The following is a 144,179-nucleotide window of genomic DNA, read 5'->3' on the forward strand; positions in this document are numbered from 1 at the left end:
CAGTAAAACAGTAAACAAGCAGCGATAGCAGTATTTAGGAACAAGGCCTAGGGATTACACTTTCACTAGTGGACACTCTCAACATTGATCACATAACAGAATAGATAAATGCATACTCTACACTTTTGTTGGATGATGAACACATTGCGTAGGATTACACGAACCCTCAATGCCGGAGTTAACAAGCTCCACAATAATGCTCATGTTTAAGTAACCTTATAGTGTAAGATAGATCAATAGACTAAACCAAGTACTAACATAGCATGCACACTGTCACCTTCATGCATATGTAGGAGGAATAGATCACATCAATATTATCATAGCAATAGTTAACTTCGCAATCTACAAGAGATCATGATCATAGCATAAACCAAGTACTAACACGGTGCACACACTGTCACCTTTACACACGTGCAGGAGGAATAAAACTACTTTAATAACATTGCTAGAGTAGCACATAGATAAATTGTGATACAAACTCATATGAATCTCAATCATGTAAAGCAGCTCATGAGATCATTGTATTGAAGTACATAGGAGAGAGATGAACCACATAGCTACCGGTACAGTCCCGAGCCTCGATGGAGAACTACTCCCTCCTCATGGGAGCAGCAGCGGTGATGAAGATGGCGGTGGAGATGGCAGCGGTGTCGATGGAGAAGCCTTCCGGGGGCACTTCCCCGTCCCGGCGGCGTGCCGGAACAGAGACTCCTGTCCCCAGATCTTGGCTTCGCGATGGCGGCGGCTCTGGAAGGTTTCTCGTACCGTGGCTTTTCCGTCTCGAGATTTTAGGTCTGGGACCTTTATATAGGCGAAGAGGCGGCGTCAGAAGGTCGAAGGGGCGACGACACCATAGGGCCGCGCGGCCAGGGGGTGGGCCGCGCCACCCTATCATCTGGGGGCCCTGTGGCCCCCCTCTGGCCTCTCTCGTGTGTTCTGGATGCTTCCGGGGATTCTAAGATCTTCGGCGTTGATTTCGTCCGATTCCGAGAATATTTCTTTACTAGGATTTCTGAAACCAAAAACAGCAGAAAACAGGAACTGGCACTTCGGCATCTTGTTAATAGGTTAGTTCCAGAAAATGCACGAATATGACATAAAGTGTGCATAAAACATGTAGATAACATCAATAATGTGGCATGGAACACAAGAAATTATCGATACGTCGGAGACGTATCAGTGACATAATCATTCTTAACACTTCTGGACATTGCACAAAGCTACTGAAAGTCAATGGAATCGAAATATCCATCGAACATAACAAAACTGGCAATGCGAAATAAAAGGCAGAATCTGTCAAAAACAGAACAGTTCGTATTGACGAATTTTATTGGAGCACCAGACTTGCTCAAATGAAAATGCTCAAATTCAATGAAAGTTGCGTTCATATCTGAGGATCACTCACGTAAATTGGCATAATTTTCTGAGTTACCTACAGAGAATTTAGCCCAGATTCGTGACAGCAAAGAAATCTGTTTCTGCGCAGTAATCCAAATCTAGTATGAACTTTTCTATCAACGACTTTACTTGGCACAACAAAACACAAAACTAAGATAAGGAGAGGTTGCTACAGTAGTAAACAACTTCCAAGACACAAATATAAAACAAAGTACTGTAGCAAAATAATACATGGGTTATCTCCCAAGAAGTTCTTTCTTTATAGCCATTAAGATGGGCTCAGCAGTTTTGGTGATGCACTCGCAAGAAATAGTATTTGAAGCAAAAGAGAGCTTCAAGAGGCAAATTCAAAACACATTTAAGCCTAACATGCTTCCTATGCAGAGGAATCTTGTACACAAATGAATTCATGAAGAACAAAGTGACAAGCATAAGAGGATAAAACACGAGTAACTTCAAGATTCTCAACATAAAGAGGGGAAACTTAATATTATTAAGATGCATATAACCATATTTCCCTCTCTCATAATAACTTTCAGTAGCATCATTGATGAAATCCACAATATACCCATCACTTAAAACATTCTTATCATGGTTCATATGCATAGAAGTATCATTAATTTTGGCATAAGGAGAGTTCTTTTCATTAATAGTAATTGGAGCAGGATTATTATCAAGAATTTGAACATGGTAAACAAGTTGCATATTAAGGGAATTGTTTTTGGTAACCCAATCATGACTATGACAAGTTTCATAAGGGTAGTTAGAACCTATATCATAGCATTCTTTATAATAATCTTTAGAGATCGGAGGCACAGTGTCATCATAAGAAATAGAATAGTTATCTTTCACAATCGGTTTATCTGTGTCCACACCATTATTGTTATTAGAAGGAGATGTATCAAGAACATAATGACCAGTAGCTAAAGGATTTGCAAACACCTCTTCCCCAAGCTTAGAGCTTTCTATATCATTATGGGAGGAAGCATGGATAGTACTGACACTATGGCAATTATTATCATCATCATTTTCAGAATTAGTTTCCCAGAGATTTGTAATATCAAAAGTAGTGTGCTCATTCAAATCATGATCGCTAATGTATGTAAAGGGCATAGGAAGATCATCGTATTCAGATTCATTATCACAATAATCATTAGAGTTATCGCATACGGGAGATAAAGTATTATCAGAGCAAATTTTCTCCCCTAAAGATGGGAAGCTAAAAATATCACAAAAACTAGCTTCCCCAAGCTTAGACTTCTTCATAGCATTAGCAGTAATTGCATTCATACTAATAACATTGCTACTATCATGTAAATAAGGTTCCATAGGGTTTTTAATTTTCGCATCAAACAATTCTAAATTAGGAAAAAGATTAAAAAGCTCACCAAATTTTTTGTTGTTTTCCATTATGCCTAACTAGTGAAAATAAAAACAAGAAACAAAAAGATGCAATTGCAGAATCTAAAGGAGATAGCTTCGAGCACTCACACACCGGCAACAGTGCTAGGAAATAGCTTAGTAGTCGGAGGATGTGAATACCTTTTACCTTACCTCCCCGGCAACGGCGCCAGAAAATAGCTTGATGTCTACGCCCCCCTCCTTTTCCTCAGAGACAGTGTTGGGCCTCCAAGAGCAGAGGTTTGTAGAACAGCAGCAAGTTTTCCCTTAAGTGGATCACCCAAGGTTTATCGAACTCAGGGAGGAAGAGGTCAAAGATATCCCTCTCATGCAACCCTGCAACCACAAAGCAAGAAGTCTCTTGTGTCCCCAACACACCTAATAGGTGCACTAGTTCGGCGAAGAGATAGTGAAATACAGGTGGTATAAATAAGTAGTAGCAACGGCACCAGAAAAGTGCTTTGCCCAGGACAGTAAACAAGCAGTAGTAACGCAGCAGTAGTAACGTAGTAAAACAGTAAACAAGCAGCGATAGCAGTATTTAGGAACAAGGCCTAGGGATCATACTTTCACTAGTGGACACTCTCAACATTGATCACATAACAGAATAGATAAATGCATACTCTACACTCTTGTTGGATGATGAACACCATTGCGTAGGATTACACGAACCCTCAATGCCGGAGTTAACAAGCTCCACAATTCAATGTTCATATTTAAATAACCTTAGAGTGTAAGATAGATCAACACAACTAAACCAAGTACTAACATAGCATGCACACCGTAAACTTCACACTATGAAAGGAGGAATAGATCGCATCAATACCATCATAGTAATAGTTAACTTCATAATCTACAAGAGATCACAATCATAGCATAAACCAAGTACTTCATGATGCACACACTGCCAACATTACATCATGGAGGAGGAATAGACTACTTTAATAACATCACTAGAGTAGCACATAGATGAATTGTGATACAAAACTCATATGAATCTCAATCATGTAAAGCAGCTCATGAGATTATTGTATTGAGGTACATGGGAGAGAGATTAACCACATAGCTACAGCGGAGCCCTCACCCCTCGGGGTGAATTACTCCCTCCTCATCATGGAGACAGCGATGGCGGTGAAGATGGCGGTGGAGACGGCGGTGGAGATGACTCCGGGCAATTCCCCGTCCCGGCAGGGTGCCGAACAATGACTTCGTCCCCGAATTGGACTTTCGCGATGGCGGCGGCTCTGGATGGCTTTCTCTGTTTTCGTCGAACTGCCCGATGTTTTTAGGTTAGGGACGAATATATAGGCGGAGAGGCGGCGCAAGGAGGCGGCTGGGGCCCCCACACCATAGGCTGGCGCGGCCAGGGGGCCACCCACGCCGCCTTATGGTGTGGGCCCCCTGCTGCCCGCCTCCGACTCTCCTTCGGTGTTCCGGAAGCTTCCGGGAATTCTAAGACTTTCGGTGTTGATTTCGTCCGATTCCGAAAATATTTCCTTACTAGGATTTCTGAAACCAAAAACAGCAGAACAAAGAATCGGCCTTTCGGCATCTCGTCAATAGGTTAGTTCCGGAAAACGCATAAATATGACATAAAATGTGAACAAAACATGTCGGTATTGTCATAAAACAAGCATGGAACATCAGAAATTATAGATACGTTGGAGACGTATCAGCGAGCTGTGCTCGCAGCACTCGACCGGGCACGAGCTCCTCCCTCGCAACACTCGACCGGGGACGAGCTCCTCCCCTCCCTTTTTTTGTGCTTTGCCTCTTCCACCACCAGTAACTCGACGGCCACGGTGGAGAGAAGATGCGGCGGCGCCCCTGGCCCTTTTGCCGTCGCGTGAGCCCGGTGGGTGCACCGGCGTCAAACGGCTCAGCGGCGGCGCCCTTTGCCGGCGACGCGAGCAGCAGCAGCACCCGCAACCAGTGACGTTCTTTTCCCTTCTCAAAAAGGGTTAGGGTTTCGGATCTGGTGGGGATTAACTAGGAGTTGTATGTTCTTTCTTTTCTACCCGAAAACAGCACAAGATCTACACACTAGTGGCTCTGATACCAATGTTAAGATCGCTAGATCAACTAGGTGTAGGATCTGTGCCGGGAGAGAAACAGTCTGTGAACATTTACCTTCTTCCTGGAGGACGACGAACCCGTCGACGTTGACATGGTGACGGCGGCGGATGGGTGAGGTAGTGGTGGCGGCGGAGCTTCCCGTCGGCACTGCACTAACCCTAATCATTGGGTCGTCTGGTGGGGCGAGTGGCAGCTCAGGGCAACCTCGTACCAAGTGCCACCGGCCCCCACCACTCTATATAGTGCAGGCGACAGGGGCCTACCAACCAGCGAACAGTTGGGCGCCCCCGATCAGGGCGCGGTCAAAGGGCACGTCGAGCCGTTGGGCTCGAACGTGGTGGAGATCAACCTAACACTGCTTAGCTTTGTTCATAGGTTACAGTGCTCTGACTCCCTTCCATGGAAGGAATGGTTTTTTTCTCACTCAGGTCCGGACCTTGGCGACTGCTCCTCCACTCGCTCGTTCCTTGAGAGGATCGTTGCCGAGTGCCTCCCCCTCTACCGTTCCATCACCAGGGCGACGGTGGTGGACGGGAGATCGACGTCCTTTTGGTTGGACAAGTGGCTTCCTGGGTGGCGCTTGCGACGCGCTTCCCAGCCCTGCTCTCCCACTGCACGTGACCGCACGCGTCGGTGGCCTCGGTGGTGGAGGCAGGACTGCACCTCCAGCCTCGCCTCTCAGCGGCTGCGACGGATGAGCTCCTCACGGTCCGCTGCATCATTGACGACATCTCCCTCTCCCAGGGGGAAGATCACCGCGTCATCGACTCCCCCTCCGGCCCTCCCTTTAGCACTCGGGAGGCGTACAGGGCGCTCTCCTCGGGGCGGCCCGTGGACGTCTCGGCCTCTACGACTTGGGCACTCCGGCTGCCCTCCAAGCTGAAGATTTTCGCCTATCTAGCTGACATCGACAGGCTGAGTACTCGGGCGAATCTTTTCTACAAGAACTGCGCGCCGTCCGCTGTGTGTGCTGCCTGCCCTGCTGTCGAGACGGGGCGGCACATCTTCTTCGACTGCCCGCCGGCGGCGGCTTTCTGGCGACGTCTGCGTGTTGATGTCCCGGCTGGCGAGTTCTCCATCTGGGATCTATTACCCCCCGTTTCAGATTGCGATCGACGCCTGGCGCTCGGCGGTTGCTGTACTCCTATGGTCCCTCTGGAAGTCATGGAACGACCGCGTGTTCAACGCCAGGGACACTCCGTGTTGTGCCGTGGTCCGTAGGGCGTGTGACGACCTCACTTTGTGGTGTTGGTGCTTCAAAGAGGAGGATAGGCCTCCTCTCGATTTTCTCCGCTCTTACTTTCTAACATGTATTGTATGACCTGGTGGCTGTAGCTCTACTCTCCCCCCGCCCCTTTCTCCTCTACCATGTAAGATGGATTGACTGCTGAGTCGTTTCGAGAAATAAAAGCAATAAGCGGTGGGGAGTTGTCCTCCCCGTCGTTCCTCGAAAAAAAAAAGATTTCTCAGTTACAGTCATTTCCTTTTTTCCCATGCAGGTATTGTACCACACATAGAGTACTGCCAATCTGTTCTGCGGCCTGCCTTTGGACATTATGGAAGGCAAGAAATAATAGGGCGTTCAATGAAATCAACACAATAAAATCCGGACTCTTTAAATAAATAGCAGATGAGCTAATGAGTCAAGTTATGGGCAACAAGGTCTGAGACTTCAGCAAGAGATAGCATTAAGCTGTGGCTGATCAGTTTCATCCCGACGATCCACCCTGTTGTTTGACTTTCCTTTATTTTTAATTATTCTTATTTTTATTTGTCTCCATGATGCAAATGTAACAATTGCTGCGATGCTGAATGAAGCTAAAAGGTAGAGGATCCTCCACATTTTTCCTCCAAAAAAAAGCACCTAAACTTAGTCTCCAAAATCTAGGTGAGTATTATTAGCGTGTTCTCATTCCATATATGTCCGATTCATTCTTCCTTATAAATGATCAATGTAATAGTTGCAATTTGCATTGAACAATATTATGCCAGATTGAGTAAACCTTCACGGTATTTTAGTTGAGATAAAATCATGGCTGGGTATTTCTATTTTACTGCATGTCGACTCCTGAACAATTAAAGACATGATATGAGGTTCATTAGATGTTCTTTTCTTCAGTTAGTTCTGAAAGAAGGAACTAAGACGGATTTTTTTGCAGTTTACACATTTTTTTACTTGGTAAATAGTTCATGTATAACGTGAGCCATCCTTGGTTTCAACTTGGATCAAAGATGGTATTTATCTACTTTCTATGCCATACTCTTACTCATTAATGGTACCATATCCTTTTTTTCTACTTTCAATCAGCAGCACTATTTTTTAGATCTTTTCATTCAGGTTAGAAAATAATAAGGTAGTAAGAGATTCAAACTATTGAGCAAGTAGTACCAAGTTGAGAAGATAAAGTGATGGATGGCATGGATTCTTGGCTGGATACTGACTGTGGCTTTGAGAGTGGAAGTTCAGGTGTGCCATTCCTCACAACTGAGAAGTTAACGAGTAGAAATTGCTAAATTACATTAAGATTCGTGTCTTACATATGCCTTACCTTTTCTAAGAGTTTTCTTTCATAGTTGAAGTTTACTGTCTTTATCACTGCTTTATTCATGCATAGTAAGGAAACTTCTTGAATTTACTTGAATAAAACTAGCTCTTCTTCATATTGATAGGAGAAGTACAGAATCCAGTGAGTAGAGTGGATTTTCAAGGTTGCTCCTGATTTGCCAAGAGATTTCAGAAGTAAATGATTCCAAGATGAACACTAAGAATGTAATGGAATAGAAGAATCCGCACAAATTTTTTGTAACCCTACAATTTTGATTGTTTTAGCATGTGCATTGCTTGCTCTATTAGTAAAAGGACCACTGTCCAGTTAAATTATCCATTGGTTACTTCATTGGCTTTTGTACATGCTTGCATAGATCATAATTAGATAACCAACACAAACATAGTGTTCCTAGCTGAATGTTTCATTTCGCCAAGAATGGTTGATGTTAAAGCTATCCAAAAGTACTCTTCAGCTGTAATTTTGCATCCTAAGTCTGCTACTTACTTATGGCACATGAGTGAGTTTGTCGAAGAAAACGTAAAAGATGGTGCATTCCTGTTATACTTTGACCAGATTACCCCTTTATGTCTTTGCACAAAATGATATAAGTTCTATTCCATGAATGGATCACCAATGGAGAGATTGAACTAATAATACAATGGCCTTCAGTTTGTTGCGTGGAAACCCAAATTGTTCAGCTCAAAATAACTGGCCTACCTTGCAACTTAAATTCAGTGCCAATAATTGAATATGTGTTAGCTCCATTTTGTCTGGTGAGAACGTACACGACGGTAACAAATGACAGTCCTTCGGATCTTGGCAACACATTTATAACATACAAATGTACTGGATGGTCTGCTACTACTGAAGCTATACACCCATGGTTCGGGTATCTAGCTGCTTTGGCCCAAGTATCTCCAGATGGCAAGTGAGTGACCACTGCTCGATGTGTCATATATGTGGATGCTATCTTAGATGGAGCGCTTCCTGTCTAAGTATAGGTACAGTGAGATTTTACATGTTGCTTATTTTGGAAAATTCCATTTACTATGCATAGAGTACTAATTAATCACTCGATATTAATTGCAGAACTAGGTTCATGTTCAAGGACTCAGATTCGACAATCCAGTACTTGATGGTTATGGATTTTCAGTGCTCACACTATCTACAGAGATGGATCCCTCACAGAGATAATGAACTTAGTTTAGATAGGAAAACCATGTAGCTGCTACTCTGTTTTCTTTTGTACCTTCCTATTGAACGTGTTACTATCTTCTTCAGTTCTGTTCTTTGTACTGTTTTTGTTGCATATGTTTGCAGTCAACAAATATATCAGGAGCTTCTCTTTCTGTTTCCCGTTTTATGTCTCCTTTTATTGTTCCAGAAAAAAAAACCAGTTTATATTGATCTACTGTGTCTACATGATTTTGTCTACCTACAACCGAGTTTTTGATTATGAATCAAGCTACCAAAGGAGAGCTTCATTAATCACCAGAATGACAAACTGAAGTTACATTCATAGTTAAAGTATGCTTCAGAGTGTTATAGTTGTTTTGTTCCTCTAGCTTTTGCTCCGTGGTTTCCTTAGTGCCAAAATTATGGTTCAGATCTACGCAGGATGGTTCGGCACGATTACAGATTCTAGGATATGTTGCTTCACAGTAACCACAGAAGGAAGTATAACATACCAGTCGGTGTGAGCTCGATCTGCACCTGCTTGAGTTGTTCTGTCGACTGCTCCTTTCTCCTGCTTCTGTGGCGACAGCTTGCTGACGGCATTGGAGATGCAAACTACTTAAATCCTCTTTAGTTCCCCTATCTCTGCCGCTGCCGTTGCTTCTACCGCTTCAGTCGACCACGGCTCCGGGCTCTCGCATCTCATCCCCTCTCTTCGTCCGCCGCAGGTACGGCGAGGAAACCCTCCTCCACATCCCACGCTATTGAAGCAGAAGCAACAGCAGATCCACGGAATGAGCAAGAAACTTTTGAGGGGCAAAACAAACTCAAGTAGTAATCAGGTAGTGAAAACAACTTGGAAACCGTGGGATGATAATCGTTTGCTACATGCTTTGTTATTTTTTTGGTGGTTTAGAACAACCAGCCTCCTGACAGGACAAGAAATTTTTCAGCTACTCTTCTTTACAAAATACGATTCTTCCAAAAAAAAAAGTATGTGCTAGAAAAAATACTTGCAATATACTACGCACTAATAGAAATTGATAGATTTCCAGCGAGAAGTAGCTTACCAGACCATCGGTCCACCCCTTCTAGCTCCGCTTAAACCCACCGCTGCAAGAACAGAGCTCCCATCCTTCCAGGCGGCGAGCATCTCCAGCAATGTCTCCCAAAGGGATTTGGGTCGCGCCGGACAAAAAAAAATTTCAACTGCGTGCCTCAAAACCTCTTTTTATCCGGCGCGACTCGATACGGTGTCCGGCGTCCCGAGCCCGTCCCCGCTACACAACGAAAAGCGAGGGGAGGAGTGGCGGGACCAACGCATCAACGGGTCGGACGCTCAACCGCCACCTACGTAACGACGGTGCAGTTGCCGGGAAGGGAAACCGTCGCATTGGCAACCGCGTCGATCGACGCGCGAACCGCCGGAATGGAGCGTGAACTCCGCGGAAGAGCAACCACCAGTCTGTTGGCATAAACCCTGTCATGGTAGTGCTAGGTGTTAGTTTTATTCAGTTTCGTCAGTTTCGTCAGTTAACACTTAGCAGTTTTCCCGTTTTGTTTCGGTTAGGATTTTAGCGTCCTGGACGTTGCTTGTAACGATCCAGGAACGAGTCAGATGGGAGCCATGATCTTATCGTGGAATGGCGCGAGAGTAGCGGATCATGGATCTCCCACGTTTGCTTTGTAACCGAGAATAAAAGGAAGAGAAATAGAAAAGCCGGGTACGTTTACACGGCGCAAAACCTCTTGTCTTCGTCTTCCTCATGAACTGAGCGAGAGAGAGAGAGAGCCAAGACTACATTTGGTATCAGAGCCCTATCCCCATGGTTGGGACTCCACCACCAGTGCCTCCACAGGCGGCAGGTGCAGCAGCGGCGACGGTCGTTGCGGGCACCTCCAAGAGTCCTCTCCGCGCGCGTTCACCGAGCCGCGGTCGGAGCAGAGGTAGGAGGAACGGTGGCGAGGTGGTTGTGCGGGAGACGATCGTGCGGGAGGGCGGCGGCAGCACCGCGTCCTGGCCCACGCTCACCAAGACCAAATACGCGGAGTGGGCGATCCTGATGCGGATCAAGCTCCAGGGCGCCGGCCTCTGGGAGGCTGTCGACGCCGACGAAGCGCCGGAGCGGTTGGAGCGACAGGCGCTTGGCGCCATCCTGTCCTCCGTCCCGCCGGAGATGGTGCAACTGCTCGCGGCCAGGGACAACGCCAAGATCGCGTGGGACACGATCAAAACCATGCGTGTCGGCGTGGATCGCGTCCGCGAGGCGCGTCGGCAGAAACTGCGCAAGGAGTTTGACAATCTTGCGTTCAAGAGCGGGGAGAACGCCGAGGACTTCTCCCTCCGCGTCTCGAGCGCGGTAACGGAGCTGCAGTCACTGGGCGACACCACCAGCGAGCTCGATGGGGTCCAGAAGATCCTCCGCGTCGTGCCCAAAAGGTATGCTCAGATGGCCTGTTCCATTGAAACACTTCTTGACCTGAAGGAGCTGTCCATCGACGAGCTGAGCGGTCGCTTGTCGGCATCCGAGGGACGCGGCGAGGCCGAGCAGGATCCAGGTGGCCGCTTGCTCCTCACGGAGGAGGAGTGGCGCGCACGATCTGCAAGCCGCCAGCCCGGGTCAGGAGGATCCGGCTCCGGCGGGAAGCTGAACAAGGACCGCCCGAGCGGCAGTGGCAAGGACGCTGTGCGCGGCGGCGGCCCGACCAGGGATGACAAGTGCCGCTACTGTGGCAAAAAGGGCCATTGGGCCCGTGACTGCCGAAAGAAGAAGAGGGACGAGGAGGCTCAGGCCCACCTCGTGCAGGGCGAGGACGACGCCGATCCTGCGCTCCTGATGGCGTTGCGCGTCCCTGACAAGGAAGACCTCGACGCCACTGCCACCGCTGCGGCATCTGACCATGGCCTGCGTGTCTTCCTCAACGAGGAGCGTGCACGGGTCCAGCTCCGCCGCCACAAGAACGACACCGACCTCGTCTGGTTCTTGGACACCGGCGCGTCGAACCATATGACGGGAGACGCCGCGGTGTTTGCAGAACTGGACGAGAGGGTCTCTGGCACCGTCAAGTTTGGTGATGGCTCCCTGGTCGACATACATGGACGGGGAACGATGCTCTTCGCCACGACGGGAGGGCAGCACCGTGCACTCTCCAACGTCTACTGGATCCCTCGGCTGCGCAGCAGTGTCATCAGCATTGGACAGCTCGACGAGCTCGGCTGTCCGACGCATGTCGAGAACGGCAACATGACGATCAGGGACAGGACAAGGAAGGTGATCGTGAGCGTGCGACGCGCACCCAACCGCCTCTACCCTACGCACCTCCAGATCGTGCAGCCGGCGTGTCTTCTGGCGCACGCCGGGGACGTGGCGTGGCTGTGGCACGCACGGTTCGGCCACCAGCACTTCCAGGGGCTGGAGCGCCTCGCGAGCCAGGCGATGGTGCACGGGCTGCCGCGGATCGATCATCCTGATCAGGTCTGCGACGCGTGCCTCGCCGGCAAGCAGAGGGGGGCGCTCTTTCCCCAAGTGGCCAGGTTCCGTGCGGCTACCCCGCTGGAGCTTGTGCATGGCGACATCTGCGGACCGATCACGCCGCCGACGCACGGAGGGAAGCGTTACTTCTTGCTCCTCGGGGACGATCACATCAGGTATATGTGGATCGTCCTCCTGCGCACCAAGGACGAGGCCGCGGCCTCACTTCGTCGGTTCGCTGCAACCACGGAGCTCGAGTCCGGGCAGAAGCTGCGCACGCTGCGGACTGATCGCGGCGGCGAGTTCACCAGCAAGGAATTCATGGAGTTCTGCGCTGATCGCGGCACCACCCGACACCTCACTGCCCCCTATTCTCCCCAGCAGAACGGGGTGGTGGAGAGACGGAATCAGACGGTGGTGGGCATGGCAAGGAGCATGCTGAAGGGAATGGGCATGCCTGCGGCGTTCTGGGGCGAAGCGGTCACCACGGCCATGTTCGTCCTTAATCGCTCGTTCACCCGCAGCGTGGAGGGACGCACTCCTCATGAAGCCTGGTATGGACGGAAACCCGACGTGCAATTCCTGCGAGTGTTTGGATGCAGGGCTCATGTGAAGATCACACGCCCAAACCTGACGAAGCTCGAGGATCGGAGCACGCCGGCGGTGTTCCTTGGCTACGAGCCAGGGAGCAAGGTGATACGTCTCCGACGTATCGATAATTTCTTGTGTTCCATGCCACATTATTGATGATATCTACATGTTTTATGCACACTTTATGTCATATTCGTGCATTTTCTGGAACTAACCTATTAACAAGATGCCGAAGAGCCGATTCTTTGTTTTCTCATTGTTTTTGGTTTCAGAAATCCTAGTAACGAAATATTCTCGGAATTGGACGAAATCAACGCCCATGGTCCTATTTTGCCACGAAGCTTCCAGAAGACCGAAGAGGAGACGAAGTGGGGCCACGAGGTGGCCAGACTACAGGGCGGCGTGGCCCAAGCCCTGGCCGCGCCGACCTATAGTGTGTGCCCCTCGTGTGGCCCCCTGACCTGCCCTTCCGCCTACAAATAGCCTTCGTCGCGAAACCCCCAGTACCGAGAGCCACGATACGGAAAACCTTCCAGAGCCGCCGCCATCGCGAAGCCAAGATCTGGGGGACATGAGTCTATGTTCCGGCACGCCGCCGGGACGGGGAAGTGCCCCCGGAAGGCTCCTCCATCGACACCACCGCCATCTCCATCAACGCTGCTGTCTCCCATGAGGAGGGAGTAGTTCTCCATCGAGGCTCGGGGCTGTACCGGTAGCTATGTGGTTAATCTCTCTCCTATGTACTTCAATACAATAATCTCATGAGCTGCCTTACATGATTGAGATTCATATGATGATGCTTGTAATCTAGATGTCATTATGCTAGTCAAGTGGGTTTTACTTATGTGATCTCCGGAGACTCCTTGTCCCACGTGTGTAAAGGTGACAGTGTGTGCACCGTGTGGGTCTCTTAGGCTATATTTCACAGAATACTTATTCACTGTTATGAATGGCATAGTGAAGTGCTTATTTATATCTCTTTATGATTGCAATGTGTTTTGTATCACAATTTATCTATGTGCTACTCTAGTGATGTTATTAAAGTAGTTTTATTCCTCCTGCACGGTGTAATGGTGACAGTGTGTGCATCCGTGTTAGTACTTGGCGTATGCTATGATTATGATCTCTTGTAGATTATGAAGTTAACTATTGCTATGATGGTATTGATGTGATCTATTCCTCCTACATAGTGTGAAGGTGACAGTGTGCATGCTATGTTAGTACTTGGTTTAGTCGTATTGATTTTTCATGCACTCTAAGGTTATTTAAATATAAACATTGAATTGTGGAGCTTGTTAACTCCGGCATTGAGGGTTCGTGTAATCCTACGCAATGGTGTTCATCATCCAACAAGAGTGTAGAGTATGCATTTATCTATTCTGTTATGTGATCAATGTTGAGAGTGTCCACTAGTGAAAGTCTGATCCCTAGGCCTTGTTCCTAAATACTGCTATCGCTGCTTGTTTACTGTTTTACTGCGTTACTACTGTTGCATTACTACTGCTTGTTTACTGTCCTGGGCAAAGCACTTTTCTGGTGCCGTTGCCACTGCTCATATATATTCATACCACCTGTATTTCACTATCTCTTCGCCGAACTAGTGCACCTATTAGGTGTGTTGGGGACACAAGAGACTTCTTGCTTTGTGGTTGCAGGGTTGCATGAGAGGGATATCTTTGACCTCTTCCTCCCTGAGTTCGATAAACCTTGGGTGATCCACTTAAGGGAAAACTTGCTGCTGTTCTACAAACCTCTGCTCTTGGAGGCCCAACACTGTCTACAGAAAAGGAGGGCGTAGACATCAAGCTATTTTCTGGCGCCGTTGCCGGGGACGAATCAAGACACTCCACCAAGCCCGTCAACCGCCATTAAACCTCCCACGTCAACTACGCGCCAGTTGTGGACAGCAAGCTATTTTCTGGCGCCGTTGCCGGGGAGGAAAGGTAAAAGGTACTCACTCTCCGGATCTCGGCTACTAAGCTATTTTCCGCCGTTGTAAGTACTCGAAGCTATTTCCTTTAGATCCTGCAATTGCAACTTTTTGTTTCTTGTTTACACTAGTTAGGCATAATGGAAAACAACAAAAATATGAGAGATCTTTATGAACTTTATCTTGAATTAGGACATGATGTGTTTGAAGAGAGAATTAAAAAACCCATGGAACTTTATATGCATGCTAATGGGAATGTTATTAATATGAATGCTTTGAACACTATTGTTGCTAATGCTATGGAAAATTCTAAGCTTGGGGAAGCTGGTTTTGATGAGCATGATCTTTTTAGTCCCCCAAGCATTGAGGAGGAAATTTACTTTGATGATACTTTGCCTCCCATTTATGATGATTATAATGATAGTAGTCTTTTGTTACCACCTGTTATGGAGGATAAATTTGATTATGATTATAATATGCCTCCTATATTTGATGATGAGAATAATAATGATAGCTACTTTGTTGAATTTGCTCCCACTACAACTAATAAAATTGACTATGCTCATGTGGAGAGTAATAATTTTATGTATGAGACTCATGATAAGAATGCTTTATGTGATAGTTATATTGTTGAGTTTGCTCATGACACTACTGAAAGTTATTATGAGAGAGGAAAATATGGTTGTAGAAATTTTCATGTTACTAAAACACCTCTCTATGTGCTGAAATTTTTGAAGCTACACTTGGTTTATCTTTCTATGCTTGTTGCATTATGCTTCTTGAACTTGTTTATTTACAAGATTCCTTTTCATAGGAAGCATGTTAGACTTAAATGTGTTTTGTATTAGCCTCTTGATGTTCTCTTTTGCTTCAAATACTATTTCTTGCGAGTGCATCATTAAAACTGCTGAGCCCATCTTAATGGCTATAAAGAAAGAACTTCTTGGGAGATAACCCATGTGTTATTTTGCTACAGTACTTTATTTTTATTTTGTGTATTGGAAGTTGTTTACTACTATAGCAACCTCTCCTTATCTTAGTTTAGTGTTTTGTTGTGCCAAGTAAAGTCGTTGATAGTAAGGTTCATACTAGATTTGGATTACTGCGCAGAAACAGATTTCTTGCTGTCACGAATCTGGGCCTAATTCTCTGTAGGTAATTCAGAAAATTATGCCAATTTACGTGAGTGATTCTCAGATATGTACGCAACTTTGATTCAATTTGAGCATTTTCATTTGAGCAAGTCTGGTGCCATTTTAAAATTCGTCTTTACGGACTGTTCTGTTTTGACAGGTTCTGCCTTTTATTTCGCATTGCTTCTTTCGCTGTGTTAGGTGGATTTCTTTGTTCCATTACCTTCCAGCAGCTTTGGGCAATGTACAGAATTGTTAAGAATGATTGTGTCACCTCTGAACATGTGAGTTTTTGATTATGCACTAACCCTCTAATGAGTTTGCTTTGAGTTTGGTGTGGAGGAAGTTTTCAAGGGTCAAGAGAGGAGGATGATATACTATGATCAAGAAGAGTGAAGAGTCTAAGCTTGGGGATGCCCCGGTGGTTCATCCCTGCATATTTCAAGAAGACTCAAGAGTCTAAGCTTGGGGATGCCCAAGGCATCCCCTTCTTCATCGACAACTTATCAGGTTTCTTCTCTTGAAACTATATTTTTATTCGGTCACATCTTATGTACTTTACTTGGAGCGTCTGTATGTTTTTTTTGTTTGTTTTTGTTTTTGTTTGAATAAATGCTTGTGTGGGAGAGAGACACGCTCCGCTGGTTCATATGAACACATGTGTTCTTAGCCTTTAATTTTCATGGCGAAGGTTGAAACTGCTTCGTTAAATTGTTATATGGTTGGAAACGGGAAATGCTACATGTGGTAATTGGTATAATGTCTTGAACAATGTGATACTTGGCAATTGTTGTGCTCATGTTTAAGCTCTTGCATCATATGCTTTGCACCTATTAATGAAGAAATACATAGAGCATGCTAAAATTTGGTTTGCATATTTGGTCTCTCTAAAGTCTAGATAATTTCTAGTATTGAGTTTGAACAACAAGGAAGACGGTGTAGATTCTTATAAAGTTTACAATATGTCTTTTATGTGAGTTTTGCTGCACCGTTCATCCTTGTGTTTGTTTCAAATAACCTTGCTAGCCTAAACCTTGTATCGAGAGGGAATACTTCTCATGCATCCAAAATCCTTGAGCCAACCACTATGCCATTTATGTCCACCATACCTACCTACTACATGGTATTTCTCCGCCATTCCAAAGTAAATTGCTTGAGTGCTACCTTTAAAATTCCATCATTCACCTTTGCAATATATAGCTCATGGGACAAATAGCTTAAAAACTATTGTGGTATTGAATATGTACTTATGCATTTTATTTCTTATAAGTTGCTTGTTGTGCGATAACCATGTTCCTGGGGACGCCATCAACTACTCTTTGTTGAATATCATGTGAGTTGCTATGCATGTTCGTCTTGTCTGAAGTAAGGGCGATCTACCACCTTATGGTTAGAGCGTGCATATTGTTAGAGAAGAACATTGGGCCGCTAACTAAAGCCATGATCCATGGTGGAAGTTTCAGTTTTGGACATATATCCTCAATCTCATATGAGAAAATTAATTGTTGCTACATGCTTATGCATAAAAGAGGAGTCCATTATCTGTTGTCTATGTTGTCCCGGTATGGATGTCTAAGTTGAGAATAATCAATAGCGAGAAATCCAATGCGAGCTTTCTCCTTAGACCTTTGTACAGGCGGCATAGAGATACCCCTTTGTGACACTTGGTTAAAACATGTGCATTGCGATAATCCCGGTAGTCCAAGCTAATTAGGACAAGGTGCGGGCACTATTAGTATACTATGCATGAGGCTTGCAACTTGTAAGATATAATTTACATAACACATATGCTCTATTACTACCGTTGACAAAATTGTTTCTTGTTTTCAAAATCAAAGCTCTAGCACAAATATAGCAATCGATGCTTTCCTCTTTGAAGGACCATTCTTTTACTTTTATTGTTGAGTCAGTTCACCTATTTCTCTCCACCTCAAGAAGCAAACACTTGTGTGAACTGTGTATTGATTCCTACATACTTGCATATTGCACTTATTATATTACTCTATGTTGACAATTATCCATGAGATATACATGTTACAAGTTGAAAGCAACCGCTGAAACTTAATCTTCCTTTGTGTTGCTTCAATACCTTTACTTTGATTTATTGCTTTATGAGTTAACTCTTATGCAAGACTTATTGATGCTTGTCTTCAAGTACTATTCATGAAAAGTCTTTGCTTTATGATTCACTTGTTTACTCATGTCATTACCATTGTTTTGATCGCTGCATTCATTACATATGTTTACAATATGATCAAGTTTATGATGGCATGTCACTCCAGAAATTATCTTTGTTATCGTTTACCTGCTCGGGACGAGCAGAACTAAGCTTGGGGATGCTGATACGTCTCCGACGTATCGATAATTTCTTGTGTTCCATGCCACATTATTGATGATATCTACATGTTTTATGCACACTTTATGTCATATTCGTGCATTTTCTGGAACTAACCTATTAACAAGATGCCGAAGAGCCATTCTTTGTCTGCTGTTTTTGGTTTCAGAAATCCTAGTAACGAAATATTCTCGGAATTGGACGAAATCAACGCCCAGGGTCCTATTTTGCCACGAAGCTTCCAGAAGACCGAAGAGGAGACGAAGTGGGGCCACGAGGTGGCCAGACTACAGGGCGGCGCGGCCCAAGCCCTGGCCGCGCCGACCTATAGTGTGGGCCCCTCGTGTGGCCCCCTGACCTGCCCTTCCGCCTACAAATAGCCTTCGTCGCGAAACCCCCAGTACCGAGAGCCACGATACGGAAAACCTTCCAGAGCCGCCGCCATCGCGAAGCCAAGATCTGGGGGACAGGAGTCTCTGTTCCGGCACGCCGCCGGGACGGGGGAGTGCCCCCGGAAGGCTCCTCCATCGACACCACCGCCATCTCCATCAACGCTGCTGTCTCCCATGAGGAGGGAGCAGTTCTCCATCGAGGCTCGGGGCTGTACCGGTAGCTATGTGGTTAATCTCTCTCCTATGTACTTCAATACAATAATCTCATGAGCTGCCTTACATGGTTGAGATTCATATGATGATGCTTGTAATCTAGATGTCATTATGCTAGTCAAGTGGGTTTTACTTATGTGATCTCCGGAAACTCCTTGTCCCACGTGTGTAAAGGTGACAGTGTGTGCACCGTGTGGGTCTCTTAGGCTATATTTCACAGAATACTTATTCACTGTTACGAATGGCATAGTGAAGTGCTTATTTATATCTCTTTATGATTGCAATGTGTTTTGTATCACAATTTATCTATGTGCTACTCTAGTGATGTTATTAAAGTAGTTTTATTCCTCTTGCACGGTGTAATGGTGACAGTGTGTGCATCCGTGTTAGTACTTGGCGTATGCTATGATTATGATCTCTTGTAGATTATGAAGTTAACTATTGCTATGATGGTATTGATGTGATCTATTCCTCCTACATAGTGTGAAGGTGACAGTGTGCATGCTATGTTAGTACTTGGTTTAGTCGTATTGATCTTTCATGCACTCTAAGGTTATTTAAATATGAACATTGAATTGTGGAGCTTGTTAACTCCGGCATTGAGGGTTCGTGTAATCCTACGCAATGGTGTTCATCATCCAACAAGAGTGTAGAGTATGCATTTATCTATTCTGTTATGTGATCAATGTTGAGAGTGTCCACTAGTGAAAATCTGATCCCTAGGCCTTGTTCCTAAATACTGCTATCGCTGCTTATTTACTGTTTTACTGCGTTACTACTGCTGCGTTACTACTGCTTGTTTACTGTCCTGGGCAAAGCACTTTTCTGGTGCCGTTGCCACTGCTCATATATATTCATACCACCTGTATTTCACTATCTCTTCGCCGAACTAGTGCATCTATTAGGTGTGTTGGGGACACAAGAGACTTCTTGCTTTGTGGTTGCAGGGTTGCATGAGAGGGATATCTTTGACCTCTTCCTCCCTGAGTTCGATAAACCTTGGGTGATCCACTTAAGGGAAAACTTGCTGCTGTTCTACAAACCTCTGCTCTTGGAGGCCCAACACTGTCTACAGGAAAAGGAGGGGGCGTAGACATCAAGCTATTTTCTGGCGCCGTTGCCGGGGACGAATCAAGACACTCCACCAAGCCCGTCAACCGCCATTAAACCTCCCACGTCAACTACGCGCCAGTTGTGGACAGCACAAGGCTTACAGGCTCTACGACCCAGTCTCCAAGCGTGTGCTGGTCTCCCGAGACGTTGTCTTTGAGGAGGCCCAGCCCTGGAACTGGTCCAATGGAGGTGAAGCCGGTCCCGTGGAGTTCACCGTCGAGCATCCTGACTACGGGGGAGCTGTGCAAGCTCCTGCCATAGCAGAAGGAGAAGGTCCACGACAGCCCGCCGTGAGCACCGCGGCGGAAGAAAACTCGCCACGGCAGCCCGTCGCGGCGAAGGAGCAAGGGGAGGAACCAGCAACTCCTGAGCCCGCAGCAGAGGAAGCAGTGGAGCTGGCAACGCCTCCAACGGTCCTGGATCCGGAGCTCTTCGATGACGATGACGACGTTGAGGTGCTGCACCGTTACCGTCGGGTGTCCAATCTGCTTGGACCCGACGCCACTGCACCAGGCCTGGCGGAGCGCCTGTTTCTTACTTCCGCAGAGGAGCCAGCGACAATGGGCGAAGCAGAGAAGGAACCAAGCTGGCGCAAGGCGATGCTTGAGGAGATGACCTCGATCGAGGAGAACCTCACCTGGGAACTGGTCGATCTCCCTCAAGGGCATAAACCCATTGGTCTCAAATGGGTGTTCAAGGCCAAGAGAAACGAGCACGGCGACGTCGTCAAGCACAAGGCACGGATCGTGGCGAAGGGCTATGTGCAGCGACATGGAGTCGATTACGAGGAGGTTTTCGCACCTGTCGCTCGCATAGAGTCAGTAAGGCTGCTGTTTGCTTTGGCTGCTCAAGAATGCTGGGAAGTTCACCACATGGACGTGAAGTCTGCATTCCTGAATGGGGAGCTTCAGGAGGAGGTCTATGTCGCTCAGCCGCCTGGATTCGTCATCGCAGGCAAGGAATCGAAGGTGCTGCGTCTCAGGAAGGCCCTGTATGGGCTTCGACAAGCGCCAAGGGCCTGGAACGCCAAACTGGACGCCACCATGCTGTCTCTGGGCTTCCAGCGCAGCCGCTCCGAGCATGCTGTCTACGTCCGACAGAAGCTGATTGTTGGCGTGTACGTGGACGACCTGGTGATCACCGGCAGCAGCGGCGCAGAGATTGGTCAGTTCAAGGCTGAGATGAAGAACTCATTTCGGATGAGTGATCTTGGCCTGCTGCGGTACTACCTGGGCATTGAGGTGCGCCAGAACGCGAGCGGCATAACCCTTGTCCAAACGGCATACGCCAAGAGCGTGCTGGAGAGGGCAGGGATGGAAGATTGCAATCCTTGTCAGTTCCCAATGGAGGCTCGTCTCAAACTGAGCAAGGACAGCACTGCACCACCTGTTGATGTGAGCAAATTTCGAAGCATAGTGGGGAGCTTGAGGTACTTGGTGCACACTCGACCAGACATCGCATATGCAGTGGGTTACGTGAGCAGATTCATGGAGAGACCCACAGAGGAGCATTGGGTGGCAGTGAAACACATACTGAGGTACATAGCTGGGACATTGGACTATGGCTGCAACTATGGAAGAAAAGCAGGTGGCTGCAACCTGCTGGGATTCAGCGACAGTGACATGGCCGGCGATGTTGACACCAGGAAAAGCACCACGGGCATGCTGTTCTTCCTCGGCAATAGTCCGGTCAGCTGGCAGTCGCAAAAGCAAAAGGTGGCGGCCCTCTCGTCATGTGAAGCAGAGTACATCGCCGCCACCACCGGGGCGTGCCAGGGCACTTGGCTCGCGAGGTTGCTCGGCGATCTCACTGGAGGACAGCCAAAGGCAGCAACTCTGATGGTGGACAACAAATCTGCCATCTCGTTGATCAAGAACCCGGTGTTTCATGACAAGAGCAAGCACATCGATCTGCGCTATCACTGGATCCGTGAGTGCGTGGAAAAGAAGCAGATCTTCGTCGAGTTCATCCGGACGGAGGCGCAGCTCGCTGACATACTGACAAAGCCCCTTGGCCGAGTTAAGTTTCAGGAGATGCGTGAGAAGATCGGTGTCGTCAAAATAAATTCAGCGTGACAGGGATTAGGGGGAGTATTGTTGGCATAAACCCTGTCATGGTAGTGCTAGGTGTTAGTTTTCGTCAGTTTCGTCAGTTAACACTTAGCAGTTTTCCCGTTTTGTTTCGGTTAGGATTTTAGCGTCCTGGACGTTGCTTGTAACGATCCAGGAACGAGTCAGATGGGAGCCATGATCTTATCGTGGGATGGCGCGAGAGTAGCGGATCGTCTTCCTCATGAACTGAGCGAGAGAGAGAGAGCCAAGACTACACAGTCTCTTCGACATCCGCACCGACGTTCATCCACGCTCAATAAGATCGCTACGTATGCGCTTTCCGATCTACAATCAGCCGCCATTCATCGAAACCTCTCAGAATGAGCGGCCTCTCCCAGCTTCCCTCAGGCACCGACAGCGAGGGTAAGCCTCCGGGATGGCGCCATTGGTGGGACAGAGTTGCGACGCCTAGCAGCAGTGATGATTCCCCGCCGCCGCTGGACAGCGCGGAGGAATGGGAGGCCATGGAGGAGGAGGAGGACGAGGAGGAGGAGGAGGAAGAGGCTGAGGAGGCGACGGCGGCGGCCCGGTGAAGACGGAGGCGGAGGCGAAAGCGAAGGCCAAGACGAAGGCGCAGCCGGCAAGCACCGTCGACGACGAGGATGACACAAGTTCCTCCGACGCATCGAACGACACCGCCTCTTCGGAAGAGGTGACGAGCAGGAAGCGCCACCATGATGACGACGACGAGGCGGGACCATCAAAGAAGAAGTAGTTTAAAAAAATTATATGTAATTTGTTTATGTTTTTTGAAGTTTTTATATGTAATTTGTTTATGTTGCACCACTTTAAATATTAGTACAGAGTTTTCTTCTATCTACTAAAATTAAAATACAGTGTTTTAAAGTTTTTGGGGGCCTCTTTGTGGGACGCGGCTGAGGAGCGACGTCCCCAAGCACGGTACGAAGAAAACACATCCTCAAACGATAAATTCGGCGTCCTTTGGGAGACGGATGCTCTCAGCCGCTGCAGACACGTCTCCCACACCGAGCAGCGGACTTCCATCCTCCCGTCCGCGCCCCTTTTTGCCAACGTGTAAGTTGCCGCGCATCGTCGACGGAGAGTCCCAGATCCCGGCCCCTGGGGCATCTCCTGCTTCTCTCCCTTTCGCCATCCTCGATGTTGCTCAAGAAGCATCTGCCAAGGGCCGACCCCTCAGCCCCTCCCCCAATGGATTCAGTGGCAAACGACTATCGCGAGCAAAGCACCGCATAAGGGCATCTTCAGCGGCGCAACGCATTTTAGCGTCCGCGCGCGTCTGTTTGCTCGGTCGAAATGGTCGAAATCGACCACGCGTCCATTTGCGTCGGGGTGGCTCCAGCGGCACGACACATTTTTTGGCCGAATCATTTTTTTAAACATGAAACATAATTCACGTAGTTAAAACATAAAAAAACCTAACGCCTACTGCTGCTCCTCGTCGCTGTCGAGCACGATGAGCTCCGGTATCGCCCACGGCCAGTAGCCATCCGGGGGAGCGTACGCCGGGCGCGCCGCCGGTGCTGGAGGTGAAGGAGGCTGCGGCTATGGCGGCGGTGGAGGCGCCCAGGGATACGGTTGTGGCGGCGGTGGAGGAGGCGCCCAGGGATACGGCTGTGGCGGCAGTGGAGGAGGCACCGCTGAGTCCTGTAGCGCCAGTCGAAGCGCTTCATCCTCCGACAGGCCCGGCGGCATCACGCCGGTGGCGTAGCGGGGCAGCGATGGCTGCACAGGCGCGTCGTTCTCGAAGACCAGGACGCCGACCTTCGCCATCTCATCGTCTGTCATGTTCTCCGGGAACTCGAAGTTGCGGCCCTCCGCCATGGCCTGCTACCATTCGTGGAAGACGGCCGCGACGTAGTCATCGCTGTCGTCTTTCACCTCCTCATTATGGTAGGCGAGCGCCTCAATGTAGTCGTCGTCGTTGTCGTAGGCAGCGTAGGCATCGTCATCGTCCTCGTCCTCGTCGCGGTCGTCGTCGTTGTACTGCGCCTGCTGACGACGCGTCGGCGCCTCCTGTCTTCGTGGACGAGCCGGCGGTGCAGACGCGAAGGGAAAAACCCTGTCGCTCTTGAAGCCCGCCCTCCTTCTCCTATCCGTCTCCGTCGACAGATACGTACGCCAACTGGGCGAGTCGATGGCGTACGCCGGATCGTCGCGGAGGTCCGGCAGAAGGTACCGCCTCCTTCGCCGGATCTCCGCGCTCCGATCAGGCTCGCGCGCAGGGACTGGAGGGATGGGCACCCAGCGGCAGCTGAGCCACCGGCAGGGAGTTGCACGCCGGACCAGGCGTCGTCGCACGGCAACCATTTGCCGTGCATGAGCCTCCCCACCGTGACGGGGAGCGGCACCCTCTTGCTGCCGCTACCGGAGGCCTCGAAATAGTTTTTCTTCCCCATGGCGTTGCGGCGGTGGTGTTGCGAGTGGAGGTGTGGGCGAAGGACGAACGCGGCCGGTGGACTTTTAAGGGCGGCCACGCGCGGGATACGATGCCATTGAAGGTGGCGCAGAAGCCCAGCCGCCGCCCGCCAGTGCAAGCGCAGAACAGGCAGTCGTGTCATTGATGGCGAAGGCTGCGGCGCAGACGCGGAAGCGCTGACCGCCGAAGCGGTGCCCTCGATGCAGACTCGCTGCCAAGCGGGCCCGATGGAGACGCGAGCGGACACTTTCCACGTCCGCGCAGCGTCCGCAGAGACGCAAACCTGCCGCTGCGGATGCCTCGGTCACTTTGCGTCGCGCCGCTGGAGAGGGTGTCAGACACATTTTCGGTCAAAGCGGACGCAAACGGTCGCTCAGCGTTCGTTTGGGTCGCGCCGCTGGAGATGCCCTAAGCACCGCGTGGAGAGGAAAAATAGGGACAGGCGACAGCAGCCCTCCACCGGTCAACTCACTCTCTGTTACTCTTCACTCAAAGGTACTCTCAAGGGAAAAAAAAAAAAGTGGCCCTATAGGGGAGAATAAGCACATATAGAGACATATAGAGTTGGAAGCGAGGTGGGCTTTCGGTGGTGTTTGGGCCAGAACGGTAAGATGGAAAGATAGGCTGTGATGCTCTCTCTCTAACCTTTTTATTTTGCCTTTTCTGATAAACGATGTAAGTGTGTTTGATTATCAATAAAGCTGGCAGCGGACATATGGAGTTGGAAGCGAGGTGGGCTTTCGGTGGTGTCTGGGCCAGAACGGTAAGATGGAAAAATAAGCTGTGATGCTCTCTCTCTAACCTTTTTATTTTGCCTTTTCCGATGTAAGTGTGTTTGATTATCCTAAAGCTGGCAGCGGGACGGAGCCCCACTGTTTCCCTAAAAAAACCTTTTTAAAATTTATTTGTGGAATTAGAATTAGGAGAAAACGAAGGGTTTTCGTGAAAACTTGAGAGGCACGAACAAGATAAAAACAAAAAAAAATGTAAGTGTATTTGATTATCAATAAAGCTGGCAGCGGGACAGAGTCCCACTGTTTCCCTAAAAAAACCTTTCTAAAATTTATTTGTGGAATTATAATTAGGAGAAAACGAAGGGTTTTCGTGAAAACTTGAGAGGCTCGAACAAGATAAAACTGATATTTTTAATGAACTTTAAAAGATTGCAAACTAATACCCAACCATTTATATTAGAGTTTATGTTTTATTTCAATAAAGAAAACTGCTCATCTATCTAACTCGCAAACTTTTGAACATAGTAAAGACACGGCGTGCTTCTTAAATCGATGCCAATCTTCTTATATTTACTAATTGGAGGCACCATTAAAGCCTCCACGTTAATCCACATCATCAAAATTAATTAAGCTGTTAGATCTTAATTATGTGGTTAGGATTAATTAAGCCTCCACGTTACACAAACTTGTGTTGCACGTGACAAATAATATGTCATGGTAGCCTGCCATCGCATCTAGACAAAAGGAAACAATAAGACGTGCACAATTAATAGTCCTGACTCTAAATACTATTAATTAATTTTGGCTGTTAATGTTGGTTTTGCCGGTAGGATCAACCGTGAAAACAAACTACGGCAGATCAGGACACCACGAGACGCCGGCCGTACTTATAGTTAGGATCTGCACTTATAGTTAGGATCTGCAGCCAGTTTAAATGGTTTTGTCCCGATTCAGCCGATCGCTCTAATATTCGTTCAGACTTACCACATCATGCGCAAGATCATTATTTCCCGACGATACTAGCTCAATGAGAGTCCATGCCAGGTCGCTTCAGTCCAGAGTCCAGAAGATTTCGTCTTGCATAAATTTTCTTTTGGATCGATCAGAGTTGAGGCAAAGGAACCTTACTCCAGCGCTCGAGGAGATTTCGCCTCGCACAAAAATAGATCGATCAGAGTTGAGGCCATGACGCTGCAGTTCAACGCTCTAGGAAATTGGCCACAGCCGGAGGTGCACGGGAAGAGGTGGCCAGCTTCAATCAATCGATGTAGATCGGTATGCATGGCCGCTAGAGGTTGAACTCATCGCCGCATCTAGATGGTATCCAACGATGATATAAATTCTTTATATTGCAGAGCCGAAGTGCAGATTCATGTGGGTGCTGGTGTGACCTGAGGCGCACAGGAAGAGGTAGCCAGCTTGAATAAATCGATTCAGATCGGTATGCATGGTCACCTGATTGAACTCATCATCACAACTAGATGACCCCGAGGAACTCGACGATACCACGCTGCCGGCCGGTGATGTCTCCGGTACAGGCAGACAGTGCGAGGAACTGATTACATATTTTTGACAACCTACATGGCTACAATTTGACATTGTGACCATATATTATTGATGGATCTGAAAAGAGAAATGTAATTTCCAGAAAAGGTCAGCACAGATTCAGATTATGTGTGAAATATGTGCTGCTTACAATGCTTTAATTCTGTAAATATTATCATTAAAAGTGATGATTATGCTTGCTGGTGTTGCTAAATATAGTCCTAACACTGACAAATAATGCTCTGAAGTTTTTTGATTATTTACAGTGCCAAACGATACAATGACTACTTAAGTGTGTATAATTACATATGGCTGGTGTAAAACTCAGGTATGTACATTGATGTCTTCTTTTTTGCAACAAACACATTATAAACTTTATTTCATTGTTACCTTATACCGAAGCTTTACTTAATAAATGCAAAAGTTGAAGACCAAGACGAATAGGCAGCATTGTTGGAGCGCTGCGTCGCATCAAGGGTTGCGACCAACAAGATTTAAACTATAGGTATGTATCTTCAATTTTTAACTAAGTGTGGAATACAGAGAAACCTGGCATCTAACAGGGTCGACCTGAAATACAGAGGAACAAAGAAAAAGAGACAGGAGGCTTGGCTCACACCGAGGTGATGCGATGCCAGCTGAAGCCTTATCTTCTGCAAGTCACAAAACATTTTTCCAATTGTATGATATCTTTTTATGTGAGAGAAGCGCTTATATATGGAGTAGACTGAGAATTTTAGGAGTTCAATAAAAGAAACATAAAATTTGATAGTTGGAGATAACAGAAATAAGTAGCACTCTCACTACAAAGTATTTTGTTCTAGATTTCATACAGTAAAAGTGCTGACATCAAGTTGGTGAGCCAGTGGGCATTGGACAAAAACCTGAGCATCATTGTGCGTGACATCCTCCTCCACGCTGGTGCCATGATGGTCTAGCACGTCAATAGCAGGAGCGGCCGGCACAACATGAGCTCAATTGGTAACCTCAACATCGTGCCGTCCAGCGTGCACAACGGCTTCACAACCATTTGCGAGGTTGACGAGAGCCGGAGCCACATCCGCAGAAGGGCCACGTTCCTCCTGTGTCTCAAGACTGGAGCAGGGGCGACATGGTTGTACGACAAGATAGGGGAAAAGCATGCCGTCGAGTTCCTGGTGCCGACCGCGGCTAGAGATCAACACCGGTGATCTGTAAAATCCTGCAGAGAATGGCAACAGGCAAGCCTCCACGACTGCTCCTCCTCCATCTCCTTTCCCGACTGCGCTCTATCCAGATCCAACAGCAGTCCTGGGGATACCTCAAAGTTGAGAGGAACGGTTAGTAATTGAGAAAATGATTCTTCAACATCTTTTCTATACAGAAGTGAGGGGATACGCATACCAGAAGTTTGGTGCGAAGTTTGGTGCGTCTGGACACTACATACTAGGCACATGTAGATGACAGCTGTGAATGGATAATATTACCAGCAGGTACAGTGTACCGGTGCGAGTGCACAAGTGCATCAACAGTAGATGTAAATTCCTAAATTCTGTTGATATTTAATGTAGAATACAAACTGCTATTGGGGGATTTTTCTAACCAAAGTAAAGCATGGACGCTCATGTATACTAACATATTGTATAATTGAACAATTTATACTAAATCAATGTAACAATTTATATGGATACTAATATTTAAAAATTCACCAAAGACACAGCGGAATGAATTGAATAGATATATTACATATAACAGATTTAACTTCCAAAAATTTGAAAACATAATGGCTAAATAGAAAAAATAACTAGCCCGTGCACGGCACGGGTTGATGACTAGTATGATATAGTTTGTAGCAGAATGCAAAGCCATGAAAGTATAAGAGGATCAATTCATATGTGTGCTAAATTCAAAGCATACTAAATATCTATTGCCGCCACCATGATCGAAATATGAAGAGTCCATTCATTCCCACAGTTGAAACGCCGCGCCACACTTCCTAGTAATACATCATGTATGCTCTTCTGTTGATACTCAGAGCAAGTATCAATTACAATACTACACACTACTCCTTGATTTCACAAGAGAGCATGTATCATTCCACTGAAGCCTCTTTTAATGGGTGCATTGGCAACATTTTTTTTGTGACAAATCTAGAGTTTTATATTAATGTTTTATAATAAATAAATTAATAATAGAAAAATGTGTTGTAAAGCAAAAGTGTAAACGCACACCTACATAATTTCTTTGCCCATGATAGATCGCAACCACCTAATCCACTTGCAGGACCCATGGACGATGTGAGCAACTTGGGGTCTCGAGAGGAGGTACTCAAAGGACTGGGGATTGGACGGATAGCCATCTAAGACCATCCACCATGTTGCAGCAAAGGGTTTTAGTGAGCCATTTGAGCCGATTCTATACATAGCGGGGTCATCAATTCAAGGTGTCAGACAAGAAAAGTGGTTCCAATTGTAGGTTCGACTCATAGCAATAGTAAACGATTATTTTCTATGAAGCGCGTCGTGATGTCGCCCAAATCACACCGGGATATGGAGGAAGCAAAATATCTTCTTTTATTTGAGCAAAGTACATTACCCTCATCAAGGACATGTCCGATAATGTTGTGACAAGTGTTCGAACAAGAGATGACGATACCGATGACTTCCCGATTAAAATAGGACTACGCCAAGGGTCAGCTTTGAGCCATTATCTATTTGATTTGGTGATGAATGAGGTCACAAGGGATATACAAGGAGATATCCCATGGTGTGTTCTCTTTGCGGATGATATGATCCTAATCGATGATAGTCGAACGGAGATCAATCGGAAGTTATTTCTCTCTCACGTATTTCCGCTGGCTACATTTCTTGTATGAATGTGAAAGTATGGAAAGTGATTGGGGAAAGTTAGCAAGGCTACCCTAACTTATATCCTGACCTAATAGTAAGCGCAGCATGCTATACCATGCAAACAAACAAAAATCTATTGTACTGTATGATGTCAATTGAAAGCTAGATATCTTCCTATCTACTGGCCCATTGAACACATATTGGTTGCTCATTTATTGGAAGAATTAAGGGCTTATGTACCGTGAAGGAGTTCTATAACCGAAATGCCATCCCAGCTTTATTATCATGCAAATGTTCGTACTACCTTCTACAGAAGTAATCACGAAGTAGCAAAATTGGAAAGATATTGATGCCGCCTGTGTCCAGGGGAGCCGGTCCAGGTCAGGGCGGGCTTCCCTAGGGCGGCGGCAGCGGTGAACGCAGAGGTGCCTGTCCTCCGTGGAGAGCGGGGCGCGCACGGGAGTTCCCCACCGACGGTCGCTATCCGTGGCCTTTTGTCCTCTCGCCAGGAGCAAGCCGTACGAAGTGGGCCTCCGTCCAATGGATTTTGGAACACCAGGAGAACACGCTGTAATCTTGTCGATCCAACCCCTCTGCGTGTGACAAACCAGAAGCCTAGATAGTGAGACAGAGCTTTTTTAAAAAAAACATCCGGCCTCTTTATTAAATTGCCAAATTGCGGGGATACACACATGTAAACACCCTCAAGCGGATCAACAAACAAACAGATCATCCAACCTGCGATGACAAAAGAAGCCTAGATATTATGGGGGTTCTATGTTGGATGATGGATTGTCATGCACAAAGGTCGCATTAGCAAGACCCTTTACACCTGTATTTTATTTTCTGAAGGATGTGGCAGCATCTCCCATTGTTTTGCCCCTTAGTCGCCTTGATCACTTCCAAATCTTAGTCTAGAAATACCGAGATATTGTGATACGTTCAAGCTCTCTCTAACTGCGATTACTTCCAAATCTTGCAGACCTTCAAAAACAACTACGAATCCCCCCCGGATATGTGCCACTATGTATCTGATCTGGCCACTACGGCAACCGTGCCGGTCTATCAATTCTCACCTGGTATGCTATATGGGTCGTGACAAAATCTTAGGGTGGGCTAAGACCCAGGCTGAGCACTTTGTAGATCTGGCCTACGAGTCAGCCCATAGAAGGCTGAGCTGTGGCAGCATCTACATACTCGTAATTTGTTCCTGATTCCTCTAATTCCTATCAGCAATACTCTAAGCACGAATTTTCTCCTCTTCTAGCTTGCCCATTCTCGTGTAGCCCATGTCAGCTAGATTTTCTATGAAAAATGAGAAGAAAAGCAAACCAACACCTCTTATATAATGAGATAGTAACTATGTGAGTAGCGGAAAAGTTGCTATAAATTTAATGCAAGATTTGTTCTGTCTACTACTAATTATTACTTTGGAAGGGTGTTAACCACTGTTGAATATATCATCAGTTCATTTGTTGGAAGAACTAAGGGCGTGATTGGTAGGTCGCATATACGGAAGCTAGCTAGGTTATGGAGATGTAAATTCTCGATGATTGGATCCCCGCATGAGTACCTCGGTCAAACAAGCATGAAACTTAAAACACCCCTAAACAAGTGTCGTGAAAACTGTTGCGACCGTTTCTATGGATTGATCAAGTGGGGACGAGATCGGCGGGGCGTCTGCTTTCCCTTCTTTGCAGCAGGTTGATGCCTAGCTTAGCGTGAATAATCTTATACATGATCTAATTTTGTCAGTGCACATCACTACTGATGCCTTCCACGAACGCAGTCAGATTATGATCTGACGAGCCACCTTTCACCAGAGCCTCCACGACCCCACTCTTCCACTCCACCGCCGCGTCCCACGCGTCCCCCCACTTCACCTCATCTACTCGCCTCCTTAACTGCACCGCGCGCATCACACAGTCGCTCCCAACCTCTGCTCACGCTCTGATGCGCCACTCGCACTCGACGAGCCACGTGTTCATCCGCTGGTCTAACATCTGGAAGGAGTCAACCCATGGACGGCTGAGATGCGGCAACATCTACATACTCGTAATTTGTTCCTGATTCCTCTAATTCCTATAAGCAATGCTCTAAGCATGAACTATCCTCTTCTAGCTTGCCCATTCTCTTGTAGCCCATGTCTGCTAGATTTTCTATGAAAAATGAGAGGAAAAACAAGACCAACACCTCTTATATAATGAGATAGTAGGTGTGTGAGTAGAGGAAAAGTTGATATAAATTAAATGCAAGATTTCTGCTGTCTACCAATAATTATTACTTTGGAAGAGTGTTAACCACTATTGAATATATCATCAGTTCATTTGTTGGAAGAACTAAGGGCGTGATTACTACGTCGCATATACGGAAGCTAGCCAGGTTATGGAGATGCAAAATTCTCGATGATTGGATCCTAGATGATTGGATCCCTGGATGAGTTCCTCGGTCAGACAAGCATGAAACTTAAAACACCTCTGAACAAGGGTCGGTGAAAACTGTTGCGACCTTCGCCGTGGATTGATCAAGTGGGGACGAGCTCGGCGGGGCGACTGATTTCTCTTCTTTGCAGCAGGTTGAGGCCTAGCTTAGCGTGAATAATCTCATACATGACCTAATTTTGTCAGTGCACATCGCTACTGATGCCTTCCATGAACGCAGTCAAAGATTATATGATCTGATGAGCCACCTTTCTCCAGAGCCTCCACGACCCCACTCTTCCACTCCGCCACTGCGCCCCGCGCATCCCCCCGCATCACCTCCTCTACTCGCCTCCTTAACTGCACCGCGCGCATCACGCAGTCGCTACCAACCTCTGCTCACGCTCTGATGCGCCACTCACACTCGACGAGCCACGTGTTCATCCGCTGGTCTGACATCTGGGGCACACACACCATCGGTACGCCACAAGCGGCGACCTCCGACACGGAGTTCCAGCCGCAGTGTGTACGAAGCAACCCATCGCCATGGGAGATTGTGCCCACACCTAGTCGCACCACTCCACCACCATGCCGTTCTTTATCCGCAACTTAGCCTCGGCGAGCTCCGCCTTGTTGTTCTTCCGGACAATGCAGAGGTACGGCCTCCCGCTCTCCTTGAGGCCCCGAGGCAGCTCGACGCTTCACCATCCTGGCCAGGCTCCCGAACGAGACGCACACCATGGAGCTGGCCGGCTGTGCATCCAGCCATTCGATGTATTTGGCGTCATCCTGCTTGAAGAGGTCGGCCTCGTCGTCGACCAGGAGCACCGAGCCGATCTGGACAACGTCGTATGCTCCCAAAGCAGCGAGCGTGGCCGGCTCCAGTTCTTGGCACGTGTTGATGACAATTGTTGCTTTGGGGGTTTCCCGATCGAGGGTCTTGAACAGGTCGCAGGTGGTGGCATAGACGTAGTGGAAGAAGTAGGAGGGGTCGATGGAGCCGGTGATCAAGGACGGGAGGTCCCCGATGGCCTGCAACGCGAGGCCCGGGAGCCGAACGAGGAAGGACAGGTCTTGGTGGTGGTTGGCAACAACGCCGGCGTGGCCGTGGAAGTAGTGGTACTAGACGTCGAGCACGTATGGTGGGGGCTTGGATCCAGTAGAGCGCGGATGGCACACCCCTGTCGCACGCGACGTCAGCGGCCCACTAGAGGAGCATCGTGTTGTGAGGGATACATAGTTACATGTGAAAAGCGATCTGATTGGCAAGCGATGGCGGAGTTCTGTGTCATTATCTTGATGAAGGCATCGCCGAGCAACGACTATCGACCTACTCGTGTTGCTCCGGGAAAACCCTTGGATTTGGTCCCGGACAATGGCAGCACCGTGATGTCATTTTCTCTCTTGGAAGCATCATTTGTGGAGCAGCGCTGGACGACATAGGCTAGAGGAGGAGATGTCAAGGCATAAGTTATTCGCCAAGGGTCTGCTAAACCGATTGTGAACTCTGTTTGCTCCATAGGATGATTCCCCTTGGTATTTAATTGGCGAGATGGTTGTTTATGTTTTTAGGGTAGAGACCCAGAATGTTACTCATTATCAGGTTTCTAGAAGTATGCATGATTTTGATGCATAGCCTGCACTCCGTTCCCCATGTCAAAATAATATGTGAATAATCTTGTGCAACATGTGTGTCAATAAACAATCTTATACATGAGCCAACGTTATCATTGCACATCACTACCGATGCCTTCCACTAAAGCCATCAGATTATGATCTGACGAGCCATCTTTCCCGAGAGCCTCCACAATGGCACGCTTCCAGTCCGCCGCCGCGCCCGCCTCTACCGCGCGCAGCACGCCGCCGCTGCCCACCTCCGCGCGCGCTCCGACGTGCCACTCGCACTCGACGAGCCACGCGTTCATCGGCTGGTCGGACATCTGGGGCACGCACACCATGGGCACGCCGCACGCGACGGCCTCCAACGCATGAAACAACGGTATGAAAACATGCTAAAAATACACTCATCAAATCCCACCCCGGATGATAGTTTGCATACTTGCAGTTCTCTTTCTCTACGGTTTTGTTTGGCTTGTAGCAAGGAAGAAAGAGCAGGAGATACCGAAGTGGCATTGCTCGTTCCTAATTTGGTTGCCAACTTTTTGACGAACGATTTCTGTCTTGTTGTTCCGCCCACGTCTTAGCAAAAAGCAAGTAGGTGCAAAAAGCGAGTCAGAATTGGTGGCTAACCAAACGATTTCTAAGAAACGTTGGCATGACCAGTCAAACGTAGCTTCTTACGTACTTCCACACATGCAACCTCTATTTTCGATTCCTCTCACTCCTACCCACATGACTGAAACTCTATTTCTCTTATATTTCTCTCTCGTATTTCCGATGGCTACATTTCTTGTATGAATGTGAAATCATGAAAAGTGATTGTGGAAAGTTAGCAAGGCTACCCTGACTTATATCATGACCTAATAGTAAGCGCAGCATGTGCAAACAAAAGAAAATATCTACTGTAATGTATGATGTCAATTGAAAGCTAGATATCTTCCTACTGTACCATTGAACACATATTGGTTGCTCATTTATTGGAAGAATTAAGGGCTTATGTATGTCAAGGAGTTCTAGAAATGCCATCCCAGCTTTATTATTACGCAAATGTTGCTACTACCTTGTACAGAAATAATCACAAAGTACCAAAATTGGAAATATATTGATGCCATGATTTATTGTAGTAAGATAGGGAACACCAGGAGAACACGCTGCAATCTTGTTGATCCAGTCCCTCTGCGTGTGACAAACAGAAGCCTATATAGTGAGACAGATCTTTTTTTAACGAATCATCTGGCCTCTTTATTAAATTGTTAAAGTGCATGGATACAAACACCCTCAAACGGATCAACAAATCAAACATATTGTCCAACCTGCGACGACAACACAAGTCTAGATATTATGGGGGTTCTTTGTTGGATGATCGGTTGTCATGCACAAAGTCGCATTAGTAAGACCCGTTTTACCTGTCTTGCCTTTCTGAAGGATGTGGCAGTAACTCCTCGTGTTCTGCCCCTTAGTTTCCTTGATCACGGATACACAGATGCTAGCAAACCGTGTCCTAGAAATATTGAGATCTTGTGATACGTTCGAGCTCTCTCTAACTGTGATTGCTTCCAAATCTTCCGGTGCAGTAGACATTCAAAAAGAACTACGAACACCCCCAAATATGTGCCATTATGTATCTCACATGGCCACTACGGCAACCGTGCTGGTCTATCAGTTCTCTGCTAGTATGATATATGGGTCGTCACAAAATCCTAGGGTGGGCAAAGATCCACAATAGCACCTTCTAGAGCCGCCCAATGAGTCAACACATAGAAGGTTGAGCTGCGGTAGCAACTACACAGTCGAAATTTGTTCCCGATTCCTCTAATTCCCATCAGCAAGACTCTAAACATGAATTATTCTCTTGTAGCCCAGCTAAGATTTTCTATGAAAAGTGAGAGGAAAAGCAATGCCAACACCTCTTATAGAATGGGATAGTAAATGTGAGTAGAGGAAAACTTACTACATATTCAATGCAAGATTTCTGCTCTATCCCCTACTATTTTTTTTACTACTCACATTTGAATGGGTGTTAACCAGTACTGAAGAACATTTTTGGAAGAACTAAGAACGTGATTGGTAGGCCGTATGTATGGAGACCAGCCAGATCATGGCGACGCAAATTCTCGGTGATTGGATCTCCGCATGACTTACTAGACCATACAAGCATGAAGCGTAAAACACCTCTCAGCAAAGTTCAGTGAAAACTGCCGAATCAACCTTTTTGGTGGAGCGATCAAGTGGGAACAATATCTACGAGACGAATGATTTCCCTTCTTTGCAGTAGATTAGTCTGAATAATCTCATACATGACCTGATTTTGTCATTGCACGTCACTAGTGATGCATTCCATGAAAGCTCTCAGATTATGATCTGACGAGCCACCTTTCCCAAGAGCCTCCACGACCGCACGCTTCCACTCCGCCGCCGCGACCCGCGCGTCCCCCTGCATCACCTCCTCTACTCGCCGCCTCACCTCTGCCACGCGCAGCACGCCGTCGCTCCCCACCTCCGCGCGCTCTCCGACGCGCCACTCGCACTCGACGAGCCACGCGTTCATCCGCTGGTCGGACATCTGGGGTACGCACACCATGGGCAGGCCGCACGCGACGGCCTCCATCGCCGAGTTCCAGCCGCAGTGCGTGACGAAGCAGCCCACCGCCGCGTGCGAGAGCACCCGCACCTGGTCGCACCACTCCACCACCATGCCGTTCTTGATTTGCGCCTCAGCCTCGGCGAGCTCCGCCTTGTTGTCCTTCCGGACGATGCAGAGGTACGGCCTCCCGCTCTCCTCGAGGCCCTGTAGCAGCTCGTCGAGCTGCTCCTTGGCCATCCTGGCCAGGCTCCCGAACGAGACGTACACCACGGAGTTGGCCGGCTTGGTGTCCAGCCACTCGATGTACTTGGCGTCGTCCTGCTTGAAGAGGCCGGCCTCGTCGCCGGCCGGTAGCACGGGGCCGACGGGTAGCACGTCGTACGCTGCCAGAGCGGCGAGCGTGCCCGCCTCGAGCTCCTGGCACGTGTTGACGATGACCGTCGCCTTGGGGGTTTCCCTGTCGAGGGCGTCGAACAGGTCGCGGGTGGTGGTGTAGATGGAGTGGAAGAAGTCCGAGGTGTCGGTGGAGTCGGTGATGAAGGACGGCAAGTCCCGGACGGCCAGCGGCGGGAGGCCCGGGAGCCGCACGAGGAAGGACGGGTCGTGGCGGTGGTCGGCCACGACGCCGGCGTGGCCATGGAAGTAGTGGTAGTAGACGGCGATCACGGCGGGGGGCTGGATCCAGTAGAGCCCGGACGGGACGCCCCTGTCGCGCGCGACGTCGGCGGCCCACGGGAGGAGCATCGTGTACACGACGCGCGTCACGGCGCGGCCGCGCGCGGCGAGCGCGTCCAGGAGCTCCCCGACGCTGCGCGCGCCCGCGGCGTGGAAGGCCGCCACGTAGGCGTTGAACGCGCCGTGGTCGCTGCTCGGCACGTACCCGGTCTCGGTGCCGTCCGAGAACGGGAGGAGCTCGAGGCGGCCGTCGTCGGCGCCGTCCGGCGCGTCCGGTTCTGCCTGGAACATGCGGCGGTGCGCGGCTTCGGTGGTGGAGAAGGTGACGAGCGCGTCGGGGGCGGCGGCGAGCAGGCGCCTGGCGAGGCGCAGCGCCGGCGCGATGTGGCCCTCGTGTGGCTTTCGCTTTAGCTCGAGGTGTACAATCTCGATCAGAGATCGACACTCGATCGGCTACGACGGCAAGCAAGCGACTTGTGTGGAGGCGCGAGAGTGAGGTTATACAGAGAATACAATCGACTTGTCTTTAATTTAATCAATTTTAAGTTGCTCGCCGAAAGGTTTCTAGAACAGAGCAGTCAGTAACACCGTTTCTCTACCTTTTTTCTTTTTGAAACATAGTTTTGCAGGTTGTCATATCACTATTTGACTGCAAAAGATACAAGTGATCCCATTGTACATGGGAGTTCTATTGAAGAGCGGGAGTTGAATCCATTATTTGGCTGGTTTGCTCGTTGCATGTTTGCATTGTGCCACTCTTTTGGCTTGCCTTCCATCTCATTATCTGCCTTGTTGTTCCGCCCACGTCTAAGCAAAAAAGCAAGTAGGTGCACGAGTCCCCGCGGGTCGAGTTAGAATTGGTGGCTAACCTAACGATGGCATGACCAGTATTCTCGGAGAGTGGGAGTGCTAACTTTGACGATGTTCCAAATGTAGCTTCTTACTTTCACACATGCAACCTCTATTTCTGATCCCTCTCACTCCTACCTACATGACTTAAACTTTATTTCTCTTATTTTTCTCTCTCGTATTTCCGCTGGCTATATTTCTTGTATGAATGTGAAAGCATGGAAAGTGATTGGGAAAAGTTAGCAATGGTACACTGTTTTATATCATGATTTAATAGCAAGTGCAGCATGATATACCATGCAAAAAAAAAATCTAATGTACGATGTCAATTGAAAGCTTGATATCTTCGTATCTACTGAAGTAGATGGTAATAAAGTGTAGAGTAGCCACTCGTTTTAGATAACATTAGTTGTTGGTGACTAGGGAGGAGATGGCAAAAATCTGTTTAAACAATTAATCGGAATATTCAACATCAACGCCATAATATTTATGTATCCCTAAGAAATATGTATGAGTCAAGGCACTATATTGTGAGAGAGGAAGAAATTCTTTTGGTACCCAGAGCATGTATGAATTACAGTACTACACAGTACTCCTTGATTTCACAAGAGAGCATGCCCATGTATCCTCCCGCTGAAGCATTTTTAATGGGCCACATTGGCAGCACTGTTTTTTAATGGGCCTCGCTCACGGAAAGGTGGGCGTGGATATAATAGCATACCACCAAGTTCAACGCCGCCTACGAGAAGATGAAGAAGCGATGATTACCTAATCTTTGGGCCAATTCGAGACGTCCAATGAGCAAAAGAACTTCAACTTGGTCCATTGTTGGAGGGCGCTCAAGTATTGCCCCCAAATGGCACGACCTATATGTGTCCTACGATATGATGCCAACGTGCCCGGTCAATCCAATGTCATCGATGCTGATTGTGAGATTCCAAGTTCACCCATGAAGAGGCCAAGGGGGCGGACGAGTTCTAAGGCGGAGGCCAAGCGAGAGGCTTCCTGGCAAGCGATGATGGAGACGATCAAGAAGCTCATTGCTGATAAGGAGGTGTCAAGTGAGAAGAGGGATGAGAGGAAGCGATGGGAAAAGGAAGAGGTTGTCAAGAACTACTTCGAGATACAAACCAAGAAGCTCGAGATTGAAGAGATCAATGCTCGTGCGGCCGCAAAGGAGGTGGGACAACAAGCAAAAGGAGTTGGAGATCGCCCTGCTCCGCGAGAAGGACAAGATCATGGCGACCCCCTTGACCGACGACATGGACCCTACCCAGGGGCACGGCTTGAGAAGAAGAAGATCATTATAGCTCGAGAAATGTGATTTGTTTATCATGCTTTTGAAACTCTGGTGTGCCAGCTAGTTGTATCTGAACTATGTATGTTGCAACTTTAATTTCTATCTTTTTAGCGAATTATTTGCTCAATATTCATGGCCGGTAATGGCAACTATAATTTTTTTAAAAAAAATATATTGCGGCCACGAATGTTTCGGGGCCACCATTGGAGCCGCTGTCACCCGCATCAGGACCGCGGCCTTTTACCTCTCCGTAGGCCGGCGCATCCGGACCTAGGCGGAACAAAAGGCGGTCCGGATTGCGACCCCAAGTTGGACATGGCCTAACCAAACAATGTCTAAGAAACATTGGCATGACCAGTCTTTTGGGAGTGATAATTTTGGTGCTCATCCAAACGGACTCACGCTTCTCACTTCCACGCATACAACCTCTGTTTCCGATCCCTCTCACTCCTACCTACATGACTTTGAACTTTATTTCTCTTTTTTCTCTCTCGTATGCTAAATTTCTTGTATGAATGTGAAAGCATGAAAAGTGATTGCGGAAAGTTAGCAAGGCTACCCTGACTTATATCATGACCTAATAGTAAGCGCAGCATATACCATGCAAACAAAAGAAAATATCTATTGTACTGTACGATGTCAATTGAAAGCTAGATATGCCATCCGAGCTTTCACGAGTACTGTACCATTGAACACCTATTGGTTGCTCATTTGTTGGAAAAAAATTAAGGGTTTATGTACCGTGAAGGATTTCTATTGCCAAAATGCCATCCCAGCTTTATTATCACCCAAATGTTACTACTACCTTCTACAGAAGTATTCACAGAGTAACAATAGGAAAGATATTGATGCCACGATTTTTTGTAGTAAGATAGGGAACACAAGGAGAACACGCTGCAATCTTGTTGATCCAATCCCTCTGCGTGTGACAAACATAAGCCTAGATAGTGAGACAGATCTTTTTTTAAACGAATCATCCAGCCTCTTTATTAATTTCTTAAAGTGCATGGATACAAACACCCTCAAACGGATCAACAAATCAAACATATCGTCCAACCTGCGACGACAACACAAGTCTAGATATTATGGGGGTTCTTTGTTGGATGATCGATTTTCATGCACAAAGGTCGCATTAGCAAGACCCTTTGCACCTATCTTGCCTTACTGAAGGATGTGGCAGTAACTCCCCGTGCTCTGCCCCTTAGTTTCCTTGATCACGGATATGCAGTCGCTAGCAAATTGTGTCCTAGAAATATTGAGATCTTGTGATACGTTCAAGCTCTCTCTAACTGCGATTGCTTCCAAAACTTCGGTGCAGTAGACCTTCAAAAGAACTACGAACACCCCCAAATATGTGCCATTATGTATCTGACATGGACACTACGGCAACCGTGCCGGTCTATCAGTTCTCAGCTAGTATGGTATATGGGTCGTCACAAAATCCTAGGGTGGGCTAAAATCCACAATGAAGACCTTCTAGATCCACCCTACGAGTGAACACATAGAAGGCTGAGCTGCGGTAGCATCTACATAGTCGAAATTTGTTCCCGATTCCTCTAATTCCCACTAGCAAAACTCTAAACATGAATTATTCTCTTGTAGTACAGCTAGCAAGATTTTCTATGAAAAGTGAGAGGAAAAGCAATGCCAACACCTCTTATAGAATGGGATAATACATGTGAGTAGAGGAAAAGTTACTACAAATTCAATGCAAGATTTCTGCTATATTTCCTACTATTTATTATTTTGAATGGGTGTTAACCAGTACAGAAGAACATTTGTTGGAAGAACTAAGAACGTGATTGGTAGGCCTTATGTATGGAGACCGGCCAGATCATGGCGACACAAATTCTCGGTGATTGGATCACCGCATGAGTTCCTAGACCATACAAGCATGAAGCGTAAAACACCTCTCAGCAAAGTTCAGTGAAAACTGTCCAATCAACCTTTTCGGTGGAGTGCTTAAGTGGAAACAAGATATGTGAGACGAATGATTTCCCATCTTTGCAGCAGGTTAGTCTGAATAATCTCATACATGATCTAATTTTATCATTGCACGTCACTAGTGATGCATTCCATGAAAGCTCTGAGATTATGATCTGACGAGCCACCTTTCACTAGAGCCTCAACGACCGCACGCTTCCAGTCCGCCGCCGCGCCCCGCGCGTCCCCATGCATCACCTCCTCTACTCGCCGCCTCACCTCCGCCGCGCGCAGCACGCCGTCGCTCCCCACCTCCGCGCGCGCTCCGATGCGCCACTCGCACTCGACGAGCCACGCGTTCATCCGCTGGTCCGACATCTGTGGCACGCACACCATGGGCACGCCGCACGCGACGGCCTCCATCGCCGAGTTCCAGCCGCAGTGCGTGACGAAGCAGCCCACCGCCGCGTGCGAGAGCACCCGCACCTGGTCGCACCACTCCACCACCATGCCGTTCTTGATCCGCGCCTCAGCCTCGGCGAGCTCCGCCTTGTTGTCCTTCCGGACGACCCAGAGGTACGGCCTCCCGCTCTCCTCGAGGCCCCGGAGCAGCTCGTCGAGCTGCTCCTTGGCCATCCGTGCCAGGCTCCCGAACGAGACGTACACCACGGAGCTGACCGGCCTGGCGTCCAGCCATTCGATGTACTTGGCGTCATCCAGCTTGAAGAGGCCGGCCTCGTCGCCGGCCGGAAGCACCGGGCCGATCGGGAGGACCTCGTACGCTCCCACCAGGGCGCCGAGCGTGCCGGTCTCGAGTTCTTTGCATGTGTTGACGATGACCGTCGCCTTGGGGGTTTCCCTGTCGAGGACGTCGAAGAGGTCGCGGGTGGTGGTGTAGATGGAGTGGAAGAAGTCCGAGGGGTCGGTGGAGTCGGTGATGAAGGACGGCAAGTCCCGGACGGCCAGCGGCGGTAGGCCCGGGAGCCGCACGAGGAATGACGGGTCATGGCGGTGGTCGGCCACGACGCCGGCGTGGCCGTGGAAGTAGTGGTAGTAGACGGCGAGCACGGCGGCGGGCTGGATCCAGTAGAGCGCGGACGGGACGCCCCGCTCGCGCGCGACGTCGGCGGCCCACGGCAGGAGCATCGTGTAGACGACCCGGGTCACGGGGCGGCCGCGCGCGGCGAGCGCGTCCACGAGCTCCCCGACGCTGCGCGCGCCCGCGACATGGAAGCCCGCCACGTAGGCGTTGAACGCGGCGTGGTCGCTACTCGGCACGTACCCGGTCTCCGTGCCGTCGGAGAACGGGAGGAGCTCGAGGCGGGCGTCGTCGGCGCCGTCCGGCGCGTCCGCCGGGAACATGCGGCGGTGGGCGGCTTCGGTGGTGGAGAAGGTGACGAGCGCGTCGGGGGCGGCGGCGAGCAGGCGCCTGGCGAGGCGCAGCGCCGGCGCGATGTGGCCCTGGAGCGGGTAGGTGAGCACGAGGAAGTGCGGCCGCGGAGACATGGCCGGCTTCTCTTCTTGACCTGACCTGCGATGGAGTTCGTATGGCCGGCCTTCGCTGTAGCTCGAGATGGACAATCTCGATCAGAGATCGACACTCGATCAGCCTCTTCTCCTGGCCTGTTTGACTTGGAGTGTGGCTTTAGCTAGCTCGACATCGGCGCTCGATCAGCGACGACGGCAAGCAAGCCACTTGTGTGGAGGCGAGAGAGTGAGGTCCCGTCCGTGCTCGTGAGCAAGCAACTTATGTGGTCACTGCATACGACATCAGCTCACGTTGGCACGTGCTTACAGGGAATTTGCTAGTTCTTATCTAGCTGATAACTAACTTAACTCTCAAAAAAAAAAAAAAGCTGATAACTAACTTTCGTGTTTAGTTAGGTTTTACACTATTTAATTTTTATCGTGATTCGTGTTAGTTATGAATTGCAACATAAGTTGTAACTGAAATTTGATGATATTATCTGACTGAGAACGAAGTTAGTTCTTAGTCGACGGAGAAATAATCACACCTGATAACAAAACCAGCAGAAGGTTTGCTTGGTTGCGTTTCGTCCATTTATTCGTAGAGTCCAATTGTTACCGGGCGAAGTCAACATGCAATCAGGCACGACAAGGAGAAGGGACGGCGCCACGGCGGCCAGCCTGTTCGGTGATTGGTACTTGGTAGTGTTTTTTTTTTTACAAATCTGGCCCTAGATGAAACTAATTTCTCAGCTAATCCCTTGGCACTTCGGAGTCTGCCCCCTAGGTTCGGGGTAATCGAATGAACCAAGTCGGCGCCAAGCCAAATGACGCCGAGGTAAGGTTGATCCCAATTGCAATGACGATGAGCTACTAGGGGTGATTTTTTTGCTATTTTTCGTTGGCGCCGGCCTGCACAATTTCGGCTATGTTCTTGATGCCGTTGAACGCAGGGTCATATTTCGAAATAGATCCGTCAAGGGAGCAGACAAGGTATCGCCCAGGGGTTAGTGCATCTCCAACGGAGGCTCGCAAACGGATAGATGGTGTTCGAAGCTATCCATGTGGCCTAATGGGAAGGCCCAACGACGAAATTGGCCCCCCATTCCGAACCAAAAATTGGGATGGCTTTGTGGTGGACAGCGTGTGTCCTCCCTTGGTCTACCCGGGCTAGAGCGTCAGTGACCGAGGGAGAAGAAGCGACGCGGGTCTACGCGGTCTCCCACCTCCTGGTCCTTCTGAATGGGGACCCTTCATGCTCCCGAGGCCCCATTCACTTCCCATCTCCAATCCATCGAGGCCCACCTAGAGGGCCTCGACAACGACAACTTCGAGCGGTATGCGGAGCCATCGGAGCCGGAGGAGATGACGACAGAGAAGAAGGAGGAGCCAAAGTAGCTGTCGATGATGGAGTGGGCGGGGGTAAGCATTCCCTACCCCATAATGCAGGCAGCCCGATTGGTCGCAGTACCACGACGCGTTAATGCAATACGTGGACCTGCCGCTGCTGCTGCCGCCATGCCAGCACTAGATGGCGGTGGTGGACTAGTCGGAGGATGGCGGCGATTATGAGCCGAAGAAGGAGGCCATCCAACGCACCATTGAGTTTTCCAGATAGGAGGAGCTCACAAAATGGGAGGGCCTTGATGAGCCCATCAAGCTGTCCATGATGCAGGCCGCGGCACCATCGGCTGCTCCCACCTCCACCCCAGCAGCGAATGTGGCCGCCACCGCATGCCTATATCGTCGTCAACGATGACTAGGGCCTAGTCGGCCAGAACCGCCCCCGCTGCCATTCTCCTATCTTTTTTCTAGTGTAATGTGGCCTTTTTGTGGCTCTATATATAAACTAATTTAACTGTTTTATTCCGTGCTTTTCTTTGCGGGCTACCGTTGGGTGCACGGCCACCCCAAATGCACATGGCATTTAAACTATCAACAGATCACCATGAATATAGCACCCGGGGGTGGCGTTTCGAATCTTGGGTCATGGCATTTAAACTCACTAGTAGAAAAAGGGGCAATAGGCCCGGTCCATTTGGGCCTTCAGTCCCGGTTCCCGAACCGGGACCAATTAGGCGGGACTAAAGGAGGTACCCTTTAGTCCCGGTTCAAAGATTAACCGGGCCTATAGGCCTCGACACGTGGTGCGGCCAGGGAGCTCGCGGTGGAAGGCCTTTGGTCCCGGTTCGTGGTACGAACCGGGCCTAGGTTTCTCTGCCGCGGCAGAGAATTGCTATTTCTCTGCCGCGGCACAGATTTAGGCTGTACCAGCGTTTCTCTGCCGCGGCAGATAAACAGGGCGTTTCTCTGCCGCGGCAGAGTTTCAGCAATGCATATATATCATTCAAGAAACCACAAAAAATCGTCATGAATATATATAGACATCGTCAACAGTACACGACATAGTCAACACAGTACACGTAATGCATGCAATTTACAATACAACATCTCCTCGACGAATATCCTCCCCCGTCACGATCTGCCGATAGTGCTCTCCACCTGGGGTAAGGGCCTCGGTAATAAAGAATCCCGCGATTTCCTCTTGAATTGCTTTTGTTTGATCCGCTGTTATGAGAGTGTCCCGCAGGCGTGTCATCTATATTTAAAAAAGGAGATCAATATATGAATGGAACTCAATACAATAGATGGTACTAATTAAGATTAATTGTGAAATTTTGTTATCGTACACGAGTGTGGTGTATACGGGCATTCCCACCCTTGGGACAGGCCATGTCACGCATGAAGGTGCAGACATAGTATCCACATAAGTTATTCCCTTGTTCCTGCCTCATACACTTTACGAAAAAATAGTTCGATCAAACTAATAATCAAGCATCGTATTGAAAGTAAATATCATATATAAAGTTTCACGGACATAGCTATATATATAGTACTACTTACAGGGTAATCTTCAAATGTAAGCTCCGGTTTCCATTTACCCGGAACAGTATTGATGAACCGTTTCCAAGCCCTGCCCGGCAAAAAATAATGAGTAATTGATTAGTTGATGATATCTTCGAATTAGAGCAGATGAAGATGCCAATATGAAATTGATTGAAACTACCTCTAGAGGATGGCAGCCATGTCCGCCCATTCCGCATATTCTTTATGTTTCGAGTCCATGACTTTTACGACTCCAAGGTGAAGATCAATGATTAGGAGAATAAAGTGGAAACTGCACAAGCATAGCTCAATGATTACGAGAATAAAGTGGAAGGTGCACAAGCATAATGTATGTTATATATAACACTCACTTGAAGTTGTAGGGAAAGAATATATCCTCTTTGTCTGCTTGCTTCTCTAAAAACATTACGATGTTGTCCTCTGTGTCCTTGGCGAAGTCTCGAACCGTAACTTCATGAACTGTGTTTGGGTCTATGAACCCCAGCGGTAGGAGCTTGCCTCTTTTGTATTCCAGCTTCTTCATTCTGCATAATTAAATGTATAGCGTACACAAAGAATATAATGAGGATAATTGTTAGTGCAAATGAATGAGCTACAAACTTAATTACACAAAAAAATCACTTACAGGCAGTAGCAACTGATGACAGCTTTGTCGAGGGCGTCTTGATTGAATAACTGAAACAGTTCTTCTAACTCAAGGTTTATCTCGTCTTTCCCCCGGAAGTAATGCTCATCTCTAAGATACACCGTGAGGTAGGCATCACCTATTCGACAGGCTTTCAGGTACCATTCATGCAACCTTCGCATCTGAGTCCCTAGACGCGCGAGCTCGCCAGGTTTGACGAGATCAGATCCGTATCTATACTTGTTTATCACTTGAGCCGTTGGATAGTAATCTTCGTACTCAACTGATGCTCCCTGAGCTCTAGCCGCCCGTTCGATCATCGATGCCGTCTCTGGATCATGATAGGGCTCCACGATGAAGTGGGGTACGGCCTGAATGTCCTGCTGTCCAAGCTGGGCGACTTTTTGCTTCTTTGCTCGCTCTAGAGGACTGTCCAAGAGAGCGGTCATAATCAGCTCTCAGCTCAGGTCTCTTCATTCTCGTCTCGGCAAAGTGCTTCACTGTCTACGGTGGAATAAACATCTTCCTCGGCGCAAGAAACACCTTTTGCTCTTCAGTCTGCTCATGTGGTAACAACTCACGGAGTCACATTGCCCTCATTGGAGTTGATGATCTCTTCGGAGCTGTAGGAGGTGCCGCGGACCGCTTCCTCTTTTGCTTAGGTGGAGGTGGCGGAGTCTCCTGACGAGGAGGAGGAGGCGGCGGAGTATTTTCACGCGGAGGAGACTGGTCATGGATAGGGGAATCATCATCGCGCAGAGGAGAATCATCACGCGGAGGAGGCGCACGGGTGGCGGAGGAGGCGGAGGTGGCCTGCTTGTTGGCTTCTCACCTGGAAACACAATGTTCTCCTTCCGCCATTGCACGGTGGTTCTACGGGCTTCTCCCAGTTCTTTGATTTCCCCATCTTCACCTGCAGGGTGCTGAAGCACCAACCCCTCATAATCTCTCAACACTTCATCCACCATCACAACAGCAAAGTCGTCTTGGACCGGATGGCAATGGTAAGACCTTGTAGGTAAGAGGATGCCGACCGCCGCCTTGAAGGATAGGTTGAAAACTTTAACATGCAGCTCACAAGGACGGCTCTCAGTGAGATCATCCACGGGGGGGTAGCGAGGAGGCTCGACCACCTGGTCATCATCATCATCATTATCCACCTGCTGAGAGGAAGCCACGCTGCTTTTCCGGTGTGGTTGAGATTGCAGCGGGGCGAGGGCATTGAGCAATGCAGGATCTACAGCCTGCCCCTGAGCCATCTGAGATGTAAGTACTTGGGTTACCATGGTTAATTGGGCTTTCATGGTGCTCATACCCTCCTCTAAGTTAGCCAGGCGGTCTGTTTCCCTTGCCTTCCTCCTCTCATGGCTTTTATCAGGAAATCTCTTCCTTTCCGCAGGAAAGCCATACTTCCACGGAACGGAGCCTTCTGTGCCTCGTGTTCGTCCGGCGTGTTCTTTGTTCCCAAGGGCGCGTGTCAGCTCATCGTTCTCTCTTTCGGGCTGGAACAACCCCGCCTCCACGTCCCAATGTGCTCTTTCCAGGGCATCAATAGGAACCTTCAGATGAGCTTTCTTATAGATGCACTTCCCTATTTCTGGATCCAACGTTCCCCCAATCCCGTAGAACCACTCCTTGCACCGTTCGATCCAACCGTGTGTCCCTAATCTGATCCCTTTACTGGTCAGTTCCGCCTCAGCTACTGCCACTTAGGACGGTTAGCCACTGTATCCACCTGGACCCAGAATTTGGTGATATAGCTTCAACGCAGCATTTGCCTTATTTATTTCCGACCTTCTCTTAAATTCTTCTGACTCCGTGCTGTACTTCACGAATTCGTCCCAGTGATTTTTTACCTTCTCACTGTCCGGAGTCTTCTTTACCTTGATAAGGCGGCGCAATCTTTTCTTGTGGTGCTTGAATAGTTCAGCCATCTTCTTCTTGCCAAACTCGCGGAGGGCCTGCTCCATCTTGGCCTTTTCAGCGTCACCCCCCTCTTCGGGTACTATGTTGAAATGTGACATGAGCTTGTTCATAATGCTGTTTTTGGCTACATCATCGATATAAAGACCTTGAGCTTCTTCCTCTGCAGACAGCACTAGTCCCTTCGGCTTGTGCCATTCTCGAACGGTGATCGGGACGTGGTCCCTAACAAGCACTCCGCATTGAGCTATAAATGCCTTTGCACCTTTCTCTGGAGCAATCGGTTTACCATCCTTTTCGATGTGGGTGATGTCGTGCCTAACACCGTCATCCAACTTTTTGGCCGGGCCTCGCTTCCTCGACTTTACAGAAGAAGTGCTCGATCCGGAGGGCTAAAAAAGAAATAATTCATAGTCAGTACAATTTAATTAGTTAATGCATCTAGTCGATCAACAGCGGCTTAATTAATTTATATACCTCGGTGATAACTAAAGATCGGGAGCCATTATGATGATCTTGTTCCTCACCGGCGCCACTAGGATCTTCTTCCTCAATATTCTCCTCTCCCTCACCGGAGTCATTCAAATAAGTTGCGGTGACATCGTCACCGCCATCATCTGGAATAACGTCGTCGTCGCGATCATCCAGAGTACCGTTTGCTATGAGTTCCTCCATGAAATTTTCTTGAATTTCACCTCTGTCCATGCTTTCTACAACGACCTGCAAGCTATACATAGGAACCATCATATGATCAAATTAAGGATAATGCAGAAAACTGAAAATGGAGTTACATATGTAGTTCTTAACTAAGGATCGATAATATAGTGCTGAAAGCAGATACTGCAGTTACATGCATACATAGATCGGGTTCATGTTTATTTAACCCTAATACATATCTATCACTACTACAACCACTCAACCGCGCAGACCGGGTCCTAGAGGGCGCCGACCGGGTCCTGAGCCGCGCTGGGTGTACCCCCAAAGCCACGGAACAACAACGGGAGCATAGCTAACATGAGATCCCCGCATAACGCTCCATCCGGTCCTATACATGTTGTCTAACGCGTACATGTAATGGCGAACGTGCTGGTCCTCCGCTTCAATGCGCTGAGCTACCTCCTCCGGCGGGGCCGGCTCCCTCTGAAACGACCGTGGCCCATAAGACCTCCACCAAAGAATATCCGGGTCGACAACGGAACCCGGATTCCGCACCAAGGTGCGCGACCCGGAAGCTAAGACCTCCCAGTGCCACCCCGGCGGAGCCCAGTCCCGGACCTCCCCCATCTGCTCCATCTCCTCTAGAAGAGTCAGACCACGACGCGGCGGCTGTCGCGGCATCGTAGCTACGAAAACAAATCATATATGTACTAATATAAATAAAAAACATGATATTGTGCTAAATAAAAAACTTCACTACTTTTGTACTAACGCCGCGTTCCACGACCCCGGATCGATCGATCCGGATCGGGGGTCGGGAACGACAGCGGGAGCGGTAGCGGGAATTGAATGACCTTGTTTTGGGGGCGTCAGCAGGGGCGCCGGCAGTACCGGCACCGCCACGGACTCGGCGCTCCTCCTCGCTCGCTCTTTCTCTATTTCGCGACCCTAAGTCTATGTCGCGGCGGCACACCGCTACGGACTCGGCACCGCCACGGTCTAAGTCGTCGGCGCGCGCGGGGGGCGGCGCCGACATAAATGAATCTATTTTGTTAATTTTTTTGTAACTAATTTACTAACTATTTTTGTAACTAATTTACTAACTATTTTTGTAACTAATTTAAATCAAATTATGTACTAATTTACAATCATCTATTTTGTAACTAAACTAATTAACTATTTTACTAACTAATTTACTAACTAATTTTCTAACTATTGTTTTAACTAATTTTTCTAACTTAACTATTGTTTCTAATTTTACTAACTAATTTTTCTAACTATATTGTTTCTAACTAATTAACCTAACAAACTAATCTAAAAAAATGACTAAAAAAAGAAAAAAAAAAGAAGGGCCGGGTGGGCGGCGGCTCTTACCGGGCGGAGATGGCAGCGCGCAGCGAAGGAGGCGCGGTGGCGAAGGCGCAGCCGGTGGCGCAAGCGGCGGCGGAGGCGACGTGCGCGGCGGCGGGACACGCGGCGTGCGCGCGGCGGTGGAGGCCGGAAGAGGCGCGCGCGGTGGCGGCAGAGACGGCGCGCGGGCGCGTGGGGAGGAGGCGGAGGCGGCGGCGCACGGCAACGGCGGAGACGGCGGGCGCGGGCGCGCGGTGGCGGCAGCGGCAACAGCGGCGGCGATTTCGCGTGGGCGTGGCGGTTGGGCAGCTTTGGCGGCGCTCGGCGCTTCGTCTCCGCGGGATTGATCGCCGCGGAGACGAAGTCCTTTCTTTATACCCCCTTTGGTCCCGGTTCGTATTACAAACCGGGACCAAAAACCTTTGGTCCCGGTTTGTAATACAAACCGGGACTAAAGGCCATTTTCTTGCGTTTTTCGCTGCGCGCGCAAAAAAGGCCTTTAGTCCCGGTTTGTAATACAAACCGGGTCCAAAGGCCACTTTTTTAAAAAAGTTTCATTCCCGCCTTATTTCAAATGAAAAAAAAGCCACCGCACTGCCACACGTGTCCACCGCCGCCACCGCCATGCATGTACAGGCCACCGTCGCCACCGCCGTGTACTGGCCACCGTCGCCACCGCCACCTCCTGGCCACCACCGTCACCGCCATGTTCGGGCCACCGCCGTGTACTGCCCACCACCGCCACCGCCATGTACAGGCCACCGTCGCCACCGCCACCGCCTGGCCACCACCGTCACCGCCATGTACGGGCCCCCGCCGTGTGTGCGCCCACCACCGCCACCGCCATGTACAGGCCACTGTCGCCACCGCCACCGCCATGTCCGAACGGTAGGTTCTACGCCAAGATGCGCGCCGGTGGCTTCCGGCTCACCCTCGGTGGGACGACATTTGGACCGAGACAACCTCCGACGACGAGTAGATCGACTAGACTAGTTGTTTATCTATTTTAATTGTATTTTCAATAAAGTCGTTGTGGCAGACGCTGATGATGAGAAAAGTTTCCCGCCAGATTACATGTGGAATTAAAGTACAGAACTCAACTGAAAATTAATTAAGATACATGGCCAGATAGTACTCGTGCCTAGCCCTATAGTACTCGTGCCTAGCTCAACTGAAAATTAATTAAGATATATGGCCAGATTCGACTGTTCGAGTCATTCAGTCATACTCGTGCCTAGCCCTATAGTACTCGCCACTGTAGTCGTCGTAGTCGCCGTCATCATCGTCGCTGGCATCGGGGTCGCGGTAGTCAAACCTCGGCGGGAGAGCACGCGTGGGCTGGGACTGAGGGTAGCACAGGCGGGGCCACGGTGGGCCATGACGCCCTGGAGAGTCCGGTCGCGCCACCACAGCCGACGGCCGGCCTCGTTGAAGTTCGAAGGAGGCGGGCCGCCCTCCTCGTGCCTGGCGAGCGCCCTCTCACGCCGATTGATGAAGAAGCTTTCCCAAGTCGGGCTGTAGTCGGGATGCCATTGGGGATTCCTCCGCTGCTCTGGCGTGAGCTCGAAGTAGTAGTGGTTCGTGATGGCCATCTCGCGCGCCACACCTAGAGGGACAGGAGGGACCGGTACCCCTCCGACGCTCAGCAACCAGCCGGTAGGGACGCGGTAGCCCGGCGGGCAGGGGGTAGTTCGACGCGCAAGCGCCTCCGCCTCCCGGAGGGTTAGAGATACGATGGAAGCCATGTGACCTGGTGATGAGGTTTGCAGATATGAGTCTAGATGTGATATGTAAATGGAGGCCAAGCCAACATATATATAGTGAAAAAATGGCGGGAGGACGGAGGCGGGAAGCAGTGGAAAGCGCGGGAAGAAAAATAGGCGGGAACGCAGTGGCGCCAAAAACTGTCGGTGGGATAAGGACGTGTGGGTAACCTTTAGTCCCAGCTGGTGGGTACAACCGGGACTAAAGATCCTTTTTTGTGTCATCTAACAAAACTGTCGGTGGGATAAGGACGTGTGGGTAACCTTTAGTCCCGGCTGGTGGGTACAACCGGGACTAAAGATGTCGGCAGGATAAGAACGCATGGGTGGACGCACTGCTCGATGAGATAAAGCATGTAGCGCACGACGCCCTGTCGAAGGAACAAGACAAAGTAGAAGAGGTGTCGTGCCTATAAAAGGAGCATCGATACGCCTTGCCAAGCAGATCAACAAGCCAAGCAGAGTTTCATTCCCATGGATGAAGGGAAGGGTTGGGAAATCTCCCGTGGCGCAGCTTCTCAAAGATGTCGTTGGTGCACACGCCCTACGACATCTTCGGAAGCTGCTCCTCGGAATTTTTCCCTGCAAGCCCCTAAACGACTACATCTCATCTAACCGTGTTGGGGAAAGGGTTGGGAAATCTCCGTGGCGCGATTTCTCGAAGATGTCGTTGGTGCACACGCCCTACGGCATCTTCGAAGCTGCGCCTTGGAATTTTTTCCTCTGCAAGCCCACTGACGACTACATCTCATCTAATGTTGTTGGGGAAAGGGTTGGGAAATCTCCCGTGGCGCATCTCCACTTTTAATATCTTACATACAGTTACATGATTACACAAAAATAAATGGGAAATTGATTGCCATGTTGAGATACTCATTTGTGCCATGAACATTCTTCAATTAACTTGATGATGGAGCATCTTCATCATTTAATTAATCTTCTTCGGCCGTAACCATGGAGCATCTTCATCATTTAACTTGATGCTTGGATCAATGTTCACTACGAAGGGTGGAATTTCATCAAACTGATTATAATCTTCGACATGTCTGTCTTGTCCTCCACTCCCACGATGTTTCTTTTTCCGTAAAGAACTATGTGGCGCTTTGGCTCATCGTTTGATGTATTTGTTTCCTTATGTTTCCTTTTTCTTGGTTTGGTAGACATATCCTTCACATAGAAAACCTGGGCCACATCCTTGGCTAGGACGAATGGTTCATCTCTATACCCAAGATTGTTGAGATCCACTGTTGTCATTCCATACAACTTGTCTACCTGAACCCCGCCTCCTGTTTTGTTGACCCATTTGCACCTAAACAAAGGGACCTTAAAAGAAGGTCCATAGTCAAGTTCCCATATATCCTCTATGTAACCATAATATGTGTCATTTGGGCCTTCATTCATTATTGCATCAAACCGGACACCACTGTTTTGGTTGGTGCTCTTTTTATCTTGGGCGATCGTGTAAAATGTATTCCCATTTATCTCGTACCCTTGGAAAGTCACTACGATCGAAGATGGTGTCTGAGCCGGCAAGTACAACCGATCTTCAATATCTTTGTTATTCAGGAGATGTTTTTGCAACCAACCGCCGAAAGTCGACATGTGTTCACGTCTAATCCAATCGTTCGAGCGCCCGGGTTACGGGAGCGTAGAAAGTTCTTGTGGTCACCGATATACGGAGCCACCAAGGTGGAACTTTGTAGAACCGTGTAGTGTGCTTGAGTCAAAGAAATCCCGTCCCTACATATCATTGATTTCCTTCCTAGCGTGCCTTTTCCACTTAGTCTCCCTTCATGCCGCGATTCGGGAACACCAATCGGCTTAAGGTCGTGAATAAAGTCAACACAGAATTCAATGACCTCCTCTGTTCCATAGCCCTTGGAGATGCTTCCTTACGGCCTAGCACGGTTATGAACATATTTCTTTAAGACTCCCATGAACCTCTCGAAGGGGAACATATTGTGTAGAAACACGGGACCGAGAATGCAAATCTCATCGACCGGGTGAACGAGGAGATGTGTCATAATATTGAAGAAGGATGGTGGGAACACCAGCTCAAAACTAACGAGACATTGGACCACATCATTCTGCAACCTCGGTAGAATTTCTGGATTTATTACCTTCTGAGAAATTGCATTGAGGAATGCACATAGCTTCACAATGGGCAATCGAACATTTTCCGGTAGAAGCCCTCTCAATGCAATCGGAAGCAAGCTGTGTCATTATCACGTGATGGTCATGAGACTTCGTGTTACGGAATGTTTTCTTCTCCATATTTATTATTCCCTTTATATTGGAGGAGAAGCCGGACGGGACCTTGATACTGCTCGGACATTCAAAAATATTTTCTTCTCTTGCTTTTGTAAGAGCGTAGCTGGAGTAATGACGTCCTTTAACTCTCTCATGCAGTTTTTTGGGGTCTTTCCTACGTTGCTGGTCCTCCTGTGCTTCTGGTGTATCTTTTGTCTTTCCGTACACGCCTAGAAAGCCTAGCAGGTTCACGCAAAGATTCTTCGTCACGTGCATCACATCGATTGAAGAGCGGACCTCTAAGACTTCCCAATAGGGTAGATCCCAAAATATAGATTTCTTCTTCCACATGGGCGCGTGTCCGGCATCGTCATTCGGAACAGACCGTCCGCCGTGACCCTTTCCAAATATTACATCTAGATCCTTGACCATACCAAATATATCAACACCATCACGATGAAGAGGCTTCCTCCGGTGATCAGCCTCACCGTTGTAATGCTTGCCTTTCTTTCTTACGGGATGGGTAAGCCTAAGAAATCGACGATGCCCCAGGTACACGACCTTCTTACATTTTTCCAAATAATTACCTTCGAGCTCATGTAAACAGTGCGTGCATGCATTGTATCCCTTGTTTGACTGTCCTGAAATGTTACCAAGAGCAGGCCAGTCATTGATGGTTATGAAAAGCAGCGCTCTTAGGTCAAATTCCTCCTGCTTGTGCTCGTCCCACACACGTACACACCTTTAGAGACCACAGTGTAGAAGTTCTTCAACTAATGGCTTCGTGTACACATCAATGTCGTTCCGGGTTGCTTCGGGCCTTGTATGAGCACTGGCATCATAATGAACTTCCGCTTCATGCACAACCAAGGAGGAAGGTTATATATACAAAGAGTCACATGCCAGGTGCTATGGCTGCAGCTCTGCTCTCCAAAAGGATTCATGCCATCTGTACTTAGACCAAACCGTAAGTTCCTTGCATCCTGTGCAAAGTTTGGGAACTCTCTATCGATTTTTCTCCATTGGGAGCCATCAGCAGGGTGCCTCAACATCACGTCTTTCTTACGGTCTTCTTTGTGCCATCGCAACAACCTAGCATGCTCTTTATTTCTGAACAAGCGTTTCAGCCGTGGTATTATAGGAGCATACCACATAACCTTGGCAGGAACCCTCTTCCTGGGGCGCTCGCCCTCAACATCACCAGGGTCATCTCGTCTGATCTTATACCGCAATGCAGTGCACACCGGACATGCATCCAAATTCTCGTACTCATCGCGGTAGAGGATGCAGTCATTAATGCATGCATGTATCTTTTGCACATCTATTCCTAGAGGGCAGACAATCGTCTTCGCTTCGTACGTCTTTGGCGGGCAATTCGTTACCCCTTGGAAGCTTCCTCTTAATTATTGTCAGCAACTTTCCAAATCCTGAGTCAGTGACACCGTTCTCTGCCTTCCATTGCAACAATTCCAGTGTGCTGCCTAGCTTTTTATGGCCATCTTCGTAAGTTGGGTATAACAATTTGTTGTGATCTTCTATCATCTTGTCGAAGGCCAACCTTTTCTTTTCAGTTTCACATTCTCTCCTTGCATCAGCAATGGCCCGGCCAAGATCATCATCAGCAGGCTCATCTGGTGCCTCTTGATCTTCTACTTCATTGTCTTCATTGCCTTCTGCAGTATCATCGTATTCAGGGAAATTGGGATAACCGTCATCATCCTCTTCCTCTTCGTCATTGTCTTCCATCATAACCCCTCTTTCTCCGTGCTTGGTCCAACAATAGTAACTGGGCATGAAACCGGATCGCAGAAGGTGGCTGTGAATGAGACTCGAGTGAGCGTAATTTACGGTATTCTTGCAGTCCACACATGGACAATACATGAAGCCACCATATTTGTTTGCCTCCGCCATGGCCATAAAATTATCCAGGCCCGCAGTGAACTCGTCAAACCGTCGGTCAATGTACATCCATTGCCGATTCATCTGCATGATATAATTAAGCTGATCAAAACCATTACAGAACATCACGATGTATATATACACATGCATTTTATCAATTGCAGATGAAAATGATAAAGTTGTTAACCTCGATGAAGAAGAAAAAAGCAAGTTAAGTGTGGCTTGATTTGTGTAAACTCAAGTGGCAAATCCTCTTAAGCATTTCATCGAACACCTCTTGTGCATGCGAAGAAGAGAGGAAAGCAATACACCCCTCTTGTGAAGATAGTGAAAAAATGGCCAAGTGTGGCTCACACTTGGGCAGGGGCAAGGTTATATAGCCAGAGGCGGGGCCTTTGGACCCGGTTTGTATTACAAACCGGGACTAAAGGGTTCCCCACGATCGACACGGCTGCGGCGCTCACTGCGGTGGACCCTTTAGTCCCGGTTTGTAATACAAACCGGGTCCAAAGGCCACTACAGGACAGGCGCCAGCGGGTGGGGTCGTCCTGGGCAGAAACGAACCGGGAGCAATGCCCCCATTGGACCCGGTTTGGTTCAGCACTTGGACATTTGCTTGGGACCAAAGGCCTCTTCTCCACTAGTGACTATCAACGGATCACCATGTGCCACCCCAAATGCACATGGCGTTTCGAATATTTTTGATGTTCAAAATGGAGCAGCCCATTAGAGAAGACAGATTTGTCAAAAAAAAAAAAAAAGTGGTGGTGGGCGCTACTCTTGCCGTCCTCGGACTGTCGCTCATGTTCCTGTCAACAGGTTGGGGTTATTCCGATCTTGGGTCTCGACGTCTCAATCTGAATGAACAAACACTCCCAGCCAGCCACATGTGGGTGAAATGACAACAGGACACGAGGTAGGAATTGGTCGGGATAGAGCTGAACCGCATGTTCCTAATTTAGAAGAGGGGAAACGGATCTAAAACACTAGGAAGAGAACAAAACAAATTTATTCTTGTCACCTTTTCAGAGGGTACACGTATCTTGCCACACTTGAGATGCTCTTAGAGCATCTCTAACAGAACCCGTAAATCCTGCTGGAATCGAATTTTTCCGGTGGATTTACGGGTTTGGGCCGAATGTGTCGCAGATCAGCGACCGAATACATGGACCGGCCCGTAAAATAAGTTCGGGGGCTTGAATCGGTCCCCGAACGGCCCCTATTAAAAGGGTTCGCGGAGGGGAGTTCGGGTCGCAAACCCTACTCCCCTCCGCCGTTCCTCTCCCTCCGCCACCGCCCCTGACCATTTCCGGCGAGCAATCCAGCTCGCCCCAGCCACCGATTCAAAGCCCGCCGCCACGCGATGTCGTCCCGCCGAGGCTCCCAAGGCCGTGGCGCCAGATTGGGCGGCGGCGACTCGCCGCCACGCCCACCCATCTTCCGCACCGACACGGAGCGGCGGAAATGGAACCGGTCGGAGGGCGCGCGCAAACACAGCGTCCGTCGGTGGACGAACTTGGGGCTCACGCCCCCAGGGAAGCTCGCTAGGTACGGCAACGCTGGTGAGGGCTCGTCCTCCGGCCAGTCAAGCCGTGCACCGCGTCTCCCCGTCGCGGACAACAGCGACGACGAGGATCTCATCCTCGCGCGCTCGCCCACCTTCTCCGCCGGGGACTATGTCCACGACAGCGACGAGGAGGACACCGTCCTCGCGCAGACCATGGCCATCAGCGAGGCGGAGGCTCGCGCGCGCTTCCGCCGGGAGGAGGCGGAAGCCGTCCGCCAGGTCCGTGAATACGAGGCGGCCCGCCGGGAGGCCCGCGTCCGCCGCGTCAAGCTCGAAATAGTCGAGCTTGACGCCGACGACGCGTGAAGCTCGTCGACGACAGCGTCGGTGCCCTCTGCCGCCGAACCGCTCCGCCACCACCGGCATTGCCGCGCGCGTAGGTCAATATAGTGGCCGCATTTTGCTTTAGCTAACTAGCGCCCGCCGGTGAACCTGTAACGTAGATTTAATTTTATGAACAATGTATGTTTTGATGCTCAATCGGGACATCAATTTGATGTCGAACTATGATCATCGCATAATTTACCCGCGCCATTTCAAATTCCGCTATTCAGTTTCACTTTTTTGGTTTCTAATTTGCGCCACTGCCAAATTCGACAAACTATCGTTTTCGGAAGACTGAAAACCAGTTTTTTTCGGGCTGTGTTAGAGATGCTCTTAGAACGTGTTTCGCTGACTGATGATTTGACGAAGATCATGAAGTAGACTCTTGTCCAAAATAGCACCAAACAGCCTCCATGGTTCCGTGATACATCCATGATCCGCATTGTTCCGATACATTTGGCGTTGTACTCAACATTAGTGATTTGTGATCTGAAAAGTTATTTTGGATCCTGGGCACCGGCGCTCTCATCGTACTCCCTCCAATCATTTTTAGTTGACTTGAATTTAGTACAAAAGTTAAGTCAATTAAAATGAATCGGAGGGAGTATTAAAAAATTCAAAAATTATATTTATATGTTTTAAAAATTATGTAACAAAATTCTAAAAGGAGTTAATGATGTATCCTACTAACCCACAAAATTTCAATTACAAATGTTTTGTTTTGTGAGCTGCACAAAAAATGACAATGTGTGGTTTTTATTTTTGTAGATTTGAATAACTATACCCAGATCCACACATCTGTTATTTTTGTGTAGCTTAAAATACACATTATTTCAGTTGAAAGTTTACACGTTTGTGAGATACAATACTGGCTACATCATGATTTATTCTAAGCTCCGCCGCCACCCTTTTCGTCTCTAGCACCAGTGACCATCATTAACACCCCTAAGGTTCTCCCCCGCCTTCGCTGGCGCCGCCGCTACCTCCTTATGTGTTGCTCCCAACGAGGTCATTGCTCCCGTCGCCATCTCCACTGCAGCCAGTCGCAACGTCACTGGCTCTAGCATAGTGGTCTCGCCTTCGACTTGGTTGTCTTTCCTCCGCCTCCTCTCACGATTGTTTGTTTGCACCGTACGATGGAAGAAGGGAAACATGAAGATATGATATGGAAAGTAGATAAGGTGGGCTAAGAGCACAAATGTTAGCGCACTGATCCAAGGGTGAAGGAGTCAGACCAAGCTCCAAGTAAGTTCTTGCTCAACTGAGAACTTATAAATGCTTACAAATTATAGAATCCATTCTTAGAGGAAGGCAATTTGATGCCCTAGTTGCAATATTTGGAAGTTGAAGTTGAAAATTGCAAACCAAAGTTTCCCACATTCCACTACAAAAAGTAGCCATAAACACGCAATCAGCTAGGTCATTTGTCGTTCTCTACTCTCCAAATCCTACACGGGATATTTTTTGGCTGCACCACACCCTACCCGTCCTCCACCGGCTCCATTTTATCAGAGTATGGGAGGTCCCAATCTATCAACTGGAGTTCTAGTTTATTTGAGTTGGGGATTTTAGTAGGGTTTTGGAGTGGCCCCTCGTTGGTGGTGGCGACGGTGTCAATCCGTTGAATATTTTTTCCCTCGAGCCTTTCCATCTCGACAGTGTAGTCTACAGGGACATCAATGGCTCGTTTTGTAGAATATATCCATCCACCCAATGTGGTTAGGGTTTGCAAGGTTTTGATTGAATGGTGGCAGCTACTATTTGCAGTTTAGTCCAAATGCATTCTCTTCGTCACATTAGCATGTTCAACTCTCTTTTTGGAGGTTGGAATCTTTAGGCGGTGACGACTTCCAAGGTTTCCTTCTATGGCGTTAATATGTTAGGACCATGCAAACCCGCAAAACATTTTTGACTCTTCGTCTCGTCTAAGGCGACAGGGGCGGCAACAAATCTCCCTCCCATCTCCACTGGCACCGTTGTGAAGCATCGCTGGGGTGGTGGGAGCAGCGCATAGGCTAATAAAGTTACCTCAACTCTACTCCCACACTGCCGACGACCTTCATGACAATGTATCGGAGTTGATATCTTTGTATGATTGTCTATCCTTCAGATCGGTAGCTTGGTCTCCTCGTCTTTCTTCAGATCTAGCGAGATCAGTTTCTCGACGTGTCGCTGTCGTTCGTTGTTATCCACGTGGCGTTGGAGGCCGAGGCGAGGTGAGTGAGGATGTTGGTCTAGAGGTGGTGGATCTGTTGTTATTGCCCGACTTCGTCAATGGGGTGCGATGGATTTTTGTCCAAGACAACACGGGACATCCCGATCGACGTGCCACAACGATATGTGTCTCGCTATATGCAGCGGGACTGTTTATCTTTACTATTAAATTGCAATAGGTGACTGCCTGGTGTCACAAATGGGCCTTGCGATATGTGGGCCAACGATATTATTATTATTCAACCTCACGTCCAACCAGCCCACGGGAAATCTTGTCGAGCCGGAGTTCGATTCAAAACAAAGTCATGGTACAACACACAATGAACGAGGAAAAAGAGATTAACACGTGATTGACTTGATGGCTTCTCATCTGAAAATGACTGAACCACGTCCAAAAGAATAGCGCCACGCTTGGGCCAACGAGGAAAAAAAATAAACCACCATATCGAGCTGAGTCCTAATCGATCACAGCATGTTTAGTGTCCTATCTCGGTAATTAATCTAGGGATCTACCCAGCTCTGTGTCCATCGTCCTTTCTCCAGCATCGCAGCTCGAGCGCCGCCCGCCATTCCTCATTTTGACGGAGATCACGACAGATCACGACAGCGCCGGGACCTTTCTGGGTGGGCTTCTCTGGCGTCGCCCGCGAGGTCAAGGTGTCCGCGCTCGCTGCCCGCGGGTACTTCAAGGCCGACACAGGTTTGCTGCAAGGCGCCGACACCAGAGCTGCAACCGGCCACACCTGATGATACAAGGGCCAACATCGAATTCGCTGATGCTAACTGCGGCTGCCGCCGTTGCTGCCTCAGGCGGGCGCGGCTGCAACCGTTGCTACCTCAGAACCCCGCCGCCGCTACATGCGGCTGCCACCTCAGGCCGTCGCCGCTGCTACATGCGGCCGTTGCCGCTGCTACATCAGGCCGTCGACGTTGCTACCTCATGCCGCCGCCAGCATCGCAGCTCGAGCGCCGCCCGCCAATCCTCATTGACAGAGATCGCGGCAGCGCCGGGACCTTTCTTGTGGGCTTCTTCGGCGTCGTCCGCGAGGTCGAGGTGTCCGCGCTCACTGCCGGCGGGTGCTTCAAGGCTGGCACGGGTTTGCTTCAAGGCACCGAGGCCGGAGCTGCAACCGGCCACCCTCGATGATACAAGGGCCAACATCGAATTCGTCGATGCTACCTCAGGCGGGCGCGGCTGCAACCGTTGCTACCTCAGACCCTCGCCGTCGATACATGCGGCCGCCTGCGTTGCTACCTCGGGCCGTCGCCGCTGCGACATGCAGCCGTTGCCGCTGCTACATCAGGCCGTCGATGTTGCTACCTCAGACGCCGCCGCCGCGCCGCTACATCAGGCCGTCGACGTTGCTACCTCGGGCCGCGGCGGCGCTACATGCGGCCACCGCCGTTGCTGCAAGCTACGGACGTGAGGCTCGTCTTCTCCGGTGACAATCGGACAACATCTTCTCCGGCGACGAGACACCAACATCTTCCCTGGCAACGGTCGTGACTCACGTGAGGACCGAGACACCGATCTGCTGCAAGCCATTGGGGAGCGGTTGGGGCGCAGTGCCAAGGCACCGACATCGGCTGGCGGCAAGGGCAGCGGTGCTACCGGCACCGCGCGGGTGGCTCGAGTCATGGGAGGATGGCGCGACACGCAGGGTGGCTGGAGTCACGAGAGGACGGCGCTGATGATCCTTCCTAGAGTGTTTTTTCTCTTTTGGTTGGACCGGAGTGTTAACCCGAGATAGACAACTTTAATCGGTCTCATTGGACGGTTAGCGGTCCGGGAGGTGACGCTCAGTGTTGAGGGTGAGCTAATTAAGCAGGAATTGTGAGGCTGGCTTGGTGTAGCCATGTTTAAAGAAGGCCGATTAGCCATCGTAAAGCTGCTGGCCTTTGCTGCTTGTTGTGAGTTGTGACAACCCAACAAGTGTAATAAGTACCTACACGAAATAATACCTCGTTTTTTTTTCAATACATTGGCAAATTTATAGTAATTCATGGCGATCTTTTGATTTATAATTCAACAACATGCAACTGAAACTTGGATATAGATCCAAAAACTTAGCGTTTTCTGCAAGTGCGGCACAAAATGCATCATTTTGCATGGACATGTTCACACAATAGAACCTACAAGTATAAGATCAACAAACCTTGCCCTTTCGCAGCAACGCGCGGGCATTGTGCTAGTCAACTCATAAAGCCACATTGGTGATGCTGCTTCTACGGATTTAGCAATAGTTGAGGCTCGATCGTCTCTTTCAACATGTGTTTATGCGATGTTGGAGTTTAATGGTGCTTTCGGTGAGTGCAGGAAAATGTAGGGATCGTTATGTATTTTTATCTTGCAATGTCCTATTGAAAAGTTTTCAGTAGTCTGTCTTTTAGTTTCAAAGTTTATTTTTCTTCATCTAACTTGATTTTCCACTAAATCAGTATTGCTCGGCTCAGTGCTTCATCGTCTCGCTCTCAGCCACGTCGCTATGCGAGCTCTCTTCTCTCGCATCCCGATCTCCACCGCCACTTCCTTCTTCTCCTCACCCGCGAAACCCCTAGCTCCTAGCCCTAGCCTCGTCCCCCTCCGCCTGGGCCGCCGATTCGCCGCCATGGCCGCCGCCGCCGCCACGGAGGAGTTCGTCAAGGGCCGCGTCTTCCCCAACGGCGTCGCCGTCATCACCCTCGACCGCCCCAAGGCCCTCAACGCCATGAACCTCGGTGCGGACCGCTCTCCTCCTCCTCCTTCACCTGCCCGATCTGGTCTTCCTTGTGTTGTGATTTGTGCAGGAGTACCTCGATTTGCTTGCGCGAACCTCGCTAGTTTGTTAGGTTGCGGCGAGAGAGTTGGTGAAATTCCTGTTGAGCGAGAGTGTACCCCGATTTGCTTGTGCGAACCTAGCTAGTTTGTTAGGCTGCGGAGAGAGAGAGAGAGTTGGTGAAATTCGTGTTGAGCGTTTGGTGAAGGTTTTGAAATTCTAGTGTTTAACTAGTGTACTGTACCGATTTATACATTCCAAAGTAGTGACTACTGACTAGACAGCATCTGAAATACATTCACTGCTAAATAAGTACCATGAAGCTAAATGAAGTTCAAGATCGGAGTGGTACACTTCACGTTTCTCCCCAACACTGACATGCGTCACAGAAACATCGGATCTTGCCATCCGTTTTCTTCTTTCCGAGAAAGAGCAAGAGCTTTGTGTCTCGATGCATTGATACACACTAGATGGTTAGATGGATATTGTGATCAGGGCCGGGCCGGCAAAATCCGGGGCCCTGTGCGAAATTTTAAATGGGGCCCTAACTCGGTATACAAATATAATTAATGAATAATTGTAATGTATATATGTTTCAGATAGATGGGACCGACGGTTCAACAAAAAAACCTACACCTAATGGTTTTGATGTATTTAAAGCTTTTGGGATTTAAAAACTAAGAAAATAAAGCTACACAACGAGTACATGTACATAGATAAGCCTTATCCCCCATTATACGAATATACAATACTACCATATCATTTTAGAATCATATTCATTCAATAGAAAATGATAAAATTAATTAATTAATTAAGTATTTTCCTTGTAGACACCCATCGGAATAGAAAAAGTCCGACAAAAGAAGAAAAACTTGAGCGTTTGCCTCAAGTAGGAATCGAGCCAACGGTCTAGCACTTACAATCTGCTGAAATGACGCACCAGCTGGGCTCCAATAGTTTTGTTTATAAAATCTGAAGTATGTATAATATAAAGGCTAAGTTGCATTTATGGGCCCCCAAAAATTTGGGGCCCTGTGCGGCCACACGGGCCGCACTCCTGTGGGCCCGGGCCTGATTGTGATAGGCTCCTCAACAGTAACTACTAGTCTAGCAACCAATACATGTTGCCATTCTTTTCACATGACACCATGTCTTTTTTTGGCTGTCCATTACAAGCTGGCCTGCTGACATCATGGGCCCGCATGAAAATGTTGGGCATTCTTGTGGCACACGGCGACTGCGTAGCAGTTGATTGTGAAAATACATGTTTGGTTGAAGCGGTAGGTGTCCCGCTGTTTGTGACTTGTGCATCTGTTCCTGCCCGTGTTAACATGATGTCCAATTTTAGGTGGTTCAGTGCAGCACACATCTTTTGAGGTGGTGTGAAGCAAATTACTACTCTCTCTTTTACAGAATAGATGGCGTCCTAGAGCAGTCAAACTCCTTTAACTTAGACTATTTAAATCTATAAAAAGATTATTAAGATTCGTCAAGTAAGAAATGAGGTCAAGTTGTATCTTGGAAAATATGTCCATGTCTAAAACTTCGCTTAATTTGGACCACAGGGAGTACAAAATATATCTCAAATTCGTCACCTAGTCTCACTTGCGTTTCCAGGTTAATATAAATAAATTGAATATACACTACTAAGGTTTGCGGTTGCGGGAGATATAATTTTACTATCGAGTTGAGCAAATTTGGAAGCAGAGGAGAGAGCGAAAGAGCTGGGGAGAAAGGTGAACTTCCAAAGGGGGAATAGGGGCATTTTGGCTAGTATTTGAAGTTGTGCTTGCCAGGTTTAAAAAAGCCCCTGTATGTTTGCAGTGGTACCAGAGTCATCTGGATGCTGAAAAGCCCAGCTGCACATATTAGCAGTGGTAGCCTGGTAAATATTCTGTTTTTCTTTAAATTCATGTTATAAAGTACTCCCTCCGTTTGGTAATATAAGATGTTTGAGTGAACTAAACTAGCTAGCTAAAACATCTTACATTCATAAACAGAGGGAGTATCTGGTCTGACTAAGGCATGTATATCATGCGTATGCTAAGCTGAAATTTTGAATATTGACACTCACAGTGATAAATTACTTGTATGTTTATGCTGTAAAATCATACCCCCTCTGTATATTGACACTAAGGGAGTACTAGCATACAACAGAGTATTTAGTTATATACACTATGCTACAGTTATGGCATTCATCACTCGTGACGAATCACTTTGCATTTTCCTATGAGCAGAAAAGGATCATTTTGATCTAACATCCTTAGGTTTCTTAACCAGTCCGTTTTAGTGTCTTTGTTCATCACTAAGTAAACCTTATTTTTACACGAACTGACTTTCAAACATTTGAGTAGAGTGACACTAGCTCTCTTACCCCTAAAAAACATCAAACATCAAAGCCAGCAAGTTGGGGTAGGCTAGATATGAAACCCAACAGAAACATCAAACATCAAACTTTTGAGTAAATTGACATGTTATGAGGAAGAATAGGATTGAAACCAGATTAACTAATTCTTGCTTGTATAATAATGAGTACATTGATCCCTTTTATGGGGATGGCTTATATAACTAGTCTTATCTAAAGGAAACTAAGGTTACCAGGAGACATGGTTTGGTAGCTGCTACTGTGCACATGCATAGGATGGACACATCCATAAATGTTGTCTACTTACATCCTCCCCACAGATTGTTTGTCTGATATCTCATTGAGTTCCACTCACATATTCGTTACCTTAAATGGTTGCAGAAATGGACCTTAGATACAAGGCATTTCTTGATGATTGGGAAACAAATCCAAATGTGAAGTGCGTTCTTGTGGAAAGCAGTTCTTCACGTGCTTTCTCAGCTGGTATTTTCTCTCTCTATTTCGTCCCCCTTTTTTGTGGTGAATAAGCTATGCCTTTGAACATGTTGTATTGCCTTTGATATCCGGAGCATTGGAGATGTTTTCAAATAAAATTAATGGCCAATGCAGGGATGGATATTAAGGGTGTTGCAGCAGAAATTCAAAAGGACAAGAGCACATCACTTGTGCAAAAGGTCGTTATTCTCATGTTTTTTATTACCCAAGTATATATTTAGAATTGATGGTTCTTTTGTCTCTCTTGTGAGAAATTTTATGCGGCAGTGGTATATGTTGTTGTCTCAACTCTCAAATGTTGCTCAAACTTGCACAAGATAGTGACTACTGCTTAGTGTAAAATGCAGGTGGGGATGTGAAGAGACTTGCTAATGATTGCACAATGCCAGAGATAATAGAGGTCTAGTAATAAGACCTTGTTTGTATCTGAGAAATAAATTGTCCTATTGCAAAAATATAGTCGAAACTATATATTGCAGTCTGAAGGGACAACTCAACAGACTTATATTTTGAAATTCACAACTAACTCCAAAAAGTAATGCAATCTTTAAATAACTCTGCGACATTCTGAATTGAATTCAATACCTAACTCTTTGTATTAAGATTTATTTCATAATTGATTTTTTGCCACTGATTTGGCCATATAGCAAAACATATGAGTTCAAGTTCCTATGGAGATGGGAGAATCGAGGTACAGTTTTGAAGAACAATTTGAGGACAGTTCCAAACAAAATATTAGCTCCAACAATTACTCGCTTGCTGATTTCTAAATAACTTTATAATGCTGGTTGTAATTTGTTTGCGGATTCATATCACATGATAAGTAGGAAACTGAGCCATTGCCATTTTATTGCTCGATTATCATAAATTGAAAAGAAAAAAAGACAAAACTGAGCTACATCCTACATGCATTCTATTTGTTGATTCTGAATTTCTTATTGCAATTGAAAGAAGATAACGAGCAGTAGTTTTACCGGACTGGTATTTCATTTAGGTTTGTTTTCACTTTGAAGTTGTAGAATGTGCATATATATTTTTTTAAAGAGCATTCCGTTATATATCATCCGTAAGTCACTATCTATTGTTTTAACACTCTGCTTCTTTAACCCACTTACCATCTAACATTATATTGTCAATATCGATATAAATATGGCCCATCTCTACAATGGCACAATACATCTATGTACTTACAGTACTAAGATTTTGAAATGCTTAGTTAGTTTGCAACGACCTTAACTGTTAGTACGTTGTTGAGAAGAACCCTATCTTATCTTATTTTTGAATAACTAATGTTTAATTGTCAATAATCTGCTTGTCTTGCTAGTAACTTGTCTTGCGCTCCTCGCTGTGTTCCTCTTTTGTTGCACTGTTAAATGTAAAATATGTGCAGTGCTAAGATTTTGTACACCAAGTATGTTTAATAGACATATTTCTGCATGCCTTGCACTCTTACTAGTATCTTAACTTGTCCTCCTTGGTTAGTTTCTTTTGTGTTGCATTGGTAAATAAAAATAGCTGATTGTGTTATGTTGTCCTTTGTCCAGTATATTGTTATCATATGCATCATTACAGGATACATTATTCCTTTTCAGGTCTTCACTGCCGAGTACTCTTTGATTTGTAAGATTCATGAGTATGCAAAACCTTATCTATGCTTGATGGATGGAGTGACCATGGGGTTTGGAATTGGATTGTCTGGACATGGCCGCTACCGCATTATTACCGAGGCAATTGTTTGCAACTCCATTTCTCTTCATTTTATTGAGTTTTGCTTTCAACTTTTGCCTTTTGAAGACTGATCATGATTGTCCAATGTGCTATTATTACAGCGAACACTCATGGCCATGCCAGAAAATGCTATTGGCTTATTCCCAGATGTGGGGTTTGCTTACATTGGTGCAAAAGCGCCAGGAGGGGGTGCGATCGGTATGCTTCTGTATACCCCTCCATCATGCTTTTCTAGCTTTTTTTTATTCCATAGAAGTCATAACCACACCCTCAGTCCCTACCTCGTGCACTCCTATGTGTCTTGATGTTTACACCTCTTTGTGTTTCTATGTTGTCTCCATTTTCTCTCTCGTCTCCAAGATGACCATTTTTAGTGAGCATAATCAAGTTAATGTTTAGTGGAAACTCCCTTTTCTTTTTATTATGGAAGAAGTTCGACAGTTCTAAATTCTGACTCTTGGAAGCTATGCAATTAATGTTCAGTTATGCTGAATGTGCAGTATGCCAGATCATTACTTTATGGCGTTTTATCTCTATTTGATATATCCATTAATACTATGACATTGATGTGGCTTTCTCTATCCCCAAATGGGTAAACTGTTTTCAAATCATATAGCTTTCCTTCTTACTGTCCTTTTCACTAACGACATCTTCTTTCAGGAGCTTACCTTGGGATGACAGGAAAAAGGATATCTTCACCTGCTGATGCTCTGTTTATAGGTCTTGGAACCCATTATGTACCTTCCGGGGACTTGGGCTCACTTAAGGAATCCCTCTTGAGTACTAACTTGTATGTCAACTTACTTGGCGAAAACTTCGTAAACGCATTAATAGACAATTTTTGTAACTATTTTCTGTAGTTCTCTGTCTATGTATCCATGTGTAAGTTTCATGATACAATATGTGCTTGCTATATTACTGTACTATTTTGGTGGTATCTTGACATATGAAGCTTTCTTTATCTTGCAGCACTGATGATCCTCACAAAGATGTTGAGTCACTCCTGACTGGGTACAAGAAGGAACCTGAGTCAGTGCCCCAGATAGAAAAGCTTTTACCAGTTATCATTTCTTCTTTTGGTGCTGATAAATCAGCTGCTGAATCTGTCGAAGAGCTAAATAAGTGTAGTCAAAGTGGTGATACCGAAGGTAATCTTGTTAAGTTCTTTTAAGGCACCAAGACAATTCTTATATGATAAAACAGTGTCCTGCATTTTTGTTTTAAACTGGCCTGTGCTATATACAAATTAAGTCTAGTGCAGTACTGATATGTATATGTAATTATTGTTTTCTTTGTTGGCTGCAGTGGCAGAATGGGCCAATGATGCTTTAGCAGGACTTAAGAAAGGTGCTCCGTTTTCTCTTTGTTTAACACAGAAGCATTTCTCTCGAGTTGCATCATCACATGGGAATAGTGAAAACCATCTATCTAAGGTAGTCTCTGGTATTTTGTGCAGTTGGACATTTGTGTCTTCTATTTCTGTAATTTTGCTAATTCTGCTTCTCGGTTCATTCAGTTGGCTGGTGTTATGAAGTTGGAATACCGCATTGCCTTGAGATCGTCGGTTCGAGATGATTTTGTTGAAGGTGTACGTGCTGTCTTAGTTGACAAGGACCAGGCAAGTGACCCATATGGTTTTATTTTTCAGTCTCCAAATTTCTTAAATTTTCTGTCCAAAGAGGGTTTAGGTTCACCCGAGGCATAGACTCATACAGTTAGATGTGTGTCATTGTGTGGTACATGTGTTAGTCACCACTTTCTCCATGGGCCTTCCTCTACTGATCTTTCCTCTAAAGCTATAAACCCAGCGGTTGGACCGTTGTTACCCTGTCCACTGTGCTTAATGAACCAGCCAAGGCTCTGGTTTTGGTTTTTGGTTTTTTCTAGTAAAACTGGCGATCTGGTTCGGTTTTTAAAACTATGCTTGCAAGTGCAACTGGGCAAAAACGCTAATTACATTAACGTATAATGCAACTTGGACTGTTTTTTGTTTATCGTGCAAGATGAGGTAGCTTCATTTCCAAGCTAGGAATATGTACGTTTTTTCTGTACTCGAAAAAAACATATATTCTTCCTGGGGAAGGTTTTCAACATATAATGTGGTAGTGGGTCATTGAACTCGAAGAGATCAGTAGCATGCCGCTAACTTCCATTGTCACTTTGCAGAATCCAAAATGGAATCCAGCAACTCTGGAAGACGTAAACATGGATGATGTTGAATCAATTTTTGAACCATTAGGGGCTGATGCTGAGCTGAATGTATGATTTTTCTGTACAACCCAGAGTGTTATGACTACCTGAACATCCATTTCCCTTCAGTTTCGATGATGTAATTGGAAATTGAAAACGTAAGCTCGCTGTTCATTGAGCCAATAAATGCTTAAAATACATTATCTAAAAGAAATTAGTGTCGACATTTGTTTCAGTTATTGATTTTCCTGCTGATGTTGAGCTGAAACATAAATAAGCTGGACGGAATGTACTTTTGATGTGGAGGTGACAGCTCGTAAGCGGGAGGTAATTCCCGCTTGAGCTGATGTTGCTCCGTCAACACCAGAAAGCACTGCGAGTAAGGAAGTTTGGTCTTCTAATACACATAAACTTTCCGATTCCTCTCATTTCCATCAACGGCTCCACACTCCTTATTTATCTCATTCCAGTGAACTTCTGCTAGCTGGAATATATTCGGGTGCTCTGGGTGTAACAGAAAGCAATATATATCGCAGTTCCCTATGAGACATTAATTAGGAGTGTGTGTTTTGTTTTTCTATATTGTCCCCCCCAAAAACTAGTGCCGACACGTACGTAAGTTACGGACACACATGTGTACCTGCATAACTTGTCCTTTTCCATGTGCCAACAATACAAGGACATATATTTGTGTCATCCAGGATGATAGAGGTTGGGCCGCCCTCTATTCTCCGGAGAGATACAACAGCTAGAGTAGACCTTGGTCTGCTGTATACCTGTAAACGGACATGTCCGTGGCGGCCCACCAAATGCCGCTTGTGTCCTTTTAAGCTGAACGGGACTCTACAGTTAGGACGTTTACTCCCGCTGGGATTAGTGGCCGGCTGGTTGCCCGCCAGCAATCGATCGCTGCTGCTCGCTGCCTGCCTCTCTGCTCCCTATAGTTTGCGCTACTGTGCTAATAATTGACGCCTCGCTGCCTGCCTATTCATACTAACAGAGACTGGTTAAGGTAACTGCTTAAATAAACTTTAATTTTCTGGAACATGTGACAGTATTTCACACTGACAGAGCATACAAATCTCAACAATTGTGACATCTTAGCTCAGTGAGCTAACAATTCAGCATTAGTACATGCATCACAGGAATATAAGTGCATCAGTAAATCCCAAGTCCAGTAAAGCCCTGGTCTCCAAAATACACTAGGAACTTCAGAATATTATACTATGAATATTACAGATCCTGATACACTAGGAAGTTTGGAATAACATGCTCCAAAGAATGGTTGCTCTTCTTAACGACTTCCCAAATCAGGCATTGTAGACATCATCGCCCGTGCTCAACTCAATATCAAGACATATAAATCTAGCAAATCAAAGTCAATTAGTTATCCTCACAATAACATCAACATCAAGTGTCAAATACAAGTAATCAAAGAGCATCCCTGACAGTTACAGTTGAAGGAGATAAATTACAGTATGGAAAGAAACAATCAAACTTCAGAGAATGGCAAAGTAATTAATGTGGATGCCCTGTATCCCTCTCCATTTTATTTAGGATTGAGTGATCTTCTCTATGTAAAGTACATGTACTTACAAGTTCATCTTGCTCAATCATGTAAAATTATGAACAACAATGTTATGCATGCTACACTAGCTGCGTTCACTGTTCGTACCGTAACTTGCACTACATTCCCATGTCTCTGATCATCATGAATGGCTATTTTTAAGAATGATGCTATATTACAGTCATGGAGGAATCTCAAGTGGGCATCAGGTATCTCAAGCAAAACATCAAGAAGGTTAAAAATCACAAGGTCTGCTACCAGAATCTCAAGTGGATTGAAAATACAGTACTCGCAGTTGCTATTAACTAAACTTTCAGCTAGTGTACTACTTTAAACAAGTAACTCTTCCGACTAGTGTACTACTTGTTTACCTGGAACAATCACGAAACCTCATGAGGTTTGCTTTCTTCGCAAGAAGGTTCTGCAACAATTATAATCAAAATAAGACAGATGATACATATTAACCAAATATATTAGCATATTTACGAAATAGAGTAGACGCTAAAAGAAATGCTTACCACCACGCCTAATCCAATCCCCAAAACACATCAATGCTTCAACACTTTCGGCTCCAAGGCTAGTTCTGTGATCAGTTATAACTCTTCCGCACGTGCTAAACGCAGACTCAGAGGCAACGGTCGAAGCTGGTACAACCAGTACATCACGGGCAATGTTGCCAAGTACTGGATACCTTGGAGAGTTCACAGCCCACCATTTCAAAATGTCGAAATCGGGTGTACGGGGATGAAAGTCTTCTTCTAGGTAGCGTTACTCTACTGATTGGTTTAAACCAGGGATTTACTACTGCACAAAATTTCCTAAAGCCAACATACTCGACAAATGAGAAAGGCAGACCATGTAGGACAACTAACTTGACAAGCTCACTCCTTGCGATTTCTTGATCAAATTTCCAATCAGGGTCTATTTCATCAGAATTTTTCATTTGTTTCACCAACCCATCCATTGAACATTTGACCTCACATACCTTGAGGTGTCTAGCAAGTTGACTAGTACCTGAGACCTTAGAGGCTAGAAATATATTGTTGCAATAGTTGCATTGGCCTTGCATCAGAAATCCATCAATATATATTGGCTCAGCCTCCCTCCAAATGATAGAGGTCAACTTGCGTGGTCTGCGCTTGGATCCTACAATTATGAAAGTTTCAAATGTTAGGAAATGGGCAGGAAATCAACATACTTGCATGCAACCATGTCATGCGTTGAACTTACCGTGGGTAGGAGCAGGAAAAAGACGATCACGCATAGTGGATGGAGCACCATGTCCAGGAATAGGCGAAAGAGCATGCAAAGAAGCTGGAGTAGCATGTACAGAAACAGGCGAGAGAGCATCCAAAGACGGGGATTTCAAAGTCCCAGTGGACCTTGGAGACCTTGCGAGCTGGTTTGGTGACCTTCCGGATGTTTGTGCTTTCTTTCTTGCAATCAGATTCAACATAGGAGACCCCGAAATAATTGGAGGCAATTTTCTTCCTTTCATTTTGGTCTTCAATTGGGTCATGACAACCTGCATTTAGAACAATTTGACTATGATTGCAATCTCATAGTAGGAACTAGCAGAATAGAATTTCCATAAACTATAGTGAACTACATTAGCAATCTCAAGGTTAGTACCAGCAAGACCAAGAACTTACTTTTGAATCAATAGTTCTCGCAACCTTTGCTGCTCTTGAGCTTTCACTTGCATGAGATAGTGACCTTTTGCCCCCATGGACATCTCTGGACCGCTGGATTTTTTAAAAAGAAACTTGTTAGGATGTGGATATCACAGGGTTTCATTATGGAAAATGACTTGAAGGCCAATATGACTTAGGAAGGCCATTCAGATGAAAAAGTTTCAATTTCTAGGCAAATGAACCAGCAATATGACGAAGTATTGATATGCACAGCAAAGCAGAATCAGGAAAATAATATTGTGACATATCCCAAGACAAAGATACTGAAAACAATTGCTGGATCAGAAACAATTTGGAATTGCAGTTACATTTTCGTACAGTAGCATTTCATCATGATTCAACTTTTCCTTAACTATGATAACCCCCTTTTTTGCTTCTTAGTAGTTTGTTTCCGTGGACTAAGCCATACCGGCAGGCAAGCTGTTAGCCTGTTACCTGATGCAATATGTTTCATGCTTGTAATCAGACAATGTTTGTTGCTAGTTCTTTATGTTCAGTACACAAATGTTCTGATGACTCTGAAAAGCTATATTTAGAAATTTCATGTGAACACAAGTGATATTGTGCTATGACAATTAAAAGTAGTACAGTTTGACCATTGCTGTCTTAGTTTTACACTTCTATTAGCTATCAGCGCATACCCATCCTAAGAAACTTGAGCCTAAGAAACTTGTCTGGATCAGAAACTTGAGCATATTATGAACCAATATTTCTCACGCATGCCATATTTCTCAATAATATCATGACAACAAAAGGATATGGCAAGCAGTTTCGTTTGAGAAGGACATGGGCATCAATTTTCACAGTAATCAAATCGCTTTTAGCTCCCCAAATTTGTGGAACAATTTCACATGTATAACAAGATCATGGCCTCATTGGCGAGTACCTGAACAACGGTGTCACGACTATTTCCCTTCACCACCTGCTTGAGCTTCTTGCCATCTGGCTAATCAAGAAACAGGGTCAAGGTCACGGTCAAAATCTTAGTAAGCATCCAGATTGCGTGCTTCTAGGTATCAAGGTCAAGATGAAAAATCGTATACCTTTTTCCGTCTCTTCTTCTCCCAAATATGGCTGCCATCCTTCTCCTTCTTCTGAACTGGACTGGTTCCCTTCTCCTCGAATACCTCGTCGGACACCGGCTGCTCAACGCACGGGATGGAGGCGGCCGGATAAGAGGAGTTCACGGGAGGATCGGAGGGATGGAGCGGCGGCGGTGGATCTGTTCCTTGGGGGAAGAGCAACACGAGGGGAGGCGGTGGATCTGATCCTTGGTGGGGAGAGCGGAGGGATGGGGCGGCGCCCGCCTCCATCGCCATGGAGGGGGACAGGAGCGGCGCGGCGGCGGTAGCGGGGAGCCGTGAGTAGCCGCTACGATTTTTCTTTTCTGACTGGGTGTCTATTTAGCAAGTTGACTGGGCTTGGGCTAGCGGCACCGTGGGCCGCCGTTTCCATTTACAGATATAGTCTGCTGCATATCAGTAATGCACACAACCATACACTTGTCATAGTACAGTGAACATTGCGTATCATCATATGCACACAACTATACACATGACATAGTACAAAGAACACCACAAAGATGAAAGAAACCTATGGCCATTAGCTTTTGCTTAGAAGAAGCAAGAGAACCTATGGCTTCTCATGTGTGGCATGTCACACATCTCCTCCCCTTTAGATAAAAGGGTATCCCTGATTTCATTAACGAAATCAAAAGTTACAATGAAAAAAGTCACATTTTTCCTGATTGGGCAACTATTTCAAGACATTTGTAAGAGGGTTAATTTGATACATGCCACCATGAACTTCTCGAAATTGAAAAAAGTCACTATGTAAAATACCATTACAGCTTTCTGATACTTTAAAATATCGAATATGCGACCAATACCGACATTTGATAGCATTTACTCAAACAGGGAAAGACCATATCTTTTGTTATATTGATCTAGGCACACTGGATACTTGTCGCTTGTAATGAGATGAAAAGTCAAGCCCAAAGGAGTAGCATACTGCAAACATGCAATGATCAAACCAGCCCAGTAATGGCCCAAGCTTAACTAGTTTTTGAACTATTGATTCAGATCCTGCTCTTTAATAGAATTCCCATCTGTAACTTTTAGTCAAATAAACGATGTCACTATCTAGAAAAATAGAAAACAAAAATGGTGTCACTGTCTGTTGTAGGAGCATAGCTTACCTACTCTCCAGTGGTGAGAACTAAAGATTGATTAAATTTGTAAGTCAACTATATTCTCTGTTCCTGTATTCCTTATTTTTCCAAAAACAGACTGTTCGTCTCATGGCAAGGCATGCCGGAGCGCATGCAGCCCACCTGGGTTCGATCCTTGGGTTCAGCAGGTACTCATGAGTTTTCTTCTACTATAAAAAAAATGCCAACGGGTGCTAGTGCCTTGGTTGGTCTTTTTTTTTTAGTTTTCCGAGCACTGCTGCATGCTTGAGGGTACATGTTTCCTGCTCCTTCTCCGAGGAAGCACAGCCATGGACCTGAACTATGGTGTATTGCAGCCGAACTTCTCGTGCTACTCCATATTTAATACTGTAATGAAGTATGGTTATCACCTTGCATTTCTTTTTTCATGAACCCGTAGATCTCGAAAAACAGGGATTGACCAACAGATTCTAACGTGTGCATAATAAAATCTGTCGGTCTGTCATGGGTGCTGGAACCTGCATGCAATGTATCTTAATTAACTCACATGACAGATGATAAGAACTATAGTCTTTAAAAGTAGGTAACTTGCAATGTCCGATTTCTCCATTTACAGATTGAAACATTTCTTAAACAAATTATGTGCATGGACTATTTGTGATCCATTGCAAGAATTCAAGATTTTGAATTTCTTAATCGGAAACAGTAAGATGTTTTTTTTTGCAAGTAGGAATCAGTAAGATGTTAGATCATGGTATCATCTATGTCTTACAAACTTGGTGCAACTAGGCAAAAAGGGTAATTACACTAAATTATAACGCAACTTGGACCGATTTCTGTTTATCTTGCAAGTTGAGGTAGAGAGGTAGCTTCATTTTCAAGCTAGCAATAATATGGGACAGTAGCACACATTAAATACGTGTGTTTTCTTGTAAATTTTACTCAAGATATGACATGAAATTTTTATATTTATTCTGAGCAAAGTTAGCTACATATAATGTGCTAGTGGTTGTGTGGTTGATTGAACTTGAATTGATTAGTAAGATGGGACACAAATTTTTGACACATGGGTGCAAAAGCACCCCATAGCCCCAAAATTTGTAATAATTTCAAAAATCAAAAAAGAATCGAATTCTATGAAAAAAGCATCGATTTTGTAGCTTTCGGGTTGCAGTGTATTTTACGACACCATTCCACTAAAGCAACTAAATCGAGCTGGTCCAAAAGTTGTAGTGTGTTAAGCTCCGGCTTTCACTTCCCGTTAGCTGTTGGAGCCGCTGCTAGCAGCCCAATTAAACAGACTGACGTTAAGTGTTCTAGCTCTATTCACCCTCCTTTGCCGTTGACATGACCAAGGTGTTGGTTTAATGTACGTGTAAACATCCCAGCTGTACGCACTGATGCGTTACTTGTAAGGTAGTTTGGGTATGTAGTACCCATAAAATTTTCGATTCCTCTCATTCTTATACACAGGTCTCTCCACACTCCTTATTTGTTTCTTTCTAATGAACTTCTGCTAGGTGGAGAATATCTAGCGTGCTCTGGGTGCAACAAAAAGAAATATATATTTCAATATATAATCTAGGAGGAATAAATTAGGAGCAAGTGTTTTGTTTGTCCATATCATCCCAAATTAATTACTCAGCACTCACATCTACATTTCTTGTCCTTTTCCATGTGCCAACAATAAAAGGACATATATTTGCGTGATCATCCATGATGACAGAGGTTGGGTCGGCCTCTAGTCTCTGGAGAGATACAACAGCTAGAGAAGACCTCCGTCTGTTGCATACCAGTAATGCACACAACCATACACTTGTCATAGTACATTGAACACTGCATATCATCATATGCACACAACTATACACATGACATAGTACAAAGAACACCACAAAGATGCAATAAACCAGTGGCCTTTAGCTTTTGCTTAGAAGAAACAAGAGAACATATGGCTTCTCATGTGTGGCATGTCACACATCGCCTCCCCTTTAGATAAAAGGGTATCCCTGATTTCATTAACGAAATCAGAAGCTACAATGAAAAAAGTCACAGTTTTTCATGATTGGGCTACTTTTTCAAGATATTTGTAAGAGGGTTAATTTGATACATGCCACCGTGAACTTCTCGAAATTGAAGAAAACCACTATGAAAAATACCATCACAGCTTTCTGATACTTTGAAATATCGAATATGCGATCAATACCAGCATTTGACAGCATTTCCTCAAACAGGGAAATATCATATCTTTTGTTATATTGATCTAGGCACACTGGATACTTGTTGCTTGTAATGAGATGAAAAGTCAAGCCCAAGGAGTAGCACAGTGCAAACATGCGACGAGCAAACCAGCCCAGTAATGGTCCGAGCTTAATTAGTTTTTAACTATTGATTCAGCTCCCGCTCTTTAATAGAATTCCCATCTACAACTTCTAGTCAAATAAACGATGTCTCTACCCACAAAAATAGAAAACAGAAATGGTGTCACTGACTATTGTAGGAGCATATCTTACCTACTCTGGAGTGGTGAGAACTAAACAAATATTAAATTAGTAAGTCAACTATATTCTCTGTTTCTGTGTTGTTAGTTTTCCCACGATTTTTTTAAATAATATTTTTTTTTCGTTATTTCCATAAATAATACTCGGTTTCAATCTTTGTCACGAATAATACACTGTCGGGACATGTACCCCGATTAGAAGGAATCGGGAACAACAACCCCAATTAGAAGTAGTCAGGATAGGCTACCCCGAGTTCTTCTGATTCTCTGCGCCGTGCGAGGCTGTCCACAATTTTTTGCACTAATCAGGGTAGAGGAACCCGATTTCTTCTAATTGGGGTAGAGAAACCCGATTTCTTCTAATTGGGGTAGAGAAACCTGATTTCTTTCCACTACTTGGGGTAGAGGAACCCAATTACTTCCAATTAAGGTAGAGAAACCCAACTACTTTTAATTGGGGTAGAGGAACCCAACTACTTTCAATTGGGGTGTCCTCCATGCTGATTCCCTGCTACTCAGGGTGCGTTACCCTGGTACCTTCTTATCGGGGTACTAATCCCGACGGTTTATTGTGTTTTTTTTTAAATCGAGTATTATTTCTGGAAATAAAGAAAAAATATATTATTTTAAAAAAAATCGCAGTTATCCCAGCCCTGATGCATGCTTGAGGGCACAGGTTTTCTGCCTCCTCCGAGGAAGCACAGCTATGGACCTAAACTATGGTGTATTGCAGCCGAACTACTGGCGCTGCTCCATTCAGTACTAACCAAGCGTGGTGATCAACTTGCATTTTTTTTTTTTGAGAACCCGTACGTAGATCTCGAAAACAGGGTTGGCCAACGGATTCTAACATGTATATATATCAAGTACGACTGAAGTATCAAACTTAATTAAAACAACTGCGGAAAGCTTGGCCATGCAAGGGTGGTGCTGAACTGCTGATAAAATCTGCCGGTCTGTCATGGGTGCTGGAAGCCGCATGCAATGGATCTTTATTAACTCAGATGATAGATTTTTCGAAAATGGGCATTTTATTACTTTAAGCAATAGATCTGGTCTCTGCATAGATAGGATGCACACAACCATACAAATATCTATTACAAAACACCAAACAATCCGACGACAAAAATCTAAAGTTCCCGATAAAAAAAACTAGCTAGGTGGATCCAGGCGAATCATCCATGTTAGAAAAATATCCCTCGCCGTATCCTCCAACCGTGAAGACACCTCCATAAAGAGTTCTTGATGCTTCATCCGCTGAAGAGGCACCCATGAGCGAAGCGTAGCTGTGCACCGGTATATGACCTGCATAAGAGAGGAAGAAATATTATTGAAAATCTTGTCATTTCTACATAGCCAGAGCGACCAAATAACGGCACCATCCTAATAAGACGCTTAAACCTAACAGCCACACCATTGAGCCAATTTCCAAATATATTGGCAACACTACGCGGTGGGTATAAGGTAGATCCTATTTGGACAACTGACCATATAAACCTAGCAAACTTACACTGAAAGAACAAGTGTTTAGTAGTCTCGTCTTGGCGACAGAAAGCACACTGTTTACTTCCATGCCAGTTGTGTTTGGCAAGATTATATTTAGTAAGGATGACCCCACGATGAAGATACCATGCAAACACTTTAGTTTTGAGCGGTATCTTCATCTTCCAAATTTTAGAATTACTAGATGACCGGTTGCGCTATCGCGCAAATGAAAGAATCAAGTAAGAATTTAAATCATAAGATTTAGCTCCATCATCATCCGACTGCGTGCATTGCAGAAAATGTCCTCGACAGACACTTTGCCCTTTGTTGGCTACTCCCTCTGCCCTCCATTTGACGGTTCTTTCCGCATCTCCATTTGACGGTTCCTTCCGCCTCTCCTGCATACTCCTCTTCCTCTTCCGACCCCTTAGACCCACCCATCAATCTAGCATCATACCATTGCCGTTAGGGGTCTGGATTCAACATATATTAAGCAAACTAAAGAAAACACTTATTTGATATAGGCGAAAGAGGCTGGAATCACATCATAATATTACTTGAGTATAAATTATCTCTATATTAACCATAGGTGGATCGTTAGAGAAGTAGAACAATGCTGGCAGTAGTCAATTTAATCTTGTAAGTAAATAGATGTATGACATACATCGTGGGATCCTTGATTCATAGAATGGGTATAATAATGTTAGCTGCTAACAGTAATTAATATATTTGATTAACCACCTACAGGAATACAGGTCTCATGGTACTCATATTTAGTGAAACATGAAATCATATTTACAAAGAAGTTTAAGTAGCTGACATAGATCGTACATGTCAACTTCATCAAATATAGGCAGTAAAATTGTCTCGAGACACGCTGAGACCTCTGAAATCTGCCGGTTCCAGCTTCAAGCGGATGCACAATTTAGTCTCGTAGTAGTTATGGGTCATACGCTTAATTCTGCCATTGATAACCCATTGCATCCAACGCAAAGGTAAAAGCAAGACAATATTGTGACCCATAAATTTTATCCATGGTGTTATATATGACTGGGATTTATTGGGTTTAAACCGTGAGATCCCAGTTAGCCACCCATCATAGATTGCAACATAGATAGATACAACAGGTGGTCCATCTAAAACTAATATTGTCATAAATATAATACAGAACATAGGTGGCACTAACACCTGCAATGATTGTTGGTTGTGGACTGCATGCTCCCTCGTCTTTGGTGTGCTCCTCTTCTCTTCTCCTAAGCCGTCGCTACTGGTTTGTCGCTATGACCTCTGCTACGCCCCCTTATGGACAGATGTTTGCTAAAATGTGGGAAAAAACGAATCCATAGAGAAGTAAATATCTTCAAGACCCTAACAACGATACTATCGTATAAGTGTAACTATCATGCTATTGTTTTGAGAATATAATGCAAATATAAATTCATACTATCATGCTATATTTTTCAGTCCCACAAAGTGAGCATCAAGAACTGAGTTTTCATTAATCATGTAAGTGAATGATAAACTGCAGGTGAAAATAACTCAGAACTATGGGGAAGTAAGAACTCTTCACTAACAAAAAAATCAATACCAAGCTGAAATCCTGAAGGTAGCATACATATCTGCATTATTGCCCGCCTCATCAGGAATTTGGGACTTGTTGTACCACGAGGTGCACATAATTTAATCTACATCATTCATATGAATCATTCAACAATTATTGTTGGAGTTCAAAAGAGGTCTAAAGCAACCTGTAGAAAGCAATGTGCAAGAATAGAATTAAGACTTGCATCAAGTCCTATGCATCTTCCTTAAACGATATGTTGACCATCAATGCTCTATCAAGAGAGGATGGAACACTTAATGTTGGTTATTTTTCCTCACCAGTGAGATGTCTTAAACGTGTCTTGCATTTGAATGGAATAAACATTGGCGAGGAAGTTTATTAGTCAAAGAAACAAAGCAGCAGGAACTTAATTAACTGGTTATTAACCTTATTTAGTTGTGTAAACTGCACTCCTATAGTTCTAGGGCTTCAATATCTTCTTGCAAAAGAGAAAATACATAAACACCATTTCTAGGAGCAATGGAAATATTACCTGGGAATCTCCATTTCCAAAAACAATGTTGCATTGCACAGGTAGAAGATACCTAACAGCCTTTAATGGATTTACTGAAGCTTTATGTTCCTTCACCAACTTCAAAAGAATTAGATAGTTGCATTCAATATAACCCAATACTACACTGCTTGTTTCACAAATCAAATAAAGACGCGCTTCAACGCGTCACTGTAGGAGTAGGCTTCTTATCACATCAATGCTTGTTTGTAACTCGGTTCTCACCGTCAGGCAACAAGAATGTTTGGAGGCACCGGGCATCTTCCTATTCCTCTTTCATCTGTTCCTTGTGTCACATCTTCCGCTTCCACGAGCTACAGATCTTTGGGGAAGAAAGCCACTACTATTTCTATGTTGACCAACAAATTTGGAGGGGGCAAGAATAAATGATCCTACTATGTACGTATCCAACCCAACATAAATATAAGTCAGGACGTCAGACAATGTAATGAAGACTGGAGCTATTTTTTAGGCTTATAGAATTTTAAAGTACAGTCTACTGTCTATTTAACCAATATTCCATAATACAGGCTATTCCCAAATATTGTTTTAAGTTTGCTCTTTTGTGCACAATATATCACAACACAGTTCAGGGGTAAGCAATGTGCCAAAATACAGAATACACATATAAGGAGATACCCAAATTCAGACATCAATCACTCGTAAAAAGTTAAGCTATAAACGAAACTCTATACGCAGTATGCATATCTAGGAGACATTATAATAGAAACATTGTATGTATCCGAATGTTTGCATTCATATATAATTAAAGCACCATTCCTCGTTTAGAAAGAAAAGTTAACCGCGCTTCCTAGTGTAAAAGCACAAGCTTCAACCCAACAGATGTCAAAACAGAATAACTAACCCCCATGAAAAACAAAGAACAAGAGAATTCACATGCAAAAACAATTACCCGACCTATTCTCCTTGAGGGTGCATATCTTCTAGATCATCCATGTCCTTTTCCTGAAGATAGAGCATCCATGTCCTTTTCCTGAAGAAAAATAAGGCAAGGATACACTTTAAGCCAGCATAAATGAAATAAGTACAGAAAAAAGCAACAAGCAAAAGTATATAAACAGGAGCGGGGGAATAAAAAGGAGTGTTTTCATCGAAGTAAAAGAAGTACAGTGAAAAAAGGAAAGCATGTTTTCCTCAGCGAATACAATGTATTTGTTAATTAAAACTGAGTACTGTAAATAGACATCAACAAATAACTCCCAATGATTTATTTTCTTACCTTTTAAAAACAAGAACACATGTGCATAAATTAGTCGGGAAGGGATTATTTTTAGGAAGAACCAAAATACAAAGAAATAGTAGTGGAGAAACCGATTGTATACCTCCATATTCAGCATGTACTGGAATAAAAGAATCAGCATCACCTTCAGAATTTTTCTTGCCCATGTATTGATTCCTGAACCTCAACATATTATCCTGTAAGTTTTAGATAATCACCGGCTAGATAAAAATATGAGACAGAAAGCAAAGATGTAAGTTGCAACAAAGCCCTAACAATATCCTAACTGCTAGAACCGCTGCCACCAAATTTCAGACAAAACAGGGACACACAAGACACTTTTTTTACGACGAGATGTTATCTTACCAAGAAGCGCTGGATGTTGTCCATTTTGCTAACAGAAACATAAGCTGCAGAATCCATCATAACCTGATCATGTATCCTGCACATTTAACCGAATGGCTTGGGACGTTTTCTGGTGCGCTTGCTTTCCGTGGCCTCAACCTATAACCTGCATTTTAAAAGGCTGGGCTTCAGGGAATGAAAACTAAAATTACAGGAAAGTCCTACTCCATTGTACAATAGCAGAGAAATGCATATTTGAAAGTTGAATGTTTGTGCATGGACCACTTTATTATATGCATTGGGACAACAATAACAAAGCTAAAACACCTTATTAAGATGCCGAAACAAATAAGTACCAGGATGAAGGACAATCATGGAAAAGTTTTGTATTAAGTACACATCAATGTTTTCTTAATCTCCCTGTACTACTTCTATTCCAGTGTACTAATGTAATATTATAAATGAATTACAAAGATTAAATAAAGTCAGTATAAGATTATAAGGCCATCAGGAAATTAGAAAATTAAACATTAGCAAACATGAGCACAGATTTCAACCCAAAACATCAGGGAATTAAATTATGTGGGGAGCCTCCTTTAAGCAGAGTTGAATTATATAATTATATTTATGTTGTATCCTGACTTCAGGAGGAGGGGCCTAATACCGGAATGAAACATAGTATTCTATTCTCATTGATTGCAGCCTCCGATCAACAATAAACTGAAAAGTTAGAACATCATCATAATTTGGCAAGGAAATTTTCTACTGAGATGGGCACTGGAACCCACCTGTTCATTCACCTTGTTGTCGTCGTCTGTAAAATCGACTACACGGTGATTGCTCATTATTACAGGGTATGGCTTGCACTACTGCAACTATGAAGAAAACAATGCATATGATATGAATCAGAGGTTTTGGGTGGAAGGGCTTCTTCACCAAATAAGAAGGTAAAAATATAGTAATAACAAGACACCAATCACCATATATGGACAGAGGTAAATGAAGCACACATGATGCAGTATAACTGTCTAAACATTGTCATCGACATGCACAACACAACAAAGGCACATAACTCTATCGAAGGAATGAATATGAAGACTGATATTCCGAATCGTTGGAGAAAATGCATTGCAAATAGATAATCCGAAAGGCTGAACATGTTACAAGAAAATTTTCATCATGTCCCAGTGGGAGGAAAAATTATACCCCATCATCTGCGCTCTAGGCAACACCCCAAGCCCCCCTCCTCCACCCAACAACGGCCCCATTATCTCCTTCACCCAGCGCCACCACGAGAGCCGACCCAGAGTCGCCGTGTTCTCTTATTCATGTGGTGAACAGAGAGAACACAAAATGTAAGTAATACTACATGACTGAAGATATTCCCACATAGATGGAGAAAATTATTTTTCAGAATAACCGTAAAGATGCAATTTTATTTGCTGGGAAGAAAATGCCACAAAAAGAGATAATACAAATATTGTTTGAGTTATGCATAGCTGGAAATCCTCCTAGCCAATTCATGATCTGAAATTTGGAAGTGATACTTGAAAATCTTCACAGAAACACCAAAAGTCACAGGCTGAACAAATTACAGAAATGCAAAGATACAATTTAATTTGCTAGAAAGGAAATGTCATGTTCTTTATTTAGATGAAAGGAGATACATCAAAATATTATTTGATTTCTGCTTAGTTCAAAATCTTCCTAGACAATTCATGTGTTGAAATTTGGAATGTAGGGCTTTAGAGCCTCAAGGTTTTCAATAAGATATGCATATTATGACTTTAGAGCCTCAAGGTTTAAATAAGATATGCATGTCAATGCCTGTAAACAAAACACACTTAGAATTTCCCACTATTATCGTCCCCCACAGGTTTTCATTGGAAAATAAAAAGATAACAAGAAGACTATTACCAGGCCATGGTTGAGAGCTATGGTAAATGACTTACCAACTTCCAAACTTTCCCCTTGCTTCCCATGGTCTCTTCCCCTAGCTACAAAAATAACAATGAAGCGTTTTAGGGATGTATGCTTGCTCAATTGCATCCTACTCCTACAGGAAGAAGTCATATGAATAGGTAACAATTGTGACATGACCTACCTGATGTTAAGGAAACACTGTAGATGCCCCTCCTAACAGAAATCCAGCTTTGCAAATTGGGTTAAAGCAATATATTTAATCCACCACAACAAGCTGCATACCAACAAGATAAGATCATAAGAGTACTTCAACAGATATTATATGAATACACTTTCGGCCTATCTAATAATATTCGACGACGAATATCTCAACACTAACTTTGAATATTCGAATACCGATGCCGTGTTTCAAAAGTCATGCTATATGATGTATCGGATGACAGTCCCATGCATCTACCAATGATCCGGGATTATACTATACCGCTCATGCCTATCGAGTTTTCCATGTCATTATACAGGTTACGTATGAAGATCATAATAAACAGATAGATCGACAGAGCCAACAAACTCTCCAACACGAAAATCACTTCAATCATTCCTGCTAAAACCTATGCATAATTTGAACGAGAAGCGGGAAGGGGCACTACGAACAGAAACAACACACTCAGGCATGTAGAGCAAGTTAAGTGTAAACAAACAGAAAATTACAAGGTAAATAAAATTATACCTAGCACAATACAGGAGATGAAATAGCTAGCAACTGTACATGATGAGGTAGTGGTGAACTCAAATCTGTGTCTCCTCTGCTGGTAGTTGTGAGACGGAACTGCGGCCGTGCCATGCAGAGATGGAGAAGGTGCGGGCCTTGAATCCGTCCAAAACAGGCCTTGCTCTACCCGCCTCGCATGCAACAGTGCATACCAGCGGTGCAGCCGTCTCTATGCGACTGTCGCCTCACGATGGTGGCACCCTCAGTCTCCAGAGATGGTTGTTCCACCGACGCAAGCATCTGTCCTCCAGTTGTCAGTGGTGGACGGCCTGCTCTCGTGCCATCTTCGAAGGCAATGACCACAAAGAGCTGTGCAAGCCGTCATGTGAACAATAAATGAATTAAACAGACGTTAACGCCCCCAAAGCATTTAGAATGACCAGGACACTGGAGTGTCCATATGGCACTCACATCTACCATCAAACAAATTAGTAGGTTCAGAGGGGAATTTGAAAAGAGGGAAACTCACACATAAGCTCTGAAAGAAGCAGCCAATCACAAATGAAGAGAAGCCGAAATGAAGAACCATCTCTGAACCATGCAGCTAGCTCAAAGCAACATCAAGAATTGTTTGGCTAGATGCACGAATTTGGATGGACAGAATACTTCTGTATTTGGAAATGATGTCTTGACCTGTAAAGAAAAGAAGATATCATGTTATAATGGAGAGATTTAACAACTTAAAAGACCACATCTACTCACACATAATGTTATAATGGAGAGATTTAACAACTTAAAAGACCACATCTACACACACAGTAAACTGAACTATAGCAGTAAATACATTGCTTTCAGCCATGCTCACATCTGTCTCAACAATGCTACTCATTTAAAGAGAGAGAGAGAGAGAGAGTTGTAAAGCTACTTCTAAACATAGCATAGAACAAACCATTGTCAGTTTTATATACCGACACTGAAAATCTGGGATTGAGCACACTATTATTTTGCAGACCATATATTCATATGAGTTATCCGCTTCTTTTGTCACCAAACAGTTACCCTGCTTCTTTTGTATAGTAAACAAATGACACTTCGTAAACCATAACAGATTAATGCATCATTAGCAAATAATACAAAACAAAAAGATTGCAAGAAAAGGTAAGCAGAGCAGGGCCCAGCAATATCAGTATACAAAGGTTCCCTTCACAACAAAACAAGCCATTTTGGTAATTTTGGCAATTGGAAACATCTGCATTAGTATCTATTAGGAAGCACTATTTTATACTCACACATAGTAAAAGATTGAACCTTTGTCGTCTCCCAATTCCAAAAGTGTATAGACGCTCACTTTGCATCCCTGCAACCAACGAAGATTGATTTAAGAAGATTCTAACCTAAAATATCATGTCACTTTAGAACTACAAACTACTGATCTCAGATACTCAATCAAACTCACTTTATGCTTCTTTCATTTCTTTACTGCTGCACTCTCTAGTTCAGAACTGAAGGGAATGACTTCAACGCACTATTGCATATGCTTTCATCGTAATATTCCATTCCCAACATTACTTGCTCCTTGTCAAAACACCCAAGAATGCAACGAACAAGGTCGTATAGCAAGAATACAAACTATTCAGACGGATAATCTGGTTAAGAGCTCATCGTCAGTATTTTTGCCTCCCAACAACAATTTTCTCCTTTTTTTCTCTTCAACCTGCATCAACAATTCATGATTTGTAAAAGTTGCAGCGGCAAGGGGAAGAAAATACCACAAAATAAGACGAAAAGGGAACAAAACACTACATACACACAGGAAGTTGCTTTGATGATTTGAAGCTGGCTGTAAATCACATTGCTTGCCTAGATCAATCCATCCCCAGATCCTTCTTGGAATTTCATCAACCACCTTGTAGGCATAGAGAAAACAAGTCTGCACAAACAAAGATTAGAAGCTCTAGGAGCAAGGCACTTGAAGAACGAGGCAAATATCATGAAAAGGAGAGCAGCGTGCACCTTCTTGAGAGGGCCAAATATGGCGAGGTTAGGCAGGCGTTCTGGCAGAACGGTTCTGCACTGGCTGTTTGTGCTTCAGCTGTTGAGCAGGAGGAAGAGATCGACCGAAGTAGCAGTTCCAGCTCAGTGAGAGAGAAACAGGTTGGGGCTAGCCATGGCTCCCCCAGACCTGAGACGTCTCCATCGCCGTCGACCACCCCCTGCCGAGGACAACGACGACAGGCCATAGGTCTCCTCTTTATGGCTGCCAGATGCGCCGCCACGCGCCGCCTGTCATCGCGGCTGCTGCGTCCAACCGTCGTAGTCGCTGATCCCTGCCGCCTCCAGCCGCCGGCGTCGCTGCTCCCTGCCGCCGCCGGCGCTCGAGAGCCTTTCCCCCAGATGCACCGCTCCCGGGGACGCCGCGAGGGCGCGGGCTCCCTTTGCCGAGGGCCGGTGCGGGCGAGCTCCGCCAGAGACCGGGCAGGCGACCTCCGGCGCGAGCGAGCTCCGCCAGGAGCCGGTTGTGGACGGGCTTCTCAAGGCGCGGCGAGGCGTCGCGCGGCCACCACTCTCCGTGCCGCCACCCGCCTTCGTGCGGCCTCCTGCATCGTCTTCTCCGACCTGCCACCGTGGTCGTCCTCCTCTGGCTCCATCCCAAGGAGATGCGGCGCGCCACCATTGGAGAGGAGGAGAGACGAGAAACGGGGATTGGGCAAGAAAGGAGCACAGGGGATTGGAGCAGCGATCTAGGGTTTCACCCCTGCCATGCGGAGAGGAAAAAGAACGCGACCGATCAACCGGCCGTGTCTGCCTCTCGCCGCCGGGGCCCGCACATAGCTGGTCCCAGGTGTCATGGACTCTTTTAGAAGCTAAACGAGTGGGAAAGATTTTTACTTCATCCAACGGCTGGAGTGAAAAGTGGAAGGAGATTTTTACTATTCAGAACCGATCCAACGTCATACGAAGGTTTGCCCCTTTGGATGGTCTGGTTGGCCGGGTAAGATTGCAACATTTATAGAAGAAATTATCAATTGGAATATCAGGCTGAATCAAAGCATTGCACATGGAAGGCACAGAGAATGAACCATTTCCGGTGAGGTTCCAGCGAAGCACATCTGACCCCTGCGTCAATTGAACTAGTTCAAGACGTTGTAGCAATTCATGCCAGGAGATTTGTCTAGGTCCGATGAGGCTTCTTCTGAACATCACATTCGGTGGGAAAGTTTCCAACACCTTAGCGATAGTACCACTTATGTGACGCACAATATTGTACAATGCAGGATATTATGCTCGGAGCGTGGCATTACCAAATCATTTATCCTCCCAGAAACGAATTTCCGACCCATCCTTGATAGAGAAAGATCTGTATGGAAATAAATACTTCTTTATATCCATAAGGCCTGCCCAAAAGTGCGAATCTCATGGTTTCTAAAGAACGTGAGATAGAGCCTTTGAGCCAATGTACTTCCTCTTGAGGAGTGTTTTCCAAACTCCCTCCTCGGTAAGTAGCTTAGAGAGCCATTTACCAAGAAAGACCATATTTCTTGACTTGGAGATCTTGGATGCCCAGTCCTCCATGGTCTTTGGGGCAACAAAGCACACTTCACTTAGCGATATTTACGCTTATCACTATCCCCTTGCTAGAAGAATCTAGATCGGAAATAATCCAATCGTTTTAAGACACCTCTAGGAAGTTGGAAGAAAGATATCATATAAAGTACCATATTACTTAATACCGCGTTTATGAGAACTAATCTTCCTCCCAATGATAGTAATTTTCCTTTCTAACTGTTTAATCTAATATGTAGTTTTTCCTCGACCATTTTCCATTCAGCATTGGTTAGTCTCCGATAATGAATGAAATACCAAGTACCTAATCGGAAATTAGCCTTGCCCACAGCCAAATAGCTCAGCATAATCTGCAACATTGTCTTGGGCCTCACCAAAACAAAACAACTCACTTTTATGGAAATTAATTTTTAGACCCGATAGCTGCTCAAATACTGAAAGAATTAACTTTAGATTTCGAGCTTTTTTGATGTCATGATCCATAAAAAGAATTGTATCGTCTGCATATTGAAGGATGGACAATCCTCCATCAACAAGATGAATGACCCCTTCAATCTGGCCCTCTGACTTTGCACGTTCAATCATAACAGCAAGCATATCCGTCATTATATTAAATTTCACTAGCGATAATGGATCTCCCTGTCTTAGCCCCTTCTTGGTTTCAAAGTATTTGCCCACGTCATCATTGACTTTAATGGCAATACTCCCTCCTGAGATGAAACTATTGATGAACGCACACCACTCATTAGAGAAACCTTTCAGTCTGAGAGTTTGTTGCAAGAAAGACCACTTAACCTTATCGTAGGCTTCTTCAAAGTCAATCTTTAAAATCTCACCATTCAAATTCTTTCTATGCAATTCATGAATAGTTTCATGGAGGACTACAACCCCATCAAGGATATTCTGTCCTTGCATAAAAGCAGTTTGTGAATGCCTAATCACATGATCAGCCACTGTGTTGAGCCGGATCGTGGCCACCTTAGTGAATATTTTAAAGCTGAAGTTAAGAAGACAAATAGGACGGTATTGTTGGATCCTTTCTGCTTCATTAACCTTCAGAAATAAAATAATTTCACCAAAGTTGAGCCAAAATAGCTCCAATGACCAGCTTGAAGATCCGCGAAAAGAGGCAGCATGTCAAACTTGATGACATCCCAGAAATTCTGATAAACTTCAGCTGGAAAGCCATCAGGACCAGGGGCTTTATTATGCTCCATTTGGAAATCAACTTTTCTTACGTCCTCCTCAGTGTAAGGAGAAGTGAGAAAATTATTCTCCGTTTGAGAGACTTGAGGAATTGTTGCTGTCAAAACCCACCGGCGGGCAGCGACGGGCAACACCGTAGAGCCGGGAACAACCTAGGGCTGCGGCTGGCCGAGGTCCCTCTGAGCGACGGCCCGCAAAGCCTCTGGTACACACGTCCGATGCTGATGCAAGGGCGTGCCACCTGACCTATACCTGGTCAGGAAGGTGATGGAGATGCCTCGCTTAGTTTCCTGCATGGCATACACGTAAACATTAAATACGAGCCTCGATCGGCTCTCAGGTTATCCTGTGAATCGGCTCAAGGAGCCGATCCACCCATGATTCGTATGAGGTGCACGAATATATGGTGGTCCTGCTTGATCAAGATAAAGCTAATTGGATCTACGACGATTTAGGGTTTTCACCGCATAATCGGATCATCCTACTCACGATTGGGCCTCGCGGCCACGCACGGTGATCGTAAGCCGATCCTAGATAGGGCCTAAAAACCAACACGAGGTTGATCCCCGGAATATCCTGCCTAGGACTAACGAACGACACCCTACGTGCCGCTGGATCCTCCAACCCTTTGTAAGGCCTAACTATTGCAGATATTAAACTAATCCTTGTAGAACAAGGAGCAACCGTAACGGATCAGATCTACTAAATAATGATCAAGCGGGGTGCCGCCCCTACACCTAAGATAGGTGTAAGGGCGGCTAGATATGCAAGGGTTGCACTACGATAGCATGTTACGCGAAGAACTATACTAACCCTAACACATCTATGATAACTACGTTGCTCGCCATCAAAAAGGCTTCAGTACGAGCAACGCATGAACAACATAAAGCTTATGCTGCCTAGATCGCAAGATGCGATCTAGGCAGCATGATGCTTACCGGTAGAAACCCTCGAGACGAAGGAGTTGGCGATGCGCCGAGATTGATTTGGTTGGTTGAACGTTGGTTGTTGTTTATTCCATAAACCCTAGATACATATTTATAGTCCAGGGGACTTTCTAACGTGGGAATAATCCCCACCGTGCACGAGACGAACTCTAACTTTTAATCTAAGATGCGATCTGCTATAATTAAAGATACACGGGCAATCTAGCCCAAATTCTTCGCGCAAGGCCGCTTCAGAGATTTTCCATGTGTAATCTTCCAAGCCCATCTCCCTTACGGCCCACCTCCTGATTTGGCCAAAATCTGGTGATAACACATGCCCCCCTGGTTTTGGTAATGATAATTTCAAAACCACTCTGTTTCTCCTCCGAAGGGTCATGTCGTGGCAGAGCAGAACCGTTGCAGCATCCTTCATCATGATGTCTCGTCTTCTCAGCTTCTCTGCAAAATTCGATAGCTTCAGCATCACCTCCTCGGGAACTGCAATAGCATTAAATTTCCACCAGATTTCTCATTATTTAACCGTGCCGATTGATTAGCCCACTTCATCCCCTTCCTCTGCTCCAGCTATCGGCACCAAAAAACCCTCTTCTCCCTCAGCCATGTCGTCTTCCTCCTCCTCTTCCGTCTCTCTCCCATCCTCTTCCTCAAGCGAGTTGGTCCCAGAGCACGACAAGATGGAGGCGTACAACCGCCGGGCTCCCAAACATTGGGACAAGCAGGAGTGGGACTTCGACTTCGTGCCGGAGGGTGAGGACCTCGTCTGGTCAGATGGGGCCATGCCCCTAACCGACGGGGAAGATGACCTCCGGTACCTGGTTGACGGAGCACTGGAGGTGGAGAGTGATGATGACGACCCTCCCTTCCGGGGCAAATTCACCTCCGTTACCAAAGAAGAAGAGGACGACGAAGAAGAAGATGTCTCCTCCGACCTAAAGAAGGAACAAGAGGACGACACCTCCTCCGACGAACCACCACCAAAGCGTATCCGGGGCTGGGCTTGGTCAGACGAGGATGATGATGATGACGAGGAGGAGGCCTCTGCTGAAGGTCACAGTAGCAGCAACGAAGAACTCGCCGACAGCAGCAATGGCGGTAGCTACCTCAGCGACGGCGACGACAGCAATAGCCCTTAGAGTAGGGATTTACTAGCATAGGGTTGGCAGTAGTAATCCGTTCCCTTTTGTTGAACAATCGGCTTCTACTTGTAAGGAATTTTATTATCAATGAAAACTTCTTTTGACTTTGTCGATGTCCTGTATGCCGATTCAGCCGATTTTCCCTCATCTGACTTTGTCGACCGTTAGCCCAATCAATGTTCAATGACTGATGGCAACGCATCGGTCTCCCACGATAATCTGCGAGACAGGTCAATTCAGTCATCCCTCCAAATTAGCCAGTCTTACCGATGATGATAGCACTGCCGATCGTAGTAAGCCGTGGGTTTAGTCTTGAGCAGGTGTCTTTACAAGGGCCCTGGAACTGTCGCTGAATCAGCTTGGATGCTAAAGCTGATACCTCTGTAGCAAAAGCACCCCTTTTCAGAACAGTTGCAATGTAGAGCCAGCCGATTCCAACCAAATTTGCTCTCTAGAGCCAAGAAACTTTCAGGCGAGTTGCCCCCCAAGCCTCACCCAAGGCGAGAATAGTGATGAATCAGCCAAACACGTTACCATTGGCTTTCAAGTTATTAACATGGAACCAGCCGATTCCAATGAAATCGGCTCTCCAAAATAAAGATATTTTAGGGCGAGCTGCCCCCCGAGCCTCAATCAAGGCGAGAATACCGGCATGGATGCACAGATCAAACAAAAAGGCTCTGACCTTAGGTAATCTGGTAATCCGAGATAGCCACCATGAAGAATCAGCCAGACTTGCCCCCACTGACCAGTTTCCTACCACTGGGCGCCGATGTTGTAGATGAAACACCAACAGCTTAACTGACGCAAAGGGTTGACCATCTTGGCGACAATGTGAGCCCTGAGCACATAGCCGGTAGGATTTTTTTTTACTGGCCGATTTTTCCTAATCGGCCCATAATGTTTTACTGCGCACATGTTTACACATGTTTATCTGCACATGTTCCTCTGACTATATGCCCCCCGAGCCGGTCTGCCGGTGTTGCAGATATCGGCTTTGTGGTTAGTCAGGGCACTGTACTTGCACGTCGGCTCCGCGAGGATTCGTGTTGACTTTCATCCGCCGACATGACCGCTGCCCAGTAGATCGATGTTGAACATAAGCAGAACATGTGGTGAAGATAATTTTGGCCGATTGCTGGAATCGGCCTCCATATCGATTGAAGCGCTGACTGAAGGTTCTGTAATGCCCCTTCATAATTTTTGGGGCCGATCACAAGGATCAGCCTCGCCCCGTTTGCTCATCGCTTTGTTCTTGCTACTCGGTCAGGCTGGCGGATAAGACCAGCCCAACCTCTGACTTTATCACGTTGACGCGCTTGCTGTCGTCCGCCTTGAATGCATCGTGTAATCGTGGAGCACTAAGCTCCGTCGGAAGGACGATCACCATGTTTGTGCCAGCCGATGTTTCATCATCGGCTTTCCTTTGCTCGGGACGCCACTCCATTTTCCGTGGACGACCCTCTTCGTCCAGGGTTCGCTGAACTTTCGCAGCCAGATCAGGTCGTGCCTTCCTTAACGTATGCAAGTATAACCTTTCGGCTTCCTCCAGGCCGCGCAATCGCTGAACCCTGCGCTTTTGTGAACGGCTGAGTCCATCAGGGCACCACCTTGGCCGGTGGTACCTGTCTTCTTCTTCTTGTCCCTCGTCTTCTGAATCCTCGAGATCTGCCCACCGAGGGGACTCAGCGCGTTTGCTTTGTGGCGGGAGAGGCCCTAAGCGCCTGAACACAGACACGTTGGCTGCCTCCTTCTTCTTCTGGTTGCATTCTAGGCAATTGCCGATTGTGGGCAATCGGCTCATTCCTGAATCCCAGCAGTGTCTGAAGAAGGGGCAGTCCCAGTGCCTGTCGTTGTCATCTTGCTCCCTTGATTCTCCTTTGGCACGGCGCACGTGTTCCTCCTCATCGTGATCGTGCCGACGATGTCTTCTGGCTTCTCTAGCCAGACGATCTCTTTCATCATCATCGCTGGATCGTCGGCGTCGGTCATACTGACTCACATACTTGTTGAGGAGGTGATCAGAGAGGGGTCGCTGATATCTTATGTTCCTCACTTCTCCCTCTGTGACGTAGCGCTTGCCATCATGACGGAGCCGATCGCGTGGAGCGGCCTCCTCTGTGTCCTTGCTACGAGAGCAGCTGCCCTCGTCTCCATCTTTGCCAGAGTGGTGCCCAGGTCCTACCATGTTGATGCTGAACGAGGACCCTGGTTGGCAACCTTCAGGGTAAGTGCATTCTACCATGTTAACGGCGGGGAAGGGTTGGGTGTCGACCTTCATGGCGTACTGGTTGAAAATCAGACGCCCCTTTTCTATCGCCGCTTGGATGTGCTGACGCCACACCCTGCAGTCGTTGGTGGCATGGGAGAGCGAGTTATGCCATTTGCAGTATGGCTTTCCGTTCAGCTCTTGCACCGTGGGGAATTTGAGACCTTCAGGAATCGTCAACTGCTTCTCCTTGAGCAGGAGGTCGAAGATTTGCTCAGTCTTGGTCACGTCAAAATCAAACCCCCTGGGCGGGCCTGGTGGCTTTACCCATTTGCAGGACACGGGGGTTCCCCCCCGAGTCCATTCAGCCACTGCTACCTCTTGATCTCCCGCAGAAACTTCGTCTTCCTCTGCATCGACCAGGACTACTGCACGCTTGAATTTGTCCTGGTACAGGTCCGGGTGGCGCTGTTCATATGCCGACAGTTTCTGAACCATGTGCGCCAGTGAGGGATAGTCTGCTTGGGAGGCCATGTCCTTGAGCGGTGTTGCGAGGCCCGCTACTGCCAACTCGACTGCTTCCTTTTCAGTTATACGAACCGAATAACATCGGTTCCTAAGATTCCTGAAGCGCTGGATGTATTCTGTCACAGTTTCTCCACGCTTCTGACGTAATTGTGCTAGATCGGCAATGCCGGACTCGGAAGCCTCTGAATGGTACTGCATATGGAACTGTTCTTCCAACTGCTTCCAAGTCCGGATGGAGTCTGGTGGCAACGAGGTGTACCACCCGAAAGCCGATCCCGTGAGGGACTGTGAGAAGAGCCTCACGCGTAGTTGATCCGACACTGAGGGCGGTCCTAGTTGTGCCAAATATCGGCCTACGTGCTCGATGGAGCTGGAACCATCTGATCCACTGAATTTGGAGAAATCAGGGAGCCGATATTTAGGTGGTAGCGGGATCATCTCGTAGTCGTCGGGGTACGGCTTGGAATAGCCGATTGCCCTCCTTTTCGGCACCATACCGAACTGATCTCTCAGTATGGTACTGATCTGATCCGCTATGCTGGCTGCAGGAGTTGAACTCTGAATATTCGCCGGGGTGGCGTACTTAGCCAGCCATGTTTGCTTTTCCAGCTCTGAGCCAACTGCAGGAGTTGAGCTCTGGAGGTTCGTCGGGGTGGCGTACTTAGTTAGCCACGTCTGCTTCTCAAGATCTGTTGCCGACGTCCCTCCTGTTTTCCCAGAAATCCCTGATGTTGTGGCCTGGTTTGTGAGCGCCCAGTTACCGCAATCTGGCACATATGTGCACGTGTACCCGTGAGGGATCTCCTTAGGCGCCTCAAGCAAGAACTGGTAGTCACTAGGGTCACCACCGATCTTGTAGACGACGAATGCCGGTGAAGTCGGCACTTCTGGTGCTGCCAACGCAAATGGCAGCGGTGGACGGGACTGGAGTGGTAACTCTCCTTGATGCGTCCCGAGAGCTGGTCCTGACGGCGAGTATTGGTGCCTCATGATCTCCTGGATCACGCGAAGAGCGACACGCTCCAACGTGTTGACCAGGTTCTCAGAGTGGCGGTGTAGCGAGTGAGCCACCAAGTAGTTGATCTCCTGCCGCAGGGACCTGGTGCGTTCTTCCGATGGGGCAGAGAGGTCTATCCCATCTAGTGCACCATTAGGCGAGAACCCCTTCCACCTGATGCCATGTGAACGGGTTCTGTGGAAAGAGCCGATGAGGTCGGCTTCGAGGATGACTTTGATCTCGTCATACTTCTTCTTGAGCTCGTCGGTCAGATCCTCGTACGTGACTGGCGTGCCGTCCGCCATCTCAGATGTATATGGCGAGGTGGTTGATGTCGAAGCTGGTCCCACCGGGCGTGCCAGAATGTGTTGCTGTCAAAACCCACCGGCGGGCAGCGACGGGCAACACCGTAGAGCCGGGAACAACCTAGGGCTGCGGCTGGCCGAGGTCCCTCCGAGCGACGGCCCGCAAAGCCTCTGGTACACACGTCCGATGCTGATGCAAGGGCATGCCACCTGACCTATACCTGGTCAGGAAGGTGATGGAGATGCCTCGCTTAGTTTCCTGCATGGCATACACGTAAACATTAAATACGAGCCTCGATCGGCTCTCAGGTTATCCTGTGAATCGGCTCAAGGAGCCGATCCACCCATGATTCGTACGAGGTGCACGAATATATGGTGGTCCTGCTTGATCAAGATAAAGCTAATTGGATCTACGACGATTTAGGGTTTTCACCACATAATCGGATCATCCTACTCACGATTGGGCCTCGCGGCCACGCACGGTGATCATAAGCCGATCCTAGATAGGGCCTAAAAACCAACACGAGGTTGATCCCCGGAACATCCTGCCTAGGACTAACGAACGACACCCTACGTGCCGCTGGATCCTCCAACCCTTTGTAAGGCCTAACTATTGCAGATATTAAACTAATCCTTGTAGAACAAGGAGCAACCGTAACGGATCAGATCTACTAAATAATGATCAAGCGGGGTGCCGCCCCTACACCTAAGATAGGTGTAAGGGCGGCTAGATATGCAAGGGTTGCACTACGATAGCATGTTACGCGAAGAACTATGCTAACCCTAACACATCTATGATAACTACGTTGCTCGCCATCAAAAAGGCTTTAGTACGAGCAACGCATGAACAACATAAAGCTTATGCTGCCTAGATCGCAAGATGCGATCTAGGCAGCATGATGCTTACCGGTAGAAACCCTCGAGACGAAGGAGTTGGCGATGCGCCGAGATTGATTTGGTTGGTTGAACGTTGGTTGTTGTTTATTCCATAAACCCTAGATACATATTTATAGTCCAGGGGACTTTCTAACGTGGGAATAATCCCCACCGTGCACGAGACGAACTCTAACTTTTAATCTAAGATGCGATCTGCTATAATTAAAGATACACGGGCAATCTAGCCCAAATTCTTCGCGCAAGGCCGCTTCAGAGATTTTCCATGTGTAATCTTCCAAGCCCATCTCCCTTACGGCCCACCTCCTGATTTGGCCAAAATCTGGTGATAACAGGAATATCCTCCGTTCTAGCCTCATCAAACGAGAAATTTCCTTCCTCGGGCGCTCCAAAAAATACCTTATAATAGCTCGTAATATACGACTTTAATTGTTCGTTACCCTCGACTGTACCCTCATCCTGCACAAGAGTATGAATAAGTTTATTCCTATGTCTGCCATTGGCAACACAATGGAATTACCTTGTATTCGAATCTCCCTCCAGAATAAATTGGGCCTTAGATCGTTGGTACCATTTCAGCTCCTCTTCACGCAGGAGTTTTGCAATTTCCGCATTCAATTGGCTTTTTTGCTCAATCTCTTGTGCATAAAGAGGCCGAACTTCTGCTTTAGCTTCGAGGTCATCTATAATATATGATAGTCATTGCTTTTATTTTTTAAGAATCCTAGTTGTGTGTCGTGCCCAGCCACAGAGGTGTTTGCGTACATCACGCATTTTGTTATTCCACCTCTGTATCGGAGACAAACCTACAACCGGTCTTTCCCATATCCTTTTAACCATGGTCTGAAAACCATCCCGATTCAACCAACCGAGTTCAAACTTAAATCGGCGGTTAGACGGAGGTCTAGGTAAACCAGTGGATAATAAGATGAGAGCATGATCCAAGAACCCAACAATACGTTCTAGCGCGTGCACAGACACCATTGGGTATTTCAATTCCCAATCCGTATCCATGAGTACGCGATCTAGTTTTTCATATGTTGGTTCTGGAAGATTGTTAGACCAGGTAAATTGTCTACCAATCATTGACACCTCCCTCAAATCCAAGCTGTCGATGACCGCATAGAACAAGAAGGTCCAGTGATTGTCAAATCTGCCCCTTGATGACGCGTGAAGCACACGTCCGTTGGGAACCCCAAGAGGAAGGTGTGATGCGTACAGCAGCAAGTTTTGCCTCAGTAAGAAACCAATGTTATCGAACCAGTAGGAGATGAAGGCCACGTGAAGGTTGTTGGTGAACGAGTGTAGTGCGGCGCAACACCAGGGATTCCGGCGCCAACGTGGAACCTGCACAACACAATCAAAATACTTTGCCCCAACTTAACAGTGAGGTTGTCAATCTCACCGGCTTGCTGTAAACAAAGGATTAAACGTATGGTGTGGAGAATGATGTTTGCTTGCAAAGAACAACAGAGAACAATGATTGCAGTAGGTTGTATTTCAGATGTAAAAGAATGGACCGGGGTCCATAGTTCACTAGTGGTGTCTCTCCAATAAGATAAATAACATGTTGGGTGAACAAATTACAGTTGGGCAATTGACAAATAGAGAGGGCATAACAATGCACATACATATCACGATGACTACTATGAGATTTACTTAGGGCATTATGACAAAGAACATAGACCGCTATCTAGCATGCATCTATGCCTAAAAAGTCCACCTTCGGGTTAGCATCCGCACCCCTTCCAGTATTAAGTTGCAAACAACAGACAATTGCATTAAGTATTGTACGTAATGTAAACAATACAAATATCCTTAGACAAAACATTGATTTTTACATCCCTAGTGGCAACAGCACATCCACAACCTTAGAACTTTCTGCCACTGTCCCAGATTCAATGGAGGCATGAACCCACTATCGAGCATAAATATTCCCTCTTGGAGTTACAAGTATCAACTTGGCCAGAGCCTCTACTAGAAACGGAGAGCATGCAAGATCATAAACAACACATATATGATAGATCGATAATCAACTTGACATAGTATTCCATATTCATCGGATCCCAACAAACACAACATGTAGCATTACAAATAGATGATCTTGATCATGATAGGCAGCTCACAAGATCTAAACATGATAGCACAAGAGGAGAAGACAACCATCTAGCTACTGCTATGGACCCATAGTCCAAGGATGAACTACTCACGCATCAGTCCGGAGCCAGCATGATGATGTAGATGCCTCCGGTGATGATTCCCCTCTCCGGCAGGGTGTCGGAGGCGATCTTCAGAACCCCCCGAGATGGGGTTGACGGCGGCGGCGTCTCAGTAACTTTTCTCGTATCGTGGCTCTCGGTACTAGGCTTTTCGTGACGGAAGGATTATATAGGCGAAGGGGCAGAGTCGGGGGACGCACGAGGGGCCCACCCCATATGGCGGCGCGGACAGGGGTGGGGCCGCGCCCCCTATGGTGTGGCCGCCTCGTGGCCCCTCTTCGTCTCCTCTTCGGTGTTCTGGAAGACTCCGTGGAAAATAAGACCGTGGGCTTTTGTTTCATCCAATTCCGAGAATATTTCCTGTGTAGGATTTCTGAAACTAAAAAGAGCAGAAAACAGGAACTGGCGCTTCGGCATTTTGTTAATAGGTTAGTGCCGGAAAATGCATAAAAATGATATAAAGTGTATATAAAACATGTGAATATTGTCATAAAACTAGCATGGAACATAAGAAATTATAGATACGTTTGAGACATATCAAGTATCCCCAAGCTTAGTTCCTACTCGCCCTCGAGTAGGTAAACGATAAAAAGGATAATTTTTGAAGTGACATGCTACCATCATAATCTTGATCAATACTATTGTAAAGCATATGAGATGAATGAAGTGATTCAAAGCAATGGTCTATAGTTTGTTAACAAATAGATAATGACTAAACAACTGAATCATATAGCAAAGACTTTTCATGAATAGTACTTTCAAGACGAGCATCAACAAGTCTTGCATAAGAGTTAACTCATAAAGCAATAGATGCTTAATAGAAGGTTTTGAAGCAACACAAAGGAAGATTTAAGTTTCAGCAGTTGCTTTCAACTTTCAACATGTATATCTCATGGATAATTGTCAACACAAAGTAATATGATGAGTGCAAATAAGCAAGTATGTAAGAATCAATGCACACAGTTGACACAAGTGTTTGCTTCTAAGATAGAAAGAAGTAGGTAAACTGACTCAACATAAAGTAAAAGAAAGGCCCTTCGCAGAGGGAAGCATGGATTACTCATGTGCTAGAGCTTTTTATTTTGAAAACATGGAAACAATTTTGTCAACGGTAGTAATAATTCATATGTGTTATGCATAAAACCTCCTATAAGTTGCAAGCCTCATGGATCGAATACTAATAGTGCCCGCTCCTTGTCCTAATTAGCTCGGATTTCCATGGATTATCATTGCATTACATATGTTTCAACCAAGTGTCACAAAGGGGTACCTCTATGCCACCTGTACAAAGGTCCAAGGAGATAGATCGCATTTGATCTCTCAATTTTGATAGATCTCAACTTGAGGACATCCATACCGGGACAACATAGAAAATAGATAATGGACTCCTCTTTTATGTTTTAACCATTCAACAACAGGTAATATTCTCATAAGAGATTTGAGGATTAATGTCGAAGATGAAACTTCCACCATGATACATGGCTTTGGTTGGCGGCCCAATGTTCTTCTCTAACAATATGCATACTCAAACCATTTAACTCATGGAAAATCTCCCTTACTTCAGACAAGACGAACATGCATAGCAACTCACATGATATTCAACAAAGGTGTGACAGGTTGATGGCGTCCCCAGAAACATGGTTACCGCTAAACAAGCAACTTATAAGAACTAAGATACATAAGCGACATATTCTTTACTACAATAGTTTTTAGGCTACTTTCCCATGAGCTATGTATTGCAAAGACAAGGAATGAATTTTGTTAAAGGTAGCACGCAAGCAATTTACTTTGAAATGGCAGAAAAATACCACATAGTAGGTAGTTATGGTGGACACAAATGGCATAGGTTTTGGCTCAAGGTTTTGGATGCACGAGAAGCATTCCCTCTCAGTACAAGGCTTTGGATAGCAAGGTTGTTTGAAGCAAACACAAGTATGAACCGGTACAGCAAAACTTACATAAGAACATATTGCAAGCATTATAAGACTCTACACTGTCTTCCTTGTTGCTCAAACACTTTTACCAGAAAATATCTAGACTTTAGAGAGACCAATCATGCAAACCAAATTTCAACAAGCTCTACGGTAGTTCTCCACAAATAGGTTTAAACCACATGATGCAAGAGCTTAAACATGATCTACTTGAGAGCTCAAAACAATTGCCAAGTATCAAATTATTCAATACAATATATCAATTACCACATGAAGCATTTTCTGTTTCCAACCAAATAGCAATAAATGAAGCGGCTTTCAACTTTCACCATGAACATTGAAAGTAAAACTAAGAACACCAGTGTTCAATATGAAAAAGCGGAGCGTGTCTCTCTCCCACACAAGGAATGCTAGGATCTGAATTTATTCAAACAAAAACAAAAATAAAAGCACACAGACGCCCCAAGTAAAGCACATAAGATGTGACGGAATAAAAATATAGTTTCACTAGAGGTGACCTGATAAGTGGTTGATGAAGAAGGGGATGCCTTGGGCATCTCCAAGCTTATATGCTTGAGTCTTCTTGAAATATGCAGGGATGAACCACGGGAGCATCCCCAAGCTTAGACTTTTCACTCTTCTTGATCATATTATATCATCCTTCTCTCTTGATCCTTGAAAACTTCCTTCAGACCAAACTCAAAACAATCTCATTAGAGGGTTAGTGCATAATCAAAAATTCACATTTTCAGCGAGGACACAATCATTCCCAACACTTCTGGACATTACCCAAGGCTACTGAAATTTAATGGAGCAAAGAAATCCACTCAAACACAGTAAAGGAGGCAATGTGAAATAAAAGGCAGAATCTGTCAAAACAGAACAGTCCGTAAAGACGAATTTTTTCGAGGCACTTAACATGCTCATATGAAGAAGCTCAAATTTAATGAAAGTTTCATACATATATGAGGATTACTCATGAATGTTTACATAATTTTTAGATTCTCCTACAGAGAGAACAGTTCAAATTCGTGACAGCTAAAAATCTATTTCTGCGCAGAAATCCAAATCTAGTATCAACCTTCTATCAAAGACTTTACTTGGCACAACAATTCAATAAAGTAAAGATACAAAGGTATTTCTACAGTAGTAACAAGCACCTTGACTCAAATATAAAACAAAAATTGCAGAAAATAAAATAATGGGTTGTCTCCCATAAGCGCTTTTCTTTAACGCCTTTCAGCTAGGCGCAGAAAGTGTAAATCAAGTAACATCAAGAGAAGAAGCATCAACATCATAATTTGTTCTAATAATAGAACCAAAAGGCAACTTCATTCTCTTTCTAGGGAAGTGTTCCATACCTTTCTTAAGAGGGAATTGATATTTAATATTTCCTTCTTTATATCAATAATAGCACCAACGGTTCGAAGAAAGGGTCTTCCTAAAATAATAGGACAAGATGCATTGCATTCAATATCCAAGACAACAAAATCAACGGGGACAAGGTTATTATTAACCGTAATGTGAACATTGTCAATCCTCCCCAAAGGTTTCTTTATAGAATTACCAGCAAGATTAACATCCAAATAACAATATTTCAAAGGTGGCAAGTCAAGCATATCATAGAGTTTCTTAGGCATAACAGAAATACTTGCACCAAGATCACATAAAGGATTACAATCAAAATCATTGACCTTCATTTTAATGATGGGCTCCCAACCATCTTCCAACTTCCTAGGAATAGAAGCTTCAAGTTTTAATTCCTCTTCTCTAGCTTTTATGAGAGCATTTGTAATATATTTTGTAAAGGCCAAGTTTATAGCACTAGCATTAGGACTTCTAGCAAGTTTTTGTAAGAACTTAATAACTTCAGAGATATGGCAATTATGAAAATCAAAACCATTATGATCTAAAGCAATGGGATCATTGTCCCCAATACTCTGAATTTTTTTAGCACTTTTATCACAAACAGTTTCAGGAATTTTTGCATGCTTTGTATTAGAAGTAGAAACATTGCCAACACCAATTATTTTACCATTGATAGTAGGAGGTTTAGCAACATGTGAAGCATCAACATTACTAGTGGTAGTAATAGTCCAAACTTTAGCTACATTATTCTCTTTAACAAGTTTTTCTTCTCTTTCCCACCTAGCATGCAATTCAGCCATCATTCTAATATTGTCATTAATTCGAACTTGGATAGTGTTTGCTGTAGCAAATGACTTAATATCTTAAGTTTCATTAGGCATAACTTTCAGTTTTAAAAGATCAACATCAGCAGCAAGACTATCAACCTTAGAAGCAAGAACATTAATTTTACCAAGCTTTTCCTCAACAGATTTGTTAAAAGCAGTTTGTGTACTAATAAATTCTTTAAGCATGACTTCAAGACCAGAGGGTACACTCCTACTATTGTTGTAATAATTACCATAACCATTACCATTATTAGAAGGATATGGCCTATAGTTGTTACCAAAATTATTCCTATAAGCATTGTTGTTGAAATTATTATTTTTAATGAAGTTCACATCAACATGCTCTTCTTGAGCAACCTATGAAGCTAAAGGAACATCATTAGGATCAACATGAGATCAACCATTAACAAGCATAGACATAATAACATCTATCTTATCACTCAAGGAGGAGGTTTCTTCAACAGAATTTACCTTCTTACCTTGAGGAGTCCTTTCAGTGTGCCATTCAGAGTAGTTGATCATCATATCATCAAGAAGCTTTGTTGCAGCACCCAAAGCGATGGACATAAAAGTACCTCCAGCAGCTGAATCCAATAGGTTCCTCGAAGAAAACTTTAATCCTGCATAAAAGGTTTGGATGATCATCCAAGTAGTTAGTCCATGGGTAGGGCAATTCTTTACCAAAGATTTCATTCTTTCCCATGCTTGGGCAACATGTTCATTATCCAATTGCTTAAAATTCATAATGCTACTTCTCAAAGATATAATTTTAGCAGGAGGATAATATCTTCCAATGAAAGCATCTTTACATTTAGTCCATGAATCAATACTATTCTTAGGCAAAGATAGCAACCAATCTTTAGCTCTTCCTCTTAAGGAGAAAGGAAACAATTTCAGTTTTATAATGTCCCCATCTACATCCTTATACTTTTGCATTTCATAAAGTTCAATAAAATTATTAAGATGGGCAGCAGCATCATCAGTATTAACACCAGAAAATTGCTCTTTCATAACAAGATTTAGTAAAGCAGGTTTAATTTCATAAAATTCTGCTGTAGTAGCAGGTGGAGCAATAGGTGTGCATATGAAATCATTATTATTGGTGCTAGTGAAATCACACAACTTAGTGTTCTTAGGAGTATTCATTTTAACAATAATAAAAATAAGTAAAGCAAACCGAATTAAGTAAAGTAAAACAAGTAATTAATTTTTTTGTGTTTTTGATATAAAGAAAGCAAACAAGACAGAAAATAAAATAAAGCAAGACAATAAATAAAGTAAAGAGATTGGACGTGAGAGACTCCCCTTGCAGCGTGTCTTGATCTCCCCGGCAAAGGCGCCAGAAAAATAGCTCGATGACGCGTGAAGCACACGTCCGTTGGGAACCCCAAGAGGAAGATGTGATGCGTACAGCAGCAAGTTTTCCCTCAGTAAGAAACCAAGGTTATCGAACCAGTAGGAGATGAAGGCCACGTGAAGGTTGTTGGTGAAGGAGTGTAGTGCGGCGCAACACCAGGGATTCCGGCGCCAACGTGGAACCTGCACAACACAATCAAAATACTTTGCCCCAACTTAACAGTGAGGTTGTCAATCTCACCGGCTTGCTGTAAACAAAGGATTAAACGTATGGTGTGGAGAATGATGTTTGCTTGCAAAGAACAATAGAGAACAATGATTGCAGTAGGTTGTATTTCAGATGTAAAAGAATGGACCGGGGTCCACAGTTCACTAGTGGTATCTCTCCAATAAGATAAATAATATGTTGGGTGAACAAATTATAGTTGGGCAATTGACAAATAGAGAGGGCATAACAATGCACATACATATCACGATGACTACTATGAGATTTACTTAGGGCATTACGACAAAGAACATAGACCGCTATCTAGCATGCATCTATGCCTAAAAAGTCCACCTTCGGGTTAGCATCCGCACCCCTTCCAGTATTAAGTTGCAAACAACAGACAATTGCATTAAGTACTGTACGTAATGTAAACAATACAAATATCCTTAGACAAAACATTGATGTTTCATCCCTAGTGGCAACAGCACATCCACAACCTTAGAACTTTCTGTCACTGTCCCAGATTCAATGGAGGCATGAACCCACTATCGAGCATAAATACTCCCTCTTGGAGTTACAAGTATCAACTTGGCCAGAGCCTCTACTAGCAACGGAGAGCATGCAAGATCATAAACAACACATATATGATAGATCCATAATCAACTTGACATAGTATTCCATATTCATCGGATCCCAACAAACACAACATGTAGCATTACAAATAGATGATCTTGATCATGATAGGCAGCTCACAAGATCTAAACATGATAGCACAAGAGGAGAAGACAACCATCTAGCTACTGCTATGGACCCATAGTCCAAGGATGAACTACTCACGCATCAGTCCGGAGGCGGGCATGGTAATGTAGAGCCCTCCGGTGATGATTCCCCTCTCCGGCAGGGTGCCGGAGGCGATCTTCAGAACCCCCCGAGATGGGGTTGACGGCGGCGGCGTCTCAATAACTTTTCTCGTATCGTGGCTCTCGGTACTAGGGTTTTCGCGACGGAAGGATTATATAGGCGAAGGGGCAGAGTCGGGGGACGCCCGAGGGGCCCACCCCATATGGCGGCGCGGCCAGGGGTGGGGCCGCGTCCCCTATGGTGTGGCCGCCTCATGGCCCCTCTTCGTCTCCTCTTCGGTGTTCTGGAAGATGATGTCTACGCACGCTTCTATTCCTGTAGACAATGTTGGGCCTCCAAGAGCAGAGGTTTGTAGAACAGCAGCAAGTTTCCCTTAAGTGAATCACCCAAGGTTTATCGAACTCAGGGAGGTAGAGGTCAAAGATATCCCTCTCAAGCAACCCTGCAATTAAGATACAAGAAGTCTCTTGTGTCCCCAACACACCTAATACACTTGTCAGATGTATAGGTGCACTAGTTCGGCGAAGAGATAGTGAAATACAAGTAATATGGATGATTGTAAGTAGTAATTGCAATCTGAAATATAAATGGCAGCAAGCGAACATGTAACAGAACTTGTTGGAAACGGTGTTTTAATGCTTAGAAACAAGGCCTAGGGATCATACTTTCACTAGTGGACAATCTCAACAATGATCACATAAATAAATAACTTCTCTTCACTTGTGCTACTCTGAATTACTCTCCTATTGGAATCACTAATCATGTAGTGGCTACAAAAGCTCCGCTCAAAGTTCATCAAGTAATTGACAAACACCATTCAGAGGGATATCCTCATCAAATCATAATCCAAGACAATACCGTTGCAATTTAGACCGAGTACTAACATAGCATACACACTGTCAACAATAGCTATGAAAGGGGGAATAGATCACATCAATACTATCATAGTAATACTTAACTTCATAATCCACAAGAGATTACAATCACAACCTACGCCAAGTACTACATGATGCACACACTGTCCTCTTTACATCATGGAGGAGGAATATACTACTTTAATAACATCACTAGAGTAGCACATAGATTAATAGTGATACAAAGCTCATGATCACATAAAGATCACACCATGGGAGAGAGATGAACCACATAGCTACCGGTAGAGCCCTCAGCCTCGGGGGAGAAATACTCCCTCCTCATCATAGGAGACAGCAACGGCGATGAAGATGGCGGTGGTGTCGATGGAGATGACTCCAGGGGCAAGTCCCCGTCCCGGCGGCGTGCCGGAACAGAGATTCTGTCCCCCGAAACTTGTCTTCGCGATGGCGGAGGCTACGGAACTCTTCGTGAAATATCGTCGATCGTTGTAGGGTTTTCGGAGACGGAGCTTTATACAGGCGAAAGTGCGGAGTCGGAGGGGCACCAGGGTGCCCTCACCACCTGGTGGCGTGGCCAAGGGGTGGCCCACGCCCAGGTATGGTGTGGGGGCCCCCTGGCCCATCTTTGTCTCCCCTTCGGACTTCTGGAACCTTCCGTGAAATACAAGATCGTGCGCTTTTGTTTCGTCCAATTCCGAGAATATTTCCTGTGTAAGATTTCTGAAACCAAAAACAGCAGAAAACAGGAACTGGCGCTTCGGCATCTTGTTAATAGGTTAGTTCCGGAAAATGCATAAAATCATTATAAAGTGTGAGCAAAACATGTAGGTATTGTCATAAAACTAGCATGGAACATCAGAAAGTATAGATACGTTGGAGACGTATCAAGCATCCCCAAGCTTAGTTCCTACTCGCCCTCGAGTAGGTAAACGATAACAAGGATAATTTCTGAAGTGTCATGCTACTATCATAATCTTGATCAATACTATTGTAAAGCATATGAGATGAATGAAGTGATTCAAAGCAATGGTAAAGAAAATGACTAGACAATTGAATCATATAGCAAAGACTTTTCATGAATAGTACTTGCAAGACAAGCATCAACAAGTCTTGCATAAGAGTTAACTCATAAAGCAATAAATCCTTAATAGAAGGTTTTGAAGCAATACAAGGGAAGATATAAGTTTCAGCAGTTGCTTTCAACTCCAACATGTATATCTCATGGATAATTGTCAACACAAAGTAATATGATGAATGCAAATAAGCAAGTATATATGTAGGAATCAATGCACACAGTTGACACAAGTGTTTGCTTCTAAGATAGAAAGAAGTAGGTAAACTGACTCAACGTAAAGTAAAAGAAAGGCCCTTCGCAGAGGGAAGCAGGGATTAAATCATGTGCTAGAGCTTTTTAAGTTTTGAAATCATATAGAGAGCATAAAAGTAAAGTTTTGAGAGGTGTTTGTTGTTGTCAACGAATGGTAGTGGGCACTCTAACCCCCTCATCAAACAGACTTTCAAAGAACGGCTCCCATGAAAGACGTTATCTCTACCAGCAAGGTAGATCATCCCTCTTCTCTTTTGTTTACACATGTACTTTAGTTTTATTTATGGATGACACTCCTCCCAACCTTTTGCTTACACAAGCCATGGCTAACCGAATCCTCGGGTGCCTTCCAACATTTCACATACCATGAAGGAGTGTTTATTTGCAAAATTAAGTTGCTTACTGATGAATCAGGGCAAAACATGTGAAGAGAATTATTAATGAAAGTTAATTAATTGGGGCTGGGAACCCCGTTGCCACCTCTTTTTGTAAAATTATAGGATAAGCGGATGAAGCCACTAGTCCATTGATGAAAGTCTGCCCAACAAGATTGAAAGATAAAACACCACATACTTCCTCATGAGCTATAAAACATTGACACAAATAAGAGATAATAACTTTTGAATTATTTAAAGGTAGCTGATGTCTACGGGTGCTTCTATTCTTGTAGACAGTGTTGGGCCTCCAAGAGCAGAGGTTTGTAGAACAGCAGCAAGTTTCCCTTAAGTGGATCACCCAAGGTTTATCGAACTCAGGGAGGAAGAAGTCAAAGATATCCCTCTCATGCAACCCTGCAACCACAAAGCAAGAAGTCTCTTGTGTCCCCAACACACCTAATAGGTGCACTAGTTCGGCGAAGAGATAGTGAAATACAGGTGGTATGAATAAATATGAGCAGTAGCAATGGCACCAGAAAAGTGCTTTGCTGTCCAGGACTGGCGTGTGGTTGATGGTGGTAATATTGCAGTAAAACAGTAAACAAGCAGCGATAGCAGTATTTAGGAACAAGGCCTAGGGATCATACTTTCACTAATGGACACTCTCAACATTGATCACATAACAGAATAAATAGATAGATGCTAGACTCTACACTCTCTTGTTGGATGATGAACACCACTAACTGTGTAGGATTACACGAACCCTCAATGCCGGAGTTAACAAGCTCCACAATATTCGATGTTCATATTTAAATAACCTTAGAGTGCATGACAGATCAACATAACCAAACCAAGTACTAACATAGCATGCACACTGTCACCTTCACGCTACGAAAGGAGGCATAGATCACATCAATACTATCATAGCAATAGTTAACTTCATAATCTACAAGAGATCACAATCATAGCCTACGCCAAGTACTACACGATGCGCACACTGTCACCATTACACCGTGCAGGAGGAATAAACTACTTTAATAACATTACTAGAGTAGCACACAGATAAATTGTGATACAAAACACATTGCAATCATAAAGAGATATAAATAAGCACTTCACTATGCCATTCATAACAGTGAATAAGTATTCTGTGAAATATAGCCTAAGAGACCCACACGGTGCACACACTGTCACCTTTACACACGTGGGACAAGGAGTCTCCGGAGATCACATAAGTAAAATCCACTTGACTAGCATAATGACATCTAGATTACAAGCATCATCATATGAATCTCAATCATGTAAGGCAGCTCATGAGATTATTGTATTGAAGTACATAGGGAGAGAGATGAACCACATAGCTACCGGTACAGCCCCGAGCCTCGATGGAGAACTACTCCCTCCTCATGGGAGACAGCAGCGGTGATGAAGATGGCGGTGGTGTCGATGGAGGAGCCTTCCGGGGGCACTTTCCCGTCCCGGCGGGGTGCCGGATCAGAGACTCCTGTCCCCCAGATCTTGGCTTTGCGATGGCGGCGGCTCTGGATGGTTTCTCGTACCGTGGCTTTTCCGTCTCGAAGTTTTAGGTCAGGGACCCTTAAATAGGCGAAGAGGCGGCGTCAGAAGGTCAACGAGGCGACGACACGCTAGGGGGGAGCGGGCCCCCCCTTGGCCGCGCCAGCCCCATGTGTGGTGGGCATGTGGCCCCCCTCTGGCCTCTCTCGGGTGTTCTGGAAGCTTCACATGATTCTAAGATGCTGGGCGTTGATTTCGTCCGATTCCGAGAATATTTCCTTACTAGGATTTCTGAAACCAAAAACAGCAGAAAACAGGAACTGGCCCTTCGGCATCTCGTCAATAGGTTAGTGCCGGAAAATGCATAAATATGACATAAAGTATGCATAAAACATGTAGATATCATCAATAATGTGGCATGGAACATAAGAAATTATCGATACGTCGGAGACGTATCAGCATCCCCAAGCTTAGTTCCTGCTCGTCCCGAGCAGGTAAACGATAACAAAGATAATTTCTGGAGTGACATGCCATCATAACCTTGATCATACTATTGTAAGCATATGTAATGAATGCAGCGATCAAAACAATGGTAAATGACATGAGTAAACAAATGAACCATATAGCAAAGACTTTTCATGAATAGTACTTCAAGACAAGCATCAATAAGTCTTGCATAAGAGTTAACTCATAAAGCAATAATTCAAAGTAAAGGTATTGAAGCAACACAAAGGAAGATTAAGTTTCAGCGGTTGCTTTCAACTTGTAACATGTATATCTCATGGATAGTTGTCAATGTAAAGTAATATAACAAGTGCAATATGCAAGTATGTAGGAATCAATGCGCAGTTCACACAAGTGTTTGCTTCTTGAGGTGGAGAGAGAAATAGGTGAACTGACTCAACATAAAAGTAAAAGAAAGGCCCTTCGCAGAGGGAAGCATTGATTGCTATATTTGTGCTAGAGCTTTGGTTTTGAAAACATATAGAGAGCATAAAAGTAAAATTTTGAGAGGTGTTTGTTGTTGTCAACGAATGGTAGCGGGAACTCTAACCCCCTTGCCAGACAAACCTTCAAAGAGCGGCTCCCATTTTATTTTATTTTTGGGTGGCACTCCTTCCAACCTTTCTTTCACAAACCATGGCTAACCGAATCCTCGGGTGCCTGCCAACAATCTCATACCATGAAGGAGTGCCTTTTTATTTTAGTTTTATTATGATGACACTCCTCCCCACCTTTGCTTTCTCAAGCCATGGCTAACCGAATCCTTCGGGTACCGTCCAACAATCACATACCATGGAGGAGTGTCTATTTTTGTTAATTAATTTGGGACTGGGAATCCCATTGCCAGCTCTTTTTGCAAAATTATTGGATAAGCGGATGAAGCCACTAGTCCATTGGTGAAAGTTGCCCAACAAGATTGAAAGATAAACACCACATACTTCCTCATGAGCTATAAAACATTGACACAAATCAGAGGTGATAAATTTTGAATTGTTTAAAGGTAGCACTCAAGCAATTTACTTTGGAATGGCGGAGAAATACCATGTAGTAGGTAGGTATGGTGGACACAAATGGCATAGTGGTTGGCTCAAGGATTTGGATGCATGAGAAGTATTCCCTCTCGATACAAGGCTTAGGCTAGCAAGGTTATTTGAAACAAACACAAGGATGAACCGGTGCAGCAAAACTCACATAAAAGACATATTGTAAACATTATAAGACTCTACACCGTCTTCCTTTTTGTTCAAACTCTTTACTAGAAATTATCTAGACCTTAGAGAGACCAATTATGCAAACCAAATTTTAGCAAGCTCTATGTATTTCTTCATTAATAGGTGCAAAGTATATGATGCAAGAGCTTAAACATGAGCACAACAATTGCCAAGTATCAAGTTATTCAAGACATCATACCAATTACTACATGTAGCATTTCCCGTTTCCAACCATATAACAATTAACGAAGCAGTTTCAACCTTCGCCATGAAAATTAAAGGCTAAGAACACATGTGTTCATATGAACCAGCGGAGCGTGTCTCTCTCTCCCACACAAGCATTTATTCAAACAAAAATAAAAACAAAAACAAACAGACGCTCCAAGTAAAGTACATAAGATGTGGCCGAATAAAAATGTAGTTTCAAGGGAGGAACCTGATAATTTGTCGATGAAGAAGGGGATGCCTTGGGCATCCCCAAGCTTAGACGCTTGAGTCTTCTTGAAATATGCAGGGATGAACCACCGGGGCATCCCCAAGCTTAGAGCTTTCACTCTTCTTGATCATATTGTATCATCCTCCTCTCTTGACCCTTGAAAACTTCCTCCACACCAAACTCGAAAGAAACTCATTAGAGGGTTAGTGCATAATCAAAATTCACATGTTCAGAGGTGACACAATCATTTTTAACACTTCTGGACATTGCCCAAAGCTACTGGAAGTCAATGGAACAAAGAAATCCATCCAACATAGCAAAAGAAGCAATGCGAAATAAAAGGCAGAATCTGTCAAAACAGAACAGTCCGTAAAGACGAATTTTATTGAGGCACCAGACTTGCTCAAATGAAAATGCTCAAATTGAATGAAAGTTGCGTACATATCTTAGGATCATTCACGTAAATTGGCATAATTTTCTGAGTTACCTACAGAGAATTAGGCCCAGATTCGTGACAGCAAGAAATCTGTTTCTGCGCAGTAATCCAAATCTAGTATGAACCTTACTATCAAAGACTTTACTTGGCACAACAATGCAACAAAACTAAGATAAGGAGAGGTTGCTACAGTAGTAACAACTTCCAAAACACAAATATAAAACAAAAGTGCTGTAGTAAAATAAACACATGGGTTATCTCCCAAGAAGTTCTTTCTTTATAGCCATTAAGATGGGCTCAGCAGTTTTAATGATGCACTCGCAAGAAATAGTATTTGAAGCAAAAGAGAGCATCAAGAGGCAAATTCAAAACACATTTAAGCCTAACATGCTTCCTATGAAAAGGAATCTTGTAAATAAACAAGTTCATGAAGAGCAAAGTAACAAGCATAGGAAGATAGAACAAGTGTAGCTTCAAAAATTTCAGCATATAGAGAGGCATTTTAGTAACATGAAAATTTCTACAACCATATTTTCCTCTCTCATAATAACTTTCAGTAGCATCATGAGCAAACTCAACAATATAACTATCACATAAAGCATTCTTATCATGAGTCTCATGCATAAAATCATTACTCTCCACATAAGCATAATCAATTTTATTAGTTGTAGTGGGAGCGAATTCAACAAAGTAGCTATCATTATTATTCTCATCAAGTGTAGGAGGCATAGTATAATAATCATAAAATGTACTCTCCATAGTAGGTGGCACCAAAAGGCTACTATCGTTATAATCATCATAAATAGGAGGTAAAGTATCATCAAAGTAAATTTTCTCCTCAATGCTTGGGGGACTAAAAAGATCATGCTCATCAAAACCAGCTTCCCCAAGCTTAGAATTTTCCATATCATTAGCAACAATGGTATTCAAAGTATTCATACTAATATGTTCCATGGTTTTTTTAGTTTTCGCATCAAACCATCCATGTCTTAAATCAGGAAATAGAATAAGAAGCTCATTGTTGTCCATTATGCCTTACTAGTGTAAACAAGAAACAAAAAGATGCAATTGCAGGATCTAAAGGAAATAGCTTCGAGCACACACACAATGGCGCCAGAAAAGTACTGTTACCTGGAACCGGAGTATGAGTGCCTTTTACCTTTCCTCCCCGGCAACGGCGCCAGAAAAGTGCTTGATGTCTACGGGTGCTTCTATTCTTGTAGACAGTGTTGGGCCTCCAACAGAAGAGGTTTGTAGAACAGCAGCAAGTTTCCCTTAAGTGGATCACCCAAGGTTTATCGAACTCAGGGAGGAAGAGGTCAAAGATATCCCTCTCATGCAACCCTGCAACCACAAAGCAAGAAGTCTCTTGTGTCCCCAACACACCTAATAGGTGCACTAGTTCGGCGAAGAGATAGTGAAATACATGTGGTATGAATAAATATGAGCAGTAGCAATGGCACCAGAAAAGTGCTTTGCTGTCCAGGACTGGCGTGTGGTTGATGGTGGTAATATTGCAGTAAAACAGTAAACAAGCAGTGACAGCAGTATTTAGGAACAAGGCCTAGGGATCATACTTTCACTAATGGACACTCTCAACATTGATCACATAACAGAATAAATAGATAGATGCTAGACTCTACACTCTCTTGTTGGATGATGAACACCACTAACTGTGTAGGATTACACGAACCCTCAATGCCGGAGTTAACAAGCTCCACAATATTCGATGTTCATATTTAAATAACCTTAGAGTGCATGACAGATCAACATAACCAAACCAAGTACTAACATAGCATGCACACTGTCACCTTCACGCTACGAAAGGAGGCTTAGATCACATCAATACTATCATAGCAATAGTTAACTTCATAATCTACAAGAGATCACAATCATAGCCTACGCCAAGTACTACACGATGCGCACACTGTCACCATTACACCGTGCAGGAGGAATAAACTACTTTAATAACATTACTAGAGTAGCACACAGATAAATTGTGATACAAAACACATTGCAATCATAAAGAGATATAAATAAGCACTTCACTATGCCATTCATAACAGTGAATAAGTATTCTGTGAAATATAGCCTAAGAGACCCACACGGTGCACACACTGTCACCTTTACACACGTGGGACAAGGATTCTCCGGAGATCACATAAGTAAAATCCACTTGACTAGCATAATGACATCTAGATTACAAGCATCATCATATGAATCTCAATCATGTAAGGCAGCTCATGAGATTATTATATTGAAGTACATAGGGAGAGAGATGAACCACATAGCTACCGGTACAGCCCCGAGCCTCGATGGAGAACTACTCCCTCCTCATGGGAGACAGCAGCGGTCATGAAGATGGCGGTGGTGTCGATGGAGGAGCCTTCCGGGGGCACTTCCCCATCCCGGCGGCGTGCCAAAACAGAGACTCTTGTCCCCCAGATCTTGGCTTCGCGATGGCGGCGGCTCTGGATGGTTTCTCGTACCGTGGCTTTTCCGTCTCGAAGTTTTAGGTCAGGGACCCTTAAATAGGCAAAGAGGCGGCGTCAGAAGGTCAACGAGGCGACGACACGCTAGGGGGGTGCTAGCCCCCCTTGGCCGCGCCAGCCCCATGTGTGGTGGGCCTGTGGCCCCCCTCTGGCCTCTCTCGGGTGTTCTGGAAGCTTCACATGATTCTAAGATGCTGGGCGTTGATTTCGTCCGATTCCGAGAATATTTCCTTACTAGGATTTCTGAAACCAAAAACAGTAGAAAACAGGAACTGGCCCTTCGGCATCTCGTCAATAGGTTAGTGCCGGAAAATGCATAAATATGACATAAAGTATGCATAAAACATGTAGATATCATCAATAATGTGGCATGGAACATAAGAAATTATCGATACATCGGAGACGTATCAGTAGCACATGAAGTATTTACTTGGAATGGAAGAGAAATACCACATAGTAGGTAGTTATGGTGGACACACATGGCATAGGTTTTGGCTCAAGGTTTTGGATGCACGAGAAGCATTCCCTCTCAGTACAAGGCTTTGGCTAGCAAGGTTGTTTGAAGCAAACACAAGTATGAACTGGTACAACAAAACTTACATAAGAACATATTGCAAGCATTATAAGACTCTACACTGTCTTCCTTGTTGCTCAAACACTTTTACCAGAAAATATCTAGACTTTTAGAGAGACCAATCATGCAAACCAAATTTCAACAAGCTCTTGGTAGTTCTTCATTAATAGGTTTAAACTACATGATGCAAGAGATTAAACATGATCTATTTGAGAGCTCAAAATAATTGCCAAGTATAAAATTATTCAAGACCATATACCAATTACCACATGAAGCATTTCCTGTTTCCAATCAAATAGCAATAAATGCAGCAACTTTTAACTTTCGCCATGAACATTAAAAGTAAAACTAAGAACACAAGTGTTCAAATGAAAAAGTGGAGCGTGTCTCTCTCCCACACAAGCATGATAGGATCCGATTTATGCAGAGAACTAAGACAACAAAACAAAAATAAAAACACACAGACGCTCCAAGTAAAGCACATAAGATGTGACGGAATAAAAATATAGTTTCACTAGAGGTGACCTGATAAGTTGTCGATGAAGAAGGGGATGCCTTGGGCATCCCCAAGCTTAGATGCTTGAGTCTTCTTGAAATATGCAGGGATGAACCACGGGGGCATCCCCCAAGCTTAGACTTTTCACTCTTCTTGATCATTTTATATCATCCTCCTCTCTTGACCCTTGAAAACTTCCTCCACACCTAACTCAAAACAAACTCATTAGAGCGTTAGTGCATAATAAAAAACTCACATGTTCAGAGAGGACACAATCATTCCGAACACTTCTGGACATTACCCAAGGTTACTGAAATTTAATGGAGCAAATAAATCCACTCAAACACAGTAAAGGAGGCAATGTGAAATAAAAGGCAGAATCTGTCAAAACAGAATAGTCCGCAAAGACGAATTTTTTCGGGGCACTTAACATGCTCAGATGAAGAAGCTCAAATTGAATGAAAGTTGCGTACATATCTGAGGATCACTCATGAATTTTGGCAGATTTTTTAGACTCTCCTACAGAGAGATTAACTCAAATTCATGACAGCTAAAAATCTGTTTCTGCGCAGAAATCCAAATCTAGTATCAACCTTCTATCAAAGACTTTACTTGGCACAAAAATGCAATAAAATAAAGATAATGAGAGGTTTCTACAGTAGTAACAACTTCCAAGACACAACAAAATAGTAGCAAAATAAAAACATGGGTTATCTCCCAAGAAGTGCTTTCTTTATAGCCATTAAGATGAGCTCAGTAATTTTAATGATGCTCACATAAGAATGAGAATTGAAGCAAAGAGAGCATCAAAAAGCAAGTATGAAACAAATTTAAGCCTAACCCGCTTCCTATGCATAAGAATCTTGTACACAAATAAATTCATGAGGAGCAAAGTGACAAGCATAGGAAGATAAAACACGAGTAACTTCAAGATTCTCAACATAAAGAGGGGAAACATAATATTATTAAGATGCATATAACCATGTTTCCCTCTCTCATAATAACTTTCAGTAGCATCATTGATGAAATCCACAATATACCCATCACTTAAAACATTCTTATCATGGTTCATATGCATAAAAGTATCATTAATTTTGGCATAAGAAAAACTCTTCTCATTAATAGTAATTGGAACAGGATCATTATCAAGAATTTGAACATGGTAAACAAGTTGCATACTAAGGGAATGGTTTTTGGAAATCCCATCATAACTATTACAAGTTTCATAAGGATAATTATAACCTGTGTCATAGCATTCTTTATAATAATTGTCAAAGATTGGAGGCATAGTGTCATCATAAGAAATAGAATAGTTATCTTCCACAATATGTTCATCTGTAACCATACCATCATTGTTACTAGAAGGAGATGTATCAAACATATAATCATCAGTAGCAAAAGGATTTTCAAACACCTCATCCCCAAGCTTAGAGCTTTCTATATCATTATGGGAGGAAGCATGGATAGTACTGATACTATGGCAATTATTAACACCATAATTTTCAGAATTAGTTTCCCAGAGATTTTCAATATCAAAAGTAGTGTGCTCTTCTAAATAATGATCACTAATGTAGGTAAAGGGTATAGGAAGATCATTGTACTCAGATTCATTATTATAATAATCATTAGGTGCAACATACTTACGGTTACCTATCGTTATCTCATACACGCGGGGATATGCCGTTACCTCTTTCTTTTTATTCCCCCTCTTCTTCTTCTTCGTTCCCTTCTTCTTGCTCCCTTCTTTAGGAGGAAGAGGCTTGAAGGGAGGCTTCTCCACATAACCCGATTTATTTCCAGAAACAATAGAAGAAACTTGGGAGGGTTCCTCCTTTTCATTAATAAGTTCAAAACACACAGCGGTCCTATCATATTTTGGAAAAGTGTCATCTTCTAAAATATTTTGTATGTAAGTATTTGTATGGCAATTATCAATGCAATAAGAAATACACCCATGCAGGACACTATTAATATCAAGATCACTCATATGTAACAAAGAAATTTTTCTTGATAACTCTTCACACCCCAAAAATAAAGTAAGTTCATCATGCTGATTAGGAAGGATTTCATCATCACAATACAAATTTGCAGCACTCATGGGGTTTGAATTATCATTGGAGGAGCATTGAAAATTAAAATTACCAACTCTATGGCAAAGTTCACAAATAAAAGGATAGAGGGCACACACTTTTTCAGCAAGATCATCTAGAGCCCTAAACCACTTTCTAGTTTTTTCATTCCTATGATGGATACAATATTCATCTTCAATTTGATTAATTCCACAAGGTCTATGCATTCCACAAAAATTAACATGCTTATAAGAAATAGTATTTTCCAGAAGTTTGGGCATGTTTATTGCAATCATTAACAACAATTTCATTTTCCATGCAAGTGTCTTTGAAAGGTTCATGATACATGTACCAATTTTCTTTAGGAACATTAATATGAGAAGCAAAGGCTCTATAGCAATCGACCATAATTTTAGGATCAAGACCATATTTAGCACTAAGCTCTTGAAAATCAACAGTTTCAATGAAAGACTTAATGCATTCATATTCATAGTTTATACCTGATTATTTACCTTTGTCGTTCTCCCAATCTTCAGCGTTCTCCTGAATCCGATCAAGAAGGTCCCATTTAAACTCTTCTTTATTGCACGTGAATGATCCAGAACAAGTAGTATCCAGCAAGGTTTTGTCTTGAAAAGAAAGTCTTGCATATAAATTATCAATGATGATATTACCGGGAAGCTCATGAATGGGGCATTTGAGCATTAAAGACTTCAATCTCCTCCACGCTTGGGCAATACTCTCTCCATCATGAGACCAGAAATTATATATGCGGTTTCGGTCTTTGTGAATTTCACTTGGAGGATAGAATTTAGAATAAAATAGAGGCATAATATCCTCCCAATCAAGAGAATGCCTATTCTTCAGCAATTTATACCAATGCGCCGCTTTACTGCAAATGACATAGAGAATAGTTTCTTCCTCACTTCATCCATAGAGATACCTGCACACTTGAATAACCCACATAATTCATGCAAAAACAGTAAATGATCTCCAGGATGGACAGTTCCATCCCCTTCATAGCGGTTATCCATAACACGTTCAATAATTTTCATAGGTATTTTATATGGAATACTTTCAACAAGTGGATTTAAAATATCATAAGCATCATTAGAGTTATCGCATATGGGAGATAAAGTATTATCAGAGCAAATTTTCTCCCCTAAAGATGGGAAGCTAAAAAGATCATAAAAACTAGCTTTCCCAAGCTTAGACTTTTCCATAACATTAGCAGTAATTGTGTTCATACTAATAACATTGCTACTAGCATGCAAATAAGGTTCCATAGGTTTTTTAATTTTCGCATCAAACAATTCATGTCTTAACTCAGGAAATAGATTAAAAAGCTCACTGTTATTTTCCATTATGCCTAACTAGTGAAAAATAAAAACAAGAAACAAAAAGATGCAATTGCAGGATCTAAAGGAAATAGCTTCGAGCACTCACACACCGGCAACAGTGCTAGGAAATAGCTTAGTAGTCGGAGGATGTGAATACCTTTTACCTTACCTCCCTGGCAACGGTGCCAGAAAATAGCTTGATGTCTACGCACGCTTCTATTCCTGTAGACAGTGTTGGGCCTCCAAGAGCAGAGGTTTGTAGAACAACAACAAGTTTCCCTTAAGTGAATCACCCAAGGTTTATCAAACTCAGGGAGGTAGAGGTCAAAGATATCCCTCTCAAGCAATCCTGCAATTAAGATACAAGAAGTCTCTTGTGTCCCCAACACACCTAATACACTTGTCAGATGTATAGGTGCACTAGTTCGGCGAAGAGATAGTGAAATACAAGTAATATGGATGATTCTAAGTAGTAATTGCAATCTGAAATATAAATGGTAGCAAGCGAACATGTAACAGAACTTGTTGGAAACGGTGTTTTAATGCTTAGAAACAAGGCCTAGGGATCATACTTTCACTAGTGGACACTCTCAACAATGATCACATAAATAAATAACTTCTCTTCACTTGTGCTACTCTGAATTACTCTCCTATTGGAATCACTAATCATGTAGTGGCTACAAAAGCTCCGCTCAAAGTTCATCAAGTACTTGACAAACACCATTCATAGGGATATCCTCATGAAATCATAATCCAAGACAATACCGTTACAATTTAGACCGAGTACTAACATAGCACACACACTGTCAACAATAGCTATGAAAGGGGGAATAGATCACATCAATACTATCATAGTAATAGTTAACTTCATAATCCACAAAAGATTACAATCATAACCTACGCCAAGTACTACATGATGCAAACACTGTCCTCTTTACATCATGGAGGAGGAATAGACTACTTTAATAACATCACTAGAGTAGCACATAGATTAATAGTGATACAAAGCTCATGATCACATAAAGATCACACCATGGGAGAGAGAGATGAACCACATAGCTACCGGTAGAGCCCTCAGCCTCGGGGGAGAACTACTCCCTCCTCATCATAGGAGACAGCAACGGCGATGAAGATGGCGGTGGTGTCGATGGAGATGACTCCGGGGGCAATTCCCCGTCCTGGCGGCGTGCCGGAACAGAGATTCTATCCCCCGAAACTTGTCTTCGCGATGGCGGCGGCTACGGAACTCTTCGTGGAATATCGTCGATCGTTGTAGGGTTTTCGGAGACGGAGCTTTATATCGGCGAAAGGGCGGAGTCGGAGGGGCACCAGGGTGCCCTCACCACCCGGTGGCGCGACCAAGGGGTGGCCCGCGCCCAGGTATGGTGTGGGGGCCCCCTGGCCCATCTTCGTCTCCCCTTCGGACTTCTGGAACCTTCCGTGAAATATAAGATCGTGGGCTTTTGTTTCGTCCAATTCCGAGAATATTTCCTGTGTAAGATTTCTGAAACAAAAAACAGCAGAAAACAGGAACTGACGCTTCGGCATCTTGTTAATAGGTTAGTTCCGGAAAATGCATAAAATCATTATAAAGTGTGAGCAAAACATGTAGGTATTGTCATAAAACTAGCATGGAACATCAGAAATTATAGATACGTTGGAGACGTATCAGAAGATTCCGTGGAAAATAAGACCGCGGGCTTTTGTTTCATCCAATTCCGAGAATATTTCCTGTGTAGGATTTCTGAAACCAAAAACAGCAGAAAACAGGAACTGACGCTTCGGCATTTTGTTAATAGGTTAGTGCCGAAAAATGCATAAAAATGATATAAATTGTATATAAAACATGTGAGTATTGTCATAAAACTAGCATGGAACATAATAAATTATAGATACGTTTGAGACGTATCACCCCTACTCTTCTCGCATGGAAATCTCAACAAATTAAAATCCTATGAGAATAGGATGAGGGTTTTCCTTTGCTAGATTCACCAATTCTCGAAGAAAGGCGGCCTTGGAAGCTTCCTGAGCAACACCATACACGGCGACTAGACTCCAAATGAAATTGTCAGCTCGATTGCGGATGTGGAATTTGATATGAAATTCCCCCACCGAATGGGCTAACACTTCCATTGAGTCTGTTCTGAAACTGAGTAAGATACCACCAGATCTTCCACGGGGAGGACAAGAAATCCATGTAAAGTCAATACCACCGGATATACGGTTAAGCAGACTTTGCGAGAAATCCCTTCTCCCCATCTCAGAAATAGCCAAAAAATCCAAATTATGATCCCTAACGCAATCGACAAAATGTAAGTGTTTAGCCAAGTCACCAAGACCTCTACTATTCGCAAACATGCCATTCATTGGGAAACAATGGGAGATTTGGAAATTTTAGACCGTTTCCGCGGTTTCTTATTGGAGGAGGATTTGGACTTACGACGAGATGCTTTTAACTCATATAAAGAGTAAAGATCATCCTCATCCAACCCCACCTCCGACACTTCACCAAGTAGGTGAGAAAGAAGCTGACCATCTGATGTGGAAATCACTTCCTCATCATCTAAATAGGTGGAATCCAACACGGTCGAAGCTTTTGGAATAATCGTAAGACGATCAAATTCCATATGCTTCAAGACTCTAGTTGAAACATATATCTTTTTCATTAATGCCTAGCCTAACACCTAAACTATTAAGCTTAGAGGAAATAACAGGCGATGCAAAAGAGAGAAAATATTTCAATTTTTGAGAAGAATTCATACCAACGGAGTCAAGGTTTTGCGCCGCCTTACGGCGCATCGCCTTCTGCATAGAGTCCTCATCCGTCATCGTTCCCCCATTAGAATCCATGCCGAACATCCCACTCCGCCTAACCGGAGTGACATACCCTCCATAGGTGTCACTCGATGACACATGTGTGGGAGGTGGCACCACATCCACCCCCACATCCCGCTGTGGAAGCGACGTAGTAGGCGGTGTCGGTGTCAGAGTCACGATGGGCGAGGAAGGTGCCTGAGCCAGAGGCGGTGTAGATGTAGTAGACGTCGACACCAGCAGCGAAGTCGATGGCACGGAAGGGGAAGGTGTCGGTGTCAGTCCTAGAGACGACACTCCCGACCCCAACCCCACCACCACCAAAGCTGTAGCCGCAGCCGTTGTAGGAGGGGACACGGGGGGTGAAGCAGCCCTCCCACCACCACCTCCATGGCGTCCGGATCCGCAGCCGCGGTGGTAGGAGGAGGCACAGTCAATGTAGCAGCCCCCACTCCCGCCGAGTCACCTGCATGGGGGGGGGGCTCGGGTGATGAAGCAGCCCCCCAACATCAGCGAATGTGTCACAGAAGGGGCACAGATGGTGTAGCAGCCCCCCTCCGCCACCTCCACGTGGGTGGTCGCCGAAGACCAAGGGGTAGATGGTGTCGTGGACACCACCCCGACCAGCTTCTGAGCATAGACCGGAGAAGCCATAGAACCGACCTCCATCGCCACAGGTAGCACAACAGCGCGACTTACCAGCTGAGGAGACACCCTACGAACCCTATCCACAATCTCGATACCTCTCGGCATCCTCGGATTAGCATTATAGGGAGTAATGACCGAACATAAAACAGTAAAAGCCGCCACTGACTTTCCTTTATTCGCCAAGGAAGAAGGAAGAGAGGTGTCCACATCCATATTAGAAGCTTCGGACGCCGTAGCCCCCGAAGGACCAAAGGAATCATGATCCTTGTCATTACCCAAATACTCCTCATCCACATCATCACTCTTCCGTCTCCAGAAAAAAAGGGTGAAAGATGGGTCCACAACAAAATCAGCCGGCTCACAACGGAAAACAAAGTCAAATAACTTCAGCTTGACATCACATGCCACGGCAAGAAAAGGGGCCGTATCATCAACCTGCCCCTCCAAAGCCGTGATGAGCGTCCGCCGTACCAGGGCCGTGGTGGTGGCGGCCACGGCCACGTCCTCGACCCCCGCCTGGAGGTCCATGACCACCACCACCACGGCCCTGGTACGGCGGACGCTCATCACGGCGTCCATCCCGACGCTCATCTCGGCGCTCGTCCCGGCGATCACCGCGGTCACCGCGGGGTTTGCCAGAGCCGTTGTTGGAGTAGTATTGCTGGCGACGCTGGCGAGAGGCGATGTTGGCCGATGTCTCGAATTCCTCAGAGGGCGATGCGTTGAGCATCTCTTGACGCTGATCATAGGCATGCAGTTGAGAGTATAGCATGCTCAGCGTGATAGGCGTGGTCGCCACGCCCAGAGCAGCGACAAGCGAGTTGTAGCCGCCGCCCAGCCCGGCGAGTATGTAGGACACGAGCTGGCGATCTTGCAGGGGATGACCGGCGGAGACAAGTTCGTCAGCGAAGCCCTGTATCTTGGTGAGAAACTCAGAAGTAGTCATCTGCAACTTTTTGGTGTTCGCGAGCGCCACAAGTAGGTTGGTGACGCGGGCTTCACTCTGAGCCGCGAACATCTCCTCGAGGGCCTTCCAGACACCGGCAGAGTGCTCGATCCGGTGGACATGAGGCAAAATTTCGAGGGAGAGGTATTGCAGGAGGTATGACATGACAGATTGGTCCCGTGCAAGCCATGCAGCATAAGCCGGATTGGGCACCGGTTGCGACTGATCATCAGCGGTCTTCTCCGCCGCGGTCGGGGCGAGTTCTTTGGGCGGCTCGGCGTCGGAACCGTCCAGCAGGCCGACAAGCTGTGCCCCTCGGATTGCAGGGAGCACCATGGAGCGCCACAAAGGAAAATTCTTCCTGGTAAGCTTTTCCGTCGGGGGATTCCCAAGACTGATCGGGACGAGGCTACTCGAAGACGCCATGGCGAACGAGCAGTCGGATGTCGACGGGGCGGGTGGAGGGTGCGATGCCGATCGAGGACGGCAGGGGGATGGTTTTCGTCATAGATGCGTTCAGGTAGACGAGGCGGAAGAGCCTGCTCTGATACCATATAAAAATAGCGATACAGGGTATTAGGGTTCTACTCGGATAACAATGCTGAGTCCCTCGATATTTCTCCTATAAATGTTCAAAGACTACCCTCTCAACCAGGGGGTCTGAAGGGGCAAACGAATCTGGGTCGTCCAATCAGGTTGCAACAGTAAAATCTGCATCCCACTTTTCATCTCAGCCGTCGGATGCAGTAATTTTTCTTTCACTTCTTGCTAATCTGGATGACTCCATGACGGTTGGGCCCATGTGCGTGCGGGGCTGGTGTTTCAGCGAGCAATCCAGCACAATCACCACGTCCGTTCTGCACACGCCGTCCGCGTCGCGCCCATGTCCCGCGGTAAAACCTAGATCTGGATTCGTGAAAATATCTGAGCCCGTGTCTCCTCTCTCTCTCGTCTCCGCCTCCCCACTCCCGCCCCGAGCCGCCTCCCGCTCCTCTCCTCTCTGCGACTCCACCGCAGGAAGAGCGGCGCCCTAGCGACCGCGGCGGATGGACACGGGGGCCACCGGTCGCAGGGAGCGTGCTCCGCGGCGGCTGGACACGGGGCCGGTGACGGCATCGTCTGGATGCGGCGGCGGCGGCTGTATTCGGTTGCAGAAGGAGGTGAGCGCGAAGGGTGCGGCGATGGAGGAGGTGGCCGAGCTGGTCCTGCTGTTTCAGGTACAGGGCCAAATTCGTTCGGGTTTGGTTATCCCTCCTCTCTGTGTCTTTTGCTCTCTGTCTCTCTCTGCTCTCACTCTCGTTTCCCCTCTCTATCTTGTGGACGAGGGTCCAGGTTGAGGGAACGGAGGAGGACGGGGTTTGAGCCAAGGAGGGTGTCGGTTGCCTGCTCAGGGGAAGCGCAGCGGCGGCGCTGCTGCTCACTCCTCCTCACGTCCTTGTCTGCACTGGTGCCTCTGCTGCGCCTCCTTGCTTCCTCTCCAGATAGCCCATTGGTACTTACCCCCTTCTATCTCGATTCCCCACCCAAATCCTCTTCAATATGCCTGCTTGGGGTTTATTCCCCAAACCAAGGAATACGTCTGTTCAGACCATGTGTTCGTTCTCAGATGGGGAACTAAAAGGAGTTCCTTATTGACGACTTCGCTCAAAAGCAAGAAGGCTGACGCTGACCATGATCCCAGTTCACAGGCGCCCACGAGCGTGGAACTCGGTGAGTTGCAGATTTTGGATCTGTTTTTTTTCATCTCGTAGCAGTTCTCTTTTATTGGGTGCTTCTCATTAAAATTTGTTTTGCTTTCATATGGTTGCAACCAGGTGTGTGCGCTACAAAAAAAAGGATTTGGTGCCTCGAGTTTCAACTTTCGGCTACAAAAAATCCTGGTGCAGATTTGACTTTTTTTGAAAAATATGTTATATCCATTCCAGCACAATGCCTGTAACTCAGATTTATTGTCTCAAAGATGATAAGGGAGATACGGTGTGAGCAATATTGTTTTGCTTTAAGATTTTTTTTATATATTTGTATGTGGTCTGCTAAATAATGCTCAATCCCAGATTTTCAGTGTCAGTGGTAACAACTAACAATGGTTTCTGCTATTCTTAGGTGTAGCTTTACTGCACTTCAAAAAAGGAGTATCATCACCAGGACATTCGTGGGCCGGGCATGAGTGAAACCAAGGTAGTACTGTTATACTTCGCTTTACTATACCGCATGACCTACTTACTTTTGTATTGTATTGTCCTGAAGTATTTGGAGTTCAGTTCATAAGAGCCTATTGTTGTGAGCATACAAGCTTCATTTTTTATATCACTGTGCTCATTTATATTTTGTAACCAAACTGAAAAGATTAAAGGAATCTTTGAACAAGTCTGTTTGATTGTTCACTCTATAAATAGAGTCTACTACTGGAAAAATGAATTAGACAACGGCGTGACCTCAGCTGATGAATGACAATGGCCAATGAGCGACCAGAAGCAGGTACGTGCTTCTGTTGTCTTGGTAGCATATTGTGGCCGCAGAGGCGACGTCCCGGTGCTGTTCTCATGCTTTGTCAGACACAGACATGCCTTGGCGCCGCCCATCCCCTACCCGCCTCTAGCCCGGTGTTGGGCTGATTGAACCAGAGTCCCCAGGCACACTGCAGGGCAGCGGCCACATTGGTTTTCATGTTGTGTATAGAGGTTGTAGTGTAATACCCCAAATTGACGAAATAAATGTTTGAACATTTTTGAAGTGCAAGTAATATTATGACGACCTAAGACAAGTTGAGATATGAAACCATATCTTTGTAAAGCTTCAGTGTTGCTGGCTAAAACAGAGAAACTATGGAAAAATAAAAAATAAAAAATTTGTGTCCTAGAGCTTGAACACTAGGTTTAAGCCATCGTCAGTTACTCTAAGCAGTGTTGCATATATTATTGTTTTATATTCTGGTCTAAGAATAGCATATCTTCATTAACAATTCTCCATTTGCACATCTTCACTAAGCCATTTTGCTGCTCAAGCTCAGCTAGACCACCATGTATCTTCAGTCAGGTGCCCAAATCAATAGCTTCATTTTTTTTATTTGCTAAATTTGGCGTCCTTTAGTATCTGAATGTACATGATCACTTGGGATTCTTGTCATTTTGGTTCTACCAACGAAAATTTTGGTTTAAAGATGATGAGTTTCAGAATATGGTTAGTTCTGAGTATTGTGCCACTGTTATTTTCTCTCTTTGTAGTTGAATAATTAGCGGGACTCTATAGACCCGTTCTTAGCTCTATAAGCATTATTGTTCTTTAGTTTTAGCTGTGTTGATTATACAACTTTTGTTTTCTCCAATTGCAGCTAAATGATTAGCAAGACCTGTTTGGACTGAATAATGTTCCACGTGAGAGAAATAGCATGCTGATATTATCCTGAAATAATAGCATAGGGAGGGGATGAGTGCTATGTGTGTGTTCAATTTTCATGACTATGAAACTCAACTCATCCTTTCTTTGATTCTGCACTTTGATAATTGGTTTCTTAATTTAAACTCAGTATGTTTTAAGTTATGCTTCCTCTGCGCGTTACTTCTGATACTTGGATACTTTGATTCTGCACTTTCATGTTTGGTTTCTTTCATTCATCCTTGCATAGAATTGCCTTTGTGGAGCTATTGGCGATTCGGTCCATTTGTCCTATTTGAATAATTTTCCCAGTTTTTTTTATTTTCTTTTACTTCGGAGCGACCAATTGACTAAAATAGCTTGTTACTTTTTCAGCATATATGATGCCATTGGCCAGCATGCCGTTGATGTACCTTATGTGGGTGGGAAAAGGGGATATAAATATCTATCCAGATATGGTGCCATTGCACTATCATTGTCACCCCACGAGGTACCAGAGGGTGTCTCTTGTGTGTAGTGTTTCATTCAATAGCAAAATAGTTCGTACTGTAGGATAAAATGCATAGGTGGTACTTCGGTTACTCATTAGTGTCATTTCAGTATCTGGAATTTGTATATTCTTTCATGTTTGTTTGGAAGTCACCAATATATACTCTTTGGTCCCCCATTCCACATGACTAAGCACTTGCTAAAATAAAACAACCATCCCTGCAGTTTCTGGCAGTCAATTGTGTTATTCAACAATCCGTGATGGTTGACTGGGAGAGCAGTTTAGTCATGTGGTGATTAGGAATAAGATTATGAAATTTGATTAGTTATGTGCAGCTTGAGTTGACTGAAATCAATGACAATTTGAGACATCAAGAATAACTTCAAAATCAAGCTGATGGTTTAATTGTACAAATTGGTGTTTCTCCATGGATTTTTCTTGTTCATACTTTTGTAGATTGTTATTTGGCGGCTGATATAGAATTACTAATGCAAAAGGAGAGAACCATTTGATTTTAGTGGCCGATACGGAATTACAGGAATAAAACGGCATATATAAATGCAGATTTTCCAGTGTCTTCATCTAGACCATGTGTCTCTATAGTGTACCTTTAGTTCAATATAATGCCAGAGAACTTTAAGGCCCGCAGATTCAAATGGGACGCTACAAAATAGCCCAGAATCTTACATGCTGATAATTTGATTTCCTTACTAATAAAATTTCAGTGAAGTTAATCTACTCAACCGTTATCACTGAGCAAAGAACCCTAAACGATCTCACTACAAAAAGCTGAAGTGACCTACATACGCTTCCTATAATTCCTGCTATGCATCTCTGATACTGGTTAAGGTGAGCCATACATAGCATATTCTCCTTGTGCAGAAGCAAAGTGCCATGGTTATCATCACCGTTTTGGAGGATATAGACTCTATGCCTCTCCATCCCTTGGGCCTCTGTGAGTGGTGAAGTGTTTCATGATGAATGGTAGATATAATCTTGCGCTGTTTTTGTATTTGGAGTAAAACAGTGATATATTATGTGCAATTCAAAAATGGTACATTTTACTTTCAGTTCTTATGTATATTTATTACGAGCAATATAAGTTTCCTTTGCTCTTCTCCTAGAAAAGCACATTTTTAAAATTTTCTGAATGGGGATACTTATGTTTGACCCTTTCTCTTATTTAGGTTGGTGTTGGCATGTGCATGGAGGGAATAATAGAGCATAATCCAGTTGTTTATTATCTAAATGGATCCTTTGGCATGTAACACAAGCTGCTTTTGATTTGCTGGTGCGTTGGGCACGTAACAAGCTTCCATTAAATATATTGAGAGTATTCTGTGAGGTTTTCATGTTGTTTGTGTTTATTTGGGATAGTGATTTCTGGCATACAAGGTGTGCATTGTTGTAAACAGTGGTGGTGTTTGTAAGTAAGTATATCTCTTTGTCTGTGCTTAGGAACTCAAAACAATAGATCCATGTTCGTGGGAATCCATTCCTGATTTTACTGTTCTTTTCTGAAACATCTTTGTTGTGATGCTTAGGTGTATGACACATGGGAGCAAACTACAGAAGGAAGGTCGTGGCGCAGCTGAAGCTCAAGTCAGTCCTCACTCCTATGGGCATTCAAGTAGGTACTCGATTTCAATGTTAAATGCTACTGCTACATTATTATTGTATAATGTGTTCAGGTTTTTTATAGTGTGTGAACGGGAACTATCAGTTCTCGATTTTTTCCGGTTCAAACCTAACTGAATCCACTAAAGTTGACAGGCTATTAAAACTAATGCCCACTTTAGGGTTCTCCCCAGCTATAGAATGCCTGCTATCAAATTTGTTTTCGTTGCGGGTTGGTTCAGATTTGGGTTTGTGCTGAATAGCTATTAGGTTGGTGTGTAATTGTTTTGATTGGAGGTATGGGCTTCCTTCAGGAACCTAAACAATGGATCATAAATCCCTTCAAACTCATATTAAGCGCATGGACAACAGGTCATGCTGAATAGCTATTAGGGTTGTGTTGGTTCAGATTTGGGTTTGTGCTGAATAGCTATAATGTTACTTCTTCATATTGTTTGGTGGTCGACACAAATGCAAAAGGAGAGGTGAAAATTTGAGATTAATGATGCATTGCTTACTAAAACAGAATAGATCTATTTTTATGAAGAGCTCTAAATAATAGTGCTGAAAATAATATCAAACACTTGATTAAAGTTTATTAACCTACACAATGCACCATATATTTGGTTTCCTAACTATTTCTTATCTATTTCTTTCAGTTGAGTAGCTCCAAAATTAATAAGCTACAGAGCTACATTTTTAAGGAGTGGAAAAGAAGTATATTGAGGATAATATATCTGTGATAATATATGTTATCAAGGTACACCAATAACTTGACTGTTTTTTCGGCCTTTACTGCCAAACTACTAGAGAAATTGTTTGTGCTGAATTACGAACATGTAGTATTGTTACATGTCAGAGTAATACGGTTCTGATGTTATCTTGAAATAATAGCAGTCGGAGGGGACAAAGTTTTCTTGTGGCAGTTTTATGTTTGTGGTGAGTTAAGAGTATCACATCCTCGCAAAAAAGTTAGTTAAGAGTATCGCATGATCCAGTAACATGTAACAGAAGTGAAAGCGTATATTCACCGAATGCTTCTGGGATAGAAGTGCTTGTGTTGGTATGTTCCTGTTGCCGTTTGCTCTCTAATGTTAGCTTGCATGATGAGAGAGGGAAGTGGTAGTTTTTTTTTCCGCTGGATATATATTTGTTGAATTATTTGGTTCCTTCTTCCACTAATCTTATTTTTTCAGTCTACTGTTGTCTTACTTCTCGGTTTGATTTGGAAAAGACCTGCTGATGTTTGCATTCCAATTCAATGATGGTTGCCCAGTTTATGTTTGAGTGTATCATACTGCTATAAAAAGTTATACCAATTTATTGTATACGTAAATTATTATGTGAGCATCAGAGGTTCGATTAGTTATCTTAGAACTTTATATTGATAAATATTCAAATTTATAGCTGTTTAAGAGTTATAAATATGTATTTTTCTAGGTTGTCTAAATCAAGAGCTTTTATCGCCTCTTTAGCAATCTACTAGGATCATTGGTACTGTCCAATATGTATTGCTATTGGTATATATGTACTCGGATCTGGCAGCCATATTGTATTGTTCATTCCATCGATTATACCTCACGTAACCTCAAGTATATGACTTATGGTTGCTGGACTGAGGGATTGAATTCCCCAAATATATAATTATCAAAATATGTAGCAAGTTTTCACATGATGCTCTTCTACTATCAAGCATGGTTGAAAAACATGTTCATACAGGATTTGCCCTCTTTGAAGCAAGATATTGTCACCAGATAGTAAATCTTTCGCCAAAGCAACTAAGAAAAAGCAAGTTGGTTGTTTCCTGAGAGATGTTTATAACGGTCTTTGGTCCGGCAAACGAAATGCTGCCAAGAAAGCTTAACATTAAGAAAAGGATTTCTAATTCATGTAGATGAAGTACCCAAACAATTCATAATATTCTACAACCAAAATAAAATAGTTTAGTATTACACATGGCTTCAATATTGTGTTGGTTTCGCCTGTGCGCGGGGCGCACCGGGTCATTATTAGACACTTGTTTACATTTAGCTATTTCAGATCGTGCTCCATTAATATCAGTACTTTAAGCAAATACACGTTGATTTTGAATGTTAGGTTCCTGGAAAAACAACAGGAAAATATCAGCCATCAGTCATCATGTAGATACTGAAATCTAAGCAAATCATATATGTTGAGAGGCGAGTAAAGAATGGTTTTGACCATCGTTCTTAGTTCTCTTTAATTTTTTTGTGTCTCTAACATACCCGTTTATTCTGAAACTATCTGATGTTCTTAGACATGTGTAGTAATATCTACATAACTGCAAATAAATATTATATTCTTAGCATGGGTGGTGCTAACCAGGCTAATTATGGGGTACTCCATGCTGGAAGCAATTGCATTGTACTTAAATGACCTCGTGCTTCTTAGTTCTGTTTGTATTTGTTAACCATTCCCAGTTTTCAATTTTGATTTTACAACCTGGGACATAGGGACATGAATGTGATTGACTTACCTTTTCCTCAACACATTTCAGGTTTGGTTCTCTGTATATAGTCCTTCACTCCATGCAAGAGTCGGTGATACACAACATTTCTGAAGTGATGGCGTCAAGTACTGGCTGATGATAGTCCTGGTAAGCATGATCATATCACCTGGTAAACTTGAGGTGGTCATGGTGCTACCGGCATATATTTGATCACCAACCCCTCTCATTTAACGTCTACACATTATGTTTGAAGTATTTTGTAAGAAATGCATGGTGTTACTGTCTCAATGGTACGGTATCAAATTGTTTCATTTTTATTAGCTCATAACATTTAAGGAACATGCAATTCCAAATTTTGAAATGCCATATTATTTCGAAAATTTCAAGAAACACCGCCTTCCCTATTTAATTTGTACATTTGGCGGACTTAACATTTCATTAATTGCTATTTTGCATAGAACTGAAATTTCTATCAAAAGATTTTCCTTGGTCTTGAGAAGGTGTGAATTTTATTCAGATCTTAATCTTGACAGTGGAGCTACTTAAATGTTTACATACACCATTTTAGCTAAAATAGTTCCCTTTTGTACACGTATACGGGACTATAGTAAAGATATTGATGCAATGTGTCGTTTTTCATTTTTCATTTCTTATAGATTCTGATGCAGTATCTTCTTTCTTATAGTAATCGATAATCTAGGATTTCTTGAAGCATTGCTCATTTGTTCTCTTAGAGTGCAAATAACATCACTGGAAAATTGCCTTCAGACTTTTACTGACTGACAAATATGATAGATTATGTCTTAATCATGTTTAATTAGTAAATTTCGTCGTGGCCTCCCCGTGGATGAGCAGAAGCGTGTGGCCAGGACGTTGGCGGTGCCCGACATGGTGGTGTTCGCCGAGGTGCTCGGGCACGCAGGCTGAGCATCCGTCTGCTGCTGTTCACGAGACGGCTCTTCCGATGCCTCACATGGCACCGACCCAGGCAGGTTTTGTCCCCACATTGTTCATTTCAATCTACATATTCTGATCCTGATGAGTTCGAGAGCATAGCTCCCTTGCTCATACTGATACAATGATTCATGTGTCTTGGAATAGAGAGATTATGCAACTTGACGAGCCAATTGAGGTTAAAATTTATGAGTGGAATACTGGTGGACTTCTTACAATAATTGGGGCAATAAAGAAATTGATTTCTTTAATTTTACTGTCTCTTGTTATTAATAGTTGTACAATTGCAGTGTTTCAAATCAGGTCTAATGTTTCCTTCACCTACATTTCAGGAGGCTGAGATCATTCCTTCTGAAATTTAAGCTCATTGACAGGACAAATATATTTACAGACTTGAAAAACAATGTAGGAAAAATCAAATTGTTGTGCCTGCCCATCGTTATTAACTAGAACAATTAGAAGCCTTTTACTCATTCTTCATTGAAGTAATTGGTTACCTCTGCAAACCGGTTTGTTGCAGCATACGTGTTTGCATTATACAGCAAGATGAAGATACTAATGACCTCATAGTCAGATCCTAAACCTACACGATTAGCTGAAAGTTCTGTTCATCAAGTCAAATGTTTCTGGCAAAATTGCTCTCATGTATACCTCAATCGCAGTGTATTGGACTTGCTCAATTGTCAACAATTGTTTGAAAACAACATAGTAGTACTAGGTAACTAAATTATTTATTTGTAGTTTGTAGTGAGATTTTGTGGTCAGATATGGTGAACCCCTCTAATTTACTTTGATACTTAATTGCAGCATAGCAGACCTTGAGAATGCTCCTCATTTATTTCTCTCAGACAAGGAGGTGAAAGACTGAACTGCAATCCATTTTCCTTTGACAATTTTTGTCCTATGTATTTTTTCTTATACCATTTGTCTTATGCTACTGCAGAAGCTGTTTTCAGAAGCTGAAGAAATCGGGAGCAGCTTCCAGTTGTCTCTTGGAACACTAAATTAGATTATGACCTCCAAGAGTCCGAGGGGAAACTATTCAACTTGATACGGAAGCTACACTATATGTAAATTGGAAATGGTTCAAATTTCTGATGCATGCCAAGCCTGGTGAGGAAAATGATCAAACAAAGTTGTAGCTATTCTACATTTCATGAACTGGATGTTGCGAAGAGAATTTGGTTCATGTCGAAGAGCAGAATGTATGTAAGCACCTTAGTCACAAACATATTAAGATCGACCTTCATTTGACGGCCTCCAAAAGAATGTGTGTTCCATCTATAATAAACCTCTAAGTAGAGCAGTAAGACTCTTGTGTTCATCTACCATTTGAGACCACATTGTGTGCCTATTGCATGTTATTATCGTCCTCTTAAGTAGCACACAGGAAAAAATGTTGAATGATATTGCTCACGTTTTGTTTTTGCCCTAGGATTTGCTTGCTGTTCGTGGGAAAAGAGTACAGCGTTGTTGTCGCCCCAAGGTGTGAATCATTAGATGCGTTGTACAACCACCTTCAAATGCAGATCGCTAAACCAATTATCTGGGCCAATGCTACCCCGCGACAAGGCAAGATCGATCCCACAACAGGTCAAAACAATGAGAGTCTCCCCATTCCTCAAGCTCCAAACTAGGTTCAGGGCACTGGTGAAACTTCAACTCCGCCACCGTCTATAAATCCTACACCACGAAGTGTACCATCATTAGGTTCTACAATCGATGGGGTAAACTTAGGTTGTCCTAATAAAGCACCTTTCTTTCGATTTCTGACGAACCATGTATACTTATAATTGCAGGTAGTCTCCAACTCATCTGGAAGATCGATGATGGCAAAAACCCTAAGTCAAAGAAAGACCTGAACTTCTCAGAAGACGATTAGATTCTCATGTGCATGCTCACACCAAGACAGTTCATTTGTCAGTGATATTATATCTGCTATCGTCCGCACTATTTCCAGACTGCTCTATCTGCCCAATATGTAGCACAAAGACTCCTTTATGCACATTCGTTCTGGTTGTTAAAAACCCATCGTCTTGGGCTTAACTATTTTCATGTCTAGGACTAGGACAACGTTCAGACAAACTGTTTAAGTCCTGTGTACTGCCTATCACTTATGTTGTATTCTATCTGCATGCTTGCTTCTTCTGTATTATGTGCTTCTTAATATCCGGACTCTGTTTATGTAATGATCGTTTGGTCAATTAATTTTTCTTCTATAGGCATGGTATTTCGTATACTTTAGATCAATTCATCCCTTCAGTTTTATTGCGAAGTGGTTACAATTTTTTTTACCTCTAAGTAATATATAAGACTGAGAAAGTGTAGCTAAGAACAACAAATAGACTTGCAACGCTCGACATATGCACCGTACCATCCTCAATAAATAGTAAAACAAAGTTGTCACTAAACACTTCAGGTCCCACAAAATTTATCCACCACAGACTTACATGGGAACCACTCCTATACATAGAGGCAGCAATCTATATCGCTTAATCATGAAAAGGAGCGACTGCTTCCCCCTCTGAAGAATACTGAATCAAGCAAACAAAGTCCTTATTCACTTCCATGGTAAGAAAAACAAATATTCTGCGCAGCTTATATATGAAAGCACTGCAAAGCTTCCTCAGTGCAACCATTCACACAAAGCTTCCTCACTGCAAAAACACTGACACAAGTCACTGATACAAGCATGTCCATACACGGACGACCAACCATCGCAATTAACACTACCGCTATGCAGACACATCCTCTAAATTCGGACACAGGACATCACAAACCACTCAAATGACAGCTACCCCGCACCACCGTATAGAACCCACAGGTAAAAACACATACTCAGTTACAATTTCCAAAAAAACAAAAAAAATCTTACTAAGTAACAAAATTAACTACACAATTACCATGATCCGGCGTGGCGTGCCGCTGCGCCCTTCTTTGTGTCTGTGTAGTTGGTTCATCCTAGAGTCATTGGTGGTTGTGTTGTACGAGTTTCACAGGGTTGCTTCTTTTCTATGCTCATGTGCTTTGCTCTTCTCTGGCGCTTATTCGGCTATGTCAAGTTTTGTGCCTCTCCTGACCTTAACGTGTTTTCTGGGGTGTTACAAATATCATATCATTTACTATCCTTGTTTCGGATTATGGTTTTATATCTACCTAATTTTGTTGCCTGATTTTCTACTTGGTTGTTTATGTGTGTAGTGCCATGAGGCCGGCTCTCAAGATGAAGAAACGGGAGGAGGAGCGCCGGCTTAGGGAAGCTGCATATTGTTTTCATGGATGCCTTTACATATTCTATGTTTGGTTCGTAATAGCACGCTTTTCTTAAGGAAGTGAAGAATTTAAAGTAACTTTGTTTTCCCCAAGAAAAAATCTCCATTGATTAAATTGTGGCTTTATTATTTGGAAGGGTGTATGCTATTAGTTATTGTTTAGTTTCAGATTCATTTTGGAGGAAGAGGTCGCATCCATGTGGAGACTAGGCGGACTCAAATCGTTGTCGACTTGCCTCTATACGCCAGCCAACACCCTATCAAATCGAGAAATTTGAGGTATACAATCTGAGTTCTTGATGAGTTTGAGTACTGCTTCTTGGAGTAAGGTCGGTGTTTCTATGTTAATGTGTATCCGTGTTTTTACTTCGGATAGAAGATAACACCTTTAGAAATCACCCCAGATATTATAGATTTGTAGAGTGGTAGAAGCTATGCATGTTGCTGCAGTTTGTTGGCTGGGAACCGCAACCTCAATGTTTGTACTGATAGAACATACTTCTCTATCCATAAAATGATGTCGAAAGTTTGTCTAAATTCGAATGTATCTTGACACTCTATAGTACATAAATATACATCTAAATTTAGACGAACCTCCCGACATCCTTTTATGGACCGAGGGAGAAATAGATTTGAAAACTATCCCAGATAATGTGTTTCTAAAGTAGTATCTTATGCAGATAGCTACACTGTTGGTTGAACACTTTTGTTTCTATTTTATTATGTGCTTACCAAATTCATTTTTTTTTGGGAGTCCAAAGTAGAGGATACTTGAAATCTTGTTAAGTCACACGCATGCCCTCATAGCAAGGTTAATAGTCCTCACTTTTTTTAGTCAGTATGTATGTTCTATTTTTTCAACTGTATATTTGACTGTAGTTCTTTTGTATTTGTTTGATAGGCTTATATCAGAGGAACCGCCGGTAATGATGTATAGTGATCTTGGTATGCAAGTATGATCAGGACCATTTGGTGGCCTGGGCCCATTTGTTCTTTGCTTCTTAGTGATGCTCCTGATGTATTCTTATGTACTTATTGGGTTATTGAATGTCTTGATGGCACCGAAAAACATAATGTTTATACACATTTATTTCTCTTTGCTATGAACAAATGGTTGGATGCACAAAAAGTTGCTCATGTGTTGTACATGTGTTATCTGTAGATAGTTGCTTGAAAGTTTTTATTTTCTATAAAAAGATTGCTTATACAGGCTTAAGGGCTGTAGAAGACCTACTGAATGCTTGGACAAATAAACAAACATCAGTCACATAAACTTATGGTTATATTAATGTCTTGCATTTGCCTGTGCGCCGGGGCGCACCGGGTCATCTAGTTCTATTTATATCAGGTTTGGTGCTATGCGTCACCAGGCGGTACAGATCGTGTTCGGTTAGGATACAATGTTCTATATCTCGTAACAGACTCAAACACTATTATCTAACAGACATCATTTCCTTTAACCGGCTAAGCTCATATCTTTTGTTATATTGATCCAGGCATACTGCATACTCCAATGTCGCCGATAACGAGATAAAAGGCAAGTCAACGAAGTAGCACAATCCAAACATGCAACGAGCAAATCAGCCGAATAATGGATTCAGCTCCCTCTCTTCAAAAGAATTCCCATATAGTACATTGGGATCACTCCAAGGTTCAAAATAGCGTGCTAAATGAAATAGTAGCAGCCTCTTTTAAACGTTGTGGATGCTATATCATGCTAATAGCGTGGTATATTTCAAATAGCGCTTTTAAAATAATACTAAATATAGCCTAAAAATAAATAATTTTACTAAAACGAATGGATATATAGTCCAAAACTGATTAAATCATACATACATAACCACACATAAAAATATATCACAAATATTTTAGAAGGATAACATCAGCATGTCACATGGCAACAACAGTATAAATTATTTATAAAAAATTATTAGCATTAGCGATATTATCTTCTGATTTAGAAGTGGAACCAACAGATTGCACTTCATCACCACAAAAAAGTGAAAGCAACTTACCCGAAAAATAGCGCTAACACTATGAAGTTTTAGCGCGATATAACATGCTATTCGCAAATAGCGCCACATCGAGCAAAATTACTAAAATTTAGCATGGACCCTCTAGATATGCTATAGTGCGCTATTAGCGGAGAAATAGGGTGCTATTTTAAACCTTGGATCACTCCTATGTTTTACAGTCAAATAAGTGATGTCCGTACCTGGAAAAATAGAAAAGAGAAATGGTGTCACTGTGTTAAAAAAAAAAAGAGAAACGTTGTCACTGAATGTTCTGTTCTAGGAGCAGATCTTATGTACTCTCGAGACTCGAGCGGTGAGCAACTAAAAATTGATTAAATTAAATACTAAGTCGATTGTATTCTCAGTTTTTGTCTTCCTTAGTTTTTCGAGCTCCTGCTGCATGCTTGAGGGCCCAAGTTTTCGGCTCCTCCGTCGGAGAAGCATAGCCATGGGGCAGAAGCCGCAGAAGACTGGTGTATTGCAGAATTGTGACGAAGCATGGTGATCACCTTGCATATCTTCTTTCCAGAACCCGCAGTTGATCTAGATAAACATGATTCTGCCAACAGATTCTAATACACGTATTTTTTCGATAAAGGGAATATATTAATATGGATAGATACCAATTACACCCAGCCTCTGCAACAACGCACCACCCTAATGGCACTACGGATGCACACAGCCAAAAAAAGAAAAAGAAAACTAAGAAACAAAAGTCCCGCTACAGTATCTCGGTCCTAACAACAGCAATACATCCACCACCATGACAACACCTGATTTGCAGACTCTCCAAAAAACGACGCCTCCAAGAAGGGAACAGTGCTCCAACACCGTCGTCGCCCGATCAAAGATCTTAGGTTTTCACCCTGAAGATAGTCTCCACTCTCAAAACAATGCCTCTACCAAGGTCACTGCCAGGCACAACCAGTTAAGGCCAGACCTTGGGTTTTCACCCTGAAAGGTAGGACTCCGCGCTTCACATTTGTTGTCGCCCCCACTTTCATACCACTGCTGTGAAGCCCGGACACCAAGCAAGCCCCTCAACAGCGTGGAGACTTGAACCTCCCTTAGCTAGTCCTCCCCTCCGGCCTTCATGAAATTCTCTTCTTCCGATTTTCATCATGGATCCATAGTCACTTGATGTCAACACAGAAAAAGAGCTTCGTGCCGCTCCCTCCAGAACCAAACGGTCGGAATAAACGCATGGGTGCGCACGACCGAATACTTCCGATCCAGCAAACTCCAGGCAAAGCACTGTTACATTCACCGGCGGAGCCTTTCGGAACTCAACCCTCCGGCCAGATCACGAGTCCAGGCCTCCGGTAGGTCCTCCTCTTCACGCAAGAGAGGCCCTAGGACCTCCGCCTTTATTCAGGCCGGACCCCCACGTCGGCGACCATCCCGGGCTGGCCAAACCAACCCTCCACCGGCGACACCATCGCCGGCTTCCATGCACCTCCATCTCACCGCCGGATGGCGATGATAGATCAAAAATCCACCACCACCAACCGCAGGCCGACCCTCTCCGGCGAAGTAGAGGCCACCTCCTCCGTCAAACCCAAGGCTGCTGCCCCGGGCGCCCTCGTGTCGCGGAAGATGCCCGAGATCGCCTCCACGCACCAACGAGAGGCGGGGGTGGATGGCATGGCGCAGACCGAGGGTCTGGCCGCCGCCCACCACCAACCCCTGCCGGAGTGCTGCGGGAAGCCGACGAGAGGAGGGAGACCGCAGCGCCGCCCATCCCACCCGTGCCGACCGGTCCGCCAGGGGACAGCCGACGGGAGGAGTGCCGCCGCCGCCGTCGCCCATCCCACCCACGTCTGCTCCGCCATGCATCGAGGAGGTGGGGATCCGGCCGCCGATCTCCACGCGGCGACGAGGAAGGGGCCCCGCCGCCGCCACGCCCCGAGGGACTTTGCCCCGGCGGCGCTACCGGCGGCGGCGGCGGCGGAGGGTGGGGTGCGGGGGAGAGGTTAGGGTTGGGGTGCGGGTGCTGTTTCCGTGTCTCGTCCTAGAGAGCAGAAAAAAACTTATGCTGAAATCTTGGTGATGCAAGAGTGATGCTGATAAAGAGCTGTCGGTCTGTCATGGGCGTTTGAAGCCGCATGCCGATGGCAAGATACACGGGTGGTTTTGTTTTCAGCTCTTAATTAACTCGCTATCTGTTTTGGTAAACAATCGTGTCCCACCATGGTTTGGAGTGTCGGTATTATGTTGCCAACTGTATGGTCGTCGATCAGCTTCATTTATCTTGCTTGGTGGATGGCTAGCTTCATGGGTCCTGGTCTCTTGGGTACAGCGCGCTGCCCCCGGCACTGGCACTCTCTGCCCCCTTGCTCTCCGGCGATAAGACCTATACTAGAAACTAGCACAATACCTGTGCGTCGCTACGCTAACGATATCATCAACGATAAACCCAAAGTATAATTCAAAATAAACTAAGGCATGCAGAAATAATACTCCCTCCATCCATAAACATATGTCTTAACTTTGCCAAAATTTAAATGTATCTAAATCAATTTTATTATGTAGATACATCTAAATTTATCCAAAGTTGAGATATGCTTTTACAGACGGAAGGAGTAACAATAATAGCTTTGAGATAGGCAACATACATGAGTCTAATGTGGTTTAACATGTAAGGGCATAGCATCACAAATCTAGATAGATGACCTCCTGCTAGACTTTTAAATTTTGGGTTGTAGTTCCTTTGAGCCACCTTGATTTATCGATGCTATATCTATATCTATCTATACCTATATCTATACCTACCTAATAATAAAGGGAGAAGTGTTTCCTTGGTTTCGTCCGTTATTGTGCGCTTTCATCCGACTCAAAAGACGCTTTCGTCCTTAGCTGAACCGTGCCGAGTACGGAGTCTGCAGAGCTCGGCTGGGAAACGATCGATCGAGTCTCCTCAAATAGGCAAGGATTGTACCGTATATATCGCACGTATGGAGAGAATTACTCAAACTCCGCCGTCTCATTGATCCCTCGATTCGACTACTACGACAAAAACGTAGGACAGGGACGGCGTTGGGCTGCGGCCACGAGCTCACGACGACGGAGGTTTGCCATGGTCGGCGACAAGGTTGTTTACATCAAGATTGGCATGGTTTCCTGGGCACGTTGACAAAAAGAAAGCAGATCAAAGTGGTTTTCTTCAATCGTAAGGAAGCGGCCTTCGTAATCCATATGTCGTAAAATCGGATCGGAGCGGAAGTGTTTCCTTGGTTTCGTCCGTTATTGTGCGCTTTCATCCGACTCAAAAGACGCTTTCGTCCTTAGCTGAACCGTGCCGAGTACGGAGTCTGCAGAGCTCGGCTGGGAAACGATCGATCGAGTCTCCTCAAATAGGCAAGGATTGTACCGTATATATCGCACGTATGGAGAGAATTACTCAAACTCCGCCGTCTCATTAATCCCTCGATTCGACTACTACGACAAAAACGTAGGACAGGGACGGCGTTGGGCTGCGGCCACGAGCTCACGACGACGGAGGTTTGCCATGGTCGGCGACAAGGTTGTTTACATCAAGATTGGCATGGTTTCCTGGGCACGTTGACAAAAAGAAAGCAGATCAAAGTGGTTTTCTTCAATCGTAAGGAAGCGGCCTTCGTAATCCATATGTGGTAAAATCGGATCGGAGCGGTTCTGTACTGGAAAAGGGCCGCGCCATGAGAGCCGCCCTTGCCATGGCTGACCCAAAGCAGCAGCAGCGCATCACAAAAGGATGTCGGAGGGGCCAATCCGGAGGAGGAGGACGGCAGATCGAAGTCCCATCGAAAACCACACGTTGCAGCACGCAAGGTCCAACGAGGGCTTCTATGCTTAAAGGGATCCGACAAATCCGCGAGCTTCTCCACCGAGGTAACCTACAGGAGGAGGCGACGTCATCTCTGGCTGCCCAGTCGGACGACGCCGGCGCATAGTGCAACCATCTCCACCAACTCGTCGACATCATGAGGCCGTCAACATGAAACTCACGCAAACATCGTCTCTACATCGTGTCCAGTGGCTGCCAGGGCAGACGACGCTGGCATGTCCCCCAACGATCTCCGGCTTCTCCTCGACTTCATGTGCTTGCTGCTGAACTGATCCTGCACCTCAGATTTATTTCTTGCGGTGCCCCTGTTTTCCTGCACTTTCAATCAAGATGCTTCAAGAGCCCATGGTCCATGGATGCAAGTCAAGTCATTGGTGGCTTTGGATCTAGCTACGACATTCGATTTTGTTATCGTTCATAGACACAAGTCGACTAGCTGGCCGAAGTCCGGTTCATGGGCCTCGTCGAGCACCAGACGTTGGATGTGCAGCAGTTCAAACGTGCGCACCCATGGAACGGCAGGCTGAAGATAAACGTACCATACATGCTGATGTATGGCCGGGCATGCAAAACACAAAGAATGTTTTCTACTGTATTTGGTCGTATTTCTATGCATATATGCAATTTTATGGTCAGTTGATGCTGCCACGGCCGGACGGCAAGGATGACGACAACTACAAGCCCCCGATGGCAGAGCTATGCTCGATTTATAGCTACATGCCGACAGTATTCCCCCGGTGACAGATCCATGAGGAGATGAGGTAGCTGCTCGCTGAACTGATAGGTTTAGCTGCCTAGCCAGCCTTCCATGGTCCAACTGACGTCACAAGATGATTTGTCTTGATCATCCGGCGCTGACGGGCTGGTCCATTCATTTGCCATGGTCTGATCGGAGAAAATCCTGCCGCCATCTCCTTGGACAGCTCGTGGTCGTCCGACTACACTGAATTCGGGGAAAATACAGACATCAGACAATTGTTGCAAATAAGAAGCAGCGTAGAATGTGATTGAGATTTGAGAGCACCGGTTTGGATTAGTTGCATACGTGAGCTCGTCCGCCCAATTTTTTGGCAGAAATTCTCACGCCGATGCTCTATTTTAACTGGTCAAAGCTCTGTAGTTGGTCGCTGGTTGGCTTCATGTGCTGGTGTATCCCTATGGGGAAGAGAGCAAATATCGCTCAAAGTATAGATTGAGAAGGTTTTAACTTGCTACCAGCTGAAAAAAATAGCTACAAGCCTACCAATTGTAGCTGTACTAACCCATCATCATAATTCAAAAAGCCATGACATAAATTACGATCAATTTGAGGCATAATATCAACAATTGAAGAACATCATAAGGTTTTACTATTTTATAATTTAGTGGCTAACTAGAGTTACGAGGAAGCACACTAGAAAGTAGGAAACGAGCAGCGATCGTGGCAAGGTTGGAGTGCGGCCCAAATTGGTGAAGTGGGAAAGATTTGAAAGGAAGCACTTCTCCATTTAATATTCAATAATGCTACACTTACGCAAATTTTGTTACGTGATATTATTACGGGATGAAGTGGACCAATTCCGTTGGAGCAAATCTTTTCTCTCCCGTGAGAATAGAAACTGTAGTCCCCCACGATCGTCCACGTCTACCCGTAAGCTAGGATCACGTAGTATCAACCCGTAAGTGTAACATTGTTGCAATAATGCTACACTTACGCAAATTTTGTTACGGGTTGATGTGGACCAATTTCATTGGAGCAAATCTTTTCTCTCCCGCGAGAATAGAAACTGTAGTCCCCCATGATCGTCCACGTCTACCCGTAAACTAGGATCCCGTAGAATCAACCCGTAAGTGTAGCATTGTTGTTTAATATTAGTTAGGTTAGGATTCCGCTCTGTTTTATGCATGGGATTGATATTCTGTGATGAAATTGATAAGCTAAAAATATTAAATTAATCTTTAGAAATGCACAGGAAGTAGAACACCCGTAGCAACGCACGGGCAAATTTCCTAGTATATCTATACCTAATAATAATAAAGAAAATAAGGCTTCTTGTTGGTCCGTTTTTTCTTATCCCTTTCTTTTAATCAAAATTACGATCACTGCCACCGCTAATTAAAAAGCAGGTGACGGACGAACAATTCACGATTAACAGGTTGACCCACGCACGGGCTTGCAATGGACACAAATTCATATACAGTAGCTTAGATCTGTTGGCAGAAGGAAAATTTCCAAATATTCAAACTAGAGAGGACTTCGTTAAGGATTCTGATCGATAAAATTCTATGTATAACAGCACCGTCCGGAAAGACGAGAGAGGACTTTGTCAAGGAGTCAGATCGATAGGAGGACAACCTCGCCCAGGAGCGATGTGCAAGGCGCCGCAGCAGCGAGAACAAATCGACACCGCCGCCGTCCGTAGGGACACCGAGGCTTCCGAATCCGGCGAAATATTTCTCCGTAAGAGGATTTCAGGAAGCAATTACGATTTTTTTAGAAAAGCAGAGTCGCGCGGTGGAAGATTGGAGCCGTCGAGATAAAAGGCCGACCGACTTTTGTTCCTACGGACATCT

The 144,179-nt window shown here is 45.0% G+C and overlaps 3 protein-coding genes, 4 long non-coding RNA genes and 2 pseudogenes across 11 annotated transcripts; 4 read left to right on the top strand and 5 right to left on the bottom strand.

Annotated features, from left to right (window-relative positions):
* The first annotated feature begins 7,809 nt into the window (after positions 1-7,809).
* Positions 7,810-8,773, top strand: LOC139833345 (uncharacterized). Its single transcript, XR_011748932.1, has 2 exons — positions 7,810-8,425; positions 8,514-8,773. It is a non-coding gene; the product is annotated as an uncharacterized lncRNA (long non-coding RNA).
* A 23,246-nt stretch (positions 8,774-32,019) lies between these two features.
* On the bottom strand, positions 32,020-33,035 carry LOC127315365 (crocetin glucosyltransferase, chloroplastic-like; annotated as a pseudogene).
* Positions 33,036-35,665: 2,630 nt separating this feature from the next.
* LOC139833254 (crocetin glucosyltransferase, chloroplastic-like) lies at positions 35,666-37,177 on the bottom strand. Its single transcript, XM_071823477.1, has one exon. It carries the CDS (start codon positions 36,984-36,986, stop codon positions 35,748-35,750), a length of 1,239 nt encoding a protein of 412 aa, XP_071679578.1. The 5' UTR covers positions 36,987-37,177; the 3' UTR covers positions 35,666-35,747.
* Positions 37,178-40,766: 3,589 nt separating this feature from the next.
* Positions 40,767-42,491, bottom strand: LOC127313403 (UDP-glycosyltransferase 75C1). Its single transcript, XM_051343910.2, has one exon. The coding sequence runs from the start codon at positions 42,271-42,273 to the stop codon at positions 40,894-40,896; it is 1,380 nt and encodes a 459-aa protein (XP_051199870.2). The 5' UTR covers positions 42,274-42,491; the 3' UTR covers positions 40,767-40,893.
* Positions 42,492-62,140: 19,649 nt separating this feature from the next.
* LOC127313404 (3-hydroxyisobutyryl-CoA hydrolase-like protein 3, mitochondrial) lies at positions 62,141-69,482 on the top strand. Of its 4 annotated transcripts, XM_051343915.2 has the most exons (11): positions 62,141-62,431; positions 65,216-65,317; positions 65,444-65,488; positions 65,677-65,729; positions 66,922-67,056; positions 67,159-67,255; positions 67,718-67,847; positions 68,027-68,205; positions 68,363-68,490; positions 68,574-68,675; positions 69,224-69,482. In XM_051343915.2, exons 1-11 carry the CDS (start codon positions 62,200-62,202, stop codon positions 69,320-69,322), a joined length of 1,302 nt encoding a protein of 433 aa, XP_051199875.1. In that variant the 5' UTR covers positions 62,141-62,199; the 3' UTR covers positions 69,323-69,482. The 4 variants fall into 4 exon arrangements, with proteins under 4 accessions (XP_051199875.1, XP_051199873.1, XP_051199872.1 ...); XM_051343913.2 differs by lacking the exon at positions 65,444-65,488; XM_051343912.2 differs by lacking the exon at positions 65,677-65,729 and having other exon boundaries at positions 62,142-62,431; positions 65,444-65,508.
* Positions 69,483-70,237: 755 nt separating this feature from the next.
* On the bottom strand, positions 70,238-72,553 carry LOC127313405 (uncharacterized). Its single transcript, XR_007858960.2, has 5 exons — positions 72,467-72,553; positions 72,045-72,339; positions 71,333-71,960; positions 71,186-71,235; positions 70,238-70,612 (listed from the first exon to the last, which is right to left on the bottom strand). It is a non-coding gene; the product is annotated as an uncharacterized lncRNA (long non-coding RNA).
* Positions 72,554-79,686: 7,133 nt separating this feature from the next.
* On the bottom strand, positions 79,687-85,354 carry LOC127311930 (uncharacterized). Its single transcript, XR_007858032.2, has 7 exons — positions 85,010-85,354; positions 84,464-84,556; positions 83,566-84,356; positions 83,148-83,234; positions 82,381-82,525; positions 82,118-82,211; positions 79,687-81,768 (listed from the first exon to the last, which is right to left on the bottom strand). It is a non-coding gene; the product is annotated as an uncharacterized lncRNA (long non-coding RNA).
* A 39,901-nt stretch (positions 85,355-125,255) lies between these two features.
* Positions 125,256-129,995, top strand: LOC127313409 (uncharacterized). 2 transcript variants are annotated; one of them, XR_011748625.1, is made up of 6 exons: positions 125,256-125,317; positions 128,355-128,427; positions 128,660-128,763; positions 128,850-128,902; positions 129,017-129,106; positions 129,749-129,995. It is a non-coding gene; the product is annotated as an uncharacterized lncRNA (long non-coding RNA). The 2 variants fall into 2 exon arrangements; XR_007858965.2 differs by lacking the exon at positions 128,355-128,427 and having other exon boundaries at positions 129,749-129,984.
* A 2,431-nt stretch (positions 129,996-132,426) lies between these two features.
* Positions 132,427-133,836, top strand: LOC139834028 (protein PIGMENT DEFECTIVE 338, chloroplastic-like; annotated as a pseudogene).
* Positions 133,837-144,179: the final 10,343 nt, after the last annotated feature.

This window comes from Lolium perenne, chromosome 7 (assembly GCF_019359855.2).
Source record: "Lolium perenne isolate Kyuss_39 chromosome 7, Kyuss_2.0, whole genome shotgun sequence".
Classification (NCBI taxonomy): Eukaryota; Viridiplantae; Streptophyta; class Magnoliopsida; order Poales; family Poaceae; genus Lolium; species Lolium perenne.

Coding starts and splice junctions, on each gene's coding strand:
- LOC139833254 (XM_071823477.1), bottom strand. CDS start 36,986: ATGTTCCAGGCAGAACCGGACGCGCCGGACGGCGCCGACGACGGCCGC.
- LOC127313403 (XM_051343910.2), bottom strand. CDS start 42,273: ATGTCTCCGCGGCCGCACTTCCTCGTGCTCACCTACCCGCTCCAGGGC.
- LOC127313404 (XM_051343915.2), top strand. CDS start 62,200: ATGCGAGCTCTCTTCTCTCGCATCCCGATCTCCACCGCCACTTCCTTC. Junction 67,848..68,026: donor TCCCTCTTGAGTACTAACTT/GTATGTCAACTT, acceptor TTTATCTTGCAG/CACTGATGATCCTCACAAAG. Junction 68,206..68,362: donor TCAAAGTGGTGATACCGAAG/GTAATCTTGTTA, acceptor TGTTGGCTGCAG/TGGCAGAATGGGCCAATGAT.